Raw genomic sequence first — 143,176 nt, forward strand, 5'->3', positions numbered from 1 at the left:
GCCTCTTGCAATATAAGTTTGAAAACTGGAAAAAATTGCTCAAATGTACACAGAACGACTGCGATATGTTTAGAAAATGAAACACACCAGTGTTACATCAGAATTAAAATTCACATACCTTTTCTTTTCAAAATATTAAAATGGATGAAAGAAAAAAAATCACTACCATAAACATGTTTATGACTCAATAATGTAGAGATAATTAATACAGGCAATAGACAACACTATGCAATGTCAACATATACTGCTAAAAATTATTCGAGGGGAATTCTTTTAAAGTGACAATGTTGATATCTAACACATTGAGCTAATAAAATGCTTATACACTCTGTTGAACATTCAGGATGAAGGTATACAAGTAAAGTGTTTACAACGTTCCTATAAAGGTATTGATGACAGGACACTTTTCCTATTCACATTGTTCAGTTTTTCTAAGTGCAATATTTTCGATATTATTATGTCCGTATGTTTCATTTTAATCAAGTTTAGTCATTCTCAAAACGAACCTAATTATGGGGGGGGGGGGGGGGGGGGTGTATCTATGTAGATTTAATGTCTATATCCATGCACTTGCTGGAAGTTGAAGAAAAATTTGTTTGTCAAATAAAACAAGACAGAAAACGTATAAGCATAATTGGTGTTATGACAATACACGACCTTTAAAAATGGTTTTTATCAGGAAGTTTTTATATAATGTCTATTCGAGATATCTTATTACTTTAAATGCAACAGATCGATAATACATGGGTTTTGTTTATTTAAAGTTTAGGCTTTTATATTACGTGTGCACATAAGATTGAGCACACATAAACTTTCCGTCTGTAATGTTAACTTCATTGAAATCCTTCGACAGACTAAATGTGTAGAATGATTGTTTAGGTGGGATGAATAAAAAGATTTGGTTAATGATACTTCATACAGGATAAACAGGTGAGTGCTGTAAGGTGATACTTCCTTAGATAGATTAGTATTTATATTGACCTTTCACTACATAGCCTTATGACGTGTAAAACTCAAATCTGACTAAAACAGTTTTTGTATTTCAACAGTAAGAGAGTAAATATGTGTTTGATCAACAAAATGTGTAACATATTTTTGTCAGACGTTTGTGTAAAACTCAAATCTGACTAAAACAGTTTTTGTATTTCAACAGTAAGAGAGTAAATATGTGTTTGATCAACAAAATGTGTAACATATTTTTGTCAGACGTTTAAGATACCTGGAACATATAAATAAGTGATGGCCACCATTTTTGATTTTAAATGACTGTGCTATTCTTATAAACAAAATGACGACATATTGCATGATCAATCTTTAATTTAAAATGTGTTTTTTTCCAATTCAATGGTTCAACATTTCTAAAAGAAAGTTATTATGAGAACAAAGTACATGTGTATAACAAAATACCGAACTCCAAAGCCAATTCAAAAAGGGGAAGTCCATTAGACAAAATCAAACGCTATCAATCAAAGAAACAAGGGAAAAACAACTGCCACATTCCTGACTTGGTACAGACATTTTCCGATGAAAATTGTAAGTTAAACATAGTTTTATAGCAAGCTAAACCTCCCACATGTATGGCAGGTGTAACTGTTATTAAGTCATGAAAAATAAAGTATAGAATTAGATATCGATTCCTTAAAATTCTAATGATCCGTATTGAAATCTTTAATTGCAATCATTTTTGATTTTACAGTAATGTCAGACCTTTTGATGTGTGTATACTTTACATTACTATATCCCTAGCTGAACTGAAAGATCGACTACCTCGTCTTATTGGACAGAGAATTTATTCAGTCTTTGTACAAAAATGGGAATCGTAGATACAAAATCCTTCTTTTGAGGTCACGAATAATCTAAGCTTGTGAAGAAACACACTGATTCTAACAACAAATACATCTATGATGATATTATCACAATCCGTTTTTTTTTATCGATGAAATATTTGTTGAGATTGGTGGATTGATATAATAATATATAGTCGGTATTTCGATGGGTACTTTTCGTACAACTCTTCTAACCGAATTGGGTTTGTTCTCATATGAAACGTAATTTATGCAGATTATTTGCAAAGACAAATGAAAAAAAAGTATCTTGCAAGGTTCTTTGATTTTCAGATACATTGAACATTTTCTGTCATTCAATAACCTGCATTTCAGTGATTGCTTGGCTCTCATAAATACCAGTGAACCGTAGATAATGCAACTACCTTAACTACCTTAACTTTACGTTCCGCTATAAAGATGATGTTCTCTCACTAAATAATACAAAATTTGGTGACTATGTTAGGCGAATCTATCCCATCGAACTAGAGATAAAGGATACTACAGATACAGTTAAGTCTGCCTCATATCTTGATTTACATCTAGAAATTGACAATGAGGGTCGGTTGAAAACAAAACTTTACGACAAAAGAGATGATTTCAGCTTCCCAATTGTGAACTTTCCATGTCTATGTAGCAAAATTCAAGCAGCGCCTGCATACGGAGTATATATCTCCCAATTGATACGATATTCCCGGGCTTGTATTTCTTATCATGATTTCCTTGATAGAGGATTACTGCTCACAAGGACGCTATTAAACCAAGAGTTCCAAATGGTGAAATTGAAATCATCCCTTCGTAAATTTTACGGACGCCATCACGAGTTGGTTGACCGTTATGGAATTACCGTTTCACAGATGATATCGGATATGTTCTTTATGTCGTAACTACAATACCCTTCCCTTTTCACGAATGTGACTCACCGAATTAGACTATTTACCGGATTTGTAATAACATAAGCAACACGACGAGTGCCACTTGTGGAGCAGGATCTGCTTACCCTTCCGGAGCACCTGAGATCACCAGTTTTTGGTGGGGTTCGTGTTGCTTAGTCTTTAGTTTTCTATGTTGTGACATCTGTACTATTATTTGTCTGTTTGTCTTTTTATTTTTGGCCATGGCGTTGTCAGTTTGTTTTCGATCTATGAGTTTGGCTGTCCCTCTGGTATCTTTCGTCCCTCATTTAACAATACAGGTAAATATAAAACACAATAATGAAATGACTTAAATGTCATTCAATACCATATACATTTAAAAAAAATTAAATCGCACCCTATTTTCGTGGAAATCAGAAAATCTTTACCAATAAAGGAAACCGGTATATAAACCTTTTAACCGAAAAATTAGGTATCCCAAAATTGCCTTACATTATTCATTAAAGAGGAGATTTTAGAAGATCCCTAATCCGTCTCTCTGGTATAAGGATGAAAAAAGTCTTCCGCACAAGCCGGTGCTAGAGGCCATCTTAAACTTTTTTTGCTTACAGTTGAAGGCCTCTCTGTGACTTTGAGATGAAGAACAGCAATAAAAGCGCTGTTCCTTTGCCTTTTGTGTGTGCTTTTTTGCTGTGCATGTACTGATTTTTTGTCATGGATGGATACCCCATATCTTTTTTTCCTATTTTATACTGATTACACAATCTTCACAAAAATTCAAAACGATATATAGCCGGGTCGTCAAAATGTTTGACTTAACCTCTTTCTTAAGATATGTCCACAATTCTTTCCACAGTAAACTATTGCCTACAGAAATACTGTGTTAAGGTATAACTAACCAGAGATGTGAATCAGATGTCCAGTCTTCGAAATTCTATTGATCCATATTAAAATCTTCAATTAAAATCTTTTTTAATTTTACATTAATGTCAGACTTTTGATGTGTCTATCTGAACTGAAACATAAATTACCTCGTCTTATTAGTCCTTTTATTATCTTGGTACAAAAATGGGAATCGTTTAAGATCCTGAAAAATCTTAGCTTGTGCTGTTTTTTTTATTGACAACATGTGTTGAGTTTGGTGGATTGATATAATAAATAATATATAGCCGGTATTCCGATGAGTATTGCTTTTGCTTTTGCAACTTAGATTAAGACAACTATTAAAACTAGTTTCTTATAATAATCTTGTCGTTCTCGATATCGACAAAGATGGACGACTTCAAAATAGAACCAGCGACATACCTGATGATTTTTATTTTTCAATTATCATCTTACCACTTTTTAGCAGCTATCCGACTCTCGTTTTATGGCGTTTATATATCATCTCAAATTATAAGTTCCTCTCGTGCAAATTCACACTATAAGGACTTCGTTAACAGGAATGTGCTACTTATATTGCATTTTAGAAAACCCTGTTGCGTATGATATATATTGCTGTCCATGCACCACTACAATTTGTATGTATGCTTTTCTTTGAGTATTCATAATGAAACGGTGGATTTAAAGATATGCACATGATTGTAATGTTTGTTAATTTGATTGAAAGAACAAGCAGAAAATAAAAAAAAATCATAATCAAATTTATTGATTGTTGCTTGTTAAACACCCAGCGTCAATTGCTTCACGCATATTTGGGATGAAAAAAAAAAGATTAATATTACATGTGAGTTATGCAAATTAGGTCAAAATATGGACTGTCCTTGGCAAATGAGGGTATTTTTGATAGGGTGAGAATTTTGTCTACCGACCCTCAAGAGTTCGTGGTGCAGAAAGCTTGGTTATAACTATACACGAATCCTCGGACTACACGTCTATACTGCACCCGACGTGTATGATATCTATACATCCGCAGAGCTTATTGGACGTCCGAGTGTTGCCAGTGTTTTACTGCTGCAGTAAAATTGGTAATGTTAAGGTTATAAGTACTACTTGGTCGATACCTCTACTATTCAGGTATCATTGGTATTAACAGCCCAGTAGTTAGTAACTCGATACTGGCATGAAAATACCACGGATCTTGTTTGATTGAAGGTTCCTGTTATAACATTGCAGAAATCATTTCAAATTTAGGAATATATCTCCTTCATGCAAACCTCATATTCTATGGCAGGGTTTTCCCATTTTGCAAACATACAACATCTTTTTGACACTAATTTAGGTTGTTTTTCTTTGACAAGCTCTTTAACGATATTAAAAGTTAAGATTTTTCCAAATATTTTTGCCTCCAGCATTTATAATACATTTATCGTCGGAAATCTCCTCTTGCAGTTTGCATATCCCTTTGGTATCGTTCACCTCTCTCTTGATTTAAGAGCTGAGGGGACAAAGAACAAAACGTAACGCAAAAACCTGACTTGAAATAACTAAGTTCTGTCTTTTGTTTTACCATGTGTCGATACATTTTGTTTTTTAACTAGTAATAGTAAAATGAATAGTAAAGTGTCATTTTACTTTAACCATTTATAGTAAAATGACCCAATCCTTAATAACTAACACTAACATACCGTGACATTATACGAAAACAAGTGCAATTTGATGATTAGCTTTGTATTTTAAAAAAAACATACATATTATTCATCACTTCGGAAGTATTATCCTCGTCGATTTAAAATGTCGTTTTATGAAAAGAATGTTCACCACACAATTATTTCATTTGATAAACCACAAAAGAATGATTGTTATGTTTGATCAAATGTCAGCTTTACATTTATCGAATACACAATATACGTGATTTAAACATTTCAACATAATGAAAATTGAAATCATAAAAATACCGAATAAACAAATTTGCCTAAGCTAAATATTTTAATCACTGTAACTGTCTTAATTTGATGTTTATGCATTACAATTGTAGAAAAAAAAATAATATCAAAAACATTCTTGCAATTTTTCAAGTTTTTGCAAGTTTATAGTGTTTATCTTTTAAATAGCAATCATGTACATGCAATTCAAAGAAGTTAACGACACTTGTTATATTTTCTTTTATAAAAACACGATACTTGAATATTATGTGTTTGCATATGTTTGTTACTGTGTTCTTCAGGGTATGGCATCAAACGAACCACAGAATTTGTTAGAATGGCAGCTGCATTGTGTTCTAAAAAGAGCAAGCCTTCTCCAGTATTATGAGAGCTTCATCAAACATGGTAAGTATATTGAATAAAAAAGTTTTTTTTATAATAACTTTCTTTCAGTTACACATGAACATAATAGCTATACACATTTTAGGCATACTATTTCAATTCGCATAAGGAGGTGCAATTCAAAACATAAGCAACAGATATTAAACGATTTAATAAACAATCATCAATTTTAATCTAAGAACGTAACACTAATTCTGAAAAGTTTTGATATGTATCTATGATACACTCAATGTCATGTAGATGTAATGGCGTCTGGCATACACAATTGTTATCCTGGTATCTATGATACAATCGATGTCATGTAGATGTAATGGCGTCTGGCGTACACAATTGTTAACCTGGTATCTATGATACAATCAATGTCATGGAGATGTAATGGCTTCTAGCGTACACAATTGTAATCCTGGAAACTATGATAAATTTATTCATAAAGGTCTTCATTGCAACATTCCTTGGACTGGCTAAGACGGTTAAACAACCATTGGAGCGGTTGTTAATCCTTTTTAATGTGTCATGAATGCTCTCCTTTCTCTTTTCCCTTTGCTGTTTTATAGTTTTCCCTATTGGCTGCTTTTTTAATACTGTGTGTTTTTTTTCCTTCAGTTTTTGAATTTTATTATCTTAATCTAAATTGTTCATGGGAGACCACAAAAAGGCGACCGTGACCTATACGGTTTCATACTAGAAGTTCGTACTTATACCAGATCAATGAAGTATTATTACAATTTAATGTTTTCAAACATCATTATCCGAAAGCCAGGAACAAATTCCATCGCGTTTCTATTGCAATATTTCTCCTCTGTGGGCATTTCAATTTTAAATGCTAAAAAAGACAAGAGCTGTTATGAAAAAGATGCAGAAGAAACCAAACAAACTAGCCACCCCATGTTTAGAAAAAAAAAACCCAAAACACCGACAAAAACACAAATGCTTCCACTTAACGCTATATAGAAAACTAAAGATCATTGAGCAACATGAAAGCCACCAAAACCCTTGTTGACCTCAAGATGCCAGGAAGGATATTCAGTTCCTGGTCAACATATGTCACCTGTCGTTTTGTAAGATGCAAAATATAATATCATGTTCGAATCAATATGAAAACTTACACACACCTATGGTGACAAAAAGTAGATGACTAGAAATCAATAACATTCTTTACCTTATACCGAATAACGTGACCGGAATTGAAAATAGTCACTAGAACGTTTTCGTATAAAGCTTCTTTTCAAGGGGTGAATATTGAAAAACCTAATGTACTTTTTTCTTAGAATATTTTCGGTTTGAGTTTCTGAAAGTATTTCTTCGATCACCAAACGAGAAACGACGAAAGGTATTTGTAAAAATTAATCAACACAAACTCACAAAAGATGGTGGGAGGAAAACCGTTGCTTAAATATGTGAGGAATTGCTGGTTCATTTGAGGCATCAGACATGAGGCCATTGTTAACATCTGATGAGATGTTATTGTGTCATTCATTAGTGGATTAGTAAAAGTATCTTACTTTACCGGCATTATTAAACTCATAAACATTCGAATTGCTATGTTTACTTAACGTTTCGGTAAAAGTTAACTGGATACAGTATTTTAGGTATACCATCGACTGTTCTAAAAGAAACTACAATCATACATTAGCATATTTATATCATATAAGAAACACAACACATATTCAGAAATGAAAAGAAACATTATCTTGACTGAATACTATGGAAATGATGTTATGGCATTATACAGTTTCTTTTTCACTAGAGTCAACTTTCGAATGATATGTGTTGTGTCTCATGTACCCGTAAACTGAACAAGGTAATTGTTCAACCGATTACTGATACAAGAATGTGATACGTATTTTTATCCTTCCATTATTTCACTAATTGCCACTAGAAGAATTAGGAACAATCACAAACTGTTTTAGTTAAACAAGTGGTTATGCTATTGTGCATTCCGTATGTCAGTAATCTCGCCAGTGTCGATGTTTATACTATCTTAATAATGTATATGCAATTAAAGGATTTGATGTAGATCTTTGGTTGAAGTTATTATTCAAAACACTAGCTGTAGATCCTTGTCAATGAGATATATACTTCACATGCAGGTGCATCTGGGAAGTTGCAACATGAAGATGAAATATTTTCATCTTTTTCTTTCTGTGCACCTTATTTCTTAAGCAACACACTGATAAAAAAAAGTAAGCAAAAAGGGACCAACGTGTAGTTTACATTTGATAGGATAAATGGAATTTCAATATTCAAAATGCATTCAGTGTTATTTCATATCTTTGTTTTAGTTTGACCATATCTTTAAAGTTTATATTTTTGTTTTTAGATTTTCGAATAGTGTTTCCAAGAGCATCACCGTAGAAAGGTTAATTACCAAAATAAGCATCTGGTGCAGTACAAGTTGTACCGTTTAGTTTGTAATAATAAAAATGTCATCATTCAAAAGCATATAAAAAATACATGTATTTAACTGGCAAAATTAGAGCATGCTAAACCGACAAACGTCTATTAAACTTTGTTTTAGGTGAGTGCGATGTATTGCAGTTATCTAAAGCAGAAGATGGGAAATTTAAAAACGTAATGGAGAAGGTTGGAATGGCAAGGAAATCGATACATGTTCGTCAGTTCAAAAGCACGCTTCTTCAATGGGCGAAAGATCCAGGTAAACCATTAGTTTATGTATTTGCAATATTATGCATAAGTTAATTTTCTTGAATTTAAAACGGTGGTGCTTAATTGGTGAATGAAAATTGTGGAGCTGGAAAGAAACAATATATTCTGTTTTTTTTTTTTCCTTTTTATACCGATGTGTACATAAATTATCGTAATTATTCGTCTGTTTATTTTCAATGTTTTATAAGTTATGATTAAGAAAACATACTTGGACTGGAATTGAGAGCAATCACATTTAAAACTTTTGTGAAAAACAAACGTACACAAATAAAACAATCTCCCTACTGCCAATACATTGACTTGTCAAATATATATTAGTATGTCCTATAACTGGCTTCGGGAAGAGGTGCTATTGCTATCAATTAGCAGTACACTTACTCTCTCAGTTTATTTCTCAGTGTTTGAATTAAAAACCACAGCTTCAACTTGGACAAAATGGTTTTTGTTTCTTTCTAATAGTATATTTCTAAAACCTAAAACTAAAAATCATTGTAATTTAAAACTTTGAAAAGTAAATGAAGATGACACTCTGAATAATAAAAGTGATTCGTTTCATTCCTATGTATATTGTATTCGATTGTGTTTGTTTATAATTGTTCAGAACTTTCATTAATTTAACCTTGTCGGGATATGGCTAAAGAATATTTTTATCCGGGATAACGAACATTAGAAAGCAACTACGCTTTTGTGTAGTAAAATCAATTTAGAAGGGTTATCTTTAACGTTCAATAAATATCCCAATATCAGACTATATCAATATTGTCAACATTTAAACTTAAGATGTATTTGCTAATCAAAGGGAGATAAATGAAAATCATTTAAAGAGAACCCTACTAATTTGGGAAGTTAAAGAACATTATACCATATATATTAAATGACGATATCATTATATATTTATATAAATACTGCTGCTACTGTTCAGATTATAATAGCGCATATAATAAACTTAATGTAGATACCAAGATTTTAATTTTGTACGCTAGAAGCGCGTTTTGTCTACAAAAGACTTATTATAAAATTATTTTTTTTCTGTTATCATAATCTTTATTAATGTTATTGATGATACTGTTATTTTTGTTTTCACTCCCATAAGCGTGGTTTACATCTATGAATCAATTATTTTCTCATTTAGTGGTAATAATGATAGTAAAACTGGATAATATGATTAAAGTATTAAAAACTACTTAAACGTTAAAGGTGAAATACCAAGTTTTTGAAAGTGGTGATTGGTGTAATACTCCAAACAGAATGTAATTAAATTCATAATACAAGACATATAAAAAAACTTAACTTATTGTGACACCTGATAATGTTTAGCCGGGAAGACACATATATATTACCTTATTCGTCTTGCGTCGGTCTCGGTCGCGTCATCGTGGTCGTTCAGGTCACACTTTGTTAATCTACAACTACTCGAAAAAAAACGCTACTGGATTCTAACACATCCTTAACTAGTTTTATTTTTCATCTAGAATTTAGTTAGGAATACCCGTGAAAACTTCCACAAAATGAAACAAAATCTAGTACATGCTTATATTATTCTGTGTACAAGTTAGGGACAGCCACATAGAAAAACTTCTTTGAGACAATCAAACAGAAATAGTTTAATGTCATACGACAAAAGGAAACATAATAGAACAAAGACAAATAAAGAGAAAACTGTCTTATTAGTAAAATGATATAAAATGTCAGCAGCTTCAAACTAAAGACCATCAAGTATTTTTTGTTAAGTATACACTGAATATTCATATATATTTTTTGTATTTTCCGATGACCTTTTTGAGAAAAAAGGATGAGTAGTAAATTGACAAAGACCTGGCTCATCATGTTTTTGCTCAGACACTGCTGACGTTTTACAAATATGAGTAGCAGCAACAACTTTTGAATATCGAATGAGTATAAATTCTTTCCTCAAAACGCGGGAGAAAATCGGAATATGCTGCTAAGGAGAGGAAAATCTATAATTCCAAAATTGAAATCGTCTCGATTGTCATAGATTTTGGTGCTGATATGATCGTTGCAGTAAAACTCGAAATAACTATCTATTATTGAGGCATACGAAGCTGTATCTGTGGTTATTTCATCTCTAGTTCATTTGGATATATTTATAGGACCCAATAAGTAAATTGATAGTATGCTGTAAAGTTCTTTGGGTTATTTTCATACAGTATAATGCGCTGTTAAAAATACTGTACTGTAATAAGAAAATTAAGATTTGTTAATGGAACGAAAATCATGAATATAACTGTATCGAGCTTCTCTGAAAAAGTGTCTGTAGTAACTCTGATTCATATGAAAATAAGAAAACAATCAGCAAGGAGAGGTGCACAGTTGTTCCCAGAGGAATGCTGACAATCGGTTGGCAATTCTACCTTGAAATTCAGCAAATATGTTGTAAATGACGAACTCCATCATACTGATTACTTGTTCTTAGGTGTAACATGTTTCACCCTCGGGTTGAATTTTAACAAAATATGCCGAATTGTATGCCAAAACACGAGTAAATAGTATCACAGTATTTCTTTTATTCCTCTTTAACTGTGGACCAATCTTGGTAGAAATACATATGAGCCGTCAATGTACCGTCGTATAAATACATTTTTGGTGAAGTTAAGGTTTCCAATACAAACAAGGTCAGTCATCAGAATTGTTGCTAAACAGAATTTCAATTAGACCACGAAGGACTTATAATTTGTCAAGATCACATCCTTATAAAATATTGTTTTTGTAAATTGGATTACCCGAGCGTTCATTTATTTCTGATTGGTTGATTAGACACTCGGAACAATATCGTTTGAAGTTTTTTCGTGTTAGATTGAGTTATGAAATGTAAAATAAAACTGTGAATAGAAGGTATTTAAATTGAAAACATAAAGTTATTGCACTTGAACTTAAAGAACTAAAGATCGACAATTGTTGTTGTCATGTACATAATAATATAGGAAAAATAACAACCCCTGGAAAAAAGGCAGTCTGCAAATATTTTGGTTTCTGAAGGTTCAACGTTACAGAAATAAAAAAAAAAGATTACATTTTTATAGTGAAACCATTGATGGATGTTTGCAGCATCATAACAAATCCATGAATGACGCTTTTTTCACAATGCAATTAATTCAGCTTATTGCTTTGTCAATGCTTTTGTATTGTCATTATTGAAAGCAAATGTTATATGACAGGTTATAACACTAGTGGTTGAATAACGCTTGCCGTAATTTCACGGGGGGACAGTTTGGGACATTGGCAACAACATTGCAAGATATAATAAATACATCCCTAATATTTCAGATGTTTTATATTGAACATATAATAGAAAGGCTTTAGAAAAGGAATAACAGTACTGTATTTACAGATTTGTAGTCGTACACCGCGAATTTGATTGTGGCAATACTTCAAGTACAGTACTGGTATTCCGTAACTAAATATAAATTAAAAAAAACATGTAATACTTGCCTATTTCGGTGTTTTCCTTTTTAGGGACACAACTCATAACGCCCCTCTCCTTTCCTTGTGGAAAATTGTCAAAGCAAGGTTACTATTACACTAAATGAATCAAGACATTTTAGTTACATCCTCCTAAATGACATTTGCGTCCATAAATGGTAAAGCATGTTTACTGTACCACGGGTCGTTTGTCTTATTGTAAAAGGATTTTGATATAAGACAATTGTTTATATCGCTTTAAAAGGACAATAGCTGTAAAATTCATGACCACCTATTTTTACTCAAATTTTCATACTTGATTTATAACATGCTATAACGTATATAAAATTATTATATGTTTAAAATAAACAAGGTACGATGCATAGACTCGATAATATGTATCAGTTTTCGTGTGTATTTTTGTCTAGACGCCCTCTAATTAACCATCGAGATGACCAATGCAGACTGTTGACGGTCATATAACCCGAAGCTAATGCCCCTTCAAGGCAGTTACAATTGAATTAACACTGTGTAAACTCCCTGCACAAATATGAGGTTGCTTAGTGAACCATGAATTATTATTTCATAGCTATTTTATATCAAGAAACAAACTGATTTTGCGGTCAAATCTGTATTCATTGTAATACCCAATCCATATCCTATTTACAAGTAATTTAGCTTTCAAAGGGCTTGCAAAAAGGCATATTTATCATTATAACAAAGCGTCACTTATGTTTCAATTTGACATTTTAATTTGCATTTTCAGGAAAGGATAAGCATGTGCCTAGCTACATACAGAAATCTGATGATTCTACAACGTCTCCAGCGCAAAGAAGCTTGAAGCCTGGTACAGTGTCCTTTCCAATGACTGGGAAGTCTACCGAGGTACCACAGTTGAATAAATCCACACAAGAGATCAAGACAAAAGAAAAAGAAGAACTTACAAGTTATGTAAGGCTTATATTTTTTATTTATGAAATATCAAAAGTTCCATTTTAAATCGTATCAAAATATAAACGGATAATGTATTGCCGAAAAAAATGCTTATCGGCAATACAAACGTTATTTCAAATCTCTTATTTGTTTTCAAGAGTCAGGATTTACAGTACCCTGAAACTCAACACCTTACTATAATTTTTGAGGTAAACATTGAATGATATGTACAAGACTATCCATTTTGTTTTTCTAATTGCGTATTTATCATATAAGAATATAGTTACTGAAAAAAGGCTTCTCACGCTCACAATTGTACTATCTTTTAACACACAGTCACTTAAATCTTACCTTTATTATGCATGCATGTCTATGCTTAAGGTTAAATACATATATCAACTGCTTACTGCAGTATAATTTAAAATATAAATGATAATAAATCACGAAAATATTTTATGTAGTGGGGTGAATCGTCTATAAGCATTTGCTCTTTTATTTTTGTACGCAATATAATTGTTTTTAGATTGGTATTATTTTATTCTGAATTTTAGTACTAACTTACATCTGAAAAATTTATACAATGCCAATGTAGGTCATATTCCTCTGCATTGCCCCAGTGTTCTCTATTAGAATAAGCTAACTGTATAACTTGAATAATTCAATAGGCAATAGTGTGTGACCGTACAGGTTAAAGATTGTTTACATACCTTTTCAATATTTTCAATAAAACTCTTCTAAACATCTCAGGAGGAGTAGTATTGTTTAGAAAAGTCTAGTTGGTTGAATATTTTAAGATGCATGAAACACTGTATGCAGTTTTGTCATTAATGTATTAATTGATACCTAGAGTTCGAATCCTGTTGATTGAACATATAATGTCGATGTGCAAAAACTAATTATATCCTGATGTCAGATGATATATAGATATGAGGCGGTATAGATTGAATATCTGTTTAGGATAGCTTGTGCTCACATTAATTTGAAACTGTGTACAAATGGTCAGTTGTAAACTCTTTTGTATGTATGCCCTATTCCGATTTTGACCAATATTTCACGGTTTACTAAACATGGAACTAATATAGTCTGCGCAGGGTATGGTGTCTTGTGGACGCCTATTCTTGTTCTGTTTACACACGGTTAGTTCCTTTCAAATGACAACACTGTAATTTTTTATCTATCCGATGCGGCAAGATGAAATTAATAGTAATTATTCAAGTGAAAATAATTGATACAACCACTTTTTTTAGAAATCCGAGAAGAAAAAATACCATACGAAAGAAGACACCACACAAAAATACACACAAAGTGTAGTCAAAGGTAATATTCATTTCAGATGTTTTTCCATGCATTACACGTTGGAATGTACTACTTGAATTTTGATTTTCAGTGCATTGTGGTTCAATGTAACGGTAATTTGTTTCTTCAAAACTCTGGTTGTCTGGGATATAGATATATGGTGACCCTTGAACGTATATTTTGTCTAAAGTTGAGCGACCCCACACAAATAAAACGTGATCTCTGCATGTTAAAAAGACAAATTATACTTACTTTCAGACTAGTTTAATTTATGATGAATGGCATACAAATGTGATCTGACATTCTATTTTTTATGCAATTGTAGAAACTATGGGATCCATATTTATTTCAGCATGCATTTCTTTTTTTCTAAAATTGTAAAAACTTATCGAAGATATCAGGCTTATAGTTTGGTACGGCAGAAGTAAGTTTCGTTTATATAAAACTTGTCAGTGGCTCCTTAATCAAAACAGTTTGAAGGTAAACTCAAATACAAAGTTGAACAGAATTAAAGACCGGAAATTCCCAAGCATTTTGAATAATTCAACATCTTATAACTCAATTTTTAGAATTTTTTTTGCATATAATGATATGTCATACATAAGTGATCGGAGAGAAACGTCCACCAGCAGTTGTTTCGACACATTGGTTGTAAAACAAATCAAAGATATCAGGCTTATAATGTGAAACTCCGGGCCTACTACGGTCATAAAACTCAGTGCTTGGAGCACAGAAACGCTAAATCCAGTATTAGGATTGGTTGAATTCTGAGTCTGAGAACGTTCCTCTTGAATTTTATGACTGCGTGTTTTGTCTACATAAAACTCATCAGTGGCCCTTGATTCAAAATAGTTGGAAGACCAAATCGAAGTTGAGGAAAATTTAAACCCGAAAAGTACAAAAAGTTGTGCGGAATTCGGCTAAGGCAATGTATTACTTGGCGTAGGAAAAGCTTAGTGTTTTAAATAGTTCTCAATTTTGTAAACAGTACATTTACAAAGAAGGTATGTATCAATTATATTTCATGCCAACACAAAAGTGCTGACTACTACTGATAAAAATGTTATCGTAAATATAAATCAACATGCAGACATCTTATACGTTCAGGTATTTCACATCCAATATTTTATGGTAATATTCTTTACAAAGCACAAAAATGTCGGCATTCACCTCAAAAGCTAACCAAACCTTTAAACAGACTTATTCGGAAAGGATATAGTTACGATACTGTTGTCAAGTCATTAAGGATTGCATATGTTGGTATTAATATTTATTCACTCATAGGGTCTTTGCATCGGAAATAAAAATATTTATTTTAAAACCAGTTGTTGGCATGGTACGGGTTATGTTCTTCTCATATATTTTATGATGGTCTGATACTTAACCCCTAACGGAAGGAATTGTACTTGATTTTCATATGATGAAGACATAATCTTTCAATCATTTTAATTGAGGTCTCGAGCTGGCGTGTAAGTAACTGCTAGTAGTCCTTTGTTCATTTATGTATCATTGTCATTTTGCTCAGTTTCTTTTGTTACCTATTCTGACATCGGACTCGGACTTCCTTTAAACTGAGTTTTACTGTGCGTATTGCTATGTGTTTCTTTATTCTACTTTGGCTAGAGGTATAAGGGGAGGGTTGAGATCTCACAAAACATGTTTAACCCCGCCGCATTTTTGCGCCTGTTTTCCAAGTGAGGAGCCTCTGGCCTTTGTTAGTCTTGTATGTTTTTTTTCAATTTTAGTTCATTTATATGTTTTGGAGTTTAGTGTGACGTCTATTTTCACTGAACTAGTACAAATATTTATATATAGATGTAACAAGTTAAGAACTGACACGAAGACAGCACGAAATCGTGATACATGTACATGTAACACGAAAACGAATATCAATAAATGTAGGTCACAATATGATTTCCCATTCAGTGTGAATCAATAAGATTTTCAAAATCCTACACACAAATATGTTAAATCTGCATGGCTTCTTTTAAATGTGTTATTAAAAGTTTTACATCAGAATTCATCTTACATACATGATAATGTCCCTTTATTGTAGCGATAAATTAACAAAGCTTCACATAATTTGTTTCTAACTTAAATGTGCGTCAACGACAACTTTTTGTTAAACCTATCAAAGATGGAACTTTAAAAAAAAAATCCTCAATTGGCAACAACAATCTTTCAAACAAATTAAATGTTGAAGTAAATTATAGTTTGCATTTTTATCAAGGAAAATGAGGACCTCACACAGGTTCATTATTTTATCCATTGAAGTATATTTCATTGAAACATGGTATCGTCCGGGTTGATTATTCGAAAGAATGACCTATCGTTCTGAAAGAAAACAACTCCATATATGTATATAAGACAGCTGTTTTCAATTAGTTTGATGTGTTTTATTTGTTTTCCCAATTGATATGGGACTTTTTTTTTAATTTTCCTTGGAGTTCAGTATTTTTGTTATTTTACTTTTTACAACTTCCTTCTATTGGAAAAGATACTTCGGTATTTAAAAGTAATTGTACTTTCATTAAGGCACCATTCATCTTTCTTGTTTTTCCTTATTTTCAATGGAAACTATTTTGTATCTCTTATGAAATAAGTTTTTTTAAAAACATTCATAATCAAACAATTTACTTCTCTTCCCCACTCATACAAACAAAAACGTTGAATGGTAGGGGCTTATATTCGATAAATAGCATAACAAATTGTCTTTCAATGGCGTGTCAAAATTTGGCATATTTTCAACAGGTTGAATTTACAGTTCGGTAATAAGGAGGTATTCCATGTACAGAATACATTATATTATACGTCAAGTCTATTATATGAAATAGGTGTTGATTCAGAAGTGGTATGTCAACCTTTAATTAACAATATTTCTATTAACACAAATGAAATTGAGGATGGAAACGGGAAATGAGTCAAAGAGACAACAACCCGACCAAAAAACAGAAAACAGCCGAAGGCCACCAATGGGTCTTCAACACAGCTAGCTGGGTGCGGGATTTTCTCGCTGCGTTGAAGACCCATTGATGGCCTTCAGCTGTTGTCTGCTCTTTGGTCGGGTTGTTGTCTCTTTGACATATTCCTCATTTCCATTCTCAATTTTATCAATATAGATAGAAAAACGAAAAGTTTTTAATCAAAATGCAACCAAAACATAAATGAAATAAAATCTGATTAACGTACAATTACTGTTACGTACAAATAACAAACAGTTTATGTAAGAACTGGTGAATTAACAACCTTTCAATTTTTTTCACTCTCATGTGAGGTCGGGTAGGCAGTTAAAAGTGATTCAGTTTGTAATAAATAGAACAAATTACATTTGTACATGTCAACTGTCAATTACATTCCCTTAAATTTAGTTATTTTTGGTTGTGAAATAGAGTATTGCAAATAAAAGACAGACATAGTAATTCAACTTACTTGCAGGGGATTCCGTGGGTATATTTCTGAAATAATTCTAAAACATAAGATTTAATAATTTCAGATCATGGACATCATGGACATCATGGACTTACTGGTTACTATGATGATTTATTAGATAACACAGTACTTGACAAGATGGTTTTAGATAACCTGATTTCCAGATGTATATTAATGATAGAGGACAGAGAAGAAATTATCAAACCAACCACACAACGTGAACGTAACAAGGTTCTACTGGATATCTTAACTGACCGACCATATCCTACCTTCCATTTATTCAAGGATGTCTTACAGGAATCTGAACCAAACAATAGTTGTATTCAAGAGCTTGTCAAGAGAATGCTGAGTACTGAAAGCAGGGACGAACACATTAGTTGCCAAGGACATGAGATTAGTAAGTAGTTTCAACTAAAAAGTTGTTGAAAAAAAATGTAGAATGAGCCATCAACTTTAACTTGTAATATTACAATGTCTTAGTATCTTTAAATGTTAACCATTCCTAAATTTTGACTAGATTTTAATGGCACAAACTGGGATCATGTGATGGACAATAACAAGTGTTGCTTACTTCAAAAATGCAAAAGGCTGTCAGCAGAGATCAAAGTTTACATTGAAACGCTATGGAAAATACTGCTTTGATTTCTATTTAAGAATAGATGAAAGGAATTTAACCCAAGTTATGCAGAAATATTCCTTAGATGGAAGTTTCTGTTTTTTTATTTCTTTGGTTTTAATAAAGAATCATAAATTTCATATCATGGCAAAATACATCTTTCGAGTGGTTCAGACTCCCAGCAGCCTCTATCTATAATACTATATGAATTTTTCGTCAAAAATGTTTCAGTGTATTTCATTTTAAGAATGACTTTTTATTTCTCTGGACCATTAATATGTACCAAGTAGGCTATTTTCAAAAGGTCATTTATTCAAACTGATCTAACTATATTATACTGCTGTTATGTTAAATATCCCATATTTCCTAATTAATACATTTACTCTGACCAGCATAGGGTAACATGATTGGACTAATAAAATATCGTGTATCAACAAAAACATTTAAAAAACGATGTATTTTATATAGTTATGTACATTCCTGCTTTGTGGTGTGAAATAATCTGTGAGGAGTATTATAAGATTATTATTTCAGGCAAGTGATTATCCTTTAACCTTTATCACAGCGAATAAATTTAAGTTTTTTCTTTTTCTTTATCTAAATGCAAAACATGGTAGTTGTACAAGTTTTTAGCGTGAAAAAAAACCAGTGTAAATGTCAATTAAATTTTGAGAAAAAACATTATAATTAAAATTAAATCCTTGAATTGCTCCCTTTCTGATATGTCGCGCATCAATGCGTTTAAGAGATCAATTCTGATTGGACGAAAAATTAATGTTATTCAAATAAAAAGTTCATGAAACTATGTCACAAAATTTGACCTCTCTATCGGGTTTCGTTAGATCCTTGATGCGCGACATATTAGAACGGGAGTAATTCAAGGATTTAATTTCAAATAGATTGAAGAAGAAGAAATAAAAAAAAAGTTCTAGTAACGTAAGGTTTTAGCAAAGTATTGCATTTGTGTTCATTCCAGGTGTAATAATAATAATAATAATAATAATAATAATAATAATAATAATAATAATAACAGTAAATAATAATGACTTTATTTAAAGGGGATGACTTTATTTAAAGAGAATGACTCAATTAGCATTTACTAATCTATCTTGAGGCCCTCACAAAAAACATACTGTAGAACATGAAGAAGTATTACAGATATTACAATTTTTGAACAAATAATTAAACTTTCATGGTAAATGATTGTCTGTAGAACAAGAAAAACAAAACAAAACAATACATTATACAAAAACGTTAAAAAGACATGAAAGAGTTAGAGAGTTGTTACATATCATTTATAGTAAACTAAAAAGGAGCTATATGTAAATGATGTTTTAATCGAATTTGTGTTAGGCCTCACTACCGCTAGATTATTGTTTGTAGAAGATCTTAAATTTCTGCTGTGTAGGTTTATAATTGGACAACATAGTTCTTTAAGTTAATTAGGTGCTTTATTTTTGAGAATTTAATGAACAAGAATCAATTTATGGTAAGAAATACATCCTGGATTTATTCATTTTAGTTCTTTAAACAAATTTACAGTAGGAATTCCATCTGCATTACAATTTCCCCATATTGAGCAACACAAAACAAATAATGGCAGAATATAAGCATTATAGAATAATTGTCTACTACTAATATGTAGATATTTCTTAATTCTGGATACTAGTAACAGTGCAATACGAGAACTTATGCTTTTAAATACATGATCAATTTGAAATTTCCAGTCTAATTTTTTGTCAAATGCATATACCAATAAGCTTTTGTGTTTCAATAGATGTTATTGCTATTTTGTATTGATATTAGTTTATGACCTATCAAATTCGTGGCAACCAGCATAGAAGTTGTTTTAAAAGGATTTATTACCATTTTGTAGTTTAAACACCATTTATTTATAGGGTTGGCATCATGGTTTAGTTTTCTCTCTGTCTCTCCCTTATTCATATCATGGGTATGAAGTGTTGCATCATCTCAATACATGTCAATGATTGAATTTAATGCCTCTAAAGTCATATCATTTATGAATAAAACAAACAGTAAGGGATCCTTGAGGAACCCCATTTTAATATGATGAGAAATCTGAAGCTGTATTAACTGAACACACTTTTTGTGTTCTATTAGAGAGGTATGACTTGAAACATTTCACTGAATGATCTGAGATTTTGTATTAATGTAATGGTTGGCAGAGAATGAGGTGATCAACAAGATCAAATGCTTGTTTCGGATCTAGAAAAACTGTTCCTACAAAATTGCCGTCATCAATATATTAAAGCCAGTTATCTATCAATTTGGTAAGGGCTGTTTGGAATGAGTGGATTGGTCTTAATCCGGATTTTGCCTCGTGTAATAGTTTATATTTTGACAGATAAAGATAAAAATGATTGGCAACATGTTTTTCAAATACGTTAGATATAACGGGAATTATGTTTTGTGATTGAGAACTGTTTACAATAATTCCATTATACTTGACACAGCTACCCACTTACACACTGTTAACCCCAATTCGCACGAGTACACGTGCTGTCATGATCGTTGATGTACTACTGTTGTAAACGGAGAGCATGACTTTCACTAGAAAATCACATTGACTCCTCTGGAACCTCTAAGTTACAAGTCAGCACCCGAACCGATAAAGAAGTACTTCGAATCCCTAGCTTAATCGATAACTGCTTGTTAAGTATCTACTACACTAAATACTGACGTACTGTTAATTTGGATCGTCCATAGATCTTATGGCTGGCGAATAAATAATATAGATTTTCATTCATCTATCGACTGCTGGAATTATCTTGCAGTTGCTTCGTACTTCGAGTGATAAAACATTTCAGCCACATTTAAGAGGATAACATATTTAGCAAATGATCAAGTGAGTAGGTTATGTTAGCACAGAGGATCGAAAAGGACAACTGGATAGGTGAAATGTGTTTTCTGAAGGCTGGATTCTGCATTCAATGAATGTTCTCATTCTGGAGACTATGATTTTGTACTCGTACGCAGTGGTTGTCCCTTTGACTTAAGGAAAATCACATCGTACACTTTTCTTATTTTCAATATTTTAAAAATACATTCAAAAATAAGGAGATGTGGTATGATTGCAATTGAGACAACTCTCCACCAAAGTTTAAATGAATTGGATGTAAGCAATTATTTTTGTCTTTGTTCGTTGATGAATAGTTCAAATTTAAAAAGCAAGACCTCATCTATTTTCATTTTCCTAATCATGCCATGATCCAACTAATGCATACATTATAATCCTCACGTTTTCTATGCAACGTTTAAGACAGCTATTGTTTAAATTGACTAGATAAATTGTTCTAACGGAAAATATAACTCGCAGAAGCCTATTTTGGTTCGCTAAGCTTTATCAGTAGTGGACCCGGGAACTTTTGAATTAACAACATAAACGGTTCAAATTGTATTGCACCATGCTTTACAAAGGGTGAGTGGTAACATGTGAATAAGGAGAGGAGAAAGGAGCCAAACCTTATATGTATTTTAATGCTGAAGACATTCTTGATCTTGACGTATATAGCATAGACACCTCTCTATTTTTGAAGACCGTGTGTCTATTGCGTGACTCATGCGTTTGTACATGCGAATTCATATTAAAGATATATTTTACTTTAAGATCACACAGGTAGTGCCAATATCACCTGAATTGATAAGGACCATTTCAAAAAGTATGTCAATCTCTACGTAATTTGTAACAGTTGTCCACGTTATAAAAGCCTGGCGATAACCAAAAACCGAAAGTTTGACAGAATTTGGCAATTTATGAGTATTTATCTAAAGATATATAGGAAAGATATTAATAAGAAAGACCAAAATTATGTTTGAACTAAAGTTGTATATTATATATCTGGTACATAATAGTTTATTGTGATTTGTGATGTCGTTCGATGAATTTTCAAACATATGTACAATTGATAATGTTGTATCAAAATGACTTCAACATTTAGCTGCAGATTATATTTGATTGTATTAAAACATGTTGAAATTTTCGGCCAAAGTATACGATAATCAAAAAGGCTCTTCAATATTTAAAATTGCACCTCAGTGGTAAAATGAATCGGTATCTTGAAACCATCGCTGATGACATGCATCAATAAATATGTATTATTTCGTGAAACAAACCATTTCAAGCATTGATTTGACAAAAAATTATTAAGGAAATGAACACTACTTCATTTCTGTTCACAGCGTTTACTTGAAATTATTTTATTCATAGATATCAAACATTTTCCTTCTGAAATTATATAATATGCAAGTTGTGTATTGAACTCCATGTATTGAATATATCATACGCTAATAGATAGAATTCAAGAGAGTGCAATTATGACAAGATAGGAAATTGTCTCCATGGTCAACATTATAAGTGGTAACCATGACAATGTCTGTCGTGATTAAATATCACTCTTGAAAAGTAGATTAGATATTAAAAACATACAGGCTTATGATGATAAAAACAAAACATGGACGCACACATGAAATATTGTAGAAACAACTATTGTTTATATGAACCCGAAGTTTTCACAAAATAAGAGCATTCAATTTTATGTATATCACAACCAGGAATTTATACAGCATTTACATGTAATTTAAATGCCACTACAAATACAGTACTGGTATAAAAAGTCATCAATCAGTACATTTCTTACTCATATGTGTTCAGTACAATTAATTGTATGTTTGTTTTCAGTAATGCTGAGAAAAAGTTGTTTTCAGTACTGACAATTTCTGTCATTTTTCAGTATTGAAAATTTCAGTCATTTTTCAGTACTGTAAATTTCAGTCATTTTTCAGTACTGAAAATTTCAGTCATTTTCAGTACTGAATTTTTTTGTCATTTTTCAGTACTTCGATCTATATATAATTATCTTATAGTTTTCAAGAATATATTTTAAGCATGTGTCAGAAAACTTCATCGTGACGCTATCCGTAAATCTTGCGTCCGGAGTCGGTTTTTTTAAACGCTTATGAGATGTAGATTTATGATGACTATAAGACATATATAATTTGGCAGAAGATGATTGTTAAAACTAGACAAACAAAATCCATGGTTAATGAATCAACGAATAATCAATGAAATAAAACCGGCAACTCACACACATGCGTTATTGTCGCAGACGTCAACGACAACGGAAGCCCGCAATGAGAACGGGTTGAATCTTTTGCTAACGACAACTTCAAAATCTACTCATGCACTGAGAGCTATCAACAGATCAAGGAATCTGGAGTTTTTTATGATTCTTTTAGGTAAAGAGTTACGACTTAAAACAAAGTAGTTCACATTTCATTTGGTTAGTTTTGTATGGGGTCCATGAAGTTGAATATGGTTTTCAAACTTGGACATTTTTAGTGGGGTGCAAGACAAGTCGGCCCTGAGCAACTCGGACCGTCTCGTTCCCAAGTATTTTATTTTCTGTTGTTTTAAAGCTGTATGAGAAAATAATGTTTGTAATGTTTTGATAGATTCTCTTTTTTATGCACCCCGCCGTAGCGGAGGGGGCATTAAGTTTTACCCTTGTCCGTCTGTACGTACGTCAGTCCGTACGTCCCAAAGTTGGTTTCCGTTCTCTAACTTCAGTTTGCCTCAACCAAATGTTACGAAACTTATACACAATGCTTATTACCACAAAACACAGATCAAGTTTGAATTTTGGTGGCGTCACTTTAACAGTTCTAGAGTTATGCTCCTTTACAAACGAAAAAAATGCTGAATTTTTCGTTTCCGTTCTCTAACTTTAGTTTGCCTCAACCAAATGCTATGAAACTTGTACACAATGCTAGTTACCACAAAATACAGATTAAGTTTGAATTTTGGGGTTGTCAATAAATTTTGTAGAGTTATATGCCCCTTTACAAATGGAAAAGTAGCTGAATTTTTAGTTTCCGTTCTCTTAATTAAGTTTGCCTCAACCAAATTTTATGAAACTTATACACAATACTTATTACCACAAAACTCAGATCAAGTTTGAATTTTAGGGGCGTCACTTTAACCGTTCTAGAGTTAATCCCCATTCACAAATGGAAAAATTGCTGAATTTTTCGTTTCCGTTTTCTTACTTTAGTTTGCCTCAACCAAATGCTATGAAACTTGTACACAATGCTTATTACCACAAAATACAGATAAAGTTTGAATTTTGGGGTTGTCACTAAATTTTCTAGATTTATATGCCCCTTTACAAATGGAAAAAATGAACAACTTTAAAATTAGTACACTTCTCCATATTATTCTTATGTCACAATGCTTATGTTGTTATATCACAGTAAAAAAACCTGATTGTTCAAGGATCCATGTCATTTATAATCTTTGTAATTCATTCATAAAAACAACAATTTGAGAGAGATGTATTTTTTTTTAAAATGCTATTTACAAATAATCAAAATAAATACATGAAAATAAAATAGCATGAAAAAGGGGGTAGGGTCTTCCGTTTTATGATATAAGATAGTTATAAGTATAAAATCCAAACATTGGACTGCTACAAAATAACACAAATATACAATAAGTATTATAAATATGTAACATTTACAAAAGTGAAAAATTAATTTAAAAAAATTTAAGTTTGTTTGTTTGTTTTTTTTTATTCTTTAATTCTTTTCTTACACCATAGACTACATGCCTGTCCCCCAAATTAACATGCAAATTGTTATGTTTAGAGCAGTTAAAAGAAAAATGCTATGAAGGAAAAGAGTCAAAGAAAATCTGACTTTTTATTTTAAATCCCTTTCATCCGGTCAACTGCCAAAGACAATATTTATTTATTGTATACATGTACATGCTTTGTACATTTGGCAAACAGAGCGAGTGAAAAAAGATTGTACGTTTTCATTATTTTGGGTCAGAATAGATGTAATATATATTTTCAAGTGTGATAAGTCAGGTTTATTTATTTCCAACTTAATAGTTGTCAGAATATTTATTTTCAAAATCTGCCAGCATCCAGTCCCTTTTAGAATCAATGGTCCTACCCTTATCACTATTTCAGATTTTGTTAGGGAATCACTGAGGCATGACTGGAATGGCCCCCTCTTATGACTGTCAGTGCCCCCCCCCCCCCCCCCGCCTCTTTTATGAAAATTTCTGGATCCGCCACTGACATCTGTTAACCTATTTTGGGTTGAAAAAAATCTATTTGCAAAGTGTGTAACTGTTTAAATATTGAGTTGATACACAACAGACTAAAATTCATCTTTTATTTCATATTTGAATGTTCCAAAATCAATCAAAAGTCTAATATCTATGCACAATGTACTTTGACCTATAATGGTTTACTTTTACAAATTGTGACTTGGAAGGCACTCAAAACCACATCTTCTTATATCTATGTATGTAAACAAGCATTTGCATTAGGTCGATTTCTAATCTTATGCAGCTCATATATCTAATGTTATGATGTCATAATTACATGATAATATATGCACATATTTCACAAGAACGAAAAAAAGGCTATCTTTTTGCAGAAATCCTTTCATGTTTCAGAACTTTCTTTATAACATTGACTGCAACAAAATAACAGCAAACAAATTTAGAGAAGCTTTATTTTCTTTACAGAATTCCACCAAATATAAAATTAAGTTGTTATACTTTTAATTTTCAATGCAGATTAAATGTTCAAAATATGTATACATAATGATGCTATCAAAGTTGATGCAAAACAAGGAAATGAAAGAAATTTTACAAAATAAACCAATTTCTTCATGCTTTGTTATTGTTGATATTGTAACTCAACAAATGTGAACTAACTTTTATCCTGAACACCAGTTTTTAAACATATATGTACATGAATGTAAGTTGTGATGTTAGGTAAAATTTAAGGTCAATGATGATAACTTAAACTTGCACTTAATTTGGGACCAAATTTCCACCTTAGTGACAAAACTCCTTTGTCATACAAGAAAGTATTACATTTATAAAAATCTATTTAAAAGAAATTTTTGTCATATTTTTTTTCGCCCACCTGGCCCAAAGAGCTAAGTGAGCTATTCGCACAAGTTTTGTCTGTTATCCTTGTCTGTTAACTTATTCAAAGTTGTAAAACTGGTCTCCTCTGATACTAATGAGCCAAGTTAATTTACCAAACTTGGCAACAATAAATCATCATTAGGATATCTAGATTTAAAAATTTGTAAGGGGATCCGCGGAACACTGTGTCTCACCTGCAATTGCTGCTGTCAGTGTAAAAGTGTAATGTTTTCAGACCTAAAAAGTGAGTACATTTATCAGTAAAATACAGTATTTAAAAAAACTTTATATGTGTATAACACTCATATTAACTATGATTTTAATTTACTGATAATAAAATGAATGTTTATACTTATAACAAGAAATATTCATAGATCTGATTAAGTGTTTAATTGGTATAAACTTGTTAGAAGAATTTTCTTGTTCTATTTTATCATGGAGTTTGCAATGATAAATTATAAAGCAATAAAAATTCTTAATCTCACCCTTGCACAGGTCAAAAATGCGAAATCTGTGGACTCGCCTTAAAAAATTCCTTAGTGGGAACCCTGATTGGTAAGGTAGTATTTGATGATTATTTTACCAAAAATTATACCCTGAATTTTATTTTTAGATTGCAGCAACAGTATGAAGAATTCCAAGAGTCGGATGCAGTTTATGCATAACAGGATTGTATCATTGAATCAACATCTTACAAGGATATAACATGCAATTGTATGAAGGAATCCATGGGTACTAAGAGCAATTATATGAATGAGGGTACTTTTAAACAATACTGCAATTTAACAGACATAGATCAATCTGTCATAAAAATAGCCCAACCTTAAACAAATTGCAACAGAAAGAAATTTGGTCTCATTTTAAAGGTTAATGTGCAAAATCTAAGGTTCCGAAATACAATATTTTTTGGGGTAAAATACAGGTTTTTATAGAAAAATGCACGAAAATTGAAAATAAGCTTGAACTAGTTTATTTTGTAGTAAAATCATTAAAACAGTTTGTGATTCAATTGGCGTTGATTTAAAAAGAAAAGGTATGTGCAAGAAAGTGTATTTGTATGTCAAATACGTCATTTTGGGGTAAAAATGTTAGTTTTTATGGAAAAATCACTCAAAACTGGAAATAAGCTTTAAATAATTTTTTTGTCAGTACATCAATGAAAATGTTTGCGTTTTGGTTTTGTATTGTTCCTTTTTAATTGTTTTATATACATAAATGGCATTATAAGACAAACTTTAAATTTTTGGACCATAATTTTGGGTCAAAATGCAAATTTTCATTGAAAACTTACAAATAATTGGAATGTTTTAATTATATTTTAGTCAATAAAAATAATACTTCGATGTGTACTGTAAATTGAATTGCCTGCCTCTGAAATGTGTTTGTGCACTTCAATGCATTTTAATGCCAATTAAAGATTTTAAAAAAGTAAATTCATGACCAAAAAACATAATACGTGTCAAAAATAAGATTTTCATCCAAAAATCATGAAAAATGTGAATTGAGTACTTAAACTTCAATTTGTAAAAAAAAAAAAAGACTCAATTATACAGTTTGTTTTAACAGTCAATTATTCTAAATTTATAGATATATTGAACAGAAGTTGAAGAGGAAAAAACAATATCAGCTACACATTCATGAGACAATGAATAAAAGCGCTTAAAATTTTAATCATAAAAAGATTGCAATAATTTAATAATTATAAGTTTTTACCACTGTAGAAAGGTCATTAAAATTAGAAAACTCATTACCACTATAATAATGTGATTTATATCATACTATTGTTCATACAAAAAGTGACATGAATAGTCCTTCAACCTATTTATATACGACTGTTTTTGATGTTTAAAATCATATTCTTGTTGCCATTATTTTGATATACACAACAACATAAATTCTAAATTTCGTCCAAATCACTTTGTGTTACTATGCTCGAATTTGAACAATTTATGCCACGACACTCGCCGCAACTAGCAGAACAGTCAATTCCATGTTTTCGGCACGAACATCTTCTTGAATCACAGTTCTGTTAGCAGTTACATCGTATTACTTTAAGCAGTTTTTCGGGTGCCGGTGGTAATATACATCTAACAGGCATCAGTTTATTCTCTGATGTATACCAACCCCATTGGTTAGGATCTAAATCATGTCCCTCTCCAATACAAATTTGTGTTGGATAGAATGTTCTCATGCTATGTAGTTTAGCTGCATTCTTCTTCTCCAGCTTTGACATTCTCAGCTTTGCTTGATTTCTTTAGAAAAAGCCGTGCTTGATCTTGTAAGTAAGCAGAATATTTAACTTTTTTCAATATTGCTCCTTTTCCTAACCCAAACACTCGTGATGTTGTGTCGCACCCACTAAATGCATGTATAAACGGCAACAACCGACAGACAGCTTCACCTAAATTTTTCTTTGACTTTTTGATGTTCCATATTCGGATCTTTTGAACACTTTGCTTGGGTTCTGACTTGAAATAAACGTCTTTGTTCTGCAGCAGGGCATGTTAGTAAAGTAAAACAAGCAAATCTGTGTCTTCACCTATAACTACAACCTGTCGTTCTTCCGAAATTGAGATTGCTGTCTGAACGATTTTCAAGTCTGCATCGTCGGGGGCAGGTATTACTGTGTAATTACTTGCCTTTAATTTTCCACTTAGCAGGTTGATAAAACGTTGCTTGTTGTCTTGAATTGACAAGAATGCATCCTTTTTAGTTTTACAGGTCATTTCAGCAGAAAAAAAATAATTTTCGGAGAAATACATCCTTTTGATCGTCGTATGTGAGTAATATCTTTCACAGTTGGTACATCTGGATAACCGTCAAATACAATAGTTGCGTCAGAGTAGTGTCTTTTAACGTAATCAACATACGCTTGACAAATACTATTAAAAGAGTTTCCCTTTGTCCAAGGTATGCGATGTATGAGAGACCCTCCATCTAATACATGGTGAACATTGGTGCCTGTTTCTAAACATCCACATCCATCAAAGTCCCAAATAGCGTCTGCTAGAATCGACTTATTTGCTTCTCTTGGTAGACAATTATCGTCAAATAACGAAGATAGAGTTCGTATTTGAATATTTCTGATATGTCTTCAAAGAGTCCATTGGCTACTGTGGTACATTTTTGGAAGAGAAACTGTGGATCGACTTGCAATAATTCACCATCTACTTTGATACTAGTTTTGCTATTTAAAGTTATTACTTGATTTTTGTTCCTGAAAGTGTAGTCACTGACGTTTTGTCCAACAAGAGATTCTATTATCGCTGTCCCCACATCTTTTGAATTGTCAGAGCTATCAGCTGTTACTCCAGTTTCAATATTTCGCAGAGAACTGTCTCCAGTGAATGGACTGCATTCTTTTATAAATGTAAGAATGGTCATAATGTCTTCTCTGTCTCGTTTTTGACGTGTAGTTTATTCTTCTTTATGCTAATCACTTGTATAGTAGCCTACTCCTGTGAGCTCTTGTTTAGCTTGATTCATGTCTGCACAAGCGGGCATTGACAAAAGCCACTGTGATCTTTGACTTTCACCCATTCCACCGCCACTTGTCAGTCCTCCTGCTGTTTTGACACTCCTCATGAGCACTTGTTCAATCATAAGATCTGAGGACAATCCTGCCCAATATCTTTCACTACGTCTCATTACATGATGGCCATCTTTGAAAGCAGCAAACACTTCTGGATGATCTGCTTCAAGTTGTTGCATCGTCATTAGATACACATACGCAGATTTAGTATATAACTTGTGACCAGAGGCAGCCAAGTATGACAGCATATCTTTTACACTTTTTATTTCCAATCGCCAGACCGTTCTGCTTTGATAAACTGTCTAAGGATTTAATCATTTCTGTATACTGAAGCCATAATTTAGAGGTTCGATTTTTCTTCATTACTTCAAGTGGTTCGTGCATTGTTTCGTCGATGCTCTTAAGTACAGCACTATCACATGCAGAAGATATGGACAGTATTCCTTCCAACAATTCTGTATACAAATCGGCTGCCTCAGTCAAGATGTTGTCGTCAAAATTATTATTTATATTTCTTTCTTCATTTTCTTCCGATTCTGGGAAATAAAATTTGAAAATTTAATATACAAGAAGGCTGTGTCAACAAGCATGTGTCCTCTAATCGCACGAGCTAAAGCTTTACCACTAAGCATATGAGTAACTGCATTTTGTGCATAAATTAGTTCTAGAATTTCCTGGAGCCCTGAACTCCTCATAATGTGACCAATGCAACCTAAGAAACTCATTTCTGTGTGAAATGCTCCTAAACGCAATACTACAGACTTCAACTGACTATTTGGATGTTCATTTTGAACTATTGTCAAGGCTTTCCAATACAATGGCTGATTGAATGTCAGTACTGGTGTTCTCTTGTAAGGATGTGCTTGATTTGAAACAAAGAGTAGAATCGTGTATATGCATGACATATCGCTAGCATTGATATCTATCATAGGTAGAAATATAACGGTTGACTTGCCTTGGTATTCTCCCTTATGTATCATCTGCATAATCCCTGACTAACCTGACGTTAGATTCTTTAAGGGCCACACCACCTGTGACAGTAAATCAAGACACGCAGTCCTGTCCATTGCCTTTAATTCCCTAAGATCTGAAAAAGTAAGCTTTGCCATAAAGTCATTTTGAGGTTTGTTATATTGGATATTGACCTTTGCTATTGAATTGATATCATCAGATGAAACAGACATTCTAAGAATAGGCGCTGTTCGCTTAGTACCTGGTGTTATGCCGGCAATGATTCCCATACCATGAAATGAGTTATTGCCATCGAGTATTTTCACATTATGGTCTACATTGTCAGCTACAAATTGAATAAATCTATTATATATTTCGCCAGGGATGTCAACTCCTTGTGTTGAAGCGGCACTGGATTCAAATTTTTGTATTTCTTGATAAGATGAGCAAAATCCTAAGCTATTTAAAGTAGAAACCAGAAAACGGAAAGCAAAATTGTGGTGAAGTTGAATGCCAAGACCAATTTGCAAAGGAGAAATAAGCGCACGGGGTCTTGATGCCTGAATTATTGCCTGTCCAATGGAAGCTATTTTCATTTTAGAGTCCTTTTCAGCAAAAATTGTTTTTAGTAGATAGCTTAAGCTCTCGGGTACGTATTCTAAATGTGATTGTAGTGATGATACATCTGATGCCAATGGATAATTTTCCTTGTCCCCTTTTAAAGATCGGATGTCACTTTTAATAAGTATTGCAGCAGCTTCTATGACTGATTTTTTTTTCATCGTCTGGATTTTGATATTTTGGTCTGTGGTAAAACTCTTGCAAAACACAGAATGCTGTATCTCTCAACGTAACAACGCTTATTTTCCCACAAATATCTGTTATAATAATATTTTTTCCAAAATGGTTTCTAAGCTTTTTCTTCATATAATTATTCATTACCTTTAAAACTAATAAATCACCGCTGGATTAGATCTTAATATTATGGCATACATGATATTGCATTATTTTTGCTTATTTCATCCAATACATCCATACAATCTGCAAAAGAAAATAATTCGGTAATTTTCAATTTGCTTATTTTTTTTTTAAATATAGTTAATATTATGGAAGAAGTAATCATCATTATACATGTAACAATTGTTATTTTTGCGTTTTTGTATTAATTTGTTTGTTTTTTACATCAGGATTAGATTAATGTATTTATTTTTTTCTAGTAGTTAATATTTTATGTTGCAGTATATCAGATTTGTGCTGCTTTTTTAATCCGTATACATTTTAGAAATGTTAGTTTTTTTTTGTCGCGAACGGCGTTCCATAGTTTTTTATTTTTGACAGGGACGTATGTTGAAATGTTACTTTTTTCGAAATAAACGTATAAATGGGTCTAATATAATAATACATACACTTATTTCTGTAAATATGTGTATTTTATATTAAAAAGTTCTGATTACTTCCTTAAATAATGCAGAATTGCATGTGGAAAACCCGCGTAGTGACGTCACTCTAGAAACTACATTTGATGATTTGTGCTTTAACGGTTGTTGTAACCACAGGGGTTTGTTACAATTTGCCGGGTTTACTATCCATATGAACCCCGATAAAAACCCGAAAAAAACCCCGGGGTTCGTATGGATGGTAAACCCGGCAAATTGTAACAAACCCCTGTGAATCAACGATAAAGCTTGTACTGACAAAATGTCTTATTGTTGTAGTTGTCCCCCTTTGTGTGTTTGGCGATCTTTTTGTGACAAAATTTGCAAGTCAAAATCCACAAATTATTAAAGTACAAAACATTGAAATTACAAGAATTTTTACAAACTTTGAGTTCATTCCATGTTGTGGGACATGTAGAAAGTCTATGCATTAACCATTTATGTAGCTCCATAAAGGGGGGACTGGGTCCCTGCCCCCCAAAAAACGCCTATGAATCCGACAGTAACCCATCGATAAAAAACACCAAACAAGCATCAAAAGGGAAGCATGCAGTTCATACACTATACATGTAGCATGCTCTCAATTGTCAGGAGTCTGTAAAAGTTGTGAATAAAATTAAAAAAATCTATATCAACACAGAATTTTCCAAATAACATATTTTTTTTAATACGTATTTTTGACATGAGACAACCAATGGGTACAGGCATTTGAGTAAACTATTTTTAGAATATTATATTATTAGTAGATTAAAAAAAATTTCAAAAAATAATTAACATCTTTCATTTCTGTATTTTTAAGTAAGACTCTTTTCCATAGGTAATTTGTTTAAAAATTTATCAATTCCGAAGGTCTGTCATATGTCTGTTGGCCTTGACCTCATTTTCATGGTTAATCGACTGCTTGAAAATAAGTGTTTTTTTTTGTTATGTGAATTTCTCACACCTAAATTATGTGACCTACCTAATTAGACTATTTACCGGGGTTGTAATAACATGAGCAACACGACGGGTGCTACATGTGGAGCAGGATCTGCTTACTGTAAATTCAGAAATTATTGCGATGTTTTTATTATTGCGAAAAATGCGACATGGTTATAATCGCAATAATTTAAACTGGCGTTTTAAATTTTTTTTATATGATTTAAACAGCATTTTTCTCAATATCGCAAAAATTAAAATCGTATTTTAGTCTAAAATTACAAAATCGCAATAATATATGCACGCAAAAATTTCTGAATTTACAGTACCATTCCGTAGCATCTGAGATCACCCCCAGTTTTTTGTGGGGTTCGTGTTGCTTAGTCTTTAGTTTTCTATATTGTGTCTTGTGTACTATTATTTGTCTGTTTGTCTTTGTCTTTTTTAGCCATGGCGTTGTCAGTTTTTTTCCCATCTACTATGAGTTTGAATGTTCCTCTGGTATCTTTCGCCCCTCTTCTATTAGTAATAGGTCCTGACCTCGGCCTCATGGCACGGATCAATGATCAAGGTTAAAGTTACACGATTTAATGTTCATTTCTCAGATACTTTAAGCAGTAGGTCAACTATATTTGGTGTATGGAATGATTGTAAGGTGTACATGTCCGTCTGGCATGTTTCATCTGACATCGACCTAATTTGCACAGTTCATTAGTCAATGTTATTTTTTTTTTTTTTGGTCTGTTACTATAAACAGTGGTTTAACTATATCTGGTGTATGAAATGATTTTAAGGTGTACATGTCTGTCTGGCAGGGTTCATCTCACGAGTCTTCTTGGCCAAATTTTTTCATGGTTCATTGGTCAATATTAAATTTTCATGGATTTGTCTGTTTCTTGTTTAATATAAGCAATAGCAAAACTATATTAGGTGTATGTAATTATTGTCAGCTATACATATCTTTCTGGATTGGTTTATCTGACCTTGACTTCATTTTCATGGATCTTTGATGTTAGGTTTATGTGACTAAAACCTTATCCTCAGGACTATCAACATAAAATAATTCATGAATAGTTAAGCAGGCGAGACATAACAGCATTCTTGTTGCATCTTATATGTTGTATTTGAGACAATTTTGGTTGGAGTTTACAGGACTGACTATTATTGTTGAGGACCAAGAAATTTGAACAAGAAAGAAATGTAGAATGGTAGTATGAACACATGCTCACTACCAAAAAGAAGACATATCTATTTTCTAAATTTATATATTATAAAAGATAGAAGGTATACTAGATGAGCATTATCTAAAATATGTTCAGAAACTGTTAAATTCATGTGAAGGCTCGATTCGTGTTAATTTCAAATGAAATTTTTCATGTGATAGCTCTATTCACCTTAATTTCGTAGGTAGAAAATTTGTCTGTATTTTAAATAATTCTTTCATACAAACCGACAAAAATTGCTGTTTTTGCAATTGAACACTCTTTTAGTAACAAGTAGTGACGTTAAAGATAAAGAAAACCGATTAAATAAGACTATATATAGTAATGGACTTAAATATCCTTGGTAGACGGGTTACTGTTTCATGGGCATTTAACTAATATTTCCTTTTATTATACGACCGCAAAACTTTTTTTTTTGGTTCGTATAATGCTATGATGTTGTCGTCTGCGTCGTTTGCGTCGTCGTCGTTCGAATACACATTGGTCTCCGGACAATAACTTTAGTTCAAGTGAATGGATCTCTATGTAATTTTACAAGAAGGTACAATACCACTAAAGAAAGGTTGGGGTTGATTTTGGGGGTTATGGTACCAATAGTTTAGGAATAAGGGGCCAAAAACAATCATTTTTGTAGTTTCCGGACAACAACTTGTGTATAATTATAGTGTATAGATCTCTCTGAAATTCTACCACAAGGTTCCATATCACGAAGGGAAGGCTTGGATTGAGTATGGGGGTAATTGCTCTAAACATGCAGGAATTAGGGGCCAAAAAACACGCATTTTTGAAGTGTCCTAATAATAACTTGTGTTTAAGTCTATGGATCTCTCTAAAAAATGTACTACAAGGTTCCAAACCACAAAGGGAAGGATTGGATTGAGTTTGGGGGTAATTGCCCCACACATGCAGGAATAAGGGGCAAAGAAGGGACCAAAAACAAGCATTTATCTAGTTTCCATTGTGTTTAAGTAGATGGATCTCTCTAAAATTGTACTATAAGGTTCGTTACCACAAAGGGAGGGATGGGATTGAGTTTGGGGGTAATTACTCCAAGGGGGGGGGGGGGGGGGGGGTTGAAAAAGATTGGGGAGGTTTCTTTTCCAATTTTTTGGGGGGGGGTTCATATTTTTTTTCTTCAAAAATTTAGAAATTTCAAATTTTTTGAAAAGTTTCAAGAAGAAATCTTCAATTGCACAGTATTGTGCAATAGATTTTTAAGATCTTTGACCACATATATTTTGTGTAAGAAACCTATATTATGTCAAAAATTTTATCACAATCCAAATTCAAACAGTATCAAGCTTGAATACTGTGTCCAAACTTGCCCCAACTGTTCATGGTTCGACCTCTGCAGTCGTATCAGGCTGCGCTCAGCGAAGCATTTTATTCAAATTATGTATTATAATTGGATTCTGCCTTACTATCCTAAAAATTTGTCTGGACAGCTTTTCATTCAAAATCTACTGCTTTCAAAATTGTTATGCAATATTAAAACCACACAAAGAACAAAAAGAAGCAAAGTTCAGGTTCTAATTTCCTACCGTTGAATAGAAAATATCAATGTTGGTATTGCTGGTTTCTTGTTTAAACCGATAGCGAGCTATCTGAAATACAAAGTATTCTAAAGCGTTATATTTGCATTTTTTTTTCAAAGTTGAAACTCCCAAACATGCCAATTAGGTGTATTACAATAAAAAGATAAGGAAATGCGGTTATTGTTGCAAATGAGACAACTATCCAACAAAGTTCAAATAGTAGATATAAGCAATTATAGGCAACTGTACGGCCTTGAGAAAATGAGTACAAACCCATACCGTAAAGTCGGCTATAAAAGGTTTAAACATGAAAAATATGAAACAATTCATATGAGAAAACTCACTGCCTAATTTATAAAAAAATAATTTACAAAAAAACAAATATGACCGAAATGAACCACCCACAACCACTAGACTACAGGCTCCTGACTTGATCCAAGATTTATGCTATAAAAAGATCTTGAAATGTGTGTACTATCTTTTGAATTACTTTGAAATTATTACTGATAACAAACTGTCATTGTATCAGAAGAAATCTTTCTATCATAGGAGACACGTGAACTATATTAAAGACTTCATTGCAATTTAAGTGGTCCAAGAAAGTACCTAGTCAAAAATAGCTATGACCATGCATTGTTGCTTAAAGAGCAACAGTTTTGATATGGACGACTGCATATATAATCTACATTTTTAATTGTATCATAAAAACAAGGAGATGTGGTATGAATACCAACTATCAACAACAGAACAAGGATACTATATATAACCATAATGTCCAACGTCAGACGTCGACAACATCTGTTTAACCCCTCCACATTTATATGCACCTCTGTCCCAAGTCGGACAAAGTCATGACATAGATATGTCTTTGTGTAGTTATACATTTAGTTTACCAAACGATATTCTGACATTGTGCTGTACAGCTAGATAGTATTCCTTATCTATTTTATTGTTTATCGGAGCCATTCAGAGCTTCTTGCATGGAGTGGACTGCTAAACATTGAAAAACTGTAATGGTGACCTCTGTCTGATGGTTTTGTATTTGTTGCTTATGTGAATTTGACTGTCTTCAAGACAGCTCCTTTTCCGTTTTTCACACTAATCAACCATAAAAAATCATAGCGCATGAGAGCTATAAAAGCCTACTTGATAACTAGCGAAACTAATCGTAAAAAAACCAGTCCTGATCTCCGCCAAAAGCATTGAATGACACCATTTATGACATACAACAAACAACGACAATCAAAAATTAGAAGTCCTGGCTTGAAACAGGCACATATACAGAATGTGGCCATATAGTTCATCAAAAGAATCATCTGCAATGCCTTAATGGGTTGCCTTAATGGGTTGAAATGAAAGAATACATACAGCGACGGAATTTTAAAATAAAATACTTGTATTTATCCAAAACCATCTTATGATATTTGTGATAGTATAACCGAGAACTTTTTTTATTAGTTCTTGAATATGACTACAACTCTCAGTACTTAAAAATGACTGAATTTTCAGTACTGTAAAATGACTGAAATTTTCAGTACTGAAAAATGACTGAAATTTACAGTACTGAAAAATGACTGGAATTTTAAGTACTGAAAAATGACAGAAATTTTCAGTACTGTAAAATAACAGAAATTTTCAGTACTGAAAAACGACTGAAATTTTCTGTACTGAAAAATGACTGATATTTTCAGTACTGAAAACAACTTTTTCTCAACATTACTGAAAACATACATACAATTAATTGTACTGAATACATATGAGTAAGAAATGTACTGATTGATGACTTTTTATACCAGTACTGTATTTGTAGTGGCATTTAAATTACATGTAAACGCTGTATAAATTCCTGGTAGTGATATACTATCACATATTTGTAACGCAAACATTATGTTTTGCATATACACTTAGATTTGTTCTAGTCATAATTCTGTCCGGGGAAAATCACCGATTAGTTCTGCCCAGGCAAACAACCGATAAGTGTGCTCTGTTATGAATGACGTCAGTGGCGTTTCTAACAATGACGGACGAGGGAGCTGGAGTCGGTTTCGCAAAAAAAACTTACGATTTAGATTGATCGTAAGTCATGAACAATTCAGTATACTTACGATAAATCTTAGTTATAAGTTTTTTTTGTGAAACCGACCCCTGATCTTAGTCGTAAGTTTTTTTGTGAAACCGACTCCTGCTGATTTTGTAAACGTCGATTAAAAATATGTTTTTTCTTCACTATTTTAAGCATTTGTATAATAGGTGATCAATAAATTAGACCATTTCCTTTTCCGCATGGCCCATGACGTCATCATTTGACCCATCTGAGCCATCGGCTATCGACCAGGGCAGATATGGGAGTCTCGGAATGATACCAGGGTCGGTTTATAAAAAGGACATTGTAATAATCTGTTAACCGTATTAGTTAAACGTTTCCAGTTATGTGAATACTACAACCCCTGGTAATGAGTGATACCTGATCGATCGATGATGTGACATAACTGTAATGCTTCTTTACCATTTAAAACCTTTGACTGCATGGTATGCGTCATTAAATCTGGATTTTAAAATTTTTTTTTACGATTTTACCACTTATTTAATATGTTTTTGGACAAGTGGCATCACCACATCTAAATTACTGTACTGGTTTTGTTCTCTGGAAACCAAAAGCAACCCTGTTGCAATAGTTTCATAAAGAATCTAAGGAATCAGGTGTAGGAATTCATGACCCATACCTAACACACTTTACAAAGAAAAAAATATATTTTGGTGTAAAAAATCGTCAGTAGGCGCAAAAACTCCTATAAGGATTCATTTAACAACTTTCAAATTGTGTGTGTCCTGCCAGATTTTCTGTATCTTCTATGATTTTCATAGGGATACTTGGGACCCGGGGTTTATTTAACAGGGACAACGGTATATATTGAATAGGAATGAAAGAAGTTACCTGTTTTCACATGTGGAGCAGGATCTGCTTACCCTTCTGGAGCACCTGAGATCGCCTTCGCTTTGTGGCGGGGTTTGTGTTGCTCAGTCTTTACCTTTCTTTTCGTGTTTTGTAGACTGATGATTTTGTTTTATCAATTTTTGTGTTTGGCCATGACTTTGACTATACATTTTGTATCCTCCTTAAAAGTCGCTATATGTATAATTCAGTTCAGTTCAGTTTGAACATCGTTTTGTTAAATCATGTCAGTTCAGTTTGAAAATCGTTTTAGATTAAAAAGATTCATACACGTACAGTTTTATTCAGTTTGATATTAAGGAAGTTCGCTACTCTTGTTTTTGATATAGTGTCAGATACTCGGAGTCCTCTAGTTCTATCCATGTAGTGCTGATAAATATTTTGCCCGGTAACCCCTTCTTTTCTTTTCATAATTTTATAACATATAGTTTAAAAAAGCCATATTTGAAAATCTTATAAAATCCTTGTTTTTTCCAAAGTTTTTGAAAGAAAAATGTGCAAATGTTAAAGGTATAAACAATCTAGAGAGAATCATTTCCCGCAAATTTTTCAATGGCTTATATCTTGAAAACAAGGTTACGGACCCTTCATTTTTTTCTGCTTCTTTAGTTACGTTATTTATATACTATTAATTTATATAAGTCTTTTAAAGAGCTTGTTATTTCGAAACAAAGTAGCGAACATCCTTAAGGTAAACGTCGCGTTAGCTATGTGCTTTGTCTATAGAGTGTTTACATGCCATTTTTTTTTACTGAGTTGACATAGTTGTTTGTTTTTATGGTGATTAAGATGATAACACAATATTGACTGCTATACCCCATTTCGGACATTTTTACCTATTATTGTCTGTTTGCTTTGGTCACACATTATTGTTAATACAAGGAATTTTACGCGACTGTCATACAAGTGAGAGGTTTAGTTAGCTGTAATACCAGGTTCAACCCACCAGTTTCTACCTAGGAAAATGCCTGTACTAAGTCAGGAATATAACAGTTGTTTTCTATTCGTTTGATTTTGATTTTGCCATTTGTTAAGGGACTTTCCGTTTTGAGTTTTCCTTGGAGTTCGGTATTTTGTTATTTTACTTTTTACATACCTTATATCTTTTCTTTTCCAAATATGCAAGTTTAAAATATGTCAAGATTTGCTATATGTATCATGAGAATACCACAGACTTAAACATAGTATATCATATGGTCTTGGTTACTTTCCACTCTCAAAGGATTAATATTTTTGTTTAAAATGCTGAATATCGTCCACCGTCGAAAATAAATTGAGAAGAGTGTCGTCAATTTATAGTTGCTCTTTCATCCTATGGTAAAAAATTGTGTAAACGGGAGAAATCTGACAAAAAGTCACTTAATTCCTATTTGAATAAATGTCTCAATATTGTTGATATTCGCAGATCACATTTCGAAAAATAATTTAGAAATACATAAAAGAATAAGTAATACGTCCTTCTCTAGGACTGAAAACAAAATTCAAGTAATCAGGGGCGTTTTGTGTTCGTACCGGCCGACAAAGCAGCCAACAATGTGGTGATACAATGCAGGACGTAAATCCCACACGGAAATTAAGAATTAAATTATACATTCACCGACATTCAAGGCCGTACGCTCCACAGAGAGTCATATAGTAAATAATCATGTCACCACCACAGCTCAGCTTAAGGCCTCTCCTGAACATTTGAATGTCTCAACTATATATTGGCTACCTAAACTACACCAAAAAAAGAAAGAAAAAAAAAACCGTATACCATCGTTTCATCGCGGCCTCTAGTTAGTGTTCTACTACTAGAATTTCAGTGCCTTTAACGAATTCCTTATAAACTACTACCAAAGAACTGATAATTATTTGTGTAATAAAACATATGAAAATAGTGGAATTAACCATTTTGGAGTGTAAAAAAATATTTGGATGGTTTAGATAAATTATGTGCTTTTGATAGTCCTTTAGTTTCGGTTGACAGTTTTGACTTTTCCACTCTTTACACTTCACTTCTACACAATTTCACCAAACAAAAGTTTTCCTATTTAATCAACTGGTCGTTTGATAAATCTAATTGGTAATGTTTTTGCTGCAACTCATGTAAAGCCTTTTTCTCAAACGAAAAAGGTAAATGTCCTAGATATACTTAATGGAGGTGTGATAAGATGATTCAGCCATGAATTTTCTCAAGGAAAACATTAAGTACATTTCGGCAGTAAGGTTTATCGACAGATTGTAGGTATTCCTATTGGCACCAATTGTGCCCCTTTGACTTGTTCCTGTACTGTTATGAATAACACTTTATGGTCAGACTCAGTAAAGATCCGTCTAAATTCCATTTAATTGATAAACACTTACTGTTATCTTGATACTTTTCGTCAAATAATCAAGAAGTCTCTAAGTACATTGTGTATGCTGCCGAAATTTACCCACAGCAATTAACTTTAAATAAATCAAATTTTAACAGCAATAAGTGTCATTTCCTAGATTCAGATATTTCAATTTTACACAAGAAACTTTACACAAAAATTTCCAACAAAAGGGATGATTTTTCTTTCCCTATTGTTAATTTTCCTTTTTTGGACGGTGGTGGTCCTCTGGCATTGCACAAGGTCATGTTTTTTCTCTGACTGTTAATGACGTCTTTATCCTAAATCCATTGTATGTTGGATGTGAACTGATTGATATTTCAATCTTAGAAACATGATTTTTTTGTTAGTTGTTATAGCATTGAACTACATATAGCTGTCAGTTACTGTGTACTCTCAGATCTGTACTTAGTGTGCTATTTGTTCTTAGGGATGAGGGATGGATAAATACCCTACCACGTCCGGTCTGTGTTAATGTCTGAGGGTTTTCTTCTCAGTATTGATCTGATGAGTTAAGCCTTTTTCAACTGATTTTTATAGTTTGTTCTTATGTTGTACTTTTACACCACTGTCCCATGTTAGGGGAGGGTTGAGTGCTCACAAACATGCAAAACCCCGCCAACATGCAAAATCAGGAGCCTGTTGTTCAGTGATTGTCGTTGGTTCATGTCTGTCATATTTGTTTTTCGTAGATTGTTTTGTTATAAATTAGGCCGTTAGTTTCTTGAAATTGAATTGTTTCATATTTTTCATGTCGGGGACATTTATAGCCGACTATACGATATGGGTTTTATCATTGTTGAAGGCCGCACGGTTGCATATAATTGGTTACATTCACTTAATTTGAACTTTGGCGGATAGTTGGTCTCATTGGCAATCATACCTCATCTTTTTTTTTATACAAGACTAAACAATAATTGAAAAACCAGATTAAATTTCTCTCAATATGTTAGAGGGGAACAGTTTTTTTTTTCTTTAAACATGTTCATATATATTAAGAGGTGTCTGTTGTAATTTTTTTAAACTACCCCGATGTCATGGGGGATATGTGGTCACGTTAAGCGTGGGAGGTAGTGGTTTCGATCCCTGACAGGAGCAAACCAGACTTGGTAATCGCCTTGGAGGATATTAAGTGAGGGAGGTAGTACGTGGGTTCGATCCCTGACAGGAGCAAACCATACTTGGTCATCACATGACATTTGCTGCTTATTAGCTACGCACGTTGTACGTATTTACTAGGCAACACGCATTGGGTGACATGACTTTGATGCCCCTCATGGGGGTGTCCATTTAATCACATAATCACAAATTATTTGCCAATATAATCACAAAATCATTATTCATTTTTTTTAAACAAGATAATCAAATAATAAAAAATACAGTCCTAGATTATCAAAAAATCATGACATTTTTGGTCTGGTAATCAAATAATCATTATAAAAACGGTCAAGTAATCACATAATCAAAAACCCCATAAGGAGGCTCGTCTTTCTGAAGGCTCTTACCATGCTTACCATAGTTGACCACGGTTGCCTTATGAATTTTCACGTTTCAAATCCTGCCCCGCGTGTCGATCATGTAAAATCAATATTCATATTGATATCAAATAAACTCACGTTCTCGTCCTGATTTACATGAAACATTTGCCACTGGACATAAAACACTTATACATCCATCCATGTTATTTTCACGTTTAAATACTGATATTCTTATATTAACTGCTACTCGTTTTGATAATTTTCATATAATTCAACTGAATAATTTTGGCACACTGGTACTTTGAATCGAGTTACATCGGAATATGAAATAAAAAATGTTTTTTTAGATTTTTCAATGGATGGCTGTGTTCTTATATACGAAGAAAGACTAAAAACTAACATAATATCCAGGATTCTATACTGAATACATGCATGTATAGAAACACATATGTCACTATCCTTGTTTTTTAGATACATTGCTTCAAAAAGAGAGAAGAAAGATACCCGAGGGACAGTCAAACTCATAGATCGAAAACAAACTGACAACGCCATGGCCAAAAATAAAAAGACAAACAGACAAATAATAGTACAGATGAAACAACATAGAAAACTAAAGACTAAGCAACACGAACCCCACCAAAAACTGGGGGGATCTCAGGTGCTCCGGAAGGGTAAGCAGATCCTGCTCCACATGTGGTACCCGTCGTGTTGCTTATGTTATTACAAATCCGGTAAATAGTCTAATTCGGTAGGTCACATTCGTGAAAAGGGAAGGGTATTGTAGTTACGACATAAGGAACATATCCGATATCATCTGTGAAACGGTTATTCCGTAACGGTCAACCAACTCGTGATGGCGTCCTTAAAATTTACGAAGGGATGATTTCAACTTCACCATTTGGAACTCTTGGTTTAATAACGTCATTGTGGTCAGCAATCCTCTGTCAAGGAAATCATGATAGGAAATACAAGCCCGAGTTATCGTATCAATTGGGATATATATGCTCCGTAAGCAGGCGCTCCTGAAATGTTGCTCCATAGAAATGGAAAGTTCACAATTGGGAAGCTGATATCATCTCTTGTGTCGTAAAGTTTTGTTTTCAACCGACCCTCATTGTGAATTTCTAGATGTAAGTCAAAATATGAGGCAGACTTAACTGTATCTGTAGTATCCTTTATCTCTAGTTCGATTGGACAGATTCGTTCAACATAGTCACCAAATTTTGTATTATTTAGTGAGAGAACATCATCTATATAGCGGAACGTAAAGTTAAAGGATATTGCTAACAAAGTTGACGGATACGCGAAGAATTTGACAAAAAACGTGTGACGTTACTGATTACAGAATAGCGTTATTTTTATTCGGAGGTATTGAAAAAAAAAATATGTAACGGGATCTGAACGGTGTTTGTTATTTTATGTTCATTCCCACTGTCGTAAATTTCCTAATAATTCAATATAACATTCGACCGAGTTAATTTTATTTCGTCCTAACTGGGTGCACTTTTTTTTTATATATTGAATTTTCTTTATTATAACAAATAAACTAGCACAACATGTATGAACAAAGGTATACAGAATGGCATATTCACACAAAGGAAGTATTAAATAATTAATGAACAATTGAATATATGATGGTGCAACAATAGGTTCAAAATAAATAATTTTCTTATAACATTGGAATCTTATTTGTTCTTGCAATATCTATTAGTGGTGTTTCAATCAAAATTCGACATTTATTATTTATTCTATAATAGGGGCCCAGGGACTCCAGTATTTGTTATATTCATCTACAGAGAGGTTTTTAAATGAAATGTATTTTTCTAAGTTCAAGTGTTCCTTTAAATAGTTTTTTAAAGCATTTAAATTTGGCAAAACTTCTTTTAACTTTGTTCGGTAAATATAGTATTTTGAAAGCAGAATAATCTTATTTTTAACAAAATTCAATTCAACATTTTCGTAGATACCAAATAGAATAATCATAATATTAAAAGGCAGTTCAATATTTGTCAGTTCAAAAATCCAGATGTTTAGTGCATGCCAGAGACTGGCGACCATCGGACAGCTCCAAAATAAATGTTCTATGGTCTCTTGTCCTTCTTTGCAAAATGTACATATGTTGCTACTATTTATTTTCATCTTGTAAAGTAGTGAATTAGTTCCTATAATTCTATGTATAATTCTATATTGGAACCAGCTTAGTGCTTCTAGTATATTTTGTACACGAAGTGTGTATTTTTTTCCAATTAATACCAGTCATATTAAGATGGTTCTCCCATTTTTCCTTTGCAGCAAAAGTAATATATTTCTCATTCAATACTCTGTACATGTCCTTTGAACCTTTTTTTGATTCAAAGAAGATACTGATGTTAAAAGGTAGTATTGCTTGAATTTTTCTCTCCTTTACTTCAATATTGATCGTGTTTAACCACTCATTAAGCGAGTGTGCTATTCCATAATAATGTAAAATATTTGGCCTAAATTGATATAATTGTTGGAAATTTTGAAATGACTTAACTTTGCCCTGATAATCTAACAAGTCATGCACTGTCCAAATTCCAGCGTTTGTCCAGTTTTTATAGTAGACTCTTGAACCACCAATTTTAATGTTTTCTACCTCCCATAAAGAATAAGATAGAATTTCATCAATACATCTTGGTTTTCTAATTTGATTAAGGGTTTTCCAAGCATCAAAAACCTCTTGCCAAAATTTATTTGATGACCTTTTAATAGGCCCAATATAACTTAGTTCACTAAGATTTATTTGCTCCACAATAGAGACTAATCTCACCCACTTTGAATTCGAATTATAACGCCGTCTTACCCATGTAAGTTTCAGTCCCTGTATAAATGCTTATAAATTTAGCATTTTTAAACCACCCATATAATAAGCTTGACATAAAAGATCTCGCTTCACCTTATCAGGTTTATTATCCCAGGTAAAAGCATACATTTTCTTTGTTAAATTACGTAACATATTCTCATCTGGACTAGGGATAGATAGAAACAGATGATTTGATTTAGATATGACCAAAGTTTTTAAAATGGTAATCTTTCCAAAGGGGGTGAGATACTGTTTTGACCATTTTTTCAAAGTGTTGTCTATATTATCTAAAACTGGCCTATAATCTAAATTAATCATTCTATCTAGGTCGACTGAAAAAGTAATTCCAAGAAGCTTAAATATACTGGAGCCCCATTTCAATCCCCACTTTAAACAAATTTGATCCTGGCTATGTTTTTTGCTACCTATCCAAATAACATTTATTTTTTCTATATTAATCTTAAGTCCCGAGATGTCAGCATACAATTGGAGAACACGAAAAGATGCATCGAGCGATTCTGGCGAGCCATCTAAGAGCAATGATGTATCATCTGCATATTGAGAAAGTACAAATTCTGTATCGATCATCTATAGTAATACCCTTTATCTCCTTACTATTTCTTACCAAAATGCCGAATATTTCTGCACATAGCAAGAAAATATAAGGGGATAAAGGATCTCCCTGTCTTCAGCCTCTCTCTAAAGTGAAGAACTCTAACAGAAAACAGTTTTGTGTCACTGCAGCTGTTATATTGTTATAGAAGGCTTTAACCCAGGATATAACTGATTCACCAAAATTAAAATATCTCAATGTATCATAAAGAAAGGACCAAGAAATGGAATCGAATGCCTTCTTAAAATCAATCAGCAAGAGAATATCTGGAATATTATTTTCTTCAGTAAAATGTAGAATATCATATATTAATCGACAATTTTCGCCTATATATCTACCTGGAACAAAACCAGTTTGATCAGAACTTATTAATTTTGACAAAACAGATTTTATTCTCTCTGCTATACAGCTTGGTGCCAATTTATATGTAGAATTTAGAAGAGTAATAGGTCTCCAATTTTTATAAGAAATTGTTTTGGTTTACCATCTTTTGGAATACATGTAATCACTCCCTGCCTCTGGGTGACAGACATTTGGCCCTTCCCATATCCAGAATTTAAAGATCTAAGGACAAATTTACCAATATCAATCCAAAAAGTTTTTTTAAAATTCTGCCGTGTAACCATCAGATCCCGGACTCTTGTTATTTTTCATTCTCTTTAATGCTGCAGTTAATTCAGAAAAACTAATCTTTCCCTCCAATAACTGCTTTTCATCCTCGCTAAGCTTCGGTATATCATTATAACAATTGTCCCGTGTTAAATCAACCCTTTTCAAACAATCAACAAAACTGGGTGCACTTTTAGCTTTTCAAATATTTCATGCATTTTCAGGACGATGCTATACAATTTGAAATAGTTGTGTCTAAACGAAACATTTGATGCAGCTATCAAAAAAAGGTTAAACATTCTGTCAGTTGTGAAAATTATAAAGAAAATCAACATCCTGATAAAATACACATTCTAAATAAAATATACTCTGTATGATTCATGTAAACGTGTAGGTTGTGTGCGTAGTTAGTCGGATAAACCTTGCAAACTGTATGCCAAATTTCGCATAAAATAGACAAAGTTCAACATTCTGTCATTCGTGGAAAACTATTGAAAAAATGATCCTAAGAATATAAATGCACCCTCAATATAGGTAAACAAAAATTTGGCGCAATATATTATCAAAATGCCAAATTCAGCAACCTGTCATAAAAAAACATCTGAAAAGATGCTCATCTTTAATATATGTATACACTAACACCAGGTACTTAATTTAAAAGTTTAAGTTTAAAAATTGTAGTCATAAAAATCTGCCATATAAACCCTATATACAAAGTGCGGAACGGACTGTCGAACGGACACGGGTAAAACAATATGCTCCCAGCATTTTGTCAAGGGAGCAAAATATATATTAGCATGTATGATGATTTTCTATTTTGTAAATCATTTGATGACAAAATATCTTTTTGAATAAGTAGTTCATAGTGGAATGGTAATTGGGAGATCTCAAATGTAGCAGCGTAAGCAAGCTAACATCTACGTCATTTGGTCTTTGATGGAAACTAGGATGGAAATTAAGTTGTCTCATTGGCAATCATACAACATCTCCTTATTTCGTAATGGATTGCGTTTTCTCCTGAAATACAAGAAGTTTAGAGACTAACAAATACGTGCTAGGAGACTGAAATATGTTGCTGTTTTTTTTATAACCGGACATTTGTTGTGAACATGTGATGTAATAATTTGATTGATTTAATACTTGCTATACTTAATATACTTATTAAGTTTCCAATTCAGAGGACCAATGAATCTTTACTAAAACTACAAATTAGCAGTTAAACAATACTCGTCTATCCTACATTAGTCACGTGTTATCTAGATGTCTTTGGTTTTGTGTATCGTTAATTCGCCAGTTGCTGTTTTATTGTATATCCCACATTTCAATTTATGCACACACAGAAATAACAACCCTTTTAATTTACATAAACACTTGTAGACTTGTCCTTATAACACTGCGAATACTCTCTGGCTTTTCCTGAAGCCTATGTGAGCAATATGCCACTCCCCCTAAAGGCATTTTTGCTAATCGTCTGTGAGTCGTTTTGTCTCCCCACTTTGTGTAAAGGTGCGTTTTTTATCAGCTGTACCTGTACATCACGTCGAACTCAAAATACCAAAAACATACACATACCCGAAGACCAAAGTGCAAATTAATATGAATCTAAAATCAACATGATTTTAAGATCTCGTTGGATTTTTTCCCCCGCGCGATGCGTTGTGGGGGACATAGAAATACCGGGCGTCCGTCCGTTTGTCCGTCCGCGGTCTTGTTAGCTCTCTCACTTGTACAATTCTTGCCAGATTTTTATAAAACTTATATATTAGGTTCATATCAGCATTGTCGCTAACAAGTTTGAAAATCAGTTTTTATCTTTAAAAGAATTATGTCCCTTGGAAATATTTATTATATGGAAAATTGCATTTTTAAGCGCTCTCACGTGTACAATTTTTGCAAGATCTTTAAATAATTTATATAATTTATATTAAACGTTTATATCAGCATTGTCCTGGATAATTTCGATAGTCAGTGCCGATCAAATATTTTTAAAAGATTTATGCCCTATGAAATATTAATTATATCGGAAATTGCATTGCATTTGCCCTCAAGCCTACATTTCTCTATTGACGATGTTTATAAAAATAAATCAACGAAGAAGCAAATTTGTTTAAGTTATAATGGCCATTGATAGATATAATATGTACAACGCGGAAAAAAGGGGGCGATTGGAACTCTGTTCTTTTTATCTTTTTGCCGTTTGAATAAATAGGTTAATGAAAATATCTATTATTACTTGTTTGCGTTCCAAGCGCTTTTCTGGATTTACCTCCATCGAAGCACCGGTCATTCGTTTATTGTGGGGCCACAGGTTTTTAATGAATCGTTTGATTGTAAAATTCGAGAAAATAATTTATTTCAGAATGGAATTGAAAGAAAAAAATGTAACGGGATCTGAATGATTTAATTTTATTTCGTCCCAACCGAGTACACATTTTGTGTTGACATCCCATATGTTTAAGCCTTTGTTAACTTTCTCCTTATTCCAATGTTGCTGTCCTGTATAGACTGTGCTTATACCATTACAATGCTAGTAGTTTATTTTAAACAAGCTTGCGAAACCATATCGGACTTCTTCTGTACAGACCAATAAATTTCAAATACAGTTAACACTTGAAACATGGGGAAAGTTGTTCGGCCAAATAGCCAAGTTCAACTATCCTTCAAAGAAAAGTAGGGGTTAATGGGCAAAAATTTTTAATGGCACTACATGGATAAAACCAGAGGATTTCGAATATCTGGCAAAAATTCTAAAACAAGAGGAGCGAGCATCCTTAACCCCTACTTTTTTTTTCCAGAATTTGATTTCATATAGTTTTAAACGTTATCTTTGAAAATCTTATAAAATCCTTGTTATTTTTTTTATCGTTTTTAAAAGAAAAAAGGTGCCAATGTTAAATGTATGAAAAATCTAGAGAGAATTATTTCCCGCCAAATTTTCAATGGCTTATATCTCGAAAACAAGCACACGGACCCTTCATTTTTTCTGCTTTTTTAGTTTCTTTATTTATATACTATCAATTTATAACAGTCTTTAAACAAGATTGTTATTTTGAAACAGAGTAGCCGAGTTCAACTACCCTTCAAAGAAAAGTAGGGGTTAATGGGCAAAAATGTTTAATGGCACTTCATGGATAAAACCAGAGGATTTTGAATATCTGGCAAAAATTCTAAAACAAGAGGAGCGAGCATCCTTAACCCCTCCTTTTTTTTTTCCAGAATTTGATTTCATATAGCTTTAAATGTTATCTTTAAAAATCTTATAAAATCCTGGTTATTTTTTCGTCGTTTTTGAAAGAAAAAAGTTGCCGATGTTAAATGAATGAAAAATCTGGAGAGAATTATTTCCCGCCAAATTTTCAATGGCTTATATCTCGAAAACAAGCACCCTGACCCTTCATTTTTTTCTGCTTTTTTAGTCTTTATTTATATACTATCAATTTATAACAGTCTTTTAAAAAGTTTCTTATTTTGAAACAGAGTAGCAACCATCCGCTTTCTAAAATATTTATTACGGTTTTCACCTGCAGAAAATTTTTAAGCATAGGCTACGTTTCACTCCCCTGCGTCTATTCATCCCTTGGTAGAAAAGGCGGGATACATCTTGTGCATCAAACATGGAGTGGAACTTCATTTGTACTGGGTTTATACATATAATACATATTGCTAAAATGGTAATGATTCAGTTGCATAATCCCAGAGAAAGGGGGTTTTCTATAGATGGCATGTCGATATCCCAGAGAAAGGGGGTTTGCCATACGTGTCATGTCGATATTCCATGGAAAGGGGGTTTGCTATACATGTCATGTCGATAAAAGCGTACTGGAAAAGATTTGCAGAGGGAATGGATCCTTCAACATCATCGACATTCAATGTTAAAATCTTCAATTTGAAAGGATTTTTGATTCAGCCATGCTGGATCTATGCGATCACTGTTTTTGGAGATGGTGCAGAATACTAAGTTGAAGACATATCATGAAACTAATTATGTGTTTTTATGACTTGCAGAAACTTTCTACACCATTTTGATCATCAACTGCAAACTTTTGACATGTTATTTGCCCTTAAATTAAGAAAAATATTGGTCGAATAGTGACTTTATTTTAGATATACACTTGCATATACAATGATATAGTTCCTTTCTAAATCAAAAATTTATGATAATTTACTATTTATGAATTAATGTGAAAAAAATAATATACATCAGTTTAATCAATTGATAAGAATTTTGAAATTATTTTATTAGTATCTTATGCCTGTGTAAGTTATTGAAGAAAATTTGGGTCACTCAAGATGTGTATTGATATATCTAAGTTGATTCCCACACTTTTTTTGAAATGCTATTACTCTAATTCTTCCTTTATTGATACTAAACCAGTATAATTATCAGCTCATGATTTTCAAACAATTACACTCAAAGGTGTAAGTATTAACAATGATTAATTGGAATCAACTCCACTCTCCAGTCTTAATTCCCCACAGTTAATATCTCATGACACCTGTTACTTAATTAAATAGCTTTCATGTCGATCCGGCCCCACGTCGATCCGGCCCAACGTCGATCCGGCCCATATTTAAAGTCGATCCGGCCCCAATAAAAATATATTTATAAGGAATAAAAATAAAGATATATATTAATTGTAATTCATAAATGTTATAGAATTTTATTATAATGTAAAATGTGTACTGCAGTAAGGTAAAAAAAAAAGGCCTTTGACAAATATTGTCTTTACATGAGTATAAAACAACTAGGTTGATTATGTTTTCATTACAAGTTTTCAAAATTATTGGGTATAATTATATTAAAAACGTATATAACAGAATTTAGGACAATCAAAAGACATCAACATTAATTAGCAGTAATTAGCATTTTCTTTCAACTGACTGTGATCTTTACAAGTCTTTCATCCTGTGTAATAACAAATAGTTACATACACAATGGTACTAGACGATCTCGAAGCTGATACATACAATCTTTGTTCTTAAAATTTCTCAAATTGAGAAACGTTGTTTGATTTGCCGAATCCTTTCTGAAAATGTGCATTCAGTGTAATTGTTTATTTATTATCTTGCAATAAAGAATAATGGATACTCATATAACTTGTTTTTATTTTATCTACACACAACTATTCAAAATATTGTCAACTTTAAAAAAAAATGTATTGACTACATTCGATATTACAAAAAAAAAAAGTGTTATAGAAGCCTCTGATGTTACCTGAAAAAAAATACCGGCAAATAATTATTATAAGACATAACACCAAACAAAAGATCAAACTATAAAGGCCTTGTTGATTACGTAACTTTAATCAATCAGGATTTGATTGAATTAAGTGATTACAAGTTGCATTACCTTAGTTCACAATCATCAGACAATAGTTGAATAAACAAACCAATTATTATAGACTAATGATTTGATTAAACAAGTCATTATAATGAGTTAAACTTTACAGGTTTCATTGGATTGTAAATATTTATTTATCTCTTCTAAGTGTGATTTAAATAATTAAAAAATCGCCATGACATTCAAAGTTATCAAGGAAAATACCTTAATATTATTATGCTGAAGCTGCTATACAAACAGACACAATCACAACCATTTAAAAATTTTAAATCTTTCATCTTACTGGTACTCCAATATATTCATACTTTACTGACCTGTTGTCATCCATCATTGATACTTTTTACAAATCCCATTTATACTGATTAAATGTCTATATAGTTTATTCCTTATCATTTATTATGGGGCCGGATCGACGTGGGGCCGGTTCGACGTGGGCCAGATCGACTTGGGCCGGATCGACTTTGGGTCGGATTGACTTGGGGCCGGATCGGTTTGGGGCCGGAACGACCGGATACCATTAAATAGACACAATATATTACACACCGAACTGAATACACAAATTATTGACCTTATTTTGATGTACACTACATTGATTCGATTGAAATATTCTGTCGATTTTGTGTGTAAGCTAGCCAAATGATTAATCAAATGTGGGTTTTTTCAAAGAAAAGACAAAAAATATAAAAATATATGTAAAATAAAGTGCAAGCAAACTTTATTTCAGTTGTAAAATCAGTGTCATTATCATCATAATCAACATGATCAAGTTCTTTTTTTTATAATGAATTTCTTTTGATTTGCACATGGACACATTTATCAAGTTCTAATTAATTAGTTACAATTATCAGAAATTTGGTTGAAACAATAAACTAAAATTGCATAACTCTTACCTGAGCATATTGTGCAATAAAATGTATTTGTTTGTTCTCCATTCATTATATTACTATTGTTATTAACAATAAATGGAAATACGTGTATCTCAGCATTTGGTATTTGTACAGGAATACAGGAAATGTATTTTTTCTAAATGAAGAAAACACAACAATTTAGATAAAAAATAGTTATTATAAATTTTTGTTGTTGAGAAAGTGCATTACCAAGGCCTCTTTCTGGAAATTATTAAGCCAATTATTACTAATGGCATATAAAAAGATATATCACTTGTTTGACAATTTCCCTTTCCATTCTTGTCAAAACCATTGAATTGCAAATATTTATAAAAAAAAATCTGACTGTCTAAAATTGAAATATCAATATAAATATATGCATCTATATTGCAAAATTCCCTATCATTTGACAATAACATAAAACATTTACAGTAAGATTATGGAAATGAAAAGAGGAAAAAAAATATTGAAAAAAGAATGCTCAGAAAGAATATCAGACTACCTATCAATATGGCTGGATCACAACATCAACGATGCTTTGATTTTTCTTGCAATTGGGTACCAAAGTCAATCTCTTATTTTTATACGCCCGTTTACGGGACTATACCGTTGTCTGTCTGTCCGTCCGTCGTCAACATGTCGGACATTAACTCAAAAACACTTTAACCAATTTGCATAAAACTTTGGTGAATTGTTAATATCTATTGACGTGAGCTTCCTTTCGTTTTTTATAAGTTTTAGATTTTACGTTTCCGAGTTGTGGGGTTTTATTCATTAAAAAAAGGGGGATTTTCCAGTTTTGGGACAATAACTCGAGAATGCTTTCACCAACTTGCAAGAAATTGTGGTGAATTGTTTATATCTACTGACCTGAGCTCCCTTTCGATTTTTATATATTTTAGATTTTAAGTTTCTGAGTTACAGGGTTTTATTCATAAAAAAAGGGGGATTTTCCAGCTTTCAGACAAAAAATCAGAAATGCTTTCAGCAGTTTGTATGAAACGTTAGTGAATTGTTTATATCTATTGATGTAAGTTCCGTTTAGAATTTTATAAATTTTACATTTTACATTTCTGAGTTATGGGGTTTTATTCATTAAAAAAGGGGGGATTTTCCGGTTTTTCGGACAATATCTCAAAAATGCTGTCAGCAATTCTCATGAACTTTTGGTGAATTGTTTATATCTATTGATGTAAGGTCCCTTTACATTTTCATAAATTTCTTATATGACATTGAGAATTAATTGAACTTTATTTGTTTATAGTCTGACAACAGATTTAATTTTACTAAGTATTGCGCAACAGTACAGTGTATTGCACAACAGCAAGTAATCTTTAATTGAATATAAATTCAGTTCATATAACCAATTTCAAGTTCTTTGACTACATTTATTCAGAAACCTATAATATGTCAAATATTTAATACAATCCAAATTCAGACCTGTATCAAGCTTGAATATTGTGTTCATTTTTGCCCCAACTGTTTAGGGTTGGACCTCTGCGGGCGTATCCAACTGCGCTCAGCGAAGCAGTTTATTTACCCTGAACAAGAACACACAAAAACATATTTTTGTTTTATATAGTCAATCACAAACAAATTGTTAGATATGAGCGTGGGTAGTACTCAATCATTGCCATTGGGTTGTGAAGTGGTGGGTCAACATGACTGGTACTTGTGAGTGGGCGTTGTACTCAATCATTGGGTGGGAAAGTATTGGGTTGAAATATTTGGTACATGTGAGTGTGAGAAATTTTAATTTCACAGTATGTTTTGGAATAGTGTGAGGCGTTGAACACAAAAGCAGTTCCATTCTACATATTTAATTGGCCACATCATAACAAGAGAATGCCCATGCTACGTCAGCAATCTATTTATTAGTACATTTTGGTTGTGCAGGTCTATCTAAATTAATTCTGACTGAATTCTGATATGGAACTATTAAAAGTATTGTTACAGATGCTAGCTTATATTTGTCATACCTTGTTTCCTCAATGAACACAATTTTTACAGGAGAAAAGAATTCTTGCAACAGCATAAAAAACAAACTCTTACCTGTCAACATTTCAAAATGGCCATGGGGGGTTTTATGTGCAAGATGGCTCTCATAGTTCTACAAAACCTTTAAAGGGGCCTTCAAATTCATTTTAATGTTGTAAATTTGCTTATTCATACTTTTATAAACCTATAGCCATTGTAAATTGATTGTTTTGTTTTAAATTGTGGACAAAATCATTTTGAAAATTGCTCTTTCAAAATTCCGTTCGGAACTTTCATTTGGGAAATCCCCAGCAAATAGTGACATTTGGCAGGTATGCAAACTGTAGGACAGTAAGTCGCAGGACATAAATACGTGTTATTATATGTTTTTTAATTTGAGATGTGGTATGTCTCAGTTGATATAACTTGATAATATCATGAATATGAAAATAGAAACAAACAAAAAAGTAAAAAATTATAATCGCAATTGTCGTTTTCTCTAATAAAATAAAGTTTAGAGTCTGTCTTATTTTGAAATCAATTAGATATTTTTTACAAATTTCATTTTAACAGATAAGGGCTTATGTATTTTTAGTTGAGAAACTTAACGAAACATGAACAAAGCCTTTTTTATCATGTTTATCATGTTTATCGTGTTTATCATGTGTATCATGTTAATCATGTTAATCATGTTTATCATGGTTATCATGTTTATCATGTTTATAGTTGGTTTGGAATACTTCTTCATGTTGGTATGCAGAATTGAAAATTGGATAATTATTTCTTTGATTACGTTTATTAAGATCCTTTGATTGGTAATCAAAAGCATATAATAATTACAATAATAAATTTCTACTAAAAAAATAATTTGTAATCAAAACCAAGGATTTGTATAGTAAGATAACTATACCAAGGATTTGTATACTATACAAATCCTTACTATACAAAGCCTTGTCAAAACTATTTATAATAATAATTTTCTACTAAGAAAACAATTTGTGATCAAAACTATTTATAATAATGATTTTCTACTAAGAAAACAATTTGTTTTAAAATCTATTTGATGAAATTATTCATATTTAAGTTTTAAAGCATTAACACATTTTTTTTTGGAGAAGGGGGTGGGGGGGGGTGGCTCTGTTCTAAAACATGACTGTCTGGAAGGTATCATCTGACCTTGACCTCATTTGTATGGTTCAATTGTCAGTGTTAAGTTTTTGTGTTTTGGTCTAATAACAATAGGTCAGCTATACTTGGTGTACATGGTGTAAGGAAGAATTGTAAGGTGTATATGTGTGTCTGTTACAATTTTTGTGACCTTCCCCTCATTGTCATAGATTTTTTAAAATGTTAAGTAAAACCTTTATCTTTGAGACTTTCAACATAAAATCAATGGTCTGTAAAGCAGGCGTGACATTACATCCTTTGCACTCTTGTTTTTAAATAGTTCACTAAATTCAAGTTATTTACTTGCAGTTAAAACTATAGGTTTTTGTCTCTCCTGAGACGAAAGTCGTGGAAAGGGAGACTGAGATTACTTTTACGGGGACGGCTTGGTGGTGATAGCATCAACGATTGTTAAGATTTCTGCTTAAGTTAGTTTAATAGGATCTACTTGTGATATATCATTAATATTTAATATAAAGTTGCATTACTTTCAGTACACATCAGTTTGATGACTATTTCGAGGCCCTGTCCCGTAGGTCATGGTCCAGCAACTTTGAATAAACTAGCAATTTTCAATGATAAGTTTTCTGCTTAAGTTAGTTTGATATGAACTACTTGTAATAGATCATTGATATTTAATATGAAGTTTCATTACTATCAGTACATATCAGTTTGACGACTATTTTGAGGCTCTGCCCCCTAAGTCATGGTCCAGTGACTTTGAATTAATTAGGAATTTTCAATGTTAAGTTTTCTGCTTATTAAGTTAGTTTTAATAGCATCTTCTTGTGATATATAGATCAGTGATATTTTGAATGAAGTGGCATTTCTATCAGTGCATATTAGTTAAGTTTGACGACTTTTTTGAGGACCTGCCCCAGGTCAGTTCCAGCAACTTTGAATTAACTAGCAATTTTCAATGTTAAGTTTTCTGCTTAACATGCTTAAGTTAATTTGATAGGAACTACTTGTAATAGATCATTGATATTTAATATATAGTTTCATTACTATTAGTTAATATCAGTTTGACTACTATTTTGAGGCTCTGCCCCTAAGTCATGGTCCAGTGACTATGAATTAATAAGCATTTTTCAATTTAAATAGAGAAAAACTAAGTGGTCAAAAATGTTCAGAATGTGGAGATCTACCTACTGTCCATTTACATCAAAATTGTTAGACTAATTCTTATAAGAGTTATTACCCTTAAATGATAGAATATTACCTTTTAGCTCACCTGGCACGAAGGGCCAAGTGAGCTTTTCTCATCACTTGGCGTCCGTCGTCTTCTTCTGTCGTCGTCCGTAGATGTTGTTAACTTTTTACATTTTGAACTTCTTCTAGAGAACCACTAAATGGACTGAAACCAAACATGGCATGAATATTCCTTATGAGGTGCTGACCAAGTGTTGTTACTTTGTAGCCGATCATTCATCCAAGATGGTCGCCAGTGGGGGACTTAGTTTAACATAGGACCCTATGGGAAATACATACAAATGTCTTCTTTTAGAGGACCACTGAATGGAATGAAACCAAACATGGCATAAATGTTCCTCATAGGTGCTGACCAAATAAAACATTCACTCTGTGGTTAAAGTTTTTGAAATTTTAATAACTTTCTCAAACTATCCTGGATTTGTACCAAACTTGGACAGAAGCTTGTTTATGATCAAAAGCTAGTATCTAGTAGAAAATTTTGTTAAAATTTTGTACCTGTTTATCCGTATTTTACTTATAAATGGACTTAGTTTTTCTTCCAGTTAACATTAAATACAGTCTGCAGTTAAAGTTTTTAAATTTTTTATTAGATTCATAAACTATCCTGGATTTATACCAAACTTTGACAGAAGCTTCTTACAATCAAAAGATAGTACTTATCTAAAGGAATATTTTTATTGATTTTTTTCCTCATTTTGTTGAGCCTTCGATTAACAGCAAAAGTAGGCGAGACACTGGGTTCCGCGGAACCCTTACAAATTTTTTTAATGTTTTAAATATTTCTATAACGGTTTACATGTGTGCTACAAGTTTTATGATTTTTGAGCTGGGGTCTCCTACACCGTTACCATGACAACGGAATAAAAATGTGTAATTTTCACGTATTTTTCACAATAATCCATGTATTTAATCATGAAAACTTATTTATCTTTTGACACTGGCTTTTTTTTTTGGCATGAAAGTGTATTGCAATAAGACAGTGTATCTCATAAAAGTTATAACCATCAAATGACCTTGACCTTTGACCTCAAGGTCAAAATACTTGATTTTTTTACATTTTCTTATCTGGAGCACAGCTTTTCCTCTCCCTTGTCCCCAAAGTCTTTTAATACTTGACACAAGTGCAGCACCTCAATATGATGTGTAGCGTACCATGGATGAAGACCTTGATCTTGGACCTTCAAGGTCATATATTTAATTTCATATGTCACCCTAAAACCAAACATATTCTTTCTTGCCATGTCAATATGAAAATGAAGAGATGTGGACTGATTGCTTATGAGACAACTATCCACCACAGTTAAAAGGAAGTGGTAGTTAGCAATTTATAGGCCACAGAATGTGCAAGACCTTTGCAGTGCAGCTAAGGGTTTGTCCCTGGGGTTCATGCCCCGTCCCCTCATATACTAATGTTGTTATTTAGATTTATCTAAATTAGGATTCAGAACCCCATCCTTTACCCATATTTAACCCATATTGCCTTTCTAGTTCATCATGGGGGACATGCCCTGCCCCCTACATACCACTGATGGTAAAATAGCCTGAAATAATAATATGTTCTTATCCGTACCTCTAAATCATATATATTCTCAATCAGCATGACAACAGGCCCGAGAACACAGTTATTTTATAGTGCATTTCTTTTAGACAATAAATTCAAATTAAAAAAATCGCTCCTGCTCTATCTCAAAAAGATTTTTACAGTGTAGTATACTACTATTGGGACAAATAATATCAAAATTATAGAAACTTCTACCAGCTCTAACTCAAAATATTGACCATTCCGTGTTGAGGGGTCTAAAATTCAGTTTGACAGCTTCAGACTAATTTTTAGGCAGATAAGCTGCTTTATGCGAGCACCCTAGATTTGTGTTCTACCCAATAAATGCTGAAATGTGTGCCATTGTTATTATCTAGCTGGCTATTATGTTATTTATAACTAATTGGACATTTTTTTAATACTTTTATTTCTGGAATACCAAAAATATGACCAGAAACAGGGCTCGACAATAACGCTTGTCCGATTGTCCGGTACCAGAGGAAAAAAGGGTCTGACAAGTAAAAGCTATATCAAGCTTGTCCGATGGGACAAGTAAATTTATTCTGCATAAAATAAATTTAATATAACTTTGATGAACAAAGTAATTATAAACAAAAAACTAGAAAAGAAGATAAAAACAAGTATTAATTTGACATGTTTACTTGCAATCGATAATTTAAAACTTGTTCTTTGTCAGGTACTTTTTAACAGGTAAAAGGCATACTAATATCAGAAACCAGTCTTACTGATCGGAATCAGCGATGCGCTTTGTAGATAGATAACTTTACAAGACAGTTCTCAACAGCTTGGAAACGATTCGATTCGGCTCCAAGTTTAATAGACAGTTTGGCACCGTAGGAGACATATTTAATAGACATAATTAATAGACAGTTTGGCAACGCAGGAGAAATTTCAAATTTCGGGACCAAGACAAATCAGTACCTTGTTTTCCTACCTTGATTCTGTTGCTTTATAATAAATACCAAACCAGTAATTTTTTAACAAAAATATTTTTTAAAAAAAAAGGAATAAATTATTTACCATAAATTTCACAAAATCATATTTGATCATATGTAGAAAAAAAAAACAATACTTGCAATACTGTGACCTATAGTTGTAAATTTCTGTGTCATTTGGTCTCTAGCAGAGAGTTGTCTCATTTGCAATCATACCTCATCTTCTTTTTTATATTGATTGCATTTGAATAAACTTTTTTCAGCTTAAAAAAACAGGATACATATCCAATGAGTGAATATTGACAGGCCTATCAGACAGTGCCTCATGTGCAGAGTCTGATGAGACTTTGGCATTGATGAAAAATCTAACCTTAAAGTCCTGTGACATGACTAGATTCAGTTGTTCGCGACTCATATTTTTATATATATTTATATTTCATATTTGAAAAAGTATATCAAAAGATATAAAACTAACTTCTGTTATATTGTTTTAATTCATTTTGTTCCTTGAATCAACTTAAAATGCAAAAAAAAGGTTATTATTAAGATTTTGTTTGGACAAGTTACAATTTCATTCGGACAAGTAAATTTTGGTATGTACTTGTCCTACTGGACAAGTTGAAAAAAAAGTTATTGTAGAGGCCTGAGAAAAACCTGAAATGATCGTCGAACTACCCAAAACTTTTGAAGTTGCACATTCGAAGTAGTGCTCAATAGAAATCCGTACGTAGTTTATTATCCCCTGTAATTTTGGCTACGATGTCAAAGAACAGTTGTATGAGATATTTCATCGCCGAAAATCGGAAATTACAAGTCGTTTATATTTCCCAAATGGCAAAATGTGCAGGAATATTGTTCATGTACAACAAATCTCTATGATAGAGGAAATAAAGTTATATAAGTGGGCGGTAATTTTTAACTTATCTTGCCAAATAAGGTTGTTGTTATTTTATGAATGAAACGAGGTCATGAAACAGATGCGGAAATCGACATTGATGGGATGTTTTAAGTAATGTGGACAACTCGTCCCCAAGATAAGTCGGACCTAATCCACTCAAACCGCCTAAGAAGACAACTTTGACTGTTTGTCAGATTTACTTAGGGTTTCATATAAATATTAGACTAACATGTTTTGCGGAGTTATTAATCTTTTGTTTGTGCATTGGGGTCTATTTAGGGTTATGTATTTGGAGGGGCCTGAAGAAGGAAGGGGTTTAACATAGAACCCTATGGGATATTATTTTTATGCCCCCGCCGTAGCGGAAGGGGCATTTAGTTTTACCCTTGTCTGTCTGTACGTACGTACGTCCCAAAATTGGTTTCCGTTCTCTAACTTTAGTTTGTCTCAACCAAATGTTATGAAACTTATACACAATGCTTATTACCACAAAACACAGATTAAATTTGAATTTTGGTGGCGTCACTTTTACCATTCTAGAGTTATGCCCCTTTACAAATGGAAAATTGCTGAACTTATCGTTTCCGTTCTCTAACTTTAGTTTGTCTCAACCAAATGTTATGAAACTTATTCACAATGCTTATTACCACAAAACACAGATCCAGTTTGAATGTTGGTGGCGTCACTTTTACCGTTCTAGAGATATGCCCCTTTACAAATGGAAAAATTGCTGAATTTATCGTTTCCGTTCTCTAACTTTAGTTTGCCTCAACTAAATGTTATGAAACTTATACACAATGCTTATTACCACAAAACACAGATTAAGTTTGAATTTTGGTGGCGTCACTTTAACCATTCTAGAGTTATGCCCCTTTACAAATGGAAAATTGCTGAATTTTTCGTTTCCGTTCTCTAACTTTAGTTTGCCTCAACCAAATGTTATGAAACTTATACACAATGCTTATTACCACAAAACACAGATTGAGTTTGAATTTTGGTGGCTTTACCATTCTAGAGTTATGCCCCTTTACAAATGGAAAATTGCTGAATTTATCGTTTCCGTTCTCTAACGTTAGTTTGCCTCAACCAAATGTTATGAAACTTATACACAATGCTTATTACCACAAAACACAGATCAAATTTGAATTTTGGTGGCGTCACTTTAACCGTTCTAGAGTTATGCCCCTTAAGAAATGGAAAAATTGCTAAATTTTTATTTTCTTCTAAATATCAAGTTATTTTTAAAATTGGAGTTATCTTTCTTTTTCCATGATTATAGTTGAATCAACTACAATCAATGCTTTATACAATGCCATGTTTAATTTTGACTTCCACCGATAAAACACAGATCAAGTTGAATTTGGGTAGTGTCACTTTAACCATTATTGAGTTATGCCCCTTTATAAATCGAAAGATTGCAAAATTTTTAGTTTCCATTCTGTAACTTAAGTTTGCCCCAACCAAACATTATGAAACCTATACACAATATTCATTACCACAAAACTAAGATCAAGTACAAATTTTTTGTTTCCGTTTTCTAACTTTAGTTTGCCTCAACCAAATGTTATGAAACTTATACACATTGCTTATTACTACATAATACAGATTCAGTAAGAAATTTGGTGGCAACACTTTTACCATTCTTGAGTTATGTCCCTTTATAAACATAAAAATTGCTGAATTTTTCGTTTCCGTTCTCTAACTTTAGTTTGTCTCAACCAAATGTTATAAAACTTATACACAACCGTTCTAGAGTTATGCGTGTTTACAAATAGAAAAATTGCTGATTTTTATACGACCGCAAAAAAAATTTTGTGGTCGTATATTGGTATGACGTTGGCGTCGTCGTCGTCGTCGTCCGGCGTCGTCGTCCGAATACACATTAGTTTTTGCACTCTAACTTTAGTTTAAGTGAATGGATCTCAATGAAATTTTACCATACGGTTCAATACCACAAAAGGAAGGTGGGGATTGATTTTGGGGGTTATGGTACTAACAGTTAAGGAATTAGGGGCCAAAAAGGGGCCAAAAATAAGCATTTTTGTCGAGCCTTCGACTTTAGTCGAAAAAGCGAGACATAGCGATCCTACATTCCGTCGGCGTCGTCGTCGTCGTCGTCGGCGGCGTCCACAAATATTCACTCTGTGGTTAAAGTTTTTGAAATTTTAATAACTTTCTTAAACTATCCTGGATTTCTACCAAACTTGGACAGAAGCTTGTGTATGATCATAAGATAGTATCCAGAAGTAAATTTTGTAAAAATAAAATTCCATTTTTTCCGTATTTTACTTATAAATGGACTTAGTTTTTCTGCCGGGAAATATTACATTCACTCTGTGGTTAAAGTTTTTAAAATTTTAATAACTTTCTTAAACTATCCTGGGTTTCTACCAAACTTGGACAGAAGCTTGTTTATGATCATAAGATAGTATCCAGAAGTAAATTTTGTAAAAAAAAAAATCCATTTTTTCAGTATTTTACTTTTAAATGGACTTAGATTTTCTGCCAGGAAACAACACATTCACTCTGTGGTTAAAGTTTTTAATATTTTAATAACTTTCTTATACTATTTTGGATTTGTACCAAACTTGGACAGAAGCTTGTTTATGGTCAAATGCTAGTATCTAGAAGGAAATTTTTTTTTTCTTCCAGTTAACATTACATTCAGTCTGCAGTTAAAGTTTTTAAACATTTATTAGATTCATAAACTATCCTGGATTTTTACCAAACTTGGACAGAAGCTTCTTACAATCAAAAGATAGTATCAAGAGGAATATTTTTATTGATTTACTTCCTCATTTTTGTTGAGCCTGAGATTAACAGAAAAAGTAGGCGAGACACTGGGTTCCGCGGAACCCTTACGAATTTTTGTAACTTCCAGACATAACTTGTGTGTAAGTATATGGATCTCTCTGACATTGTACCACAAGGTTCCATATCACAAAGGGAATGCTGGGATTGATTTTGGGGGTAATTGCCTCCAAATTTTAGGAATTAGGGGCCAAAAAGGGGCAAAAAACAAGCATTTTTCTAGTTTCATGACAATAACTTGTGTGTTAGTGTATGGATCTCTCTGACATTGTATCACAAGATTCCATATCACAAAGGGAATACTGGGATTGATTTTTGGGGGTAATTTCCTCCAAATTTGGGGAATTAGGGGCCAAAAAGGGGCAAAAAACAAGCATTTTTCTAGTTTCAGGACAATAACTTGTGTGTTAGTGTATGGATCTTTATGAAATTGTACTGCAAGGTTCCATATCACAAAGGGAAAGCTGGGTTGGAGTTTGGGGGTAATTGCCCTAAATGTTTAGGAATTAGGGGCCAAAAAGGGACAAAAAAACAAGCATTTTTCTAGTTTCCAGACAATAACTTGTGTTCAAGTGAATGGATCTCTCTAAAATTGTACTGCAAGGTACCATACCACAAAGGGAAAGCTGGGGTTGAGTGTGGGGGCGATGAATCATAAGGGGGTTCAAAAAATTTGGGGGGGGGATTTTTTTTTCCTTTTTTTTCTTTAAAATTTTCCATTTTAAATTGGTTATTTCTGATTTATATATAAAAGCAAATAATAATGATATGGTTTGAATAGCATACATGTGAACCTCCCGACAGGAGTACAATAATCCTGTTTTCAGGAGTCTCCTCCCGACCTCCGGTTGAAGAGGAAAATTATAATCCCGTGTATGAAATTTTTCATGAATGAAAAATTTCTGCCCAACATATCATCTCAGGCATCTGGTGTAACTCACATTACCTGAAGTTATATTTTACCTGTAAATCAATTAACATGCATAATTATATGGCTTCACTTGTCAGCTTGGGTGTCAAACATACTGGTAATCAACGATTTTTTACCTCAGGCTAACTGCTGTGTGTAACAAAAACTGTGTATTTATTGGGTTACTTCCCTTGATTTATCCTGTTTTAAGTTACTTTCCTTTTAATAATGAAAATTTTTAAAAGAATATAAATAAAATATAAATTGAACAAATAATCATAAAAGGATGGTAAATAAATGATTTTAAATGTCTTAGGACAAATAAAAAAATAATAATTTGAAAATTATTTGAGGATTCTATACTTCCTTTCAAGGCTTAAATTGAAATTTATATAATAACTATGACCCTTGTTTTACAGTTAGAATGATTTTCTGAGTATGCAAACAAAAGCTATTTGCAGATAGTTAAACAAATGTTCTGGTTGCAATAAATGTTTTATAGAATATGAAGTAAAAAATTTAAAGAACATACTGAAAAAAAAAAAAATGTTAGATTGAACATGTAAAATATAAAGATGGAGAAACTTTATAAGTACAAGGGTACTATAAACATAATAAATTGGATGGAAAGTTGAAGAAAACACACTTTAAAAGACCATTTTTACAGCACACGGTTACATTTACGACAAAATTTATGTCGATTAAAAACCTCCTGATCTGAGTCCTAATCCCCTGACCAAAATTTCCCAATCTCCTGATCTGAGTTTCACAGTCCATCACATATATGAATAGGTAAATTAAAAAATTATAAGTTCTTAGACCACTTTCATTCTGTGTCAGAAACCTATGCTGTGTCAAATATTTAATTACAATCCAAATTCAGTGCTGTATCAAGCTTGAATGTTGTGTCCATACTTGCCCCAACTGTTCAGGGTTTGACCTCTGCGGTCGTATCAAGCTGCGCCCCAGCGGAGCATTTTATTTAGTTTCTGTTCTCTACTTAAGTTAGCCTCAACCAAATGTTATGAGACTTACACACAGTGCTTATTACCACAAAACTCAGATCAAGTTCAAATTTGGGTAGCGTCACTTTTACCGTTCTTCAGTTATGTCCCTTTATAACTATATGATATGCAAGCGGGGGCATCATCTGTGTCCACATGTGGACACTATCCACATTTATTGATTCAGCCATGCTGGATCTATGCGATCACTCTGGTTTTGGAGATGGTGCAGAATACTAAGTTGAAGACATATCATGAAACTAATTATGTGTTTTTATGACTTGCAGAAACTTTCTACACCATTTTAATCATCAACTGCAAACTTTTGACATGTTATTTGCCCTTAAATTAAGAAAAGATTGGTCAAATAGTGACTTTATTTTAGATATACACTTGCATATAGTTCCTTTCTAAATCAAAATTTATGATGATTTACTATTTATGAATTAATTTGAAAAAGTATTTGTACATCAATTGAATCAGTTGATAAGAATTTTGAAAGTATTATATTAGTATCTTGTGCTTGTGTATATAATTGTTCAATGAAATGTAGGTCAACATGTGTATTAAAATATCTAAGTTGATTCCCACACTTTTTTGAAATGGTATTACTCCAATTCTTTCCATAGACAAGTAAGAGTCAGAATGATTATTAACTGCCATGATTTTATAATAAGTATTAATTAGAAACAACCCCAGGCTTAATTCAAAACAGTTAATATCTCATGACCTGTTACATAATTAAATAGACCCAATTTATTACACACCTAACTGAATACACACATTCTTGACCTCAATAGTAAACCTACAAATGTATTATTTATTTTGATCCACACTACATTAAAATATTCTGTTAATTTTGCTAGCTAGCTGAATGATTAATCTGATCAAGGATTTGTATAGTCTCACTATACAAATCCTTGATCTGATGTGTTTTTTTTCAATTAAAACACTTAAAATGTATAAAAAATGCAAGCAAATGTTATTTTACTTGTAAAATCAGTGCCATTATTATCTGACGTAAGTCAATAATCAGGTTCTAATTAATTAGTTACACAATTATCAGAAATTTTGTTGAAATATTAAACAAAATTGCATAACTCTTACCTGAGCATTTTCTGCAATAAAATTTGTTTGTTTTACATTTATATCCCATTATATTGCTATTTAACAGTAATTGGAAATATCTCAGCATTAGGTATTTGTACATTCAGATTTGAATACAGGAAATGTAATTTTTCTTAATGTAGAATGAACACCAATTTAGATAAAAAATAGTTATTATTTTTTTTTAATTTTTATTGTTGAGAAAGTGCATTTATAAGAAATTATTAAACCTGTCATTATAAATGGCATATAAAAAATATATTACTTGTTTGACGATTTTCCTTTCCATTCTTGTCAAAAATAAAATCTGACAGAGTCTAAAATTGAAAGATCAGTATATATATCTATATTTGCATCAATGTTGCGAAATTCCCTACCTTTGGACAATAACATAGAAATTTTACAGTAAGATTGGAAATGAAAAGAGAAAAAAATTTAGAAAAAAGTATGGTCAGAAAGAATATGAGACTAGCTATGAATATGGCTGGATCACAACATCAACGATGCTTTGATTTTAAATTTTCAAATGACTATTTCTCGAAAACAGTAAGTGATAGACACATGCAGTCTTCAGTAATGAGAACAGGACAATAAAAAAATCAACCAAAATATAGGGTGAGTCCCTGGGGGTCATCCCAACCCCCTTCAATTTGAAAATGTACTTTTTATCTTGTAAACCGTCGCGATCCCCACCCCTAAACAATATATATACTTGTATCCATGGACAATAAAAAAAATCAAATGAAAATAATTTGGGGCAGTCCCCAGTGTCGTCCCACCCCCTCCTGTTTGAGAACTTGGAAATGGTTGAGATCCCCACCCCTAAACCATTAATATTCATGTATGGGTCAATATAACAAATCAAATGAAATATATGGGGAGTCCCTGGTGTCACCCCAACCCCTTCTGTTTGAGAACTTGGAAATGGTTGAGATCCCCATCCCTAAACCATATACATTCATGTATGGGACAATAAAACAAATCAAATGAAATATAGGGAGAGTCCATGGGGACACCCCACCCCCTCTTGTTTGAGAACTTGTAAACAGTAAAGATGCACACCCCTAAACCATATATATTCATGTATGGGACAATATAACAAATCAAATGAAATATAGGGGAAGTCCCTGGGGTCACCCCACCCCCTTCTGTTTGAGAACTTGGAAATGGTTGAGATCCCCACCCCTAAACCATATGTATTCATGTATGGGACAATATAAAAAATCTAGACATAACTAAATCAACCGGAATTGATGGAGTTGGACCAAGAATTTTAAAATTATCAAGACCGATTGTAGCAAGCCCCCTTGCTCACATAATAAACCTTAGTTTATGTACAGGAATATTTCCTAATATATTAAAATTTGCTAAAGTTGCTCCCATATTTACAGGAGGGGATAAAACAGATCCAAATAATTATCGACCCATTTCAATTTTACCCACTGTGTCCAAGTTATTTGAAAAAACTGTCTTTAAACAACTATATTTATTCTTAACCACACACAAATTATTAATACAACAGCAGTCTGGATTTAGAGAAAATCATTCTTGTCATACAGCACTCATTAAAATAATTGATAAATGGTTAGAGGAATTGGACAATGGAAATTTTACCGCTATTCTTTTTTTAGATTTTAAGAAGGCATTTGATACAGTAGATCACAATATACTTTTATCAAAACTAAAATTATACAAATGTGATGACCACTCTGTAAAATGGTTTTCATCATACCTCTCTCAGAGAATGCAAAAAGTTAAGTTAGGAACCACTGAATCAGAATATAAAACTGTAACTTTTGGAGTTCCTCAAGGTTCTATACTTGGACCTTTATTGTTCCTTATTAATATCAATGACTTACCATTAACCTTAGAATATACTGAATTTGATCTATATGCTGATGATACAACTTTGCATTTGTCATCTAAATCTATTGTAAATTTAAATATATGTTTGAATAAAGACTTAGACAATGTTATTAAATGGTGTAAAGAAAATGATATGATGATAAATAGCAAGAAATCAAAATGTATGCTTGTTGGATCAGACAGAAAACTGGAAAGCTGCAATGAATGTTTATGTGTTTTATCACAAGATAATATCACTTTAAATAATGTTGAAGTTGAAAAACTTCTTGGAATTCATATTGATAAAAATCTATCATGGTCAAATCAAATTGATAAAATATGCGAAACTATTTCAACCAGAATATACCTGTTAAAAAGGTTGAAACGTTATTTACCATTAAAGGGTCTTATTCTTTTTTACAATAGCTATATATTACCCATTATCATGATTATTGACTACTGTTGTACAGTATGGGGTCTTACCACAAACTGTAATCTGGAGAGGATACATAAGCTCCAAAAACATGCTGCATGATTAGTTTTATTTGTTTCTCTTGATTTTCCATCAACATGATCAACATTAATGTTTAAAAAGCTTGCATGGATGACTATATTTACAAGGATACAAATCTTTAAAAAAAATTGAAGCAACACTGCCACAGTTTTCGTAATATTTTTAACGTTTGCCTTGGTTTTTGGTTAACTGCCTACAGCGCTTACAGTGCTTTGATTGACCTTTTTTTAACTGGACCAAATCACTACTTAACATAAAGATTCAGCACCCAAATTTTTTTAACATGTAATTTCATCCCCTTACTAAATATTTCATGCATAAAATATCAAGAAATAAATTGGGAAAGTGACATGAAAAAAATTGGCAAGTTATACACTGTTCACACTAGGGACTATATTTGTGACAACGAAAACCAAAGGACGATAACTGTGTCATCGGACCAACACCTTTGAGTACACCATATATGATTTTGCTGTGGTTCATGCCCCTTATATACATGATATACACTTCAGATACCCACCCCTAAACCATATACAATAAATATATCGTGACTAGATCAATAAAGTGTAACATATATTTTGTCCCTGACATGCCCTACCCCCTCATTTCATAAATTGGTATATATATATATATTGAAAACAGTGCATATTTCCACGCATTAACCATATATTCTTACTTGCAATGACAATCTTTTGTTTTACCAGAGTGACTTTTACAGGGGAGACATTAGTTTTAATTCACTAAAACAGTTCTACCTAGTTGTAATTAAATTCAAAGACAATTTGGTAGAATTCTGACTTTATGCAGAAAAATTTGAAATACTGTGAATTCAGAACTTAATGTGTGTAATAATATTATTGCTTATTCATGGTGACCGTCAAAAATGTGAGATTAATTAAAGCAAATTTAAATTATATTGAATATTGTACAAACAAGAATGTGTCCATAGTACACAGATGCCCCACTCGCACTATCATTTTCTATGTTCAGTGGACCGTGAAATTTGGGTCAAAACTCTAATTTGGCATTAAAATTAGAAAGATCACATCATAGGGAACATGTGTACTACGTTTCAAGTTGATTGGACTTCAACTTCATCAAAAACTACCTTGACCAAAAACTTTAACCTGAAAAACTTTAACCTAAAGCGGGACAGACCGACGAACGGACGCACAGACCGAAAAACATAATGCCCCTAGGTGGGGCATAAAAATGAAAATGCAACTAAGGTCATGTCACAGTCTGGGCAATATAGGGCTAACTACATGGTGTGGGGTTTCTCAGTTTGTTGCAGATCGTGTGGCGACCTCTGGGTGTACTTTTTTGGTTAGTTAACTTCTGAGATGAAATGTTGTCTCCTTGACATATACCCCATATCTGTTCTTGTTTTCCCCATCATCTTCACATTGCGGCCGGGAATATATTAATGCTGTGCGTTCGTCTTTCCGTCTGTCCGATCATCTGTCCGGATTGTAAACTTTCTAGCATAATTAATCGTTAACTTATTTGGATAAAATTTATGCAGTAGCTTTCTACAGACAACCGGTCAAGTTTGAAAATGAGCCCTGTTGAAAAATTTAGTAGGTGGGTGACATTGAAAATCTGTCGTGTTATTCATATTGCAATAATTTTTGAATTTACAGATATTTTTTGAAGGTCTCGATCAGAAAGTTTCAACATACATTGTACATGTAATAGTCAGCTTGTTAGATTTCCCAAATATACTAAGAAAACCATGAAGATTTGACAAATAAAGGCTGGATTTTGAAAAGGCCCCAAAAAGTTGTAAAATTTCCCCAAAATTGAAAGAGAACTTATTATAATACCAAATTTTCTTATTTTTATATTGTATGTTTTTTTGAGCAAGGAGAAAAAAAACTTGAAAAAGACCTCGTTATGAAGGCATTTGCGATCGCCTTAAAAATGTTAAAAAACAACTCCATATAAAATGTTTCCATCAAAAGAATGGTTATCATCAAGTTAGATCAAAAGCTTATTTGGAAACTTTACCTTACAGAAAACAAATGAATAGGTGGACAATTCTAATATAGTGGAAACAATTGATGAAGCAGATGTAGTGCATGATTCAGACTTAAACATGTTAAATGAAGTACTACTGTCAACAGTCAGGGGTGCTACTTGAACAAGTGATTTCATCATCACTTATTTCAGTGATTTGATAAATTCAGTTATCACCTATTTAAGTGATTTTAGTGTTTTCTGTGATCTTCAAATGCTAATTTCATTGATTTTCCATATTTTCACAATCTTTTCTATAATTTTCCTACATTAATCAATTATCCCTTTTTCTTTGTATATTAATTTCACCAGTGCGCTTGGGCAGTAAGTTAGTGCGCTAAAGCTTTTAAAAGTACCCATGGGAACTACTCTTACTATCAGACAAAGATCAACAATATTAGGTAACCTGATTGGTTTTCTTTAGAGTTAGAATGATCTACTTCAAGGTTATGACCTGATCTACAGACTATTCCAGTTTTTGCATATTTAAAAAAAACTTAAAAGTGTCAGGCTTATCAAGCAAAAGACAATTTCTGCATATATACATAGTTGTTTTTTCAATGGAATTGTTGTCTTTCTACAAATAAAAAAATCAAGCTTGTGGGAAAAATATCAAGAAAATGTTATAAACACTTATTAAAGTGATTACATTTTAACTTCTAAAATTACTTGTTTCAGTGATTTTAAAAAGTGTGTGTGAAAATTTTTAATATTTCACAGCCAAAATCACTCGAGGGAGTGATTCTGAAATCACTTGTTTAAGTAGTACCCCTGACTGGTCAAATATTGAATATATTGAACTCAAGATCAGTTGAGGACATTATAACAAGAAATTTTTGCTTCTTCTTCTGTCTAATATATGTGTTTATATAACAGAAATATTTGTTAATGTATTATGACATGCATCTGTTGCATCACAATTTGGTAGTAAAATGATTTTCTTGAGTGTTTAGTCCTTGGATCCAGACTGAACTGTACATTTAAGTCTGACAGTTGAATTCTAAGTTTGACTACACTTTGAAGGTCTAAGAATCATGTCTAGTTATTTTTGTAAACACCAGCTTTTTATCTAATGGAACAGATTGCCCAACTATAAAAATACAGTCTCTGAAAGTACAATTTGGTCCGGGTACACAGTTATCGTCCTTTGATTTTCGTTGTCCACAAATATAGTCCCTAGTGTGGACAGTGTGTTACTTGTCGATTTTTTTTATACCCCTTCCGAATTTATTTCTCCATGTTTTATGACTCAAATAGTGAGTAGGGGGGTGAAATGACACTGTAAAAAAATTTGGGTCATGAATTTTAAAGTAAAGTAGTGATTTGGTCCAGCTGAAAAATGTTAAAAATTAGCACTTCGGAGGCTGTCAAAAGATTTGAAGACCCCCTTAGCATGAAATTGTCCATATTTTGAGTTAGAGCCGATGAAGTTTTCTATAATTTTGATATAATTTGTCCCAAAAGTAGTACAACACACTGTAAAAATATTATTGAGAAAGCGCAGGTGGGATTTTTTTAATTTTCATTTATTGTCTAAAAGAAATGCACTACGAAATAACTGTGTACTCGGACCTAAGAGGTGAAATCTGGAAATATAGAATCTGTACTTTGGCAACTTCCCTGAATGATTTGATGGTGTCAATTTATCAAATAGCATAAAACTAAAGGATTTAAACTTTTATTTGATAGAATTTCTGCAAAAATGACCAATTTTGGCATTTTATGGTCAAAATAAGCATTTCATAGCTTTTTCAATTTTGATGCATAAGTGGCATTCTGACTTTCTATCTGACAGGTTTTTATGTGTCAATATTTGTGTTTCTATGCTTCAATCCAGTTGTATTACTCATTTGTGAACTCTGAATCTACAGAAAAGAAGATTATCTCAGACAATATGTGCAAAATGTGTTGTATATATGGTCCTCGTCTAACGCCCTGTTTGGATCAAGTTAAATGTGAGGAGCTTGGAACATAAAAGTTGAAGTCCATTATAAAGACCTCACTAAATTTGTATAAAAAGCACTAAACAATGTCTTTTGTGCCTGTTTTATGTCACATAATATCTTTCTTTTCTTCTGTAGGATAGCAAGTGGTTCAAATATAAGCCTGTTGAGACTAAAATTGCATGCATGTTTTTCACTAAAAAGTGAAAAATCTTTGTATCAGACCATACTGTCTGCAAAAAAAGTTGAATGCAAGAGTCTTTTAGTGCTCAGATTTATTGTATCATGTCACCTGAGTATAGAAATGATAGAAAAGACACAAAATTTTATTTCATATAGCTTCAATATGCATTTTTAAATGTAAATATGTGATACGGCCTAAATTGACCCTAAATTATTTTCAGTCTTACTTGGCCTAAGACCCTTTTAAACTAATGTGATATGTTATTTGTAAGTTTTCTTTCCATTTAAAGTACATTAAATACATATGTAAGGATTATTTATAACCAAAAAGCTTTACAAATTTAAAATTGCAGGAAAATATTACATCTTCATGTAAGGCCCCCCTTCATTGGAAAACCTCCATTTTTAGCCACAGGCTCATATAATTTTGACTTTTTAATAATTATAATAAGTCTGATAAATCAAATGAGTACTCTATTGCTTTTAATACATAATATATTATATATTAAGGCATTTCAAAAGTATTTTTTTGCAATATTTTAATTTTTTAAGCCCCAAATGTTGATAGTTGAAAATTTTCAATTTTAACGTCTAAATTTAACACTCAAAGTTGAATATAGAATTAGTCATATTGTCTATAATATATATCCTATTGCCATGAAACTTTGTAAGCAGTCTTATAATTTAATAAACTTTGGTCATACCAAGTTTCATTAAGATTGGTCAACTTTTTCTACCCTATTAGGTCCGGGTACACAGTTATCGTCCTTTGATTTTCGTTGTCCACAAATATAGTCCCTAGTGTGGACAGTGTGTTACTTGTCGATTTTTTTTATACCCCTTCCGAATTTATTTCTCCATGTTTTATGACTCAAATAGTGAGTAGGGGGGTGAAATGACACTGTAAAAAAATTTGGGTCATGAATTTTAAAGTAAAGTAGTGATTTGGTCCAGCTGAAAAATGTTAAAAATTAGCACTTCGGAGGCTGTCAAAAGATTTGAAGACCCCCTTAGCATGAAATTGTCCATATTTTGAGTTAGAGCCGATGAAGTTTTCTATAATTTTGATATAATTTGTCCCAAAAGTAGTACAACACACTGTAAAAATATTATTGAGAAAGCGCAGGTGGGATTTTTTTAATTTTCATTTATTGTCTAAAAGAAATGCACTACGAAATAACTGTGTACTCGGACCATTTAAGAACAAGGGCCAGTGTGAGCTTTTCCCATCAATTGGCGTCAGTCGTCAATTATGGTCGTCCGTAAAATTTTACAAAAATCTTCTCCTCTGAAACTATTGGGCTAAATTTAATCAAACTTGGCCACAATCACCATTGGGGTATCGAGTTTTAGAAATTGTGTGCTATTGACAACCCCTTTGTTCCAACCAACATGGCCGACACGGCTAAAAATTAAACTTACAGGGTAGAATGCAAGTTTTGTCTATTATCTTGAAAACTGCCATAGATCATGTAGATAGAGAAAATCTGACAGGGGCCGGAATTTTCAAAATGTTGAGATCTACCATCTATTTACGTCAAAACTCTCAGATGAGCTCGTGTTGGAGTTTTTGCCCTTAAATGACATAATTTTTGCCTATTATTTTTAACTCTGCAATAGATAGATACTTTACGATACAAAATTCTTCAGGGGTTCATCGGAACCCTGTGTCTCGCCTGTGATTGCTGCTGTCAGGGTCAGTCAGGGGTACTACTTGTACAAGTAATTTTTATTTACTTGAAGAAGTAATTATAATATACTTATATAAGTAAATTTGTAGGATACTTATACAAGTGTATTTTATTTACTTGTATAAGTAAATTATTTTTTGGCCTAGTTATGTCCCTTAGGCATTCAGATTTTTTTACTTATACAAGTAAAAAAGTCATCCTATCTTCTTTTCTTGAATTCTTAGAACTTCTTTGCTCAAACAGAATTTTGAATTGTCTGTCCTTTGCAGATGTCTTTACTATTCATTTAAGTGTAATTTCATGGACAATGAAAATCTCATTTGTCTTTTATCTTTAGAACACTGCTCATTTACAAGCCCCCAAGGAGCAATTTTTGAAGGCCTTGCGCAAATACTTAAGATCTTTGCTCAATCAGTTTCTTTGTTGAATTAATGAGATGAAACATTGAACTCTTATCAAAAATTATGAGCTAACCTGAGAAAAATTGTTAAAGGCATGATTTTACATCTCAAAACTTGAGAATTTTTGTGGGATTGTAAAAAAAATTTACTTATACAAGTAAATTTTTTAGAAAATTAAGGGGAGATTATTCAAACAATATAATTAACTTGTATAAGTATATTTTATTTACTTCTTCAAGTAAATAAAAATTACTTGTACAAGTAGTACCCCTGACGGGTGTCAGTGTAAAAGTGTAATGTTGACATAAAAAGAGTCCATTTATCGGTAAATACAGAATTAAAAAAAAATTTAATTTTTTTAGATGCTACTTCTTGGTCTTGAAGATTAGCGTCTGTCCAAGTTTCCTAACAATCCATGAAGGTTTACAAATTTATCATGTCAAAAAAATTCAATCCCAGATTGTCTGTAAATGTAAACTGTAAATCAAAGTGCTGGATAGCACCTGCGGAAAGTTTGCAACGGTAGATGTGTATTATTTCAAATAGGTTGTAGATGTGTATTATTTCAAATATGTATTTAATCACATGTTTTTTCCGAAACCATTGTCTCAACAGCATTTATCAAAAATCACTTTTGTTCATATGTTTGTCATGTAAAATTTTGATAATTTCTATTGCAAACTTAAACTGTAGATTTTAAATAATCAAATATACAGAAAGCTCTGTTAATTTCTTGCTGTGCCCATCCCATGTAAAGGGCCTGTGATTTTAGTATTCATATTTGTTTTTAGTAAATTGTATTATTACTAATTAAGCAGTTAGTTTTCTTGTTTGAATTGTTCCACATTTTTTTTTATATCAGGGCCTTTTATAGCTTACTATATGGTATGAGTTTTTCTTATTGTTGATGACCGTATGGTGACCTATAATTGTTTATATATCTTCCTCCTTTGATGCTTTTGAATAGCTGGTTCATTCGCAAAAAATACCACATCTCTTAATTTAAATAAGACAGCAAACTTAAATCAATACATGTCATTCAAATCTTCTTGAAATGACGAACAGGAATATATATGGTTAAGGGTGGGGATCTCAACCGTTTACAAGTTCTCAAAAAGGGGAGGGGTGATTCCCATGGGACTCGCCCTATATTTCATTTGATTTGTTTTATTGTCCCATACAAGAATATATATGGTTTAGGGGTAGGGATCTTGACGTTTACAAGTTCTCAAACAGGAGGGGGATGGGAGTGACCCCAGAGGACTCGACTTCTAATTCATTTGATTTGTTTTATTGTCCCATACAAGAATATATATGGTTTCGGGGTGGGAATCTCTACCGTTTACAAGTTTTCAAAAAGAAGGGGGGGGGGGGGGGGTGTGTGACCCCCAGGGACTCCCCCTATATTTCATTTGATTTGTTTTATTGTCCCATACAAGAATATACTTAGTATATGGTTTCGGGGTGGGGATCTCGACCATTTACAAGTTTTCAAAAAGAGGAGGGTGGGGGTTACCCCCGTGGACTTCCCCTATATTTCATTTGATTTGTTTTATTGTCCCATACAAGAATATTTATGGTTTAGGGGTGGGGATCTCGACCGTTTACAAGTTCTCAAACAGAAGGGGGTGGGGTGACCCCAGGGACTCCCCCAATATTTCATTTGATTTGTTTTATTGTCTCATACAAGAATATATATGGTTTAGGGATGGGGATCTCGACTGTTTACAAGATAAAAGCACATTCTCAAATTGAAGGGGGTGGGGTGACCCACAGGGACTCATCCTATATTTATTTGATTTGTTTTATTGTCCTGTGATTATTTCTGAACACCGTGTGTGTCTATCACTTATGTTTTCGAGTTATAGTCATTTGAAAATTAAAAAAAATATACTTTTTATAGGCCGAGTTTGTTATGGGCCGAGATATGAGGATACTTTCGATACACTCGGGCTTTTACGTCTTTAATAAACATTTGTAAATATCGTAAAAATGGCACGGAAAATGTTCATTCATGAACTATTTTAAACACTGTATTTATTTTCTCTTCAATCGGAGGACAGGGGAGACCCCTGACACCGGGATTATTGTACTCCCGTTGGGAGGTTCACATATATGGATTAAACGCATGTCTAGGGAATCCCGTAGGAAAACATACAGGTAACATAGACAGTGACAGTTCAAAGTATGCATAATTTATAGAGGTCACACCTAATATCATTTACAAACGTAAAAATTGAAAAGATTACGACATTCTTAACGATAAGAATTATTTAATTTCACGAATACATGTAAAAAAAAAACCAACACCAGAGCTCCAGATAAGAATTCACAAATTGGGGTTTTTACCCACCATTTTTTTATTCAATTGGGTGATAAAGTTTTTTAATTGCATTATCAATTCTAATTCACCCCTCAAGCAAATATCAAATTGGGTTTTTCACCACCAAGCTCCTTAATGTATTGGGTTTTTTCATCAACACAATATTGAATATTTAGGCATGTTATAATCACTTTATATCAACCCCAGATGTGTTTCCATCTTAAATGTGTTTCTTTCTTTGTATATGTGCTTAGCTGTTTAATTTGGTTTATTCACTGACGAGCAATTGTACGTTTAATTTGTGTCCCGTTTTAAAAGTTCTGTCAGTTTTGTATTTTCTCAAAACTTATGTAAACTGCAGCTGGTGTCACTAGTTGGACAGTAACTAATTGCCTTTCTAGATCCCATATGATCACCCTACAGTTTATAGTTGGGGTAGGTGTTGCTAAGTGTTTAGGTTTTTATGTAATATATGTGAAATTTAGGTGCTGTAAGAAAGTTTTGCCAGTCCTTTCACCTATTTGCCAGATCTACTTTTTAATAAAAATAAAAAGTAGTTCCCAGATTTAAGATATACCCCAAAACCTTGAGATTTATAGGGTGGTTTAATGATGGAGACCACATTCAACTTAAATTTACAAATAATTCTGCAACATCAAGTAAATAAATGACAATGTTATACTGCACTTGCCAATAAGACAACTATCTTAAGCATCCAGAACAATTAGACCAAAACAAAGAAAGTGTCAAGCTGCATAATTTGACGTAAAAAAACTGATATGTGTATTCATTCATCAACTAAAATGAAAAAAATAATATATAAACTGTTTTTGTTTAATTCAATTTACATAAATCTGTGTTAAGTTGTCCCTTATCAGAACTTTTGGTTTCCGATGCTTTCCAACTACATATCATGTCATAATTGATTTGGCCTTTCACTTTTTCCAACCGATTTCGTTTTTGACAAAACCCCGTGTTTATCGTTCTATAGCAATGTTCTCGTTAAGGTACGCAAACACGCCCGTGCGTTCAGCAGAGTCTTGTTATCATCATAACTTTCCCTCAGCTATCAAAAAGAAGCCGAAAACATGCTTCTATTCAATATTTTTATCGGACATTTACTTTCATTTTAATTCATTGTATGTTATGATAAATCCAGAGCAATTCGAAAAAAATATGACAGCATGTCACACGCTAATTAGATAAACGCCGAGAAGATCGAAATGTTTTCATAAACACGTGTACCTTTTGAGCAACAGAAAATTCCAACAGGGACCCATTACAGCTACTTGATGCAGGGCTCTATTTTTAGAACGAAAGGACATTTCCAATTTTAAATATTATAAAAATAGATTTACGCGACGACTGTAATCAAATAAGGGTAAATAACGCAAACGATGGTGAATAAAAGCGTTAAGAACTCATGGTTTTGGCATATAATTGGGTTTTCCTTTGAATTAATTGGGTTATTGAACCCTGCAATGGGCAATTGCATTGGGTTTTTAATTATTTGTATTGCGTGATCACGCAAATACGCAGCTTATCTGGAGCTCTGCAACACACACCTCGAAATAAATATCAGGCCCTCTTAATTTTCAATTAATTAAACGTAGAAACTGCTGCCTCCTGTTGATGTTTATTGATTTTATCTTCCACGCAGGGCAGATCCGCGAAGTAGTGTTTTTGATACCCATTTTCAAAATAAAGTTGGATTCATTTGAATTGTCGGTGAACCTTCAGTCCAATTTTTAATTAATTTTATTCAAGCTGTAAGCTTATCAAAATAGAAGTAACTCAAAATTTCAAAAGCGTCTTTATTTTATTTGTATTCAAACACTAGTACTACATTATCTATGGGTAGAACACACATCCTATAGTAAGATAGTCTGTCCAACTTCCAGTTTGAGGCCGATGCCATAGGAAAGTTTATTGCTATAGCAAGCTATTGCAAACTTTCCAAAAACTAAGTCCATCTAATAAAAAATTCTTTCAGAAAAATACTGAAATGAAAAAAATATATTTTCAAAGGTTTGCTTCAGACATTATCTCTGAATTATAAAAAAGCCTCTGCCAAAGTTTTATAAAATTGTATGAACATACCTGCCAACCCTCCTGTTTTGAGCGGGAGACTCCCGCTCAAATGGCGAAAAAACGGGAAATCTCCCGCTTGCCGGTACCCTCCCACGCGGGAGTATAGAATCTCCCCCTTTGGGATATATTTTAACCTTGAATGACAAGTCAACAGTTATTACGTTTTTGTCTCACTGATTAGGGTTGTAATTACCTGTAAATCACAGACCATGTGAAATTAAATGGCTTCACTTGACAGCTTGGGTGTCAAACATAGTACTAATTAACGATAATTAACGACTTTTGAAGCAAAACACTACAAAGAAATTTCGGGTTACTTCCCCTGTTTAATCCTGTTTTAAGTTACCCTTCTTAAAATAATGTGAATTGATAAAACAATATAAACTAAATGCAAATTAAACAAAGAATCATAAAAGAAGGGCAATTAAAAGATTTTGTATGCCTTAAGACAAAAAAAATAATTATATTTTAAAAATCACTTAAAAGATATATACTTCTATTCAATGTTTATATTGAAATTAATAAGATATGTATTGAACCAGTTTCAGTCAATTAGATAAGTGCGCACACAAAATGCACCTGTGACAATATGATTGCTCTCTTATAACAGAGGTGTCTGGGGTGAAAATTGTCTGGAAGTGATTCAAATGTCAAAGTTGATGAAATAGGAAAGAAACAAACAACACACCTTCTGTAAGATATAACCATATTTAAAGAAACAAAGTATATCTATAAACTCTTATATGTGTTTCCTAGATAAATAAATAAACACGTCATATATTTCACTTGAAAATGTCGTTCACGCAAAATCTCCCCCTCAGCTGTCATAGCTGAAAGGGAGATCTCCCTCTTTGAAGGTTTCAGAGGTTGGCAGGTATGTATGAAGGTTTGCCAAAATAATTGATGTGTAACAAATTTTAACCCCAGACTGTAACTACTTGTTAAGTGTAAAAAGCCATCATCAGTACGTAAAATGAAAATAAATATTTAATTAACGAAGATTTTTAACATTGTTTTGCATTTTTGCCTAGTATATTAAAATATACAATCTATAGATAGAAACTTAAAAAAGCAAGAAAAAAAAAAAATAGATTTATAATTATTTCATAGAAAGAATCATTTAAATACATGAGATGAGTTTAATTTTGACGAGTTAACTCTAGTAAAAATATGACAGCACAAATAAATTTAGAAGCTTGTTTTTAGCTCACCGGGGCCCTTCAGGCCCCATGTGAGCTTATGCCATCACTTGGCGTCCGTCGTCGTCTGTCGTTGTAAACTATTTCAAAAATCCTCTCCTCTGAAACTACTGCGCCAAATACCTTCAAACTTTAACTAAATGTTCCTTAGGGTATCTAGTTTATAAATTGTATCCGAAGTTTTGATCCATCGACAAACATGGCCGCCATGGCTAAAAATAGAACATAGGGGTCAAATGCAGTTTTTGGCTTACATCTCAAAAACTAAAGCTTTTAGAGGAAATCTGACAAAGGGTAAAATTGTTCAATTGGTCAAGATCATATAGCTCTGAAATTTTCAGACGAATCGAACAACCCATTGTTGGGTTGCTGCCAACGAGTTGGTAGTTTTAACAAAATTTTGCAGTTTTTTGTTATTATTTTGAATATTATTATAGATATATATAAACTGTAAGCAGCAATAATGTTCAGCAAAGTAAGATCTTCAAAAAAAGTTATATGACCATAATCGTCAATTGACCCCTTAAGGAGTTATTGCCCTTTAAAGACAATTTTACACAATTTGTTCATCAAGTTTGCTAACATTTAAAAATCTTCTCTGAAACTGCTGGACCAATTACCTTTAAACTTTTAACTAAATGTTCCTTAGGGTATCTTGTTTATAAATTATATCTGAAGTTTGTATCCATCGACAAACATGGCCGCCATAGCCAATAAGGGTCAAATGCAGTTTTTGGCTTATATCTCAAAAACTAAATCTTTTAGAGCAAATGTGACATGGGGTAAAATTGTTTAATTGGTCAAGATCGATCGACCCTGAAATTATCAGACGAATCGAACAACCCATTGTTGGGTTGCTGCCACCGAGTTGGCAGTTTTAACAAAATTTTGCAGTTTTTTGTTTTTATTTTGAATATTATTATAGATATATATAAACTGTAAGCAGCAATAATGTTCAGCAAAGTAAGATCTACAAAAAAAGTTATATGACCATAATTGTCAATTGACCCCTTAAGGAGTTATTGCCCTTTAAAGACAATTTTACACAATTTGTTCATCAAGTTTGCTAACATTTAAAAATCTTCTCCTCTGAAATGCAGGTGAGCGATTCAGGCTCTTGAGAGCCTCTTGTTATACATTGTAATTAGATTTCTTTGTATTATATATCAACTTGGTTATATAAAAATCAATGTTATTGTGACTGTAATTTGTTAGGTATCTACACCTTGTTAGATTATTGCTCTTTTTAAAAAATACACTTTAAAATTACATGGATATACAGATTGATATTTTAATTTTTTTTCAGAAATTGCAAGTTTTGACCTTTTTCAACAGAATCATAGAAAAAAATCACAATCAGTGTTTTGGTCTAAACATTCTCTTATTACACCTTAGTATGCTTTGTTTTATATCATACTTTATGAAAAGAAAGGAAATATCAAATCAGTTATGATGTATCAAGAGCAGAATGCTTAATTTGAAGAAAAAATAGATACTTTTAAAAGATTTTAGAAAATGCATTTTTTAATGAATTATTTCCCTTTTTACAATAGAAAATCAATATTTATGGCATCATTTATTGTAATTGTATTATCTTCATTGTTAGTTTTACTTATATTGTAAAGTATAATAATGCTTCAAAAAAAGTAAAATTTATATATACATTTCCAAAATTATCTACAGATTGATATTTAACATGTTTAAAATTCATTGATTCTGTAAGAGAAATTGTAAATTTGGACATTATTCAAGGAGAATTCTAGAAAGTACTAAAACAAGAGCCCACCAATCGTATATGCTAAATGTGTTATTAACTCTGTCACTTAAAATAACCAAATAGAGATATGTTTATATTTTTAATGGACCGAGAGCTGGTAAGTTTAAAAAAATGTAATTTAAAGATTTTTAAAAATGCATTTTTACAGGATTATCTCCCTTTTTACCATAGAATTTCAATATTTATGGCATCATAAATTGTAATTGAACTATGGTCATCGTTTCTTTGACTTATTTTGTTAAATATTATAGTGCTTTTTGAAAAGAAACACTAAGATTTCAGAATACTATTTTAAATTCATTGGTTTATTGAGAGAAAATGTAAATTTAGGCATTTTTCGAGTAGAATTCTAGAATGTACTACAATGAGACCCCAGCAAGTTTACTAGCTAAAATGCATAATTAAGTATTCCAATTAATTAAACATAGGGATATATCTTTATATTTTTAATGGACCAAAGGCTGGATAGTTTTAAAAATATGTACTTTTTATGATTTTCTGAAAATACTTTTTTACTGGATTAATATCCTTGGAATAATCCACAAACTGTTTCTTGTAAATTTAAGTACTGATGAGTTACTAAAGCTTCAACACTTGATTATTCAATAAATCATCATTCTGCATCTCGTTGTTTTCGGCATTCATAAGTTTGAGGGTGTTGAAATTGGTCATTTTCATAGAAAAATACTGCCTTCAACATGGGGAAACTGGTTCCCGGTACATTACAGCATCTTTTAATTGAAAGGCATGGGAACCAGCTGAAATATTTGTTTTATAGACTTCTTTCATAATGTTGTTTAAGCACACAAAGTTTCAATCAAATCTGATGACCCCCCCTTGTGGACTGTTTTGCATGGTTTTATGGTAGACTGGGTGTTAAGCTAAAGGAAAAAAATGACAAAATTGAAAGTTAAACAAGGGTAGACCATATTGTTGACTGTTTCTTTCCACAAAAAATCATTCTTTATAAACAGCTCAAAATGAATGATGATTAACACATTTTTTTAAGCAATAATATGAAATCAAACAGAGCTAGAAAATAAAATGCGGTTGCTGAGAAGCTATCTATATCTATTTATAGTTATATAAATAAGAAGATGTGGTATGAGTGCAAATGAGACTACTCTCCATCCAAGTCACAATGTTTAAAAAGTAAACAATTATTGGTCAAAGTACGGCCTTCAACACAAAACCTTGGCTCACACCAAAGAGCAAGCTATAAAGGGCCCTCAAATGACTAGTGTAAAACCATGCAAACTGGAAAACCAACGGTCTAATCTATATAAAATACGAGAAACGAGAAACACTTATGAACCACACCAACAAACAATAACCACGGAACAATAGGCTCCTGACTTAGGACAGGTGCATACAAATGCAGCGGGTTTAAACGGTTTTAACAGGCGCCAACCTCCATGTTAATATTAGGTTATATGACAGTTGGTTGTATTAGCTGATTAGGAGGTCATCTTGATGGTTAATTATATGGCATCTAGACTACATTACACATGAAATGCTGATACATAAACATATTATCCAGTCCATGCATTGTTAATTGTTTGTATTAGGCTTTTTGTGATATGGATATATGTTTTAGTATGTTATAAATCAAATATTAGAATTTGTGTCAAATCGTTGAACATCAATTTGATAGCTATTTCCCTTTAAGGAGTTGTAGCATTAAATGATGATTGTTTACTAATTTTCTTGTCCATCATATACTTTTTATACCTCCGTTTACAGGACGTATTATGGTATACCGTTGTCCGTCTGTCTGCCGTCAACATTTCGGACATTAACTCAAAAACGCTTCAACCAATTTGCATAAAACTTTGGTGAATTGTTCATATCTATCATGTCTATTGACGGTTTTTATAAAATTTAGATTTTACGTTTCTGAGTTATGGGGTTTTATTCATTAAAAAAGGGGGGATTTTCCAGTTTTCGGACAATAACTCAGAAATGCTTTCAGTATTTCTCATGAAACTTTGGAGAATTGTTTATATCTATTGATGTAAGCTCCTTTTCAATTTTTATAAATTTTAGATTTTACACTTCCCGAGTTATGGGATTTTATTCATAAAAAAGAGTAGTTTTCGGACAATACCTTTAAAGTGCTTTGACCAGTTTTCATTAAACTTTGGTGACTGGTTTATATCAATTAAGATAACCTCCCTTTAGTTTTTCACAAATTTTTTATATGACATTGAGAAGTTATTGAACTTTATTCGTAAAAATGCGACGGACGTATCATGCGCACATGGCGCAGCTGTTTATTAAAAGATCTTCTCCTCTTAAACTACTGAACCAATTTCAACAAAACTTTGGCTCAGTGATCTTAGGCTATATTGTATAAAGATTGTGTTGTTTTTACAGTCAGTACATGCAGTTCTAGTTTCGGTTTGGGACCTTTTTTAGCTCACCTGGCCCGAAGGGTCAAGTGAGCTAATCTCATCACTTGGCGTCCGTCGTCCGTCGTTGTGAGCATTTTAAAAAAAATCTTCTTCTCTGAAACCACTGGGCCAAATTTAACCAAACTTGGCCACAATCATCATTAGGGTATCTAGTTTAATAAATGTGTCCGATGACCCCGCCAACCAACCAAGATGGCGGCCATGGCTAAAAATAGAACATAGGGGTAAAATGTAGTTTTTGGCTTATATCTCTGAAACCAAAGCATTTAGAGTAAATCTGATATTGAGTAAAACTGATTATCAGGTCAAGATCTATCTGCTCTGAAACTTTCAGACAAATCTGACAACCTGTTGTTGGGTTGTTGCCCCTGAATTGGTAATTTTAAGGAAATTTTGCAGTTTTTATACGACCGCAAAAAAATTTTGTGGTCGTATATTGGTATGACGTCGGCGTCGTCGTCCGAAGACACATTGGTTTTCGCACTCTAACTTTAGTTTAAGTGAATGGATCTTTTTGAAATTTGACCATAAGGTTAAAATACCACAAAAGGAAGGTTGGGATTGATTTTGGGGGTTATGGTACCAACAGTTAAGGAATTAGGGGCCAAAAATAAGCATTTTCTAGTTTCCAGACAATAACTGTGGAACGGTGTATGGATCTCTCTGAAATTATACTACAAGTTTCCATACCACAAAGGGATGGTTAGGATTTGCTTTGGGGGGGTTATGGCTCAAACCGTTTAGGAATTAGGGGCAAAAAAGGGGGAAAAACAAGGTTGTCCTGGTTAATGGACAAATACTTTAGTACAAAACATAATTTAAAGCAGTGTAAGGGAGATAAATCAAATACATCATTGAAATTATCTCCCTTACACTGCTTTTAAATTATGTATAAAGTAATGGTTAATGAACAATAAAGATAATTTAAAACAGTGTAAGGGAGGTAATCCAAATACAACGTTTTGGTTACTTCCCTTACACTGCTTTTAAATTATGTTTAAAGAAATACATATTTATAAAGGAAGACCAGTAAAAATATCTGCAAATGTTGCATCTTTTTTTTTTACAAAAAAATCCATATGAAAGATTTGACACTATATTTTTAATTCTATTATAAAATAGATTAAGTTAGCACTATGGTAAATTTAAATGGGTAATTATGGTTGCCAACTCCATTGGAAATTTGAATTGAGATTATGACCATATCTTGAGGGAAAGAATTTTTTGGGGGGAAAAAGGGGGGGGGGGATAAAAAGAAATTGTGGGGGGTCAATTTTTTCTCATTTCAGATTTCAGAAATTAAAAAGAATTATTCTTCAAATATTATTTTTTTTTCAAATTTCAAATATTGAAAAATTTCAAGAAGTAATCTTTAATTGCACAGTATGGCGCATTAGATTTGTAAAATCTTTGATCACATTTATTTATTTGTTATGCCGAATCTAACAGTGTATTTAGATTTTTAATTTTGGGTCCAGTTTTCAAATTGGTCTACATTAAGGTCCAAAGGGTCCAAAATTAAACTTTGTTTGATTTTAGCAAAAATTGAATATATGAGGTTCTTTGATATGCTGAATCTAAACATGTATTTGGATTTTTGATTTTTGGCCCAGTTTTCAAGTTGGTCCAAATTGGGGTCCAAAATTAAACTTTGTTTGATTTCAACAAAAATTGAATATATGGGGTTCTTTGATATGCTGAATCTAACCATGTATTTAGATTTTTAATTTTGGGTCCAGTTTTCAAATTGGTCTACATTAAGGTCCAAAGGGTCCAAAATTAAACTTTGTTTGATTTTAGCAAAAATTGAATATATGAGGTTCTTTGATATGCTGAATCTAAACATGTATTTAGATTTTTGATTTTTGGCCCAGTTTTCAAGTTGGTCCAAATTGGGGTCCAAAATTAAACTTTGTTTGATTTCAACAAAAATTGAATATATGGGGTTCTTTGATATGCTGAATCTAACCATGTATTTAGATTTTTTATTTGTGGACCCCGTTATCAAAGTGGTTCATATTGAGGTCAAAAGGGTCCAAAATTAAACTTTGTTTGATTTCATCTAAAATTGAATTATTGGGGTTCTTTGATATTCCAAATCTAACCGTGTATTTAGATTTTTTATTTTGGGTCCTGTTTTTTAAATTGGTCTACATTAAGGTCCAAAGGGTCCAAAATTAAACTTAGTTTGATTTTAGCAAAAATTGAATTATTGGGGTTCTTTGATATGCTGAATCTAAACATGTGTTTAGATTTTTGATTATGGGCCCAGTTTTCAAGTTGGTCCAAGATAGGGTCCAGTATTTAAACTTTGTTTGATTTCAACAAAAATTGAATATATGGGGTTCTTTGATATGCTGAATCTAAACATGTATTTAGATTTTTGATTATGGGCCCCGTTTTCAAGTTGGTCCAAATTGGGGTCCAAAATTAAACTTTGTTTGATTTCAACAAAAATTGAATATATGAGGTTCTTTGATATGCTGAATCTAACCATGTATTTAGATTTTTTATTTGTGGGCCCCGCTATCAAATTGGTTCATATTGAGGTCAAAGGGGTCTAAAATTAAACTTTGTTTGATTTCATCAAAAATTGAATTATTGGGGTTCTTTGATATGCCAAATCTAACCGTGTTTTTAGATTTTTAATTTGGGTCCCATTTTTTAAAATTGGTCTTCATTGAGGTCCAAAGGGTCCAAAATTAAACTTAGTTTGATTTTTAACAAAAATTGAATTCTTAGGGTTCTTTGATATGCTAAATCTACACATGTGTTTAGATTTTTGATTATGGGCCCAGTTTTCAAGTTGGTCCAAGTTGGGGTCCAAAATTAAACTTTTTTTGATTTCAACAAAAATTGAATATATGGGGTTCTTTGATATGCTGAATCTAACCATGAATTTAGATTTTTTATTTGTGGGCCCCGCTATCAAATTGGTTCATATTGAGGTCAAAAGGGTCCAAAATTAAACTTTGTTTGATTTCATCAAAAATTGAATTATTGGGGTTCTTTGATATTCCAAATCTAACCGTGTATTTAGATTTTTAATTTTAAGTCCCGTTTTTTAAATTGGTCTACATTAAGGTCCAAAGGGTCCAAAATTAAACTTAGTTTGATTTTAGCAAAAATTGAATTATTGGGGTTCTTTGATATGCTGATTATTTTTGATTATGGGCCCAGTTTTCAAGTTTGTCCAAGTTGGGGTCCAAAATTAAACTTTGTTTGATTTCAACAAAAAAATTCAAGTTCTTAGACCACATTCTTTCTGTGTCAGAAACCTATGCTGTGTCAAATATTTAATAACAATCCAAATTCAGAGCTGTATCAAGCTTGAATGTTGTGTCCATACTTGCCCCAACTGTTCAGGGTTCGACCTCTGCAGTTGTATCAAGCTACGCCCCAGAGAAGCATTTTATTGGTTATTATCTTAAATATTATTATAGATAGAGATAAACTGTAAACAGCAATAATGTTCAGCAAAGTAAGATCTACAAATAAGTCGTCCTGACCAAACTTGTCAGTCGACCCCTTTAGGAGTTATTGCCCTTTATAGTCAATATTTTTAATAATTTTTCGTAAATTTTTGTATTCTTTTACAAAAATCTTCTTCTCTGAAACTACTGAGACAAATTTAACCATACTTGGCCATAATCATTATTAGGGTATCTAGTTTAAAAAATTTGTCCGATGACCCCGCCTTCCAACCATCATGGCCGACTTGGTTAAAAATAGAACATAGGGGTAAAATGCAGTTTTTGGTTTATCATGTTTATATCTCTGAAACTAAAGCATTTAGAGCAAATCTGACAGGTGGCAAAAATGTTCATCAGATTTAGATTTATCTGCCCTGAATCCGACAACCCGTTGTTGGGTTGCTGCCACTGAGTTAGTAATTTTACAGTTTTTTGTTATTATCTTAGATTATAAGTTATCTACGTTCATATCCGTAGATATGGATATTTTAACACCCTGAAGTATCCAAGTACATCCTGAGACGCAGCCGAAGGGTGTACAGGGTACTGAAGGGTGTTAAAATATCCATATCTACGGATATGAACGTAGATAACGAATTTATCCCCGGTCTTAGTCTAAATCTGACGATTTTTAGAGAAATTCGATCACAAAGTTAAACGTGAAAGCAACATTTTTTTTCATTTTTTAAATATCTTTTATTGAAATTTGGGAATTTGACATATTTTTAACGGGGTGTAGGGTACTACCTTTGGTAGAACCCTACAGGTAGACAAATATAAGACGTTTTTAAACTAGAGACAGAGAAACTGAAATGGGTCGAATTTGGCGCGCAATGTTGTGAGAGTTACATCATAAACGTGGGTCATTTGCATAGCTAGGTCAGTAGTACCATTCATTGACAATGTGGCTGCATAGTGATGCATTTACTAAAATGAGTGCAAATAATCGATATAATGAGATAAAATCGTTAGTGGATTAAATATTTAATTATACAGACATCATGGAAAATCTACAGAATTCGATATTTCATAAGGAACAACCATGGAACTAAGGAAAACGCGCGTGAAATTCCCCGATGTAATGGGTAGCAACGTCCTGGGATATGGGTTAGCAACACCCAGGGGCTATGGGTTTTGTAACGACGTGCGTTAACCAATCAGAATCCTAGAAATATACTAAGCCAGGGATAAATCATCATAATATCTAATATCTAATACTACTAATTATGATTTTAACCTTATTTTACATGATTTCCAAAGCATCAGTAAATACAGGTGAGCGACACAGGCTCTTGAGAGCCTCTAGTTTTTTGTCGAGCCTGCGACTTTTGTCGCAGAAAGCTCGACATAGGGATAGCGATCCGGCGGCGGCGGCGGTGGCGGCTACGGCGGCGCCGTGGCGTTAGCTAACTTCTTAAAAGCTTTATATTTTAGAAGATGGAAGACCTGGATGCTTCATACTTTGTATATGGATGCCTCATGTTACGAAGTTTCCGTCAGTCACATGTCCAATGTCCTTGACCTCATTTTCATGGTTCAGCGACTACTTGAAAAAAAAGTTCAGATTTTTTGTAATGTTAAATTCTCTCTTATTATAAGTAATAGGATAACTATATTTGGTATGTGCGTACCTTGCAAGGTCCTCATGCCCGTCAGACAGTTTTCACTTGACCTCGACCTCATTTCATGGATCAGTGAACAAGGTTAAGTTTTCGTGGTCAAATCCATATCTCAGATACTATAAGCAATAGGTCTAGTATATTCGGTGTATGGAAGGACTGTAAGGTGTACATGTCCAACTGGCAGGTGTCATCTGACCTTGACCTCATTTTCATGGTTCAGTGGTTATAGTTAAGTTTTTGTGTTTTGGTCTGTTTTTTTTACACTGTATGCAATAGGTCTACTATATTTGGTGTATGGAATGATTGTAAGGTGTACATGTCTAGCTGGCAGGTGTCATCTGACCTTGACCTCATTTTCATGGTTCAGTGGTCAAAGTTAAGTTTTTGAGTTTTGGTCTTTCTTTCTAATACTGCATGCAATAGGTCAGCTATATTTGGTGTATGGAATGATTGTAAGGTGTACATGTCTAGTTGGCAGGTGTCATCTTACCTTGACCTCATTTTCATGGTTCATTGGTCAAAGTTAAGTTTTTGAGTTTTGGTCTTTTTTTCTAATACTATATGCAATAGTTCAACTATATTTGGTGTATGGAAATATTTTATGATCTATATGTCAGTCACGCAGGTTTTATTTGACCTTGACCTCATTTTCAAGGTTCATTGCTCAGTGTTAAGTTTTTGTGTTTTCGTCTGTTTTTCTTAAACTATAAGCAATAGGTCAACTATATTTGTTGTATGGAAGAATTGTTAGCTGTACATGCCTGCCTAGCATGGTTCATCTGACCTTGACCTCATTTTCATGGTTCATTGGTCAATGTTTAGTTTACTTGGTTAATGTTAAGTTTATGTGACAGTTGTAATAAAGCTTTATATTTAGGACTATCAACATAATATCAATGATTAGTAAAGAAGGCGAGACATTTCAGCGTGTGCACTCTTGTTAAAATAGGAGCTTAACTATCATGACTATGGTAACGGAATGCATGATGTCACAAATCTCAACTCTGATGGGATGAAATTACAGAATTGAACAAAAACAAGATAAAAAGATATATGCTACGGACATATAATCAATCTTAGAAATGAAATTATCCAGATAAATAAAATAACTTCAGGAAAAGAAGGTGTCATCAACACTGTCAAATTGTTTGGATTTTGTAGGCTTAGCCTTTAATACATGAGTAGGTAAATATCACTGACAGGTTCATTAGCTCTACCAGGTCAACTAAGCTATTAAATTATTAATAGCTTGAGTGCTCTAATTATATCTTATCGACTTTATGTACTGTTCTTGCATTCCAAGAGGTAATAATAATCTCAAAGAGTACAAAATATTATAAATGAAATAAAGAATGTCAAAATAAATATACAGTGTATCGTGTATATCGCAAATCTAATTACTTGTCAAAAGCTGTCTTATGTAGATCATCTCCATTCAGGGTCCCTCTGTCCTCAATATACACACTGAAACAGGTTGTATCTCTAATTTTTGTCTCGCCTTGATAGAGTCTAAAAGCGAGACATAGGTATGCTGTTTCCGGGTCGGCAATGACGGTGGCGGCGGCGGCGTCAACATTGTATTAGTTTGTGATTAGGTCTAGTTCATGGTGAACCACTAGTGGTAGGTCAATGATATTTGGTATGCAGTTGTATTAGCATTGGCACCTCTCATTACCATGGAGATTATTTGGCCCCGCCCCTTCAGCCAAGGTCTATTGACTTTGAAACTTTGCTTAGTTTACATGTATTAGTTTGTGATTAGGTCAGTTTATGGGGTACCACTAGTGGTAGGTCAGTGATATTTGGTATGCAGTTGTATAAGCATTGGCATATCTCATTTCCATGGAGATTATTTGGCCCCGCCCCCTCATTCATTGTCTATTGACTGAAACTTTTGCTTAGTTTACATGTATTAGTTTGTGATTAGTTCAGTTTAAGATGAACCACTAATGTTAAGTCAATGATATTCAGTATGCAAATGTATTGGCATTTGCAAGTTTCCTTTACATGGAGATTATATAACCCCACCCCCTAATTATGGTTCATTGACTTTGAAACTTTTACATAGTTTACAAGTTAATGTTTGTGTTAAGGTTTGTTTAAAGGGAACGACTTATGAAAAGTCATTGGTATTTGGTTTGCAGTTGTATTAGCATTGGCACATCTCATTTCCATGGAGATTGTTTAGCCCTGTACCTTCAGTCATGGTTCATTGACTTTGAATATTTGCATAACTGACATGTTAAAGTATTGCTTTTTTAATTTCAACATTTGCATTATCAAAATAACAAATAGGCGAGACATATCTCTGTGTTAACAGTTTATTAAAGTTGTGCTTGACATATAGTTATAATTGACATTTCTTCATGTTTCTAAACTGTATCAAGTTTGTTTTCCATTACAGATTGTAACCTACTAATATGTTATGTTTATGTCTATTTCACAGCTATAGGCACTTTTCAATATCTATATACTTATATACATGTACATACATTTAGTTCAGTACCATATGAAATATAAGCGCATATACTCAACTTTAAGAATTGTAAGCCTATTGCCGTCGATTTGGTTGCATTTTAACTATGATAAAAAAACCTAATAAAGCTTAATGGTGTGTTTTAAACTCTATGCTCACATCTGAATGTGTCAGATATTTTTTTTTTAAAGATAGTACTTGTGTTAACTGTAAGTCAACAAACATGGCCACCATGGCTAAAAATGGAACATAAGGGTAAAACGCATTAAGATTCTTATATCTCTCAACCTTAATAAAATATATAAAATCTGACAGATGTCCGTCCATCCGTGTGTCCTTCCGTCCAGTCTTGTTAGGCATGTTGGGTACAATTCTTGCCAGATTTTTATATAACTTATACTATAGGTTAATACCAGCAATATCTCGGACAAGTTTTATAATGGTGGACGATCAACTTTTTTTAAAAGAGTTATGCTCCTAGGAAATATTAAATTTATGGAAAATGGCCTCGTTAGTGCTTTCACGGTTATAATTCTTGCCAGCTTTTTATAAAACTTATACTCTTGGTTAATATCAGCAATATCTCGGACAAGTTCTATAATAGTGGACGATTGACTTTTTTTAAAAGAGTTATGCCCCTTGGAAATATTAGATTTATGGAAAATAGCCTCGTTAGCCCTCACAGGTACAATTCTTGCCAGCTTTTTAGCTTACTTGGCCCTTTGGCCGTCGTTAACTTTTACAAAAATCTTCTCCTCTGAAACTACTGGGCCAAATTTAACCAAACTTGGCCACAATCATCATTGGGGTATCTAGTTTAAAAAAATGTGTCCGATGACCCCACCTGCCAACCAACATGGCCAACATGGCTAAAAATAGAACATAGGGGTAAAATGCAAGTTTTGTCTTATTATTTTGAAAACCATTATAAAGAGAGAAAATCTGACAAGAGCAAAGATGTTCAGAATGTTGAGCTCTACCAGTTGTCCGTACATGTCAAAACTGTCAGATGACTTAAAGGAGTTATTGCCCTTAAATGACAAATTTTACCATTTTTTTTCATTTTTGCCTTCTATCTTGAAAACTATCATAGATACAGAGAAACTTTAAAATGATCAGCAAGACAAGTTCTACTTATAGGTCAACATGGTCGAAATCGTCAATCGACTCCTTATTAGAGTTATTGCCCTTTGATGATGATTTTGACCAATTTTTTGCATTTTTGCCTTATATCTTAAAATTATAATAGACAGATAGAAACTTAGCTAGGCAAAAATGATCAGCAAAACATAATCTACAATGAAGACAATATGGAGGAAATGGTCAGATGACTCCTTATTGGAGTTATTGCCCTTTAAAGACGATTTTCACCTTTTTTTTTTTGCTTTTGCCATATATGATAGATAATTATAATAGATAAAGATACACTTTAAATCACAAAAATGATCAGCAAGTCAAGATCTACTTTGCCGATATAGTTTAGTAGACTATCACTCTTTATAGGAGTGATTGCTCTTAAATGAGGATTTTTTTTATCCTCTTTTGTGTTTTGAGCAAAAACTAAAGAAGATAGAGAGAAACTAAATAGGCTAAATTATCAGTAATACAAGATCAACAAAACAGATTTTTGTCATGAATTCTATTCCTGTCTACAATGTTGGAGAGTGTCCTTTGTTGAATATGCACCTAGACCAAGGTGAGCGACACAGGCTCTTTAGAGCCTCTAGTTATAAAACTTATACTATAGGTTAATATCAGCAATATTGTTATCTTGGACAAGTTCTATAATGGTGGCTGATCGACTTTTTTTAAAAGAGTTATGCCCCTTGTAAATATTACATTTATGGAAAATGGCCTCGCTAGTGCTCTCAAACGTACAATTCTTGCCAGATTTTTTTAAAACATACTATAGGTTAATATCAGAAATATTGACGATCAACTTTTTTAAAAGAGTTATGCCCCTTGGAAATATAAAACATGTGCAAAGTGGGGGACATTGGAAATCTGTTCTTTTATTAATCTTATTTTCAAATTTCTGCCTACTATTTGGAAAATTATCATGACTATAATAGATAGGTAGAAATTGCAAACAGCAAAAATAATTAGATATATAAGATCTACAAAAAAAACCAATGAAATTCAAACCATCAGGTGACTCCTTACAGGAATTATTGCCCTTCAAATGTGATTTTTGACTTATTTGTAAACTTTTGCCGTTTATCTTGAAAACTATTATATATAAGTAGAATTTGTAAACAACAAAAATGATCAACAACACAAGGCCTATACAAAAGAAGTATATGTCTGAAAACATTGGTTGACTCCTTATTAAAATTATTGCCCTTAAATGAAGATTGTTGACTTATTTACCAGTTTTTGTCCATAATCTTGAAAAAAACTGAAAATTAGAATAGATACTGTGAACAGCAAAAATGATCAGATATTCAAGGTCAGCAAAAATTCATACATGACTGTAGCCATACCTGTCAACTGACCCGGATCCTGCGGGTGTGACCCGAGATTTTCACAATTCTGAGGGGTCACCCAGAACACCCGCCGGGTGACCAAATAACCCGGGAATCCGGAAAATAACCCGTTTTCACCCGGATTCCGTAGCCTTCAGACTGATTAGATTTAAAGTGATTTCAATGAAATACCGGCAAATTCGTAATTCTTCCTGGACAAGAAGTTCAACTAGCTGTGTAAACTCAGCTCAATTGACCCATTTCAGTGCATGGCTTCACTTGACAGCTTTGGTGTCAAACACACTGTTAATTAACACCAATTACCTTAGCTTTAGGTCGTAAATAATTTGTGTATTTCAAAGTTGTTTTAAAAACAACTTGAGTTACTTCCCCTGTTTTGTCAATTCACAATATACTCCTTAAACTTATCTTTTTTTTGTAAAAAGATTAAATCTAAAATGAATTGAATGCACAAACATATCAGAATAATACTTTTACTTATTGTTCTACCTTCACCTTAGAACAATTAAAAAATAAAAATTTTGAAAATTACTTTTTTCATCTATACCTCCTTTAATTGTTTAACTTTATTTTATTATACACTAATATCAGAATATGATATATTCTATTGTTTAAAAGCTGCACAAATGTATGTAAAGAAAACACAAATTGGCACATTGTATGTTATGGAATGAATATGAACAGGAATTAAGGCAATGTAACACAAATCTATTAATGACCTCCATGTGCAATGAAATAATAATATGTACAATTTTAAATTACTTAACCATGTGGACATGTTTCGGAAACTTTGATATAAATTATAAGAAAAATGTCCCCTAAATACTGAAATTCAGCTCGAAAAAGTTCGTACGCATTATGACCTGAGATTTCATTCTTCTATGCAGGTCATCACCTGCATTTTCATTGTCATAGGTTGACAGGTATGCTGTAGCTATTATATAATTGCTTACAGGAGTTTTTGCCCTTTAAAGACAAATTTATTTAGAATTTCAAGGTATTTGTCTCTTATCCTGAAAACTATAAGAGATAAATAGAAACTGTTATCCTCAAAAAATGATTGGTATATATAAGAATGCCAATATGACAGAAACCATTGGCCATGTTGGCTGACCCCTTATAAAAGACAATCGTTTACTAACTTTTAAGTTGTTGACATTTATTTCAATTTTGTAACCGATATAATATAGGGAGAAACTAAAAAGACAAAAAATATCAGCTATACAAGGTAAACAAGAAAGCGATTTTAGTCATGCATTAAATTGTAGTCTACGATATGTTGGAGAAGGGTCATTTTTCATGTTTCGCATAGCTCCAGTTGAGTGACACAGACTCTTAAGAGCCTCTAGTTGGCCATGGCATTGTCAGACTCTCAGACTTATGAATATTGAGTATCCCCTTGCTATCTTCCGCCTTTTAATCTTAAAAATACTGTTTTGTTCATTCATTGTCTAACAGTCTGGAGAATTTCTGAAATAAGTGATTTATAAAATCACTTATTTAAGTAGCAAATTAGAAATTCTGTGATTTTGTAGTTTTACCAAAATTTTATACATATAGGTATAGATTATATCATTTTATTAGTAAAATTGAAAAAAAAATGAACCTTTTGCTTCCTTTAAGTAGCAAGGTTCATACCTTTGATGCAATCATTCAGCTGTAAATTCTATATTTGTTGAAAAAATGCTATAATGAAGGCTTTACCTATTGAATCAATACTGTCTTAACAGATTTTTCCCAGCAGTGGGAGTATTTTTCCTGTAAAATTCAAGGTTTCATCTTACAGGTTATGAAATAAATGTTACTGTTTGTGATCAAAATTTCACTGTTCGGGGGTGTTGAAATTAATGGGGGTAATCAAAATAATAATACTTAAACAAGTGATTTTCATGTCAATTACTTCTACAATTGATATTTAATGTAGTAACTTTAACCCAACAGCCAATCACAGTTGGAAAAAAAATTATGTGTGTGAAAGAGGAAGAGAATATTTCATTCATACCTTTCTTATATTTCAGTGTTGAATAAACACAAAGTTAAACTACAAAAGAATTACATGATGTTTGTCCATGGTGTTGACTCCAAAACAGACATAGCTGACCACCTGTATCAGTCGGATGTTTTAAGTACTGAAGAAAAAGAGGAAATTTGTAATTCTTCACTCACTCAACATGAAAGTAATAGACTTTTATACAACAAATTGATTCGCAAAGGTGGAGATGCATACAAGCACCTTCTTGAAGCTGTAAAACACGGAAAATACCATGATGTTGCTTCAGAAATGGAGAAGACAGAATTGTCAGATCAAGAAATACAATTGTGTCAAATAGGTAATTATAGCAGATTCTGAAATTAATATTGTGCCTGATTTACTTAGATGATTCCAATATAAATCATAAATTTTACATTATAACTATAAAAATCTGCCCATTTTCTTATACATCAGAGCATATTGAGTGTATCTATTCAGAGGCGGAATTTAAGGGGGAAGGGGACCAGCCCCCTTCCCCCCTTTTTTGAGAAAAAATGTGGTTGATTATTTAGGGAATCACTGAAGCATGACTGGAGTGGGCTCCCCTCTCAGGCAGTCAGTGTCCCCTCCCATTATATTAATCTGACACACAATATGCTAAAAAAAAGTATACAATTCAAGGAAAAAAAGACACGTTTTCATCAATATATGTTTAACTGTAAAAGGAATGATCTAATGTTTGTTTAATTAGAAAATAGAGAGGAACTATTATAAAACTGGTTTTTATACGACCGCAAAATTTTTGCGGTCGTATATTGGTATCATGTCGTTGTTGTCGTCGTCAGAAGACATTTGGTTTCCGGACAATAACTTTAGTATTAGTAAATATAAATCTATGAAATTTAAACACAAGGTTTATGACCACAAAAGGAAGGTTGGGATTGATTTTGGGTGTTTTAGTCCCTACAGTTTAGAAATTAGGGGCAAAAAAAGGGCCCAAATAAGCATTTTTCTAGTTTCCAGACAATAACTTGTGGAATGGTGTATGGATCTCTCTGAAATTATACCACAAGTTTCCATACCACAAAAGGATGGTAAGAATTGGCTTTGGGGGGTTATGGCTCAAACGGTTAAGGGATAAGGGGCAAAAAAGGGGTAAAAAAAGAAGGGTTTCCTGGTTAATGGACAATTACTTAAGTACAAAACATAATTTAAAAGCAGTGTAAGGGAGGTAATTCAAACACATTTGAATTACCTCACTTACACTGCTTTTAAATTATGTATATATATTGGAAATTTGCCAATAACTTTAGTATTGATGAACTCCATTGGAAATTTGCCAATAACTTTAAATGTAGTATAATTGGAAATTTGCCAATAACTTTAGTATAAGTAAATATAAATCTATGAAATTTAAACACAAGGTTTGAAACCACAAAAGGAAGGTTTGGATTGATTTTTGGGGTTATGGTCCCTATGGTTTAGGAATTATGGGTCAAAAAGGGTCCCAAATAAGCATGTTTCTAGTGTCCAGACAATAACTTTTGGAACAGTGTATAGAATTGTCTGAAATTGTACCACAAGTTTCCACACCACAAAAGGATGGTTAGGATTGGTTTTGGGGGGTTATGGCTCAATCTGTTTAGGAATTAGGGGCAAAAAAGAGGGAAAAACAAGGGTTTCCTGGTTAATGGACAATTACTTTAGCTTTGTTTCTTTATGTTGGTACTTTTTGCTATTTGTTTGCAAGTTCTAGTATGAAATATTTTTTTAGCTGTTTCTAGAAACATCAAATACTGTGATTTAAATACATATAATATTATAATAGTGTATATCAAAGGGTTCAGTGGTAATAAATTTTTATACTCAGAATTGATTATTCTTTGTTTGGGTTTTTGGTGGAAGAAGACTTCAACATGTTCAAGTCTTCTGAAAGCCTTTACTGCCGGCTGTAAAATCATTGAACCGTCACCAGGACGTATGCCGTATCCCTTTCTGTGCTTTACAATTTCATAACAACTTCCGTGCCATATCTTGACACCCATGTTTACACATGAGCATCATCTAACTTATAAGTAAGGCTTGAAAAACGATCACTATCGTCATGATCGTTAGTGTTATAATATCTCATGTTTTAATGTATTAATATCAACCCTTTTATTTATGTAAATTATTAGATTTCATCTCATCTTACATGAACGTTGTTTATTTACTTGTAACCGGATGTCTTTAAAGTAGAGTTTGTAGTACGCATGCGTGAATTTGGTATCGTGTCCGTTCGCCCTGATTACATGTTCACCCTTTGTCCGTTAGCCCTGAGTTCGTCCCCATAGAGTACATTCACCCTGGGTTCCTTCTCCTTACTTTTATCGTGGAAGTATTATATTGATTGCTTTTATCAAGGACGTTTTATACGTCGTTGCAATTATTAAAAAATAATAATATTATGGGTATTAAAGTTTAATAAACTTATTCGGATATTTATATGGTATAAATTCTCGAAATTCAGAACCCCTTTGGTTACGTATCTGCGCATGTGCACAAATGGGAAATGTAATTGTGCATCTGAAAATTTCAAAATAATGATAAACAGAATTGTCATATATTCATACAATCTATCTTGAGTTAAGTCAAGTATATACACGTGGAGAGTACGACTTCAAATCAATGATGCTTGAAAAAATACACAGATTTAGTTGTTCCATCTGCGTTCAGATCTTTAATGCAATCAATTAAGTCATATTCCAGTTTTAGACAACATGTGTTTTTTAAAACGAAAGTTAGAATATTTAAGTATGTTACTGCGTTAATAAAGAGTCTAGCGCACACGTGAATCTGCTGGTGTTTTACACATCAAACGATGCACCGTCTGTTGACAGAAATATCAATGAACAAACTAATGTCTGTTGACATATTCCATTTCGAAAGTACGTAGTTTTCATGTAGGTCATTGTCAGAATGTCCCCAATGATTGCCTTTATTGCCTTAATACGTTTCAAAGTTTTAGAAGTGATAAAAAACGGGATTTAACAACTGAATAGTCCAGCTCTTTACTGTTATTCGTCATTAAGGTACACACATTATCGCGGCTCGAGTACGAAACCAGTAATTCATTGCTGTTAACAGTTTTATTTTCATGAAAAATTTCAGAAAAGGGCTGTGTGACTCCTGACGGAAAATGCCATTCCTACCCTCATACTTTTGCGTAAAAATATTAGACGATAAAAAATATGAGATATATGGGTCAAGCACTTTAAATAGATGGGTTTGAAATGCTAAAAGAGTCAAGCACACACGTGATTCTGTCAACTGACGGTGCATTGTTTGATGTGTAAAACACCAGCAGATTCACGTGTGGGCTTAACTCTAAATTATCGCTATAACATAGCAAGGTCATCACCTGACATGACCAGTCAATCCTTGGCCTGACACATATCTGCATTGGATATATTTAGAATTTTTCAATATATGTTTATAATGAAAAACCCTAGTTTAAACAAAGTTGACTAAAATCTTGGTGGCCAGTTTTTTTTAAAGTTAACTATCTGCCTTTAACAGAAAACTTTCAAGTGAAACTAAATCAATTACTGTTAGAATTGCTTGGCGAAATTGCATTGCATTAAGTTGACCATGCTGAGAAGAATGTATGGAATTTAGTTAAAGAAAATTTAATTTGAATCAACAGTATTTGCAGATTTTTATGTTAGGTATAGTGAGTTTTGGTTGAGTTATGAGTATTATTATTTTTGGAAGAAAAAAATAAGTCAAAAGCAATAATGGGACAAAGCAGGCTGGGTTGGTGGGGGCTGCTGTTATTGTAATTCAAGTTACCTTTTATGCATCTTCTTCCACCTCAGAGCAATCAGCTCTTTGATTCTATTTTTTTTGTGTAGCATTGAAAGGATTAAGGGGTTTATATTTTTTTCCCCAAATTTTTTCGAATTTCTGATTTTTTAAATGTTTTAAGAATAAATCTTCAATTGCACAGTAATGCACATTAGATTTGTAAGATCTTTGACCACATTTATTTTGTGTCAGAAACCTATATTATGTCAAAAATTTGATCACAATCCAAATTCAGATAGTATCAAGCTTGAATATTGTGTCTAAATTTGCCCCAACTGTTCAGGGTTTGACCTCTGCGGTCGTATCAGGCTGCGCTCAGCGAAGCATTTTATTAATTATTGTCGAGCCTGCAACTTCTGTTGCAGAAAGCTCGACATAGGGATAGTGATCCAGCGGCGGCGTTAGCTTACTTCTTAAAAGCTTAATATTTCAGAAAGTAGAAGACCTGGATCCTTCCTACTTTGTATATAGATGCCTTATTTTAAGAAGTTTCCGTCTGTCATATGTCCATTGTCCTTGACCTCATTTTCATGGTTCCGTGACTACTTGAAAAAAAAGTTAAGATTTTAGTATTCTTAATTTCTCTCTTAATATGAGCAATAGGATAACTATATTTGGTATGTGTGTTCCTTGCATAGTCCTTACGCCCGTCAGACAGTTTTCACTTGATCTCAACCTCATTTCATGGATCAGTGAACAAGGTTAAGTTTTCACGGTCAAGTCCATTTCTCAGATACTATAAGCAATAGGCAGGCCATAATCTTGCCGGCGAAATGACGATTCAAGTCGCCAAAGAATTTTGAAAATTGCTAAATATCGCCAGTCTACTGACTTCATGGCGTAGTCAAATCGCTATGAAAATCTGTAAAAGGGAGACAACTTGTGAATTACAAATCTCCAAGGTAAAAAAAATGGCGACTGACAAGGAAAATCGAGATTTTCGAAACGACCCAGGACTAATACTGTCGACGATCAAATTAAATAAATACAACGGCGACTTTGAACATCCTTGGATATAACATTAAAAACTATTCAAACGGAAAACTGACCGTCTGTTAAAGTTATCATTTTATGATGATTTTTATCTGAGGATGTTGCGTAATCACTCAGCTGATTTGTTTTATTTTTATTTATTACGAGTCGATCAAATTGTACTATTCGGTGGATTAAAGGTGGGAATTAACGGTAGTTTTATAATATTCATTGAATAAAAATTGAAAGATAAAAGGTAGAAAGACAGCTGATGGATAATGTGATTACAAATGTACAACACTCGACCAGCTGTGATCAGCAGTGGATTTTTTTTTCATGACAATTTCGTTGATAGGGAAGATATTTTTAAAAAATGAAAGAAATTAGCTCTGTATCGGTTAATTAATATGTGATTGACAGACATTTTCATTTATATGCTGAAAATCTTTAACGAGAATCTCAATTTACAACTACACGTAACATGATGTCCTTGACATTCAATAATGTTTTACAAAATAATAAGTGGTGATATAAATTTAATTCCCAGTCATGTGAAATTCATTAGGTAAACTGGGAGTCATATTTTTCTGGACATTTGAAAATAAATTGAAGCAGATGCACATGAATTTAATGCATCATAATATCACTAGGCTACTCCCACATGTCCCAAGCAACAAATTTTATTTAAACTTAAATTCAAGTTGACAGTACAAATGGTATCAGTGAATAAATAACAACTATATTGTCAAAACCTTTTTATTAAGAACTTTCTATATATACATTTGTACAATAACATGAAAAAACTGCAAGTATATTTTTTATTGCATATAAAACAATTTCCTTAGTGATAAGCACAAGAACACTATGCAACCGAAACGGTAATGGAATCTCACTTCTCCAAGAAATTGACCACTTCTCCCTCTCCAAAATCCTAGATTAGGCCCTGTATTCAATAGGTCTACTATATTGGGTGTATGGAATGATTGTAAGGTGTACATGTCCAACTGGCAGGTGTCATCCGACCATGACCTCATTTTCATGGTTCAGTGGTTAAAGTTAAGTTTTTGTGTTTTGGTCTGTTTTTCTAACACTGTATACAATAGGTCAACTATATTTGGTGTATGAAAATATTTTAGGATGTACATGTCAGTTTGGCATGTTTTATTTGACCTTGACCTCATTTTTACGTTTCATTGCTCAATGTTAAGTTTTTGTTTTTTGGTCTGTATTTCTTGTACTTTAAGTAATAGGTCAACTATATATGGTGTATGGAATGATTGTAAGGTGTATATGTCTGTCTGGAAATTATCATCTGACCATGACCTCATTTTCATGGTTCGTTGGTCAATCTTAAGTTTTCCTGGTTAAGTTTGTTTCTTAGATACTGTATACAATAGGTCAACTATATTTAAAGCATGTAATGATTGTAAGGTGTACATGTCTGTCTGGCAGGGTACTTCTGACCTTGACCTCATTTTCATGGTTCATTGATCAATGTTTTCCTGGTTAAGTTTGTTTCTTAGATACTATGTGCGATGGGTCAACTATATTTAAAGCATATTTGGTGTATGAAATGATTGCAAGGTGTACATGTATTACCAGTTTGGTTTATCTGACCTTGACCTCATTTTTGTCGAGTCTGCAACAGCTCGATATAGGGATAGTGATACGGTGGCGGCGTTAGCTAACTTCTTAAAAGCTTCATATTTTAGAAGCTAGTAGACCTGGATGCTTTATGCTTTGTATATAGATGCCTTATGTTACGAAGTTTCCGTCTGTCATATGTCCATTGTCCTTGACCTCATTTTCATGGTTCAGTGACTACTTGAAAAAAAAAGTCAACATTTTTTGTAATGTTAGTTTCTTTCTTATTATGAGTAATAGGATAACTATATTTAGTATGTGCGTACCTTGTAAGGTCCTCATGACCGTCAGACAATTTTCATTTGACCTCGACCTCATTTCATGGATCAGTGAACAAGGTTAAGTTTTCGTGGTCAAGTCCATATATCAGATACTATAAGCAGTAGGTCTACTATATTTGGTATATGGAATGATTGTAAGGTGTACATGTCCAACTGGTAGGTGTCATCTGACTTTGACCTCATTTTCATGGTTCAGTGGTCAAAGTTAAGTTTTTGAGTTTTGGTCTTTTTTTTTCTAATACTATATGCAATAGGTCAACTATATTTGGTGTATGGAAATATTTTATGATGTGCATGTCAGTCTCGCAGGTTTTATTTGACCTTGACCTCATTTTCACGGCTCATTTTTCAGTGTTAAGTTTTTGTGTTTTTGTCTGTTTTTCTTCAACTATAAGCAATAGATCAACTGTATTTGTTGTATGGAATGATTGTAAGGTGTATATGTCTGTCTTGCAGGTATCATCTGACCTTGACCTTATTTTCATGGTTCATTGGTCAATGTTAAGTTTTCTTGGTTAAGACTGTTTCTTAAAAACTATAAGCAATTGGGCAACTATGTTTGGTTTATTGAATGATTGTCATGATTGTAAGGTGTACATATATTTTTCGTTTGGTTTATCTGACTTTGACCTCATTTTCTTAGATCATGTTAAGTTTATGTGTTACTTGTAGTAAAGCTTTATATGTAGGACTATCAACATAAAATCAATGGTTAGTAAAGAAGGTGAGACATTTCAGCTAGTGCACTCTTGGCAGTTTTATGGCTTGGATCTTATTAAGTTTATCATGTTTATGTGATAGTTGTAGTTGAGCTTTATATTTAGGACTATCAACATAAAATCAATGGTTAGTAACGAAGGCGAGACATTTCAGAGTGTGCACTCTTGTATTTAAAATTGTCTGGAAATTCCATTTAAAATCAAGGACAATTAATTATATTGAATTTGAAAGGACAAGTTATGTTTTTCTACCCCCGCTTTAAAAAAGTGGGGGTATACTTTTTTACCTCTGTCTGGCCGTCCATCCGTCTGTCCATCTATCCATTCGTCAGTCCGTCCATCCGTCTCATGAATATTTTTCGTCGCATCTTTCTCAGGAACTACATTACAAGGATTTCTGAAATTTGGTTTCAGGGTTTATATGAGTCAGCTATACCGTGTGATGCGTTTTCAGATTCATCACTCAACAACTTCCTGTTATCCTTATACTTTTTACCGGGGCAGGGGTATAATTAGTGAGCAGTAGCTCACAGATTCACTTGTTTTTTTTTCCAAGAAAATAAGGCTTGTGACCCCCTTATTTTATTTGATATTTCGAAGGTATTTTGAAAAGCAATCACCTCATTGAATTTAAACCAATTCTAATGTTTCTACAATAAAAAAAAAAATTAAGTTGCCCCAATATTACACTTATAGAATAACTGTAATTTTGTAAATTTCAAGGTATTTTAACGAGACAATATGGTCCCTGACCCCAAGTTTTTATACTAAATTGTGAAAGTTCATTGACAAAGTAGTCTTTTACAGAAGATTAAGAAAAATATATTGTCCAATATTTATCTACCTTAACTGCTAGTAGTAAAATATATATTTTTTTATCACTTTCGTCAGTTGTGTTCAATTTTGTAACCTTCAATTTTGTTAAATTATTGATAAAAAAATGACTTGAGATATAAATGTTGTTTTTCTTTATGAGAAAATTATGTTGTACAATGTTGGATTTGATCAGTTATAAAAATTATTTAGACTATGAAACATCTAGGCAATTTGTCTTGTTTCAGGAATGGAGAAACTCAAAAACAGACATGAGAAAAAAGGTAAACATATAATATAACACAAGACTGAAAGATGTATATTTTTTGAAATTGATGTTAATCGTCTGAAAGCAATTTTATCGTTAGTGTGATAATCTACAGCTATTTTTGTTGAGCCTGCGACTTTTTGTCGCAAAAGTCAGACATAGCGATCCTACATTTTGTCGTCGTCGGCGGCGTCCACAAATATTCACTCTGTGGTTAAAGTTTTTGAAATTTTAATAACTTTCTTAAACTATCCTGGATTTCTACCAAACTTGGACAGAAGCTTGTTCATGATCATAAGATAGTATCCAGAAGTAAATTTTGTAAAAAAAGAAACCTGTTTATCCGTATTTTATTTATAAATGGACTTAGTTTTTCTGCCAGTTAACATTACATTCACTCTGTGGTTAAAGTTTTTAAAACATAAATTTACTATATTCATAAACCATCCTGGATTTTTACCAAACTTGGACAGAAGCTTCTTACAATCAAAAGATAGTATCTAGAGGAAAATTTTTAATAATGTTTTCCCAATTTTCGTTGAGTCTGCGACTAACAGCAAAAGTAGGCGAGACACTGGGTTCTGCGGAACCCTTACGAATTTTTGTCTCGCCTTGACGGAGTACAAAAGCGAGACATAGGTATGCTGTTTCCAGCGGCAGCGGTGGCGGCATCAACAATGTATTATTTTGTGATTAGGTCTAGTTCATGGTGAACCACCATTGGTAGCTCAATGATATTTGGTATGCAGTTGTATTAGCATTGGCACATCTTATTACCATGGAGATTATTTGGCCCAGCCCCCTCAGTCAAGGTCTATTAACTTTGAAACTTTTCATAGTTTACATGTATTAGTTTGTGATTAGGTCAATTTATGGGGAACCACTAGTGGTAGGTCAATGATATTTGGTATGCAGTTGTATAAGCATTGGCATATCTCATTTCCATGGAGATTATTTGGCTCCGCCCCTTTAGTCATGGTCTATAGACTTTGAAAATTTTGCTAAGTTAACCTGTATTAGTTTGTGATTAGGTCAGTTCAAGGGGAACCATTAGTGGTATGCCAATGTTAATTGGTGTTCAGTTGAATAAGCATTAGCACATCTCATTTCCATGGAAAGTATTTGGCCCCGCACCCTCAGTCATGGTCTATTTACTTTGAAACTTTTGCTTAGTTTACATGTATTAGTTTGTGATTAGATCAGTTTAAGATGAAATGCTAATGTTAAGTCAATGATATTTGGTATGCAAATTTATTGGCATTTGCAATTATCGTTTTCATGGAAATTATATAGCCCCCACCCCTGATCATGGTTCATTGACTTTGAAACTTTTACATAGTTTACAAGTTAATGTTTGTGTTTAGGTTTGTTTAAAGGGAACGACTTATAATAAGTCAATGCGATTTTTGATGCAGTTGTATTAGCATTGGCAGATCTCATTCCATGGAGATTGTTTAGCCATGTACCTTCAGTCATGGTTCATTGACTTTGAATATTTGCATAACTTACATGTTAAAGTATTTCTATTTTAATTTCAACATTTGCAATATCGAAATTACAAAAAGGTGAGATATATCTCTGTGATAACAGTTTATTATTTATTATATTGAAATCAGTTACATAACATTTCTTGACATGTGCAGTTATCTTAGACATTACATAAGACTGTCTACAAATTATTCAGTAATGGTCGATTTAGCAGGTGAGACATTTCAGTGCACTCTTTTTAGTATTAGACCATTTATTTTTGGTGTAAGGAAAAACTTAATCATAATTTTAATATGAAAATAAGAATATATATGTGGTAAGATTGCCGATGAGACAACTATCCACCAGACACCAAATGACGTAAAAGTAAGTAAATATAGGTCACCATACAGCCTTCAACAATGAGCAAAATCCATACCTCAAAGTAAGCTATAAAAGGCACTGAAATGACAAATGTGAAACAATTCTAATAAGACTGATTTATGTATGAAATATGACACACAACCTGATTTATGTATGAGTTATGATATACAGCAAAAAATAATAATAACTGAACTACATGCTCGTGACTTGGGGCATGAACTTACATAATGTGGCAAGGTTAAACATGTGTACCGGTGTCAAACCCTCCCCTAACTTGGGACATGAACTTACATAATGTGGTGAGGTTAAACATGTGTACCAGTGTCAAACCCTCCCCTAACTTGGGACATGAACATACATAATGTGGTGAGGTTAAACATGTGTACCAGTGTCAAACCCTCCCCTAACTTGGGACATGAACATACATAATGTGGTGAGGTTAAACGTGTGTACCGGTGTCAAACCCTCCCCTAACTTAGGGCACGAACTTACATAATGTGGCAAGGTTAAACTTGTGTACCGGTGTCAAACCCTCCCCTAACTTGGGACATGAACATACATAATGTGGCAAGGTTAAACGTGTGTACTGGTGTCAAACTCTCCCCTAACTTTGGGCATGAACTTACATAATGTGATGAGGTTTAACATGTGTACCTGTGTCAAACCCTCCCTTAACTTAGGACATAAACATACATAATGTGGTGAGGTTAAACATGTGTACCGGTGTCAAACCCTCCCCTAACTTGGGACATGAACATACATAATGTGGCAAGGTTAAACATGTGTACCAGTGTCAAACCCTCCCCTAACTTGGGACATGAACATACATAATGTGGCAAGGTTAAACATGTGTCCCGGTGTCAAACCCTCCCCTAACTTGGGACATGAACATACATAATGTGGTGAGGTTAAACATGTGTACCAGTGTCAAACCCTCCCCTAACTTGGGACATGAACATACATAATGTGGCAAGGTTAAACATGTGTACCAGAGTCAAACCCTCCCCTAACTTGGGACATGAACATACATAATGTGGCAAGGTTAAACATGTGTACCAGTGTCAAACCCTCCCCTAACTTGGGCCATGAACTTACATAATGTGGTGAGGTTAAACATGTGTACTGGTGTCAAACCCTCCCCTTACCTCGGGCATGAACTTACATAATGTGTTGAGGTTAAACGTGTGTACCGGTGTCAAACCCTCCCCTAACTTGGGGCATGAACATACATAATGTGACAAGGTTAAACATGTGTACCGGTGTCAAACCCTCCCCTAACTTGGGACATGAACATACATAATGTGACAAGGTTTAACATGTGTACCGGTGTCAAACCCTCCCCTAACTTGGGACATGAACATACATAATGTGGTGAGGTTAAACGTGTGTACCGGTGTCAAACCCTCCCCTAACTTAGGGCATGAACTTACATAATGTGGCAAGGTTAAACTTGTGTACCGGTGTCAAACCCTCCCCTAACTTGGGACATGAACATACATAATGTGGCAAGGTTAAACATGTGTACCAGTGTCAAACCTTTCCCTAATTTGGGACATGAACATACATAATGTGGCAAGGTTAAACGTGTGTACTGGTGTCAAACTCTCCCCTAACTTCGGGCATGAACTTACATAATGTGGTGAGGTTAAACATGTGTACCGGTGTCAAACCATCCCTTAACTTGGGACATAAACATACATAATGTGGTGAGGTTAAACATGTGTACCAGTGTCAAACCCTCCCCTAACTTGGGACATGAACATACGTAATGTGGCAAGGTTAAACATGTGTACCAGTGTCAAACCCTCCCCTAACTTGGGACATGAACATACATAATGTGGCAAGGTTAAACATGTGTACCAGTGTCAAACCCTCCACTAACTTGGGGCATGAACATACATAATTTGACAAGGTTAAACATGTGTACCCGTGTCAAACCCTCCCCTAACTTGGGGCATGAACTTACATAATGTGGTGAGGTTAAACATGTGTACAGGTGTCAAACCCTCCCCTAACTTGGAACATGAACTTACATAATGTGGCAAGGTTAGACGTTTGTACTGGTGTCAAACCCTCCCCTAACTTGGGGCATGAACATGCATAATGTGGCAAGGTTAAACATGTGTCTAGTGTCAAACCCTCCCCTAACTTGGGAAATGAACATACATAATGTGGCAAGGTTAAACGTGTGTAAAGGTGTCAAACCCTCCCCTAACTTGGGACATGAACATACATAATGTGGCAAGGTTAAATGTGTGTACCGGTGTCAAACCCTCCCCTAACTTGGGGCATGAACATACATAATGTGGCAAGGTTAAACATGTGTACCAGTATCAAACCCTCCCCTAACTTGGGACATGAACATACAGAATGTGGCAAGGTTAAACATGTGTACCAGTATCAAACCCTCCCCTAACTTGGGACATGAACATACATAATGTGGCAAGTTTAAACATGTGTACCGGTGTTAAACCCTCCCCTAACTTGGGACATGAACATACATAAAGTGGCAAGGTTAAACGTGGGTACCGGTGTCAAACCCTCTACTAACTTGGGACATGAACATACATAATGTGGCAAGGTTAAACGTGTGTACAGGTGTCAAACCATCCCCTAACTTGGGACATGAACATACATAATGTGGCAAGGTTAAACGTGTGTACAGGTGTCAAATCCTCCCCTAACTTGGGGCATGAACATACATAATGTGGCAAGGTTAAACATGTGTACCAGTGTCAAACCCTTCCCTAACTTGGGGCATGAACATACATAATGTGGCAAGGTTAAACATGTGTACCCGTGTCAAACCCTCCCCTAACTTGGTACATGAACATACATAATGTGGCAAGGTTAAACATGTGTACCGGTGTCAAACGCGTCCCTAACATGGGACATGAACATACATAATGTGGCAAGGTTAAACGTGTACCGGTGTCAAACGCTTCCCTAACTTGGGGCATGAACATACATAATGTGGCAAGGTTAAACATGTGTACCGGTGTCAAACCCTCCCCTAACTTGGGACATGAACATACATAATGTGGCAAGGTTAAACGTGTGTACCGGTGTCAAACCCTCCCCTAACTTGGGTCATGAACATACATAATGTGGCAAGGTTAAACATGTGTACCCGTGTCAAACCCTCCACTAACTTGGGACATGAACATACATAATGTGGCAAGGTTAAATGTGTGTACCGGTGTCAAACCCTCCCCTAACTTGGGGCATGAACATACATAATGTGGCAAGGTTAAACATGTGTACCAGTATCAAACCCTCCTCTAACTTGGGACATGAACATACATAATGTGGCAAGGTTAAACGTGTGTAACGGTGTCAAACCCTCCCCTAACTTGGGACATGAACATACATAATGTGGCAAGGTTAAACATGTGTACTGGTGTCAAACCCTCCCCTAACTTGGGACATGAACATACATAATGTGGCAAGGTTAAACGTGTGTACTGGTGTCAAACCCTCCCCTAACTTGGGGCATGAACTTACATAATTTGGCAAGGTAAAACATGTGTACCAGTGTCAAACCCTCCCCTAACTTGTGGCATGAACTTACATAATTTGGCAAGGTAAAACATGTGTACCAGTGTCAAACCCTCCCCTAACTTGGGGCATGAACATACATAATGTGGCAAGGTTAAACATGTGTACCAGTGTCAAACCTGCCCCTAACTTGGGACATGAACATACAGAATGTGGCAAGGTTAAACATGTGTACTGGTGTCAAACCCTCCCCTAACTTGGGACATGAACATACATAATGTGGCAAGGTTAAACATGTGTACCGGTGTCAAACCCTCTCCTAACTTGGGAAATGAACATACATAATGTGGCAAGGTTAAACATGTGTACCAGTGTCAAACCCTCCCCTAGCTTGGGACATGAACATACATAATGTGGCGTAGTAAAACATGTGTACCGGTATCAAACCCTCCCCTAATTTGGGACATGAACATACATAATGTGGCGAGGTTAAACATGTGTACTGCTGTCAAACCCTCCCCTAACTTGGGACAGTGATGTAACAGTACAACAAAAGAACAAACAATAAAAATCAGTAAAAAAGGGCTTATCTCACCGGATCGATACAAAACACAAAAGACAATAAGTTCAATCTGAGAGTCCTGAGAGTACCATGTTCATAATTTTTTGTTTTTATTTTTTTAGATATTCTGATGGTTCCGGATGAAGTTATTCCTAAACATATACTAGGTAAGTTTATTGATGTAGAACATTGGAACATTACTTAATCCTACAAAAAAAATTAAGTCATCTATAGTACATATAACTGGAAAATACATATGTTTTGATTGATAAGGGCTCGTATCGAGGATACATGAGCTTTATACTTTTCGTGTTGTCATGTACGCACTCAAATTTAAGATTTGCTTGTAACATGAAATTAAAAATAAGGAAAATGATTTGCTTTTTTGGCATCAGTATTTATCATTTGTATCTATGACACAAAAAAATGTGCAAGCGGTGTAAGTTTTCTAGTTTGTATTTATCGACTCCTTTTATACTGCTTGTATTTTGACTCAAAGGTAGAATTCAAATTATTTGCATGTCACAATTCATTTTGGGGTCATTTAAAATATCTGCGACTCTGCGACACTGACTTGAAAACGTGCAGAAAATAAGTGCTTTGGAATAATAGACTAGGCACTTATTAATTTTGTGACGAAAACTATAAACAAACATAGTACATGCAGTGTGAACGTATAGAAGTTACTACAAAACATGAAAAATGTCACAACAATGATAATAAATAATAACATACTTGTCACGATAGAGTATTTTTCTTAAGAGGTAATACCACCACTGATATTCCCCTACTAGTCTTTGTTTAGCTGGCATTTAACAGTATGTACCTTTGATTTAAGTAAAGAAATACTTACCATTTAATTTTAAATTAGTTCATCAGTGAAAATTTCAAACCACATTTCCTTGCATAGAAGAAAAAAACCATCATCTTAAGTTTTAAAAATATTTTATTAGAACACTGAATAAAAAAAAAAACTATGATGCTTCAAAACACCCAAGATACATGAACATGACGAAACTGGATGTCACGTTTGTGGTATTACACCTTGAGGTTTGAACTTTAAATCGATAGTTAATTTATTGATTTTCATTTTTTACAGAGCAGTTCGAAAAACGCTTGGAACAGTGGAAAAAGGATGATCAACAGTTTGTTAGTACTGAAGCAGAGAAACATGTAATGCAAAAAGTTTTGACACAAAGTTCCGTTACCCTGGTGGGAAATTCTGGCACTGGAAAAAGTTTTCTTTCTAAACACATTGCCCTCATAATGATGAAACATGGCTATACTGTAATTCCATGTAGTAAACCTAAAGATATTGGAAAATGGTTTAAACATGGGAGGAAAACTTTGTTTGTCTTTGATGACGTCTGTGGCAGATATACTCTTAATCAACAAATTTACACTGACTGGAAACAAAGACTTGATCACATAATATCTCTTCTAGAAGACAAATGCTGTAAAATCATATCTACATGTAGATTGGAGGTTTACAAAGATGAAGTATTTAGCAATCTCTCTATTTTCAAAATGTGTAACATCGATTTAAGTTCACAAGAATTCAAACTTAGTGCTGCTGAAAAATTTGCTTTAGCTGAAGTGTACTTTAAGGAAAATACTGATGAAGTAAAGGAATGGTCAGACAAATATGACTTTTTCCCACTTTTATGTAGTTTATATCATAAACAGAACCTCCAGAAGAATGTAAGCATTACCTCCTTTTTCAGCAATCCTTTTGAAGTTTTCAAAGATCAAGTTGTACAAATGTATGGAGAAAGTGATGCTGGTAAGATGCAGTATTGTAGCTTAGTCCTTTGTGTGATGTTTAACAACACATTAACAGAAGAAAACTTGTCACCAAAAGAAAAGAAGATAGGAGCAGTCCTAGATGATTTACTAGAAGAATGTGAACTGAATAAAGGAACATCCATCAAACGTTTAAAGAAATCACTTGAAACTCTTGAAGGTACCTACGTGGTCAAGGAGGATAATAAATACAAAATAATCCATGATAAGTTGTTTGATTTCCTTGCCAAGTACTTTGGGGAGAAGCTGTTACAGATTTTCATTGATCATGCTAATACTGATTTTATAAGAGAGAGATTTCTTTGGCAAATAACAGATAACATGGGCACAGAAATAGAGTTTGTAATAAGAATACCTGATACCTATATAAATAGATACATAGATAGGTTACTGAAAGACTGGGAGAACGGTTTTGTTTGCAATGTAAGTGACAACAGAAACATGAAGTCTACTATATTTACTGAAAACTTCATAACACGTTTAAACCAACTTGATCTATCAAAGCAGGAAGAACTTGTTTGTACTAAAGATATTAACAATAAAGATATAGCACTTTCAGGAAGTTGTTATATGGGTACAGTTGACCTGGTTAAATGGTTGATAAGTAGGAATACTAACATTAATTATTGTAGAGAGGATGGTTGGTTTCCTTTATTATGGGCTAGTCAGGAAGGACATGTTGATGTTGTTAAAGAACTGTTACAACATTCAGCTGATGTCAATAAATGTAACAATAATGATGCATCACCTCTGTATATAGCAAGTCAGAATGGACATGTTGATGGTGTTAAAGTACTGTTACACCATTCAGCTGATGTCAATAAATGTAACAATAATGATGCATCACCTCTGTATATAGCAAGTCATAATGGACATGTTAATGTTGTTATAGAACTGTTACACCATTCAGCTGATGTCAATAAATGTAACAATAATGATGCATCACCTCTGTATATAGCAAGTCAGAATGGACATGCTAATGTTGTTAAAGTACTGTTACAACATTCAGCTGATGTCAATAAATGTAGTAATGATGGAACCCCACCACTACAGATTGCTTGTTACAACAACAGGATAGAGGTTGTATATGTACTTCTTCAGTGTGATGATGTTGATATTAATCTCTGTAATGATGATGGATGTTCTTCACTTTATTGGGCAAGTGAGAATGGACATGTTAATGTTGTTATAGAACTGTTACAACATTCAGCTGATGTCAATAAATGTATAAATAATGGTGTATCACCTCTGTATATAGCAAGTGAGAATGGACATGTTGATGTTGTTAAAGAACTGTTACCATATTCAGCTGATGTCAATAAATGTAACAATAATGGTGTATCACCTCTGTCTATAGCAAGTCAGAATGGACATGTTGATCTTGTTATAGAACTGTTACAACATTCAGCTGATGTCAATAAATGTAACAATGATGGTGTATCACCTCTGTCTATAGCAAGTCAGAATGGACATGTTGATCTTGTTATAGAACTGTTACAACATTCAGCTGATGTCAATAAATGTAACAATGATGGTGTATCACCTCTGTCTATAGCAAGTCAGAATGGACATGTTGATGTTGTTAAAGAACTGTTACAACATTCAGCTGATGTCAATAAATGTAGTAATGATGGCCACCCACCATTACAGATTGCTTGTTACAACAACTGGAAAGAGGTTGTACATGTACTTCTTCAGTGTGATGATGTTGATATTAATCTCTGTGATGATGATGGATGTTCTTCACTTTATTGGGCAAGTCAGAAAGGACATGTTAATGTTGTTAAAGAACTGTTACAACATTCAGCTGATGTCAATAAATGTAGTAATGATGGAACCCCACCACTACAGATTGCTTGTTACAACAACAAGATAGAGGTTGTACATGTACTTCTTCAGTGTGATGATGTTGATATTAATCTCTGTGATGAAGATGGACGTTCTTCACTTTATATAGCAAGTGAGAAAGGACATGTTAATGTTGTTAAAGAACTGTTACAACATTCAGCTGATGTCAATAAATGTAACAATAATGATGCATCACCTCTGTATATAGCAAGTCAGAATGGACATGTTGATCTTGTTATAGAACTGTTACAACATTCAGCTGATGTCAATAAATGTAACAATGATGGTGTATCACCTCTGTCTATAGCAAGTCAGAATGGACATGTTGATGTTGTTAAAGAACTGTTACAACATTCAGCTGATGTCAATAAATGTAACAATAATGGTGTATCACCTCTGTATATAGCAAGTCAGAATGGACATGTTAATGTTGTTAAAGAACTGTTACAACATTCAGCTGATGTCAATAAATGTAGTAATGATGGCCACCCACCATTACAGATTGCTTGTTACAACAACAAGATAGAGGTTGTACGTGTACTTCTTCAGTGTGATGATGTTGATATTGATCTCTGTGATGATGATGGATGTTCTTCACTTTATATGGCAAGTCAGAAAGGACATGTTAATGTTGTTAAAGTACTAATACAACATTCAGCTGATGTCAATAAATGTAACAATAAAGGTAAAAATTCTCTTAATGTAGCACAGGAGCAAGGACATATAGAAATAGAACAATTGTTAAAAGGAAAAGGAATAGATCAACATTTATGTCAAAATGATCAGTGAACATGGTGAAGGATGTTTTTTTTTTTTTTAGAATTTGGACATTTTCATACATGTATCGTAATTCATTTATTTAAAACCTCATAAAGCTGAAATTAGTTTATGGTTTGAAGTATCAACACTAGCCTATACTTCTATTAACCTTTACCTGTTTTGTTTTTTGTTTTTTTTTCTCTCTATTCTATTGTTAGGTTGCTGTCTATATTAACAAATCTCTTTTTATACATATATACATATCTTGTTTTAAAGAACTATTGGAAAGATTTTAGTGAAAATACTGTTAAATCAGATAAGGTAACTAACTCTTGGCTTGTTTTTCAATTAACATGATTAAAAAAATACAGCAAATTATTTGGAATTGAAAGCATTTAAAGATAGACCAGCAGTATGAAAGATAGGTGCACACCCTCTAAAAACAGAGACGGATGGATATGCAAAAAAACAATTATATAGATAAATCACAAAGGTTATGTTGGATAAAGTTGAAGATGAAAAACATTGTATATGTGAATGTCCTCGTTATAATCTCTTGAAAAAATAGTTCTATAATATCATTTGTAAAATTGTCAAAATGTTAAACTCAAATGCCAATTTCAAATTGTCTTTTTATTCAAGAAAACCTAGAGGTATTAAAAATTATTGGAATGCATATATTAATGAAAACTATCAATTTAGTACAGATATTTTTATATGTAACCCATTAAGAATATTTGCTTATCTGTTTTATTACTGCATGTTTACACACATGTTTATGGCTTTGGACTAGCTTAACATTTAGTTGATTATATTCATATTTATATATGATTGACAACAATATTTTTGTCAATTATGAAAAATCATCGTATTTTACTACTTTAATCCCATGGGCTATTTAAATGGAATAAAAATATCTTATTATATCGTAATATCTTGTACATAAAAAGTCATGAAAGTAGACAGTTTACACTGCCTTTTTTGAGTTTTACTTCTGCATTCATATCTCCATGACTTTAAATACTAGTATCAATACTGAAAGTGGCGTTAAACACCAATCAATCAAATCAAATCTCATCTCCATGTCTATAAGTACTAGTATCAATAGTGCTGAAAGTGGCATTAAACATCAATCAATCAAATCAAATCACATCTCCATGTCTATAAGAACTGGGATCAATAGTGCTGAAAGTGGCGTTAAACACCAATCAATCAAATCAAATCACATCTCAATGTCTATAAGTACTAGTACTAATAGTGCTGAAAGTGGCGTTAAACATCAATCAATCAAATCAAATCACATCTCCATGTCTATAAGAACTGGGATCAATAGTGCTGAAAGTGGCGTTAAACACCAATCAATCAAATCAAATCACATCTCCATGACTATAAGTACTAGTACCTATAGTGCTGAAAGTGGCGTTAAACACCAATCAATCAAATCAAATCACATCTCCATGTCTATAAGTACTAGTACTAATAGTGCTGAAAGTGGCGTTAAACATCAATCAATCAAATCAAATCACATCTCCATGTCTATAAGAACTGGGATCAATAGTGCTGAAAGTGGTATTAAACATCAATCAATCAAATCAAATCATATCTCCATGTCTATAAGTACTAGTACCTACAGGGCTGAACGTGGCGTTAAACACCAATAAATCAAATCACATCTCCATGACTATAAGTACTGGGATCAATAGTGCTGAAAGTGGCGTTAAACACCAAACAATCAAATCATATCTCCATGACTATAACTCTGGGATCAATAGTGCTGAAAGTGGCGTTAAACACCAAACAATCAAATCATATCTCCATGACTATAACTCTGGGATCAATAGGGCTGAAAGTGGCGTTAAACACCAAACAATCAAATCATATCTCCATGTCTATAAGTACTGGAATCAATAGTGCTGAAAGTGGCGTTAAAAATCAATCAATCAAATGATATCTCGATGTCTATAAGTACTAGTACTAATAGGGCTGAAAGTGGCGTTAAACACCAATCAATCAATCAAATCACATCTCCATGTCTATAAGTACTAGTACTAATAGGGCTGAAAGTGGCGTTAAACACCAATCAATCAATCAAATCACATCTCCATGTCTATAAGTACTGGGATCAATAGTGCTGAAAGTGGCGTTAAACACCAATCAATCAAATCAAATCACATCTCCATGTCTATAAGAACTGGGATCAATAGTGCTGAAAGTGGCGTTAAACACCAATCAATCAAATCAAATCACATCTCCATGTCTATAAGTACTAGTACCTATAGTGCTGAAAGTGGCGTTAAACACCAATCAATCAAATCAAATCACATCTCCATGTCTATAAGAACTGGGATCAATAGTGCTGAAAGTGGCGTTAAACACCAATCAATCAAATCAAATCACATCTCCATGTCTATAAGTACTAGTACCAATAGGGCTGAAAGTGGCGCTAAACACCAATCAATCAAATCATATCTCCATGTCTATAAGTACTAGTACCAATAGGGCTGAAAGTGGCGTTAAACGTCAATCAATCAAATCAAATCACATCTCCATGTCTATAAGTACTAGTACCTATACGGCTGAAAGTGGCGTTAAACATCAATCAATCAAATGATATCTCGATGTCTATAAGTACTAGTACTAATAGGGCTGAAAGTGGCGTTAAACACCAATCAATCAATCAAATCACATCTCCATGTCTATAAGTACTAGTACTAATAGGGCTGAAAGTGGCGTTAAACACCAATCAATCAATCAAATCACATCTCCATGTCTATAAGTACTGGGATCAATAGTGCTGAAAGTGGCGTTAAACACCAATCAATCAAATCAAATCACATCTCCATGTCTATAAGAACTGGGATCAATAGTGCTGAAAGTGGCGTTAAACACCAATCAATCAAATCAAATCACATCTCCATGTCTATAAGTACTAGTACCTATAGTGCTGAAAGTGGCGTTAAACACCAATCAATCAAATCAAATCACATCTCCATGTCTATAAGAACTGGGATCAATAGTGCTGAAAGTGGCGTTAAACACCAATCAATCAAATCAAATCACATCTCCATGTCTATAAGTACTAGTACCAATAGGGCTGAAAGTGGCGCTAAACACCAATCAATCAAATCATATCTCCATGTCTATAAGTACTAGTACCAATAGGGCTGAAAGTGGCGTTAAACGTCAATCAATCAAATCAAATCACATCTCCATGTCTATAAGTACTAGTACCTATACGGCTGAAAGTGGCGTTAAACATCAATCAATCAAATCATATCTCCATGTCTATAAGTACTAGTACCAATAGTGCTGAAAGTGGCGTTAAACACCAATCAATCAAATCACATCTCCATGTCTATACGTACTGGGATCAATAGTGCTGAAAATTGTGTTAAACATCATTCAATCAAATCAAATGATATCTCCATGACTATAAGTAATGGTTTCATTTTAAATCTGAAGATGATACATAATTAGGAAGTAGGTCACTATAACTGTAAAGGTCAACATCGAAGAAAAAGTAGTTCTATCTGACCTATATTTTATTATCATGACTAGGTTAACATTAGACATGTTAAAGCTTATAGATCCCACTGTCATTATGTAGTAAATTGTTATGTTATACTGGTAAATTGCATTCGTTTTAATATCCATGTTATATCAATGTATGGTCAAGTATTTAAAGGTGTCATGTTTGACTACCAATATATTTCTTTAAACAGCTACATGTAATTTTGACTTTAATTTTCCTTTTTTTTCATGATGATTTCTTGCTGAGGAATGTATGCTTTAGTTTTAGGTATGAAGTGCTTTGCTATGAATTTGTATATTGAAACTGCAAAACATGAAATTGTGCATAAACGATAAACATTTTCCCAGAAAAATTGTGCTTGTGTAACAAAAAGTAATATATGCAAAATGATTAAGGGCTATTCCATTAAAATGTATGTGGGAGGGTAGGAAGGGAAGTTTTATTATTGAATGTGGGTCATGGGTCTTTTTTCAGTGTGCATCTATTACCATTATGCAAAATTATCTAAAATATGGTTCTTGGTTGTAGGGATATTTTGAAAGTCCCTTCCTACCCTCCCACATACATTTTAATGGAATAGCCCTAAAGCAAATCATGTGTTGTATATCATGTATATAAAGAACAAAAATAATGAATTATATTTAATGGAATCAAATTATTATACATATACAATATATTTATTAAAATTATGGAATATACAATATAACTAATGTGTTCGTAGAACTTGTGAATTCAAAAAATGCCCTTTTTACCATCTTAGTAAAATAAATTAATTTTCTTTTCATTTTATTATATATACCATTTGATAAAGAACTTTCTGGTTTGAATTTTCCTTGGTGTTCGTATAATTTTGTTATTTTACATTTAATAAAATAATAAGTTTCAAAATTCCAAATGAATAAATGAGAATATTTAAATTTAATATGTAAATCTAGACTAATAAATCGTGTTAATGTATAATATACGCCTAATTTATATTTTTGCTAAGTGTTATCTGTATCAAATATCGACAAAAAAGTTTGATAATTTGATAATTTGATTTATTTTATATCAAGTTTATGTATTATAATTTTTCAACGTTTTGATCTCAAAAGAAAGGAAAGGCAATGAAATGTTTTAAATAAAGTATATAGTATTTTAGATTTATATGTTTTCAAAAATGATTATTAACATTTGGTCATATTTCTGAATATTTATTTAAATGAGAATTCAATACAAGTAGCTTAAAATGTTTATTGATTTTGACACATTCTGAGAAGTAAAAATAAAACCAAAAAATAGACATTAATTGTATATTTTCTTTTAAGATGTGCTCAATCATAAATTAATGTATTATTGTATTTGGAGTATTTAAAGAACAGTGGAATATGACAATGTTTTTATATTCTTAATAGAAGATGGGACTTTCATACACTGGAAAGGAATTACAGCCTCAATGAACCAATTTATTTCGTATTTATTTAGATTTAGTAGATGTATATTGTAGATATTATATACAATTGTAGTGTTTCATATTAACTTATCATTTCTAATAAACTTGTAGCCGTATGACTGAATTTTCCTTTTTCGTCATATAATTCAAAACTAATGGGTGATTATTTGTCGTCTTTGGTGTTAATCGTTCATAAGACATAATCGTTCATGGTATCACATAAGACAAGGAGAAAAACAGCCATTAACAATACAAAGAGAATACGGTCATTACACATACAACAGGAGAAAACGTCAATTAAACATGCAACAGGAGAGAACGGCCATTTCACATAAAACAAGACAATACGGTCATATTACAAATAAAACAGGTGAAACGGCCATTACACATGCAACAGGGGAGACCGGCTATTTTACATACAACAGGAAAAAACCGCCATTACACATATAACAGAGGAAAACGGCCATAACATATAAAACAAGAGAATAGGGCCATTACACACACAACAGGAGAAAACGGCCATTACATATAACAACAAGAGAGTACGACCAATACACATACAAAACGAGAAAACGGCCATTACACATACAAAACGAGAAAACGGCCATAACACATACAACACGAGGAAACGGCCATTACACAATAAAAAGAAAAGCCGGTCATTACACATACAACAGGAAACAACGGCCAATTGACATAAAACGGGAGAAAACAGTCATGACACATAAAACAAGAGAATACGGCCATTACGTATACAACAGGTGAAAACGACCATTACACATGTAACAAGAGAGAACTACCATTAGACATACAACAGGAGAAAACGGACATTACACATAAAACGAGAGAATACGGCCATTACACATATAACAGCAGAAAACAACCATTACGCATAAAAAAAGAGAATACGACCATACACATATAACAGAAAAAAACGGCCATAACACGGGTTACACTAATGACTGGACCGAATGACAGGACCATAACACATGCAAGAGGAGAGAACGGCCATTAGACATACATCAAGAGAAAACGGCTATTACACATAAAACAAGAGAATACGACCAATACACATACAGAAGGAGAAAACGGCCATTACACATACAAAACGAGAAAACGGCCATTACACAATAAAAAGAGAATACGGTTATTACACGTACAACAGGAGAAAACGGCAATTACACATGCAATAGGAGAGAACGGCCATTTGACATAAAACAGGAGAAAACGGCCATTATACATAAAACCAGAGAATACAGCCATTACATTTACAACAGCAGAAAACGACCATTACGCATAAAAAAGAGAATACGGTCATACACATATAACAGAAAAAACGGCCATAACACATGCAACAGGAGACAACGGCCATTTGTCGTCTTTGGTGTTAATCGTTCATAAGACATAATCGTTCATGGTATCACATAAGACAAGAAGAAAAACAGCCATTAACAATACAAAGAGAATACGGTCATTACACATACAACAGGAGAAAACGTCAATTAAACATGCAACAGGAGAGAACGGCCATTTCACATAAAACAAGAGAATACGGTCATATTACAAATAAAATAGGTGAAACGGCCATTACACATGCAACAGGGGAGAACGGCTATTTTACATACAACAGAAAGAACCGCCATTACACATATAACAGAGGAAAACGGCCATAACATATAAAACAAGAGAATAGGGCCATTACACACACAACAGGAGAAAACGGCCATTACATATAACAACAAGAGAGTACGACCAATACACATACAAAACGAGAAAACGGCCATTACACATACAAAACGAGAAAACGGCCATTACACATACAAAACGAGGAAACGGCCATTACACAATAAAAAGAAAATCCGGTCATTACACATACAACAGGATAAAACGGCAATTACACATGCAACAGGAAACAACGGCCAATTGACATAAAACGGGAGAAAACAGTCATGACACATAAAACAAGAGAATACGGCCATTACGTATACAACAGGTAAAAACGACCATTCCACATGCAACAGGAGAGAACTACCATTAGACATACAACAGGAGAAAACGGACATTACACATAAAACGAGAGAATACGGCCATTACACATATAACAGCAGAAAACAACCATTACGCATAAAAAAAGAGAATACGACCATACACATATAACAGAAAAAAACGGCCATAACACGGGTTACACTAACGACTGGACCGAATGACAGGACCATAACCCATGCAAGAGGAGAGAACGGCCACTAGACATACATCAAAAGAAAACGGCTATTACACATAAAACAAGAGAATACGACCAATACACATACAGAAGGAGAAAACGGCCATTACACATACAAAACGAGAAAACGGCCATTACACAATAAAAAGAGAATACGGTCATTACACGTATAACAGGAGAAAACGGCAATTACACATGCAATAGGAGAGAACGGCCATTTGACATAAAACAGGAGAAAACGGCCATTATACATAAAACCAGAGAATACAGCCATTACATTTACAACAGCAGAAAACGACCATTACGCATAAGAAAGAGAATACGGCCATACACATATAACAGAAAAACAGAAAATATATATATAAACGGCCATAACACATGCAACAGGAGACAACGGCCATTAGACATACATTAAAAGAAAACAGACATTACACTTAAAACAAGAGAATAAGACCAATACACATACAGAAGGAGAAAACGGCCTTTACACATACAAAACGAGAGAACGGCCATTACACATACAAAACGAGAGAACGCCCATTACACAATAAAAGAGTAATACGGTCATTACACGTACAACAGGAGAAAACGGCAATTACACATGCAACAGGAGACAACGGCCATTTGACATAAAACAGGAGGAAACAGCCATGACACACAAAACAAGAGAATACGGCCATTACGTATACAAATGGTGAAAACGACCATTACACACAAAACAAGTTGAAACGGCCATAACACATGCAACAGGAGAGAACTACCATTAGACATACAACAGGTGAAAACGGCCATTATACATAAAACCAGAGAATACGGCCATTACACATACACCAGCAGAAAACGACAATTACGCATAAAAAAGAGAATACGGCCATACACATATAACAGAAAAAAACGGCCATAACACATGCAACAGGAGACAACTTCCATTAGACATACAACAGAAGAAAACGGGTATTATACACAAAACAAGATAATACGGCCAATACACATGTAAAAGGAGAAAACGGCCATTTCACATACAAAACGAGAAAACGACCAGTACACAATAAAAAGATAATATGGTCAATACACGTACAACAGGAGAAAACGGCAATTACACATGCAATAGGAGAGAACGGCCATTTCACATAAAACAAGAGAATACGGTCATATTACAAATAAAACGGGTGAAAACGGCCATTACACATGCAACAGGGGAGGAAGCTATTTTACATACGACAGGAGAAAAACGCCATTACACATATATCAGAGGAAAACGGCCATAACATATAAAACAAGAGAATAGGGCCATTACACACACAACAAGTGAAAACGGCCATTACAAATTCAACACGAGAGAAAATCCATTAGACATACATCAAAAGAAAACGACAATTGCACATAAAACAAGAAAATATGGCCATTACATATACAACAGGTGAAAACGGCCTTTAAACATAAAACAAGAGGAAACGGCCATTACACATAAAACAAGAGAATAAGACCAATACATATACAAAAGGATAAAGCGGCCATTACACATACACAACGAGGAAACGGCCATTACACATTAAAAAGAAAATACGGTCATTACACATACAACAGGAGAAAATGGCAATTACACATGCAATAGGAGAGAACGGCAATTTGACATAAAACAGGAGAAAACAGCCATGACAAACAAAACCAGAGAATACGGCCATTACGTATACAACAGGTGAAAACGACCATTACACATGCAACAGGTGAGAACTACCATTAGACATACAACAGGAGAAAACTGCCATTACACATAAAACGAGAGAATACGACCATTACACATACAACAGCAGAAAACGACCATTAATACGCATAAAAAAAGAGAATACGGCCATACACATATAACAGAAAAAACGGCCATAACACATGCAAGAGGAGAGAACGGCCATTTGATATACGTCAAAAGAAAACGGCCATTACACATAAAGCAAGAGAATTCGACCAATACACATACAGTAGGAGAAAACGGCCATTACACATACAAAACAAGAAAACGGCCATTACACAATAAAAAGAAGAACACGGGTATTATACACGCAACAGGACAAAACAGCCATTATACAAACAAAAGGAGAAAACGTCGATTAACAGAAAACAGCCATTAAACATGCAACAAGAGATTACGATCATTACATATACAACAGGTGAAAACGGCCATTACGCATAAAGCAAGAGGAAACGGATTACACAATAAAATGAGAATATGGTCATTACACGTACAATAGGAGAAAACGGCAATTACACACGCAACTAGAGACAACGGTCATTAGACATACAACAGGAAAAAACGGTTATTACACATAAAACAAGAGAAAACAGCCATTGTACATATAACAGAAGAAAACGGGTATTATACATAAAACAAGATAATACGGCCATTACACATACAACAGGAGAAAAAAGCCACTACACATTCAACAGGATGAACAGCCATTAGATATACAATAGGAGAAAACGTCGATGAACAAATACAAGAGAATACGGTCGTTACACATACAACAGGTGCAAGCGGCCATTACACATAATCAGGACAATACGGCCATTACACATACAACAGGAGAAAACCGCCATTACACATATAACAGAGGTAAACGGCCTTTACACATACAACAGGAGAAAACGGTCGTTACACATTCAACAGGAGAGAAAAGTCATTAGACACACAACAAGGGAAAACAGTCATTACACAATAGAAAGAAAATACGGTCATTACACATATATCCGGAGAAAAAGTTCATAATACATGCAACCGGAGAAAACGGCCATCAGACATACAACAAGATAAAACGGCCGTTACAAAATAAAAAGAGAATACGGCCATTACACATAATACAGAATTAAAAAAAGCAATAACGCATGCAAGAGGAGAGAACGGCGATAAGACATACAACAGAAGAAAATGTCCATTACACATAAACGGCCATTACACATGCAACAGGAAAGAACGGCCATTTGACATACAACAGGAGAAAACGGCCATTACACATAAAACAAGTGAATACGGCCAATACATATATAAAAGGAGAAAACGGCCATTTAACATACAAAAGGAGAAAACATCCATTACACAATAAAACGAGAATACGTTCATTACTCGTACAACAGCAGAAAATGGCCATTCCACATACAACCAGAGAATATGGCTATTACACATTAAACAGAAGAAAACGGCTATAACACATGCAACAGGAGAAAACGGCCATTACACATAAAGAAGGCCATTACAAATACAACAGGTGAAAACAGCCATTACAGATAAAACCAGAGAAAACGGTCATTTCACATAAGAATACGGCCATTAAACATTACACATACAACAGGAGAAAAACGCCATTACACATCTAACAGAGGAAAACGGCCATTACACTTAAAAAAAGAGAAAACGGCTATTACACATACAACAGAAGAAAACGGTCATAACGCAAGCAACAGGAGAAAACGGCCATTACACATAAAGACGGCCATTACACATACAACAGGTGAAAACGGCCATTACACATAAAACCAGAGAAAACGGTCATTTCACATAAGAATACGGCCATTAAACATTACACATACAACAGGAGAAAACCGCCATTACACAACTAACAGAGGAAAACGGCCATTACAAATAAAACAAGAGAACAGGGCCATTATATATACAACAGGAGAAAACCGCCATTACACATATAACAGAGGTAAACAGCCATTACACATACAACAGGAGAAAACAGTCGTTACACATTCAACAGGAGAGAAAAGTCATTAGACACACAACAAGGGAAAACAGCCATTACACAATAAAAAGAAAATACGGTCATTACACATATATCCGGAGAAAACGACCATAATACATGCAACCGGAGAAAACGGCCATCAGACATACAACAAGATAAAACGGCCGTTACAAAATAAAAAGAGAATACGGCCATTACACATAATACAGAATTAAAAAAGGCAATAACGCATGCAAGAGGAGAGAACGGCGATAAGACATACAACAGAAGAAAATGTCCATTACACATAAACAGCCATTACACATGCAACAGGAAAGAACCGCCATTTGACATACAACAGGAGAAAACGGCCATTACACATAAAACAAGCGGAACGGCCATTACATATAAAACAAGTGAATACGGCCAATACATATATAAAAGGAGAAAACGGCCATTTAACATACAAAAGGAGAAAACATCCATTACACAATAAAACGAGAATACGTTCATTACTCGTACAACAGCAGAAAAGGCCATTCCACATAAAACAAGAGAATACGGCTATTACACATACAACAGAAGAAAACGGCTATAACACATGCAAATGGAGAAAACGGCCATTACACATAAAGACGGCCATTACACAAACAACAGGTGAAAACGGCCATTACAGATAAAGCCAGAGAAAACGGTCATTTTACATAAAAATACGGCCATTAAACATTACACATACAACAGGAGAAAAACGCCATTACACATCTAACAGAGGAAAACGGCCATTACACATGAAACAAGAGAAAACGGCTATTACACATACAACAGAAGAAAACGGTCATAACACATGCAACAGGAGAAAACAGCCATTACACATAAAGACGGCCATTACACATACAACAGGTGAAAACGGCCATTACACATAAAACAAGAGAACAGGGCCGTTATATATACAACAGTAGAAAACCGCCATTACACATATAACAGAAATAAACGGCCATTACACATACAACAGGAGAAAACGGTCGTTACACATTCAACAGGAGAGAAAAGTCATTAGACACACAACAGCCATTACACAATAAAAAGAAAATACGGTCATTACAAATATATACGGAGAAAACGACCATAATACATGCAACCGGAGAAAACGGCCATCAGCCATACAACAAGATAAAACGGCCGTTACAAAATAAAAAGAGAATACGGCCATTACACATAATACAGAATTAAAAAAGGCAATAACGCATGCAAGAGGAGAGAACGGCGATAAGACATACAACAGAAGAAAATGTCCATTACACATAAACGGCCATTACACATGCAACAGGAAAGAACGTCGATTTGACATACAACAGGAGAAAACGGCCATTGCATTTAAAACAAGCTGAAACGGCTATTACATATAAAACAAGTGAATACGGCCAATACATATATAAAAGGAGAAAACGGCCATTTAACATACAAAAGGAGAAAACATCCATTACACAATAAAACGAGAATACGTTCATTACTCGTACAACAGCATAAAACGGCCATTCCACATAAAACAAGAGAATACGGCTATAACACATTCAACAGGAGAAAACGACCATTACACATAAAGACGGCCATTACACATACAACAGGTGAAAACGGCCATTACAGATAAAAGCCAGAGAAAACGGTTATTTCACATAAGAATACGGCCATTAAACATTACACATACAACAAGAGAAAAACGCCATTACACATCTAACAGAGTAAAACGGCCATTACACATAAAACAAGAGAAAACGGCTATTACACATACAACAGAAGACAACGGTCATAACACATGCAACAGGAGAAAACAGCCATTACACATAAAGACGGCCATTACACATACAACAGGTGAAAACGGCCATTACACATAAAACCAGAGAAAACGGTCATTTCACATAAGAATACGGCCATTAAAACATTACACATACAACAGGAGAAAACCGCCATTACACAACTAACAGAGGAAAACGGCCATTACACATAAAACAAGAGAACAGGGCCATTAGACATACAACAAGAGAAAACGGCATTTACAAATAAAAGAAGAAAATACGATCATTAGATTTACAACAGGTGAAAAAGGCCATTACGCATAAAACAAGAGGAAACGGCCATTACACAATAACAAGAGAATATGTTCATTACATGTACAACAGGAGAAAACGGCAATTACACATGCAACTGGAGACAACGGCCATTAGACATATAACAGGAAAAAACGGTTACTACACATAAAACAACAGAAAACAGCCATTGTACATTAAACAGAAGAAAACGGGTATTATACATAAAACAAGATAATACGGCCAATACACATGCAAAAGGAGAAAACGGCCATTACACATACAAAACGAGAAAACGACCAATACACCATCAAAAGAGAATATGGTCATTACACGTACAACAGGAGAAAACGGCAATTACACATGCAACTAGAGACAATGGCCATTAGACATACAACAGGAAAAAAAACGGTTATTACACATAAAACAGGAGAAAACAGCCATTGTACATATAACAGAAGAAAACGGGTATTATACATAAAACAAGATAATACGGCCATTACACATACAACAGAAAAAAACGGCCATTACACATGCAACAGGACAAAACAGACATTAGACAAACAAAAGGAGAAAACGTCGATTAACAATAACAAGAGAATACGGTCATTACATATACAACAGGTGCAAACGGCTATTACACATACAACAGAGGAAAAGGCCATTACACATACAACAGGAGAAAACCGCCATTACACGTATAACAGAGGAAAACGGCCATTACACATACAACAGGAGAAAACAGCCACTGTACATAAAACAGAAGAAAACGGGTATTATACAAAAAACAAGATAATACGGCCATTACACATACAACAGGAGAAAAAAGCCATTACACATTCAACAGGATGAACAGCCATTAGACATACAAAAGGAGAAAACGTCGATTAACAAATACAAGAGAATACGGTCATTACACATACAAAAGGTGCAAGCGGCCATTACACATAATCAGAACAATACGGCCATTACACATACAACAGGAGAAAACCGCTATTACACATATAACAGAAGAAAACGGCCATTACACATTACAAGAACAGGGCCATTATATATACAACAGGGGAAAACCGCTATTACACATATAACAGAGGAAAACGGCCATTACACATACAACAGGAGAAAACGGCCGTTACACTTTCAACAGGTGAGAAAAGTCGTTAGACACACAACAGGTGAAAACGGCAATTACAGATAAAGCCAGAGAAAACGGTCATTTTACATAAGAATACGGCCATTAAACATTACACATACAACAGGAGAAAAACGCCATTACACATCTAACAGAGGAAAACGGCCATTACACATGAAACAAGAGAAAACGGCTATTACACATACAACAGAAGAAAACGGTCATAACACATGCAACAGGAGAAAACAGCCATTACACATAAAGACGGCCATTACACATACAACAGGTGAAAACGGCCATTACACATAAAAAAAGAGAACAGGGCCATTATATATACAACAGGAGAAAACCGCCATTACACATATAACAGAGGTAAACGGCCATTACACATACAACAGGAGAAAACGGTCGTTACACATTCAACAGGAGAGAAAAGTCATTAGACACACAACAAGGGAAAACAGCCATTACACAATAGAAAGAAAATACGGTCATTACAAATATATACGGAGAAAACGACCATAATACATGCAACCGGAGAAAACGGCCATCAGACATACAACAAGATAAAACGGCCGTTACAAAATAAAAAGAGAATACGGCCATTACACATAATACAGAATTAAAAAAGGCAATAACGCATGCAAGAGGAGAGAACGGCGATAAGACATACAACAGAAGAAAATGTCCATTACACATAAACGGCCATTACACATGCAACAGGAAAGAACGTCGATTTGACATACAACAGGAGAAAACGGCCATTGTATTTAAAACAAGCGGAAACGGCCATTACATATAAAACAAGTGAATACGGCCAATACATATATAAAAGGAGAAAACGGCCATTTAACATACAAAAGGAGAAAACATCCATTACACAATAAAACGAGAATACGGCTATTACACATACAACAGAAGAAAACGGCTATAACACATTCAACAGGAGAAAACGGCCATTACACATAAAGACGGCCATTACACATACAACAGGTGAAAACGGCCATTACAGATAAAAGCCAGAGAAAACGGTTATTTCACATAAGAATACGGCCATTAAACATTACACATACAACAAGAGAAAAACGCCATTACACATCTAACAGAGTAAAACGGCCATTACACATAAAACAAGAGAAAACGGCTATTACACATACAACAGAAGAAAACGGTCATAACACATGCAACAGGAGAAAACAGCCATTACACATAAAGACGGCCATTACACATACAACAGGTGAAAACGGTCATTACACATAAAACCAGAGAAAACGGTCATTTCACATAAGAATACGGCCATTAAAACATTACACATACAACAGGAGAAAACCGCCATTACACAACTAACAGAGGAAAACGGCCATTACACATAAAACAAGAGAACAGGGCCATTAGACATACAACAAGAGAAAACGGCATTTACAAATAAAAGAAGAAAATACGATCATTAGATTTACAACAGGTGAAAAAGGCCATTACGCATAAAACAAGAGGAAACGGCCATTACACAATAACAAGAGAATATGTTCATTACATGTACAACAGGAGAAAACGGCAATTACACATGCAACTGGAGACAACGGCCATTAGACATATAACAGGAAAAAACGGTTACTACACATAAAACAACAGAAAACAGCCATTGTACATTTAATAGAAGAAAACGGGTATTATACATAAAACAAGATAATACGGCCAATACACATGCAAAAGTAGAAAACGGCCAGTACACATACAAAACGAGAAAACGACCAATACACCATAAAAAGAGAATATGGTCATTACACGTACAACAGGAGAAAACGGCAATTACACATGCAACTAGAGACAATGGCCATTAGACATACAACAGGAAAAAAAACGGTTATTACACATAAAACAGGAGAAAACAGCCATTGTACATATAACAAAAGAAAACGGGTATTATACATAAAACAAGATAATACGGCCATTACACATACAACAGAAAAAAAACGGCCATTACACATGCAACAGGACAAAACAGACATTAGACAAACAAAAGGAGAAAACGTCGATTAACAATAACAAGAGAATACGGTCATTACATATAAAACAGGTGCAAACGGCTATTACACATACAACAGAGGAAAAGGCCATTACACATACAACAGGAGAAAACCGCCATTACACGTATAACAGAGAAAAACGGCCATTACACATACAACAGGAGAAAACAGCCACTGTACATAAAACAGAAGAAAACGGGTATTATACAAACAACAAGATAATACGGCCATTACACATACAACAGGAGAAAAAAGCCATTACACATTCAACAGGATGAACAGCCATTAGACATACAAAACGAAAAAACGTCGATTAACAAATACAAGAGAATACGGTCATTACACATACAAAAGGTGCAAGCGGCCATTACACATAATCAGAACAATACGGCCATTACACATACAACAGGAGAAAACCGCTATTACACATATAACAGAAGAAAACGGCCATTACACATTACAAGAACAGGGCCATTATATATACAACAGGAGAAAACCGCTATTACACATATAACAGAGGAAAACGGCCATTACACATACAACAGGAGAAAACGGCCGTTACACTTTCAACAGGTGAGAAAAGTCGTTAGACACACAACAAGGGAAAACGGCCATTACACAATAAAAAGAAAATACGGTCATTACACATATATCCAGAGAAAACGACCATAATACATGCAACCGGAGAAAACGGCCATTAGACATACAACAAGATAAAACGGCCGTTTTACACAATAAAAAAAGAATACGGCCATTACACATATTACAGAATTAAAAAAGGCAATAACGCATGCAAGAGGAGAGAACGGCGATAAGACTTACAACAGAAGAAAATGTCCATTACACATAAACGGCCATTACACATGCAACAGGAAAGAACGGCCATTTGACATACAACAGGAGAAAACGGCCATTACACATAAAACAAGAGGAAACGGCCATTACGTATTAAACAAGTGAATACGGCCAATACATATATAAAAGGAAAAAACGGCCGTTTCACATACAAAAGGAGAAAACATCCATGACACAATAAAACGAGAATACGTTCATTACAGGTACAACAAGAGAAAACGGTCATTCCACACAAAACAAGAGAATACGGCTATTACACATACGACAGAAGAAAACGGCCATAACACATGCAACAGGAGAAAACGGCCATTACACATAAAGACGGCCAATACACATACAACAGGTGAAAACGGTCATTACAGATAAAATCAGAACAAAACGGTCATTTCACATAAGAATACGGCCATTAAACATTACACATACAACAGGAGAAAACCGGCATTACACATCTAACAGAGGAAAACAGCCATTACACATAAAACAAAAGAATACGGCTATTACACATACAACAGAAGAAAACGGCCATAACACATACAACAGGAGCAAACGGTCATTACACATAAAGACGGCCATTACACATACAACAGGTGACAACGGCCATTACACATGAAACCAGAGAAAACGGTCATTTCACATAAGAATACGGCCAGTAAACGTACAATAAGAGAAAACGGCCATCACACATGCAACAGGAAAGAGCGGCCATTCGATATACAACAGGGTAAAACGGCCATTATACATACAACAAAAGGAAACAGCCATTACATATAACAGAAGAAAACGGATATTATACACAAAACAAGATGATACGGCCAATACACATGTAAAAGGAGAAAACGGCCATTACACATACAAAACGAGAAAACGACCATTACACAATAAAAAGATAATATGGTCATTACACGTACAACAGGAGAAAACGGCAATTACACATGCAACTGGAGACAACGGCCATTAGACATACAACAGTAAAAAACGGTTATTATTCATAAAACAAGAGAAAACAGCCATTGTACATTTACCAGAAGAAAACGGCCATTACACATGCAACAGAACAAACATTAGACATACGAAAGGAGAAAACGTCGGTTAACATAAAACGGCCATTAAACATGCAACAAGAGATTACAATCATTACACATACAATAGGTGAAAACGGCCATTACACATAAAACAAGAGAATAGGGTCATTACACATTCAACAGTGGAAAATGGCCATTACACATTTAACGAGAGAGAAAAGCCATTAGATATACAACAAGAGATAACGTCCATTACACAGAAAACAAAAAAATATGGCAATCAAATATACAACAGGTAAAAACGGCCATATACATAAAACAAGAGGAAACGGCCATTACACATAAAACAAGAGAATACGGCCATTACACATACTAAAGGAGAAAACGGCCATTGCACATACAATAGGAGAAAACGGCCACTATACAAAAAAAGAGAATACGGTCATTACACGTACTACAGGAAAACGGCAATATCACATGCAATAGGAGAGTTCGGCCATTTGACATAAAACTGGGGAAACGGCCTTTACACATAAAACAAGAGGAAACGGCTATTACACATAAAACACGAGAAAACGGCTATAACACATACAACAGGAGAAAACGGCCATAACACATGCAACAGGAGAAAACTATCATTTGACATAAAACTAGAGAAAACGACAATTAAACATACAATAAGAGAAGACGGCTGTTACACATACAACAAGAGAAAACGGCCATTACACATGCAACAGGAGAGAACTATCATTTAACATACAACTGGAGAAAACGGCCATTACACTATCATTAGAGAATACGGTCATTACACATACAACAGGAGAAAACGGCCATTACACATGCAACAGGAGAGAACTACCATTAGACATACAACAACATGTTCATTTTAAGCATTACTTCTGTTTAAGGTTGACACATGGTTACTGTGGGGTCAGTCAGTCTGACAGAAATAAGCGAACTAAGGAACAAAGTCCGATGTTTACACCATTCTGTATCTGTATCTGTATCTGTATAAGGAATTCCCTCCTTCAAAGGAGCACTTCTTTTCAGAATCGGTTTAAAAGTTCACTATATATATTTACAGGACTATATTTACAGTGGTCTTGGGTATACAAAAAAGTAAAAATAACGCCCGTGGGGTGAATGTTGGCTACATTCAATGGCCCTTTCGTTTGCTTGACGGCAGAGCTTTTAAAAGTTCGTTTCTTTTGGTATGTAAGGCATAGCAGAGTTTCCTATTTATATACTATACTTTGAAGCAGTTGTCAGTACATTTGCATCTACAGTCACATGCGCATAATAATCTACTTGGGTATAAACTAAGCTGTTTATTTATTACTAAGCTGGTTAGGTTAAAGCATTTAGCACAGTTTTTAATGCTACGAAGAAAGCAGTCTAATTCATGCAGGTATGGTATACGAGTATCATTCAGAGATTTACAATCTAGAAGAAAATGTTCAACAGTTTCTGAATTTTCATTGCAGAGAAGACAAGTTGGATCTATTGTATTTTGGTTAAATGCAGCCTTATTGCTTTGCAGATAATAAGTTCCTGTTAACAGTTTTAATTTTGGTTGTAGGCGGCTAATATCTTGTGTAGAGGTACTAACACTTGCAAGACATGGATGAATATTGTGCCATAGAATATTACTTGCAGATAAATTGCGAAGAGAGCTGTATAAAGATACTTTTGTCCTGAGTTGTTCATGCCAGACGTTGTCCACTGCCTTCTTAACGTTTGCTTTCCATCGGTATCTACTGACCGGGTTCTGTATAAGTTCATGAGCTGAGGGTAAATTGTATTGTGCCAGTAAGCAACGTATTTTAGAGAACCAGGTTTTGGAGTTAAAACCAGATATCGAAAGTTGTCTTTCAGCAAGATCTTTTTCTACGGATGAATCCATACAACAAATCTTGTTGTATATGTTTAGAGCTGCTTTGTGTATAATGCCTTGGAGAGGAATAACTCCAGCTATAGTATAAATAGCTGCATCCGCAGTGTTGTTGGGAAGCGACAAGATCTGTTTGATTGATTTTCGATAAAATACTTCTAGTGGCTCTAAGTGTTTATTGTCTGGAAGTAGAATGTCAATTCCGCAGATAAGAACTGGAAGAACATAAATGTTGAAAATGTGTAGACATGTTATTGGGTTTAGCCCATTCTTTCCATGTAGACCAGCCCCCATCAGGCTATACATAGTTTGTCTGGCCTTTGAGATATTTTCGTCAACATGGATGCTGCTGTTTTTTTTTTTAAATCAGAGCTGTGTTTTATGCCAATATGTACAGCTGAATTTGGCTCATTCATTTCTATATTATTAATTTTAAAGTTGAAACCTGTATCTTTTGAAGGTGGCTCATGTTTTAATATAACACTTTTGGGTGGTTGGAGCTAGTATATTTCTTGCGTGCTATAATTCTCAACCGTACTTATCATTGTTTGGAGGTCATTAGGAGAATTGGCAATGAGGGCAACATCATCTGCACAAGTCGGGGATCCACAATATATATTTCCAATGTAGGTACAAAGACCGCTGTTTTCTAGTTGGTCCAGTACATCATTAATATAAACTTTGTACAATTCGGTGCTTAATATCCCACCTTGTCTTACTCCTTGTTGCACAGGGAATGGTTTTGAAATTAGACCATTCCATTTAATAGAGGTTGTGGCGTATGTACTCAGTTGGCGGATTAGGAGCCAGAGGGTCCCACCTACTCCTGATAGGAAAAGTTTCCGATGTAAGCTGTTAAGATTGACAACATCAAATGCGGATTTGGCGTCCAGCAGAGCTACAAAAACAGGCATCTTTTGGTCCATTGATTCTGCTATGGATTCTAGAAGTATGAGGGCACTGTATAGAGGAGATACCCCAGGAGTGAAACCTCTTTGTAATCGGTTTTGGAGAATATCAATGATGTCTCTTAGCAATTTCCTCAGTAATATTTCCAGGATTTTTCCAATAATTGGGAGTACAGTGATTCCTCTATAATTTTTGGCCTCACTTGGTAGTCCTTTGTTTTTGAATATTGGAGTTAGAATTCCATGTTTTATGCAGCCTGGTATGGTTGCAGAGGAACAGATGTTGTTGATTATAGATGTAATTGCCTGCAGTAATGTATCTCCACCAGATTTGATATGTTCTACTGTAATACCGTATATATCTGGTGCCTTGTTGGTATTCAGTTGATTTATGGCTTTGTCAATTTCTTCTGCTGTAAAAGTTAATGGTACAGCATTTTGTTTGCAAATTTCTTCGATAATGTCTATATCAAATTCTTTGTTCGTATAATCCGAATTGAGGGTATTAGACTCAGGTGTTGCGAGCTTGCTGAAATGTTCGTTCCAACCTTGAAGTATTTCTTCCTTAGAAGAATAGGCTTTGTCTTCTACAGTCAGGTCTGATATGGAAGTATTTTGGTTTTCCTTTGTGCATTTACAAGTCTATGGAATATTTTGCTATCTCTTTGTTTAGCGTTCATGATCTTCTGTAGTGACTCATCTCGTTGCCGTGCAATTTCTTGTCTTCGGGCTTTGCGCAGTTGCTTTTTCGCTTTTTTTCTTTCTTGCATAGTTTCGCCAGCTGTAGGTTTTCCTTCCAGTTTCCATTTATCGAGTGATGATTTATTCATTTTCAGTGAGTGTTCTATTTCATCATTCCAGATATGTTTGTTTCGTTGAGTTGATATTTTAGATGGTGGTGCTATATGTCTTTGAGCTGTAACTATGGTTTCCATAAGTCTTGTTATTGCGGTCGAGTCATTTAAGTAGTCGATGGGATTTTCCTCAAGGCTCTTTGTTAAACTATCTTGGTATTGTTGTAAATCTTTTTTGTCCCATTTGATTTTATTTGACACTATTGGTTGGTCTTGCTTTTTCTTGCTAACTATCTCTGTTTCAATATCCGTTAACAATGGATAGTGATCAGATGTGTTGTTTGATAACATATCCAGTCTTATGGTGTTGTAAACTTTATCGGCTAGGCTGTCATGTACAAAGATATATTCAATTGTTGATGTTTCATTGCCATTTGGATGAATGAATGTTAATGGGGTTGCTTTAAACATTAGCTTCTTAGAACTTATGAAGTTTTCCAGTTCATTTATTCGTGCTGATTTATTTGTTGTTTTCATCAGATCACAGTTCCAGATTCCACATAGGACAGGTGTACATGTGTAGGAGTATTTGAGAATTATCTCGTGAAGCTGGTCAAGACATTCTTTGAACTGTTCATTTGCCTGTTTTGATCCTCTGCATGGCATATAAACACAGATTAACAGGATCGGCTTTGGTTTTACATTTAGCTTGATGCATATGATTCTCTCTGAGCCATCATTAATTTTTTCTACAAGATGATCTAGATGTTGTTTCCAAAGTATAGCTACTCCACCATATCCTCTCGGTTTTTGTGTTGGAGGTATAGGGTTGTTTTTGTCAACTGACTTGCATGTCCAAGACGTTTTATTAAAGAGCTCTCCGATATTGTCCTGTTCGAACTTGAACAGCCAATGTTCCTGAATACATATAAAATCCGTAAAATCTGAAATGTCTTTTATACAAGCTTGGGAGTTATATACATTTTTACAATTGAAGGAGGATATTCTTAGTAGAGTTGAAGTAGAGGTATCGGGTACTATGTGATCCTCTGGATGTTCTGGAAAAAGTCCTAAAAAAGAGTCCGGCTGATTTGTTGGATAATCCTCAGTATTTGAGCTGGGCCTAATAATTTTCTGTGATATTTGGTTTCTATCAACATTTGGAGCTTCTTTGTCAGGTATAGGTTTCTTTACTTTGTTTGTGCTGTCTTGTTCCTTGTATACCGTCAAGTTGACTTGCTCATGTTCTGTTTGGAGTTCTTGTTGTGACATTTTGATTTCAGTTACTTTATTAAGAAGTTCAGAGGTATCTGTTGAACTTAAAATGTTTGGCGTTGTAACCAAGTATGATGTTGCATTTTCTGTCGTAGGTGTAGTTGTGACACATGTTTGAGGATGACTGACAGTGATGGTTGCTTGAGGCCCTGTTGTGGAATTAATATCAGTATTTACGGTTTGGTTGTTTTTGTTGTCATGCCTGAAGTGCAGGTTTGCTCCTGTAAATGTTTGCTGGACTGGATGACGGTTATGCTGGTTGTTCACAGTTGTTTGATGATAAGGATAGGTTGGAGGCGGAATATTGGATAGGTGTGGAAGTAATCCTTTCGGTGGAAATATTGGTCTTTGCAGGTTTGGAAGGTAAGCTGGCATGTGTTGTGGTTGGCCTGGCCAGTTTGAGTTCATTAGTCTGCAATGATAAGGATGTGTGGGTAATCTAGCCATGTACGCAGGGCCCTGAGGAATTGGGTTCTGCATTGTGAAGTGGCTTGTATGATATGGCTGATAGTGTGGCCTAGCAGGTTGCGATTAAGTAATTTCTAGATTTCTGAGCCTCTGTTGAATAGATTGCAGTTCCATGTCGTGCATTTGTCTATATAACTGACGAGTATTTTCAATATGGGTTATTCTATCTTTGATGATATTATTTTCTAAGGATGAGATATAAGTATCCATACTATTTGTATGTTGAGGAGTATACACTGATTGATTTTCTAATATAAAAGGTGGAGGTTGTTTGTTCATGGTTTCAGTAGAGTCTGATTGTTGTGTGCCTACGATTTTCATCCTCAATATCCTATTTGAGCTTTCCAATTCATTTACTTTGGCCTCTAGACTGAGGGAGTATGTTTTGAGATGTGCCTGGTCTTTAAGTGCATCATTAATTGTCACTTTTTCCTTTTTTAATTCCTCTTCCATTTTCCGCAGCTTGCCTTCCTTTTGCCGTAATTCTTTGTCAGATAGGGAAATGTCATTTCTTGTGCCTGTTATTTGGACTCTGTTTGTAAGTGACAGATTTGACTGTTCAGTAGGTTGGAGCAGGTCCTCTGTTTGTTCTCTGGTGACTGATTCCTCATTTAAGATAGCCCTGGCAGCAGAGACACAAGAAAGTGGTGATGTTACATCAGGAATGACAACTGGCATACGTTTCTTGACTTTTTGTGGTTGCGTAGTTAGTATATTTCCATCTGTTGGTATAGAGTTACTTGCATTACATAAGGTGCAAGTGTACTGGATGTTGTTGGAGTCTTTTTCAAGTTCTTCAATTTCAGATTTTTTTTTAGCTTTTCACAGGCATAGTGAATCCAATGGTTGCCTTTGATGCAGAGGACACCTCTTGATAGTAGTTTTCGCTTGCATTTAGGGCAAATATTTTCCGGAGCTGGTCTATCAGTGCCTTTGTTAACTGTGTCCTGGTGGATTTTATTAGCCACAGTCAGCTCTTTAGAAGAGGTGTTGTTAGCCACAGATTAGTCTTCGGAAGAGGAGTTGTTCAGCATAGCAGTAGGAGATGTTTTATTTATTTCCTTTGCAGATGTTTGTTGCAATTTAATACATTCTTCCCTAATTTTTTTATTGATAGATGAGTAGTCTTTTATGCTGTCCATTTCTTTGAATATGGCTTGTAATTCGTCAAAGAACATATGGTGGTTACGTCCGTTCACTTCCACTCTACAGGTGGTATAATATAGGTTGATCCTGTAAAGTTGCCGTAAGTTTTGACGGCATTTAACTGCAATAGATTGTTCTACCACTTTACCAGATTTGTCTTGTTTATCATGTATGTTACATATGACGTCAGTATGTACGTAAAGATGTTGAAGTAAAGCAGATAGGTTGCTGCGGTGAATTCCAAGATAACATTACCGTGTTTATATTGTAAGTCTACATCTGTTGGTCTTATGGTGGCATCAACTATTTTCCCGATGGCTTTTTGCTCATTCAGTAAGTAGGATTTTACTGAGACGTTGACTTTAGATGGAGTGAAGACTTGTGTAGGTATCCTGTCTCTGGTTGGTCTTAGACTTGCCATAATAGAATGATTGGTTTAGATATATGTTTTTATCAGATGAAGCTTGAGATAATGGAATAGCGTGGGGACATCCACACTTACCAAGGAGAATATTTGTATCTGAACAAAGTTGATGAGGGGTTGTATTGTAGGTAGGATCTTGGTATAGCGTGGGAGCATCCACACTTACCACGTTCTTCAGAGCTGTTGTTAATTGAGTTTTTGAGAAGAGAAAAGAAAATTACGCCTATTTCCACAACAGGGAGACCTCCAAAATACCACTTTACGTAATACTAATATCCACAAGAGAGGGGTTAGTGTAGTTGCAGCCAGATGTGTTTGAATCGAGAAGCTTATCGTTTGGTATATGTATTCCTGTGTTCTGATAATGTTTTTGGTATAGCGTGGTGACATCCACACTTACCACTAGGTATAATAAAAGTGTCCACGATAAGAAGGGTCTATGTAATTATGGAATCAGCTGTGTTTTAGATAGAAGAAAGTGAAGTCAGCTTAAAATTTCCTGGATTATAAGTATATTTTTTTTTGGTATAGCGTGGTGACGTCCACACTTACCACAACACCGGAGTCTAATATCTAAAATTGTTTAGCAATGTAGTGTTGAGAAAAATCTAATTCAATAATCTGTGATAGATGCCAGATATAGTTTCCTCTCGGATTAGTGTGTCCTATGATTATTTAAGAGCGGAGCTACAGAAGTATTCTATCTTTCACGAGGGCTATGATGTTAAAATTGACCTCCCTTGTTTGATCAAACCTGGTATAGCGTGGTGACATCCACACTTACCATGTAGTAATGCAATATGAATTATAATATCAGTGTTAAATATATATTGGTATAGGTTAGCTTAGATTTAATTCTGCTTTAAATGAAATCTTGATACAGCCTTTTTTTTTGGATAGCTAATACGGCCACATAAATTTTATTGATAAATCAGATAAAGCAGTGTTGTGTAACGCACAGGGTCTGGTATAGAGTAGCTTAGTATAAATTCTGCTTTAAATGAAATCTTGATATAGCTTTTTGGGAAAGCTACTAGGATCACAAAAATTTTATTGATAAATCAGATAGATAAAGCGGTATTGGTATAGCGTGGTGACTTCCACACTTACCAGTGTTGTGTTACTCACAAGTTCTGGTATAGAGTAGCTTAGTATAAATTCTGCTTTAAATGAAATCTTGTTACTGCTTTTTGGGAAAGCTACTACGGGCACATAAATATTATTGCTAAATCAGATAGATAAAATCGGTATTGGTATAGCGTGGTGACATCCACACTTACCAGTGTTGTGTAACGCACAATTTAATTTCTGGTATAGAGTAGCTTAGTATAAATTCTGCTTTAAATGAAATCTTGATACAGCTTTTTTGGAAAGCTACTAAGGTCACAAAAATTTTATTGATAAATCAGATAGATAAAGCGGTATTGGTATAGCGTGGTGACGTCCACACTTACCAGTGTTGTGTAACTCACAAGTTCTGGTATAGAGTAGCTTAGTAATAAATCAGCTTTAAATGAAATCTTGATACAGCTTTTTTGGAAAGCTACTACGGTCACATAAATTTTATTGATAAATCAGATAGATAAAGCGGTAGTGGTATAGCGTAGTGACGTCCACACTTACCAGTGTTGTGTAACGCACAGGTTCTGGTATAAAGTAGCTAAGTATAAATTCTGCTTTAAATGAAATCTTGATACAGCTTTTTGGGAAAGCTACTAAGGTCACAAAAATTTTATTGATAAATCAGATAGATAAAGCGGTATTGGTTTAGCGTGGTGACGTCCACACTTACCAGTGTTGTGTAACTCACAAGTTCTGGTATAGAGTAGCTTAGTAATAAATCAGCTTTAAATGAAATCTTGATACAGCTTTTTTGGAAAGCTACTACGGGCACATAATAAATATTATTGATAAATCAGATAGATAAAGCGGTATTGGTATAGCGTGATGACATCCACACTTACCACAGACTTAGATATAATTCATAAAATGTAGGTAAAATTATGTATCTATATGTACACTTACTTAGAAAAGATTGTCTACTGGGATCTCTGTAGAGGTTGGTATTGGTATTGGTGTAGCGTGGGAACATCCACACTGACCACAATATATTCCTTTATAGAGTACTTTTAGATAGATTTTAAACAAACCAGCAATCAAATCTTATTTGTAGTACTAACTTATGTAGCCAAACTGTGTTTAATAAATATCTGGGATGAATCCCGTCCTGATAAAGTTCGAAATTATAGGCTAATTTGGAAGCTATCCCTTGTCCTCTGCATGTGGTATGTTTTGGGTTAACACACAAATTTACATTAAAGTCTGGTGATGTGACTCTCAATGATCGATTTAGTTTGTTAATCTCGACGTTGAGAATGTGGATCTGGCGGAGCAAGTTATAGTCTTGTTCAATTACATCATCAGGATTGGGTACCTTTAAACATTCGTTGTATTTGTATATTGAGTAAACTGGAATATTC

General features: G+C 33.6%; 1 protein-coding gene across 1 annotated transcript; it reads left to right on the forward strand.

Annotated features, from left to right (window-relative positions):
- The first annotated feature begins 528 nt into the window (after window positions 1-528).
- LOC127736725 (uncharacterized) lies at window positions 529-116,739 on the forward strand. Its single transcript, XM_052247309.1, has 10 exons — window positions 529-930; window positions 5,805-5,907; window positions 8,423-8,560; window positions 12,758-12,942; window positions 14,172-14,241; window positions 17,714-18,046; window positions 96,952-97,263; window positions 105,429-105,464; window positions 111,482-111,526; window positions 112,459-116,739. The coding sequence occupies exons 2-10, from the start codon at window positions 5,808-5,810 to the stop codon at window positions 115,797-115,799; spliced, it is 4,560 nt and encodes a 1,519-aa protein (XP_052103269.1). The 5' UTR covers window positions 529-930; window positions 5,805-5,807; the 3' UTR covers window positions 115,800-116,739.
- Window positions 116,740-143,176: the final 26,437 nt, after the last annotated feature.

This window comes from Mytilus californianus, unplaced genomic scaffold (genome assembly GCF_021869535.1).
Source record: "Mytilus californianus isolate M0D057914Y unplaced genomic scaffold, xbMytCali1.0.p SCAF_36, whole genome shotgun sequence".
In the NCBI taxonomy this organism is placed as follows: domain Eukaryota; kingdom Metazoa; phylum Mollusca; class Bivalvia; order Mytilida; family Mytilidae; genus Mytilus; species Mytilus californianus.

Bases quoted from the DNA above. Each gene is read 5' to 3' on its own strand.
- LOC127736725 (XM_052247309.1), top strand. From the start codon at position 5,808: ATGGCATCAAACGAACCACAGAATTTGTTAGAATGGCAGCTGCATTGT. The intron at 8,561-12,757 runs GTAAACCATTAG...TTGCATTTTCAG, and splicing joins TCAATGGGCGAAAGATCCAG to GAAAGGATAAGCATGTGCCT. The intron at 111,527-112,458 runs GTAAGTTTATTG...CATTTTTTACAG, and splicing joins TATTCCTAAACATATACTAG to AGCAGTTCGAAAAACGCTTG.